The sequence below is a fragment of the Mirounga angustirostris genome, unplaced genomic scaffold, assembly GCF_029215605.1.
Source record: "Mirounga angustirostris isolate CCGP_5_RB_7025 unplaced genomic scaffold, mMirAng1.0.hap1 SCAF_1, whole genome shotgun sequence".
NCBI lineage: Eukaryota > Metazoa > Chordata > Mammalia > Carnivora > Phocidae > Mirounga > Mirounga angustirostris.
In genome coordinates this window covers 205130434-205274612 of record NW_026991709.1, presented here as the reverse complement: position 1 = coordinate 205274612, position 144179 = coordinate 205130434, and the positions used below count along the sequence as shown (strand labels likewise).

The window sequence follows — 144179 nt, the reverse complement described above, 5'->3', positions numbered from 1 at the left end:
GAAAAATAGAGAAGACAAATAGAAGACAAGAAGAAAAATAGAGAAGACAAGGAAGACCCAAGGAAAGAACTGCTTTAAAATGTGTACACCTGGGAAAAAATGAAAATAGTGAGATGAAGGAAACCAGGATCTCTGGGCCTCCATATTGTGGGCCCAGCTACTCAGGAGAGTCCTATAATGGTTCTGATGCTGAGAGGCACCACCCTGCCAAGGAGCCTGCTCAGGGCCCCCTTCATGTCCCTCGAGCTGTAGATGAAGGGGTTCAGCATGTGGGTGACAATGGTGTACATCACCGAGGCCACCAGACTCATCCTAGAGGATGAAGTCCCTGCAGAAGTGAGGTCGACCCCAAGGCCTGTGCCCTAGAACAAGGAGACCACTGAGAGGTGAGACCCACATGTGGAAAAGGCTTTGTTTTGCCCACAGCTGAGGAAATGCTGGGTATGGAAGAAACAATTTGATAGTAATAAGAAAGTATTCCATGGAAAGGACTCAAGACCACACTCCCAGTTGCAGAATACACCACTATGTTATTGATGAGGGTGTCAGAATAGACAAGCTTCAGGACTTGAGGAAGATCACAAAAAAAGTGTAGGATTTCCATGTTTGCGCAGAAGGACAGCCTCAAAAACATCAAAGTCTCCAACAGGGAGCCCAGGACACTGATGCACCAGGATTACAAGATCAGCAGCCCACAGAGCTGGGGGTTCATGATGACCGAGTAGTTCAGGGGGTGACACATGGCCACAAAATGGTCATAGGCCATCACGGTCAGGAGAAAGACATCCGACACAGCAAAGAGTATGAGGAAATGAATCTGCGTGAGGCAGCCTTCATAGGTTATGACTGCTCTTAGTCTGGATGTTCAGCAACATCTTGAAGATGGTGGTGGAGGTGAAACAGATGTCAACAAAGGACAGGTTGGTGAGGAAGAAGTCCATGGGCTTGTGGAGGTGGGAGTCTGAGCAGATGGCCAGGATGATGAGCAGGTTCTCAGTGAACATGACCAAGTATATGGACAGGAACAACCCTAAGAGCATGAATGGAACCTCGGACTTCGCTCAAAATCCCAGGAGGAGAAACTCTGAAGTATGTGTTTCATTTCCTGATTCCATGTGGATGAAAGAACGAGCAGGAAAGGGAAAAAATCAGCATCCAATGACCATCACATGGACAGCACAGAAATGTGATTGCCTTTAATTTCCAGTGAATGGATTAATAAAGTACTACCCTGTTAAAATTGCCTTGGGTGGGGAATTTGAAATGCTTCCATCCTTCCCTCTGCTGCCACTGCCATCTGGAAATGTAGTCCTAGTTCCAAAGCAGTTGTGCCCCTTATAGCCTGGCTACTCAGAGTGTGGTCCGTGGACCAGCAGGAGCAGCACTGCCCAGAGCTTCTCTGAATGCAGAGTCCCAGGCCACATTCAGACTTGCTGAATCAGAATCCACATTGTGAAAAGATCATGGGGGATTTCGCTGCTCGTTCATGACTGAGTAGTGCTGGTCTAGAACATCTGTGGGTTTCAGTCCTTCACCTTTCATCTCCTCACTTTCATTTTCCTCTATACCGTCCCTCAAACTTCCTTACTTAATATGTAGGCAAAACAGGAGCTCAATAATTAGGGCTGTTTTCTGCCATCTGTGCAGATGTAATACTGTTTATACATTAGTCTTAACTATTCCAAACACTGTGTATGAATACTGTATTTAGTTTATCAAAGCAAATATTTATAAATTTCATAATGATTTCCATTGCTTCTGTGACCCAGATTATATTATATTATTTTGCATGGTCATTTATGACACGCTGTTCTTTGTCATTGGAAAGTCAGACATTATGCCTTCTCTCTTTTATCTTTGAGTAGAATTTATTTAAATATCATTCTTTTTTTTATTCTTATGTTAATCCCCATACATTACATCATTAGTTCTAGATGAAGTGTTCCATGATTCATTGTTTGTGCATAACACCCAGTGCTCCATGCAGAATGTGCCCTCCTCAATACCCACCCCCAGGCTAACCCATCCTCCCACCACCCTACACTCTAGAACCCTCACTTTGTTTTTCAGAGTCCATCGTCTCTCATGGTTCATCCACCCCTCCGATTTCCCCCGCTACATTCTTCCCCTCCCGCTACCTTCTTCTTCTTTTTTTTTTTCTTAACATATATTGCATTATTTGTTTCAGAGGTACAGATCTGAGATTCAACAGTCTTGCACAATTCACAGCGCTTACCAGAGCACATACCCTCCCCAGTGTCTATCACCCAGTCACCCCATCCCTCCCACGCCACCCCCACTCCAGCAACCCTCAGTTTGTTTCCTGCGATTAAGAATTCCTCATATCAGTGAGATCATATGATACATGTCTTTCTCTGTTTGACTTATTTCACTCAACATAATACCCTCTAGTTCCATCCACGTCGTTGCAAATGGCAAGATCTCAATCCTTTTGATGGCTGCATAATATTCCATTGTATATATATACCACCTCTTCTTTATCCAGTCATCTGTCGATGGACATCTTGGCTCTTTCCACAGTTTGGCTATTGTGGACATTGCTACTATAAACATCGGGGTGCACGTACCCCTTCGGATCCCTACTTTTGTATCTTTGGGGTAAATACCCAGTAGTGCAATTGCTGGGTCATATGGTAGCTCTATTTTCAACTTTTTGAGGAACCTCCATACAGTTTTCCAGAGTGACTGCACCAGCTTGCATTCCCACCAACAGTGTAGGAGGGTTCCCCTTTCTCCGCATCCCTGCCAACATCTGTCATTTCCTGACTTGTTAATTTTAGCCATTCTGACTGGTGTGAGGTGGTATCTCATTGAGGTTTTGATTTGGATTTCCCTGATGCTGAGCGATATTGAGCACTTTTTCATGTGTCTGTTGGCCATTTGGATGTCTTCTTTGGAAAAATGTCTGTTAATGTCTTCTGCCCGTTTCTTGATTGGATTCTTTGTTCTTTGAGTGTTGAGTTTGATGAGTTCTTTATAGATTTTGGATACTAGCCCTTTATCTGATATGTCATTTGCAAATATCTTCTCCCATTCTGTCAGTTGTCTTTTGGTTTTGTTGACTGTTTCCTTTGCTTTGCAAAAGCTTTTTATCTTGATGAAGTCCCAATAGTTCATTTTTGCCCTTGCTTCCCTTGCCTTTGGCGATGTTTCTAGGAAGAAGTTGCTTCGGCTGAGGTCAAAGAGGTTGCTGCCTGTGTTCTCCTTTAGGATTTGGATGGACTCCTGTCTCACATTGAGGTCTTTCAACAATTTGGAGTCTATTTTTGTGTGTGGTGTAAGGAAATGGTCCAGTTTCATTCTTCTGCATGTGGCTGTCCAATTTTACCAACACCATTTGTTGAAGAGACTGCCTTTTTTCCATTGGACATTCTTTCCTGCTTTGTCGAAGATTAGTTGACCATAGAGTTGAGGGTCCATTTCTGGGCTCTCTATTCTGTTCCATTGATCTATGTGTTTTTGTGCCAGTACCATACTGTCTTGATGATGACAGCTTTGTAATAGAGCTGGAAGTCTGGAAGTGTAATGTTGCCAGCTTTGCTTTTCTTTTTCAACATTCCTCTGGCTATGCGGGGTCTTTTCTGGTTCCATACAAATTTTAGGATTATTTGTTCTATTTCTTTGAAAAAAGTGGATGGTATTTTGATGGGGATTGCATTGAATGTGTAGATTGCTCTAGGTAGCATTGACATCTTCACAATATTTGTTCTTCCAATCCATGAGCATGGAACGTTTTTCCATTTCTTTGTGACTTCCTCAATTTCTTTCATGAGTATTTTATAGTTTTCTGAGTACAGATCCTTTGTCTCTTTGGTTAGATTTATTCCTAGGTATCTTATGGTTTTGGGTGCAATTGTAAATGGGATCGACTCCTTAATTTCTCTTTCTTCTGTCTTGTTGTTGGTGTATAGGAATGCCACTGACTTCTGTGCATTGATTTTATATCCTGCCACTTTACTGAATTCCTGTATGAGTTCTAGCAGTTTGGGGGTGGAGTCTTTTGGGTTTTCCACATAAAGTATCATATCATCTGCAAAGAGTGAGAGTTTGACTTCTTCTTTGCCAATTTGGATGCCTTTGATTTCTTTTTGTTGTCTGATTGCTGTGGCTAGGACTTCCAATACTATGTTGAATAACAGTGGTGATAGTGGACATCCCTGCCCCGTTCCTGACCTTAGGGGGAAAGCTCTCAGTTCTTCCCCATTGAGAATAATATTTGCTGTAGGTTTTTCATAGATGGCTTTTATGATATTGAGGTATGTACCCTCTATCCCTATACTCTGAAGAGTTTTGATCAAGAAAGGATGCTGTACTTTGTCAAAAGATTTTTCTGCATCTATTGAGAGGATCCTATGATTCTTGTTCTTTCTTTTGTTAATGTATTGTATCACATTGATTGATTTGCCGATGTTGAACCAACCTTGCAGCCCAGGATAAATTCCACTTGGTCATGGTGAATAATCCTTTTAATGTACTGTTGGATCCTATTGGCTAGTATTTTGGTGAGAATTTTTGCATCCATGTTCATCAGGGATATTGGTCTGTAATTCTTTTTGATGGGGTCTTTGTCTGGTTTTGGGATCAAGGTAATGCTGGCCTCATAAAATGAGTTTGGAAGTTTTCCTTCCGTTTCTATTTTTTGGAACAGTTTCAGAAGAATAGGTATTAATTCTTCTTTAAATGTTTGGTAAAATTCCTCTGGGAAGCCATCTGGCCCTGGGCTTTTGTTTTTTTGGAGATTTTTGATGACTGTTTCAATTTCCTTCATAGTTATAGGTCTGTTCAGGTTTTCTATTTCATCCTGGTTCAGTTTTGGTAGTTGATACATCTCTAGGAATGCATCCATCTCTTCCAGGTTATCTAATTTCCTGGCATAGAGTTGCTCATAATATGTTCTTATAATTGTTTGTATTTCTTTGGTGCTGGTTGTGATCTCTCCTCTTTCATTCATGATTTTGTTGATTTGGGTCATTTCTCTTCTCTTTTGGATAAGTCTGGCCAGGGGTTTATCAATCTTGTTAATTCTTTCAAAGAACCAGCTCCTAGTTTCGTTGATCTGTTCTACTGTTCTTTTAGTTTCTATTTCATTGATTTCTGCTCTGATCTTTATTATTTCTCTTCTCCTGCTGGGCTTAGGCTTTATTTGCTGTTCTTTCTCCAGCTCCTTTAGGTATGGGTTAGGTTGTGACATGAGACCTTTCTTGTTTCTTGAGAAAGGCTTGTATTGCTATATACCTTCCTCTTAGGACTGCCTTTGCTGCATCCCAAAGATTTTGAACAGTTGTGCTTTCATTTTCATTGGTTTCCATGTATTTTTTTAATTCTTCTTTAATTTCCTGGTTGACCCATTCATTCTTCAGTAGGATGCTCTTTAGCCTCCATGTATTTGAGTTCTTTCCGACTTTCCTCTTGTGATTGAGTTCTAGTTTCAAAGCATTGTGGTCTGAAAACAGGCAGGGAATGATCCCAATCTTTTGGTACCAGTTGAGACCTGATTTATGACCTAGGATGTGATCTATTCTGGAGAATATTCCATGGGCACTAGAGAAGAATGTGTATTCCGTTGCTTTGAGGTGGAATGTTCTGAATATGTCTGTGAAGTCCATTTGGTCCAGTGTGTCATTTAAAGTCTTTATTTCCTTGTTGATCTTTTGCTTAGACAATCTGTCCATTTCCGTGAGGGGGATGTTAAAGTCCCCCACTATTATTGTATTGTTGTCAATGTGTTTCTTTGCTTTTGTTATTAATTGCCTTATATAATTGGCTGCTCCCATGTTAGGGGCATAGATATTTACAATTGTTAGATCTTCTTGTTGGATAGATCCTTTAAGTATGATATAGTGTCCTTCCTCATCTCTTATTACAGTCTTTGGTTTAAAATCTAATTTGTCTGATATAAGGATGCCACCCCAGCTTTCTTTTGGTGACCATTAGCTTGGTAAATGGTTTTCCACCCCCTCACTTTCAATCTGGGGGTGTCTTTGGTTCTAAAATGAGTCTCTTGCAGACAGCATATCGATGGGTCTTGTTTTTTAATCCAGTCTGTTAGCCTGTGTCTTTTGATTGGGGCATTGAGCCCATTTACATTCAGGGTAACTATTGAAAGATAGGAATTTAGTGCCATTGTATTGCCTGTAAGGTGACTGTTACCGTATATTGTCTGTGTTCCTTTCTGGTCTATGTTGCTTTTAGGCTCTCTCTTTGCTTAGAGGACCCCTTTCAAGATTTCCTGTAGGGCTGATTTTGTGTTTGCAAATTCCTTTAGTTTTTATTTGTCCTGGAAGCTTTTTATCTCTCCTTCAATTTTCAGTGACTGCCTAGCTGGGTATAGTATTCTTGGCTGCATATTTTTCTCATTTAGTGCTCTGAATATACCCTGCCAGTCCTTCTGGCCTACCAGGTCTCTGTGGATAGGTCTGTTGCCAATCTAATGTTTCTACCCTTGTTGGTTACATATCTCTTCTCCCGAGCTGCTTTCAGGATTTTCTCTTTGTCTATGAGACTCGTAAGTTTTACTATTAGATGTCGGGGTGTTGACCTATTTTTATTGATTTTGAGAGGGGTTCTCTGTGCTTCCTGGATTTTCATGCCTCTTTCTTTCCCCAAATTAGGGAAGTTCTCTGCTATAATTTGCTCCATTATACCTTCTGCCCCTCTCTCTCTTTCTTCTTCTTCTGGGATCCCAATTATTCTAATGTTGTTTCATTTTATGGTGTCGCTTATCTCTCGAATTCTGCTCTCGTGATCCAGTAGTTGTTTATCTCTCTTTTTCTCAGCTTCTTTATTTTCCATCATTTCATCTTCTATATTACTGATTCTCTCTTCTGCCTCATTTATTCTAGCACTTAGCGCCCCCATTTTTGATTGCACCTCATTAATAGCCTTTTTGATTTCTACTTGGTTGGATTTTAGCTCTTTTACTTCTCCAGAAAGGGTTTCTCTAATAACTTCCATATTTTTTTCAAGCCCAGCTAGTATCTTTAAAGTGATGATTCTGAACTCTAGATCTGACATCGTACTAATGTCCGTATTGAGTAGGTCCCTGGCAGCTGGTACTACCTCTTGTTCTTTTTGTTGAGGTGATTTTTTCCGTCTTGTCATTTTGTGCGGAGGAGAATAGATTAATGAGAGAACAAAATGCTAGCAGAGTAACCACGTCCCCAGAAAATATACTCTAAACAAATCAGAAAAGACCTGAAGCAGTGGGATAAGAAAGGGAAAGAGAGAAAAAAGAAAAAGAAAGAAAAGATAAAGATAAAGATAAAAACAAAAACAAACAAAACAACAACAACAACAACAAAACCAGAATGTGATCAAATATGATCTATATGGTATATAGATCAGTGCCACACACTAGATTTGGGGTGTATTTTGGTCTTTTAGAAGAAAGTGCCTCCCAAAATTTTAAAGAAAGAAAAACTTATATATGTACAAAAATAAGGGTTGATATGATGAAGGGAAGGAATATTACTGTAAAAATGGAAATTATAAAAAATTTATTGAAGGAATTGATAAGAAGTTGTTTGAAAAAAGAAAGAAGAGGATTTAAAAAAAGAAAAAAGAAAAAGAAAAAAAAAGGGAGAGGATGTGATCAGGCAAGGGAATAGAAAACACCATATACTAGAGATTAGGGTATATTTTAATCTGTTAGAAGAAACTATCTCAAAATTTTAAAGAAAGAACAACTTATATATATAAGCCAAATATATGGGTAACTACTATGAAGGGATAGAATATGACTCTAAAAATGAAAAATAAAAATGTTTTTTTTAAAAAAAGGGATTGATAAGATGTTGGTTGAAAAAGGGAAAAAGAAAAATTCAAAAAGAAATAAAAAGACAAAAAGACAGTTTAAAAAAAAATTAACTTTAAAAGACTAAAGAATCATGGTAAAAAAGCCATGAATTCTATGTGCAGTAGTCCCCTAGCGCTGGAGTTCTGCCGTTCTCATTGATCGGTAAACTTGGTCTTGGCTGGCTGTTCTCGCTGATCTTCTGGGGAGGGGCCTGTTGCCGTGGTTTCCAAATGTCTCTGCCGGAGGCGGAATTGCCCCGCCCTTGCCCCCTCCCGGCTAAGTAATCTGCTCAGGTTTGCTCTCTGGGGCTTTTGTTCCCTGCGAGCTTTCCGTACAGCTTTGGAGGCAGAGAGTGAAAATGGCGGCCTCCCAATCTCCGCCCCGGAGGAGCCGAGAACTCAGGGCCCCGCTCCTCAGTGAGCCCCCAGAGAAAAGCCGTCAGTCACTCCCGTCTCCCGGTCTCTGGCCGCACTCCGTGCTCACCCGGCCTGTGACCGCGCGTTTCTATCTCTGGCACCCGACCCCGCATGGAGTCTCCAAACCCAGCAGATCCCTGGGGTGCACTCCTGCGTGGCTCCTCCCGGGGGAGGAAGGTGAGTCTCCCCAGATCTGCTGCTTGTTGGGTCCCTGCTGGAGGAGCAGTGGCCCGACTGTGCCACGGGTCACGGTTTATGGCCACCCCGAGCTGAGAGCCCGTGCCTGGGCTCCGCCTCTGCAGCCGGCTTCCCCGCTCCGATACCTGGGAGCTCTGCCGCCCTCAGGCACCCCTGGTCTTTCTGTGACCCCGAGGGTCCCGAGACCACACTGTCCCGGAGGATTCCACCCCCCACTTAGCCACCAGAGTGACGTCCCTCGGCGGAGCAGACTTTTAAAAGTTCCGGTTTTGTGCTCCGTGGTTCTATCACTTGCCAGAAGCGGCCAACGGAGGCCCCTCCCCCGCCATCTATCCTCCCAAATATCGCCTCGGATTCACTTCTCTGCACGTCGTACCTTCCAGAAAGTGGTCGCTTTTCTGATGAGAGAGTTGTTGCTCTTCTTTTCTTCGATCTCCTGTTGGGTTTGTAGGTGTTCAGAATGGTTTGATCCCTATCCAGCTGAATTCCTGAGAGGAGACGAAATCCAGGTCTCCTACTCCTCCGCCATCTTGCTCCGCCCATTTATATAATTTTATAATAAAGGAAAGTATGAGATCCCAGTTTTTCTCTTTTGTATACATCAACATTTTGTACATCACTGCCTTCACTGCTCATCCTGACAATGTAGACTAACATAGTTTGTACTATAGGTAGTCACTGAGTTCCATTCTCCTTATTGGGATCATATTCTCCTACCCAGCTGTGTCCACCGTGCCTACCACAGTGATGGGCAAAATGATTACCAAGTACATGTCTCCAAGTGACGTCTACACAGAAACACATGTGAGCGCTGTGAATTATGTAAGACTGTTGAATCACAGACCTGTACCTCTGAAACAAATAATACATTATATGTTAAAAAAGAAAAAAAGAAGTTAGTAGGAAGGGAAAAATGAAGGGGGGGAAGTAGGAGGGGGAGACGAACCATGAGAGACTATGGACTCTGAGAAACAAAATGAGGGTTCTAGAGGGGAGGGGGGTGGGGGGATGGGTTAGCCTGGTGATGGATATTAAAGAGGGCATGTTCTGCATGGAGCACTGGGTGTTATACACAAACAATGATTCGTGGAACACTACATCAAAAACTAATGATGTAATGTATGGTGATTAACATAACACAATACAATAAAAAAAGAATAAATAGATTAACTTCATATGGCCTTGAGCCAGGGAAGATCTTAAATATGATGAAGAAAAATTGAAATTATACTTTGTATTACTGAGAATAGTGTTTCATTTTATGCTGTCATAAAATACTCATACTCACTGAAGTATGGAGTTTGGTGTCCATGTACAAGAACTGGGTTTTCCCCCTTGGGGTGAAGAATTGGTTGGCATGTTTATGGTGTTTTACTGAATCATCTTGTCTTTCTGCTGCATAGAAATAGGACTCTTTCCTCTCCTCTAAATGAAATATCTCCCTTTTCTAAATTTTGTCATAACAATAAAATGGGCAATGATTGAACAAATCAGTATCATCCATTATATATCATCCATATATATCCTCAAGATCAAAGGATGACTCATTAGAGAGATTGAATTCCTGTCCAGTCATGTGATTTAGGTCACATCTTTTGTAGAAGCGCTTTGTTGAGTCCCAAGGAAATGTTCCAGGTTAGGTAAGTGAGTATGTATATGTGTGTATACATCTGCATATATTTTTATCTCAAATGAACACATTCACACTCATTTGTTTAGACACACAGGGAATTATTTAAATCTCATCTATTGGGTGCCTGGGTGGCTCAGTCTGTTAAGTGGCTGCCTTCAGCTCAGGTCATGATCCCAGGGTCCTGGGATAGAGTCCTACATGGGGCTCCCTGCTTAGCGGGGAGCCTGTTTCTCTTTCTGCCCCTCCCTCCTGCTCTGCTCTCTCTTGTTATCTCTCTCTCTCTCTCAAATAAATAAATAAAATCTTTTATATATTTGTAATAGATTTTATTTTTAGAGCAGTTTTGGGTCATAGCAAAATTGAGAAGAAGGTGCAGAGATTTCCCATATAATCCCTGTCCCCGTGTATGCATAGCCTCCCCCATTATCAATATTCTCCACCAGAGGGGTGCATTTGTTAAAATTGATGGACCTACCTCATCACCCAAATCCATAGTTTACATTTGGGTTCATTCTTGGTGTATACATTGTACAAATGTATAAAGACATGTATCCATTATTGTAGTATCATACATCACTGTCCTAAAAAAAATCCTGTGCCTATTCATTCATCCCTCCCTATTAACCCGTGTTAACCACTGATCAGTTTACTGCCTCCACAGTTTTGCCTTTTCAAAACGCCATATAGTTGGACTCATACACTATATAGCCTTTTCATATTGGCTTCTTTCACTTAATAATAGACATTTCAGTTTCCCCCATGTCTTTTCATGTCTTGATAGCTCTTTTCTTTTCAATGCTGAATAATGTTCCATTATATTGATGTACCACAATTTATCTATTTACCTTTTAAAGAATATCTTGTTTGCTTCCAAGTTTTGGCAATTATGAATAAAGCTACTAGAAACATACATATGCAGGTTTTTGTGTGGAAATGTTTTCAGCCCTTTGGGTAAATACACAGAATTACAATAGCTGGATGGTACAGTAAGAATATGTTTGCAACTGTCTTCCAAAATGGATGTACTATTTTACATTCCCACCAGCAGTAAATGAGAGTTCCTGTTGCTCCACAACCTCACCAACGTTTGTGTTGTCGATGTTCTGGATTTTGGCTATTCTTATAATAGATGTGTAGTGAGATCTCATTATTCTTTCAATTTGCATTTCTCTGATGATATATGATGTGGAACATATTTTCCTATGCTTATTGGCTAACTGTATATCCTCTCTGGGGAGATGTTTGTTAAGGTCTTTGGCCCACTTTTTAATAGAGTTGTTTGTTTTCTTACTGTTGAGTTTCTATGCTTTGGATAATAATCCTTTATCAGACATTTCTTTTTTTTTTAAGATTTTATTTATTTATTTGAGAGAGAGAATGAGAGACAGAGAGCATGAGAGGGAGGAGGGTCAGAGGGAGAAGCAGACTCCCCGCCGAGCAGGGAGCCCGATGCGGGACTCAATCCCAGGACTCCAGGATCACGACCTGAGCCGAAGGCAGTCGCCCAACCAACTGAGCCACCCAGGCGCCCTATCAGACATTTCATTTGCAAATATTTTCTCCCAGTTTGTGGTTAGTCCTCTTATTCTCTTGGCAGTGTCTTTTGTAGAACAACATTTTCAATTTTAATGAAGTCCAAACCTTCTTTCATGGATCATGTCTTGGGTGTTGTATTTTTTTGATATTACTGCCTGATCTTTTTTTTTTTCTTTTTTTTTATTATGTTAAGTTAGCCACCAGACAGTACATCATTAGTTTTTGATGTAGTGTTCAATGATTCATTAGTTGCCTATAACAACCAGTGCTCATCACAACACACGCCCTCCTTAATATGCATCACCCAGCTACTCCATCCCCTCACCCCCACCCTCTGAAACCCTCAGTTTGTTTCTCGGAGTCCATAGTCTCTCATGGTTCGTCTCCCTCTCTGATTTCCCACCCTTCAGTTTTCACTTCCTTCCCCTATTCTCTTCCATTCTATTCCTTATGTTCCACGTATGAGTGACACTGTATGATGATTGTCTTTCTCCACTTGACTTATTTCACTTAGCATAATCCCCTCCAGTTCCATCCATATCAATGCAAATACTGGGTATTCATCTTTTCTGATGGCTGAGTAATATTCCATTGTATATATGAACCACATCTTCTTTATCCATCCATCTGTTGAAGGGCATCTCAGCTCCTTCCACAGTTTGGCTATCATGGACATTGCTGCTATAAACATTGGGGTGCATGTGGCCCTTCTTTTAACTACATCTGTATCTTTGGGGTAATACCTAGTAGTGCAATTGCTGGGCTCTATTTTTAACTTTTTAAAAGATTTTTATTTATTTATTTGAGAGAGAGATCATGAGCAGTGTGGAGGCTAGGGGGAGAAGCAGACTCCCTGCTGAGCAAGGAGCCTGATGCAGGGCTCAATCCCAGGACCCTGGGATCATGAACTGAGCTGAAAGCAGACACTTAACCAACTAAGCCACCCAAGTACCCCTATTTTTAACTTTGCGAGGAACCTCCATACTGTTTTCCAAAGTGTACCAAAGTGTTCCAAACTGTACCAGCTTGCATTCCCACCAAGAGTGTCAGAGCCTTCACCTTTCTCCACATCCTTGCCAACATTCCTTGTTTCCTGCCTTGTTAATTTTGGCGTTCTAACTGGTGTAAGATGGTATCTCAATGTGGTATTGATTTGAATTTCCCTTATGGCTAAAGATGTTGAACATTTTTTCATGTGTCTGTTAGCCATTTGTATGTCTTCTTTGGAGAAGTGTCTGTTCATGTCTTCTGCCTATTTGTTGACTGGATTTTGGGGTTTTGGGGTGTTGAGTTTGGGAAGTTCTTTATAGATCTTGGATACCAGCATTTTATCTGAAATGTCATTTGTAAATATCTTCTGCCATTCTATGAATTGCCTCTTGGTTTCTTGACTGTTTCCTTTGCTGTGTAGAAGAATTTTATCTTGATGAAGTCCCAAAAGTTCATTTTTGTTTTGTTTCACTTGCTTTTGGAGATGTGTCTTGAATGAAGATGCTGTGGCCGATGCTGAATAGGTTACTGCCTATGTTCTTCTTTAGGATTTTGATGGATTCCTGTCTCACATTTAGGTCTTTGCTCCATTTTGAGTTTATCTTTGTGTATGGTATAAGAGAATGGTCCAGTTCCATTCTTCTAAATATATCTGTCCAATTTTCCCAGAACCATTTATTGAAGAGACTTTCTTTTTTCCATCGCATATTTTTTCCTGATTTGACAAAGATTAGTTAACCATAGAGTTGAAGGTTAATTTCTGGAGACTCTATTCTATTCCATTGATCTATGTGTCTGTTTTCATGCCAATACTATGCTGTCTTGGTGATCACAGCTTTGTAATATAGCTTGAAGTTAGGCATTGGGATGCCCCCAGCTTTGTTTTTCTTTTTCAACATTCCCTTGGTGATTCAGGGTATTTTCTGGTTCCATACAAATTTTAGGATTGTTTGTTCCAGCTCTGTGAAAAATACCAATGATATTTCAATAGGGATGGCAATGAAAGTGAAGATTGCTCTCTGCAGCATAGACATTTTCACAATGTTTATTCTTCCAATCCATGAGCGTGGAATGTTTTTCCATCTTTTTGTGTCTTCCTCAATTTCTTTCATAAGTGTTCTGTAGTTTTTAAAGCACACATTCTTTACCTCTTTGGTTAGGTTTATTCCTAGGTATCTTATGGGTTTTGGTGCTATTGTAAATGGAATCAATTCCTTAATTTCTCTTTCTCCAGTTACATTGTTAGTGTATAGAAAAGCAACTGATTTCTGTGCCTTGATTTTGTAGCCTGCCACATTGCTGAATTGCTGTATGAGGTCTAGTAATTTGTGGGTGAAGTCTTTGGAGTTTTCCACATAAAGTATCATGTCATCTGCAAAGAGAGAGAGTTAGACTTCTTCTTCACCAATTTGAATGCCCTTTTTTTTCTTTTTGTTGTCTGATTGCTGAGGCTAGGACTTCTAATATTATGTTGAACAATAGTGGTGAGACTTGGCATCCCTGTCGTGTTCCTGACCTTAAGGTAAAAGCTCTCACTTTTTCCCCATTGACAATGATATTCACTTGGGCTTTTCATAGATGGCCTTTATGATATTGAGGAATGTTCCCTCTAGCCCTACACTCTGAAGAGTTTGAATCAGGAAAGGATGCTCTATTTCGTCAAATGTTATTTCTGCATCAACTGACAGGATCATATGGTTCTTGTCTTTTCTTTTATTAAGTGCTCTCTCACGTTGATTGATTTGCAAATGTTGAACCACCCTTGCATCCCAGGAATAAATCCCACCTGGTTGTGGTGGATAATCCTTTTAATGTACTGTTGGATCCTATTAGCCAGGATCTTTATTGGCTATGAGTATTTTTGGTATCCACGTTCATCAGGGATATTGGTCTGTAATTCTCCTTTTTAATGGGGTCTTTGCCTGATTTGGGGATCAGGGTAATGCTGGCCTGATAGAATGAGTTTGGAAGTTTTCCTTCTGTTTCTATTTTTTGAAACAGTTTCAGTAGACTAGGTATTATTTTTTCTTTAAATGTTTGGTAGAATTCCCCTGGGAAGCCATCTGGCCCTGGACTTTTGTTTTTTGGGAGGTTTTTCATTACTGCTTCAATTTCGTTACTGGTTATTGGTCTATTCAGGTTGTCAATTTCTTCCTGTTTCAGTCTTGGTAGTTTATAAGTTTCCAGGAAGGCATCCATTTCTTCCAGGTTGCTTAATTTGTTGGCATATAGTTGCTGGTAATAATTTCTAATAATTGTTTGTATTTCCTTGATTTTAGTCATGATCTCTCCCCTTTCATTCATGATTTTATTATTTAAGATTTATTTATTTATTTGAGAGAGAGAGCAAGAGCGGGGGTGGGCGAGGGCAGAGGGAGAGAGAATCTCACACAGACTCCCCACTGACCACAGAGCCTGAGGTGGGACTTTATCCATGACCCTGACTGAGATCATGACCTGAGCCGAACACAAGGGTCAGACGGTCAACTGACTGAGCCACCCAGATGCCCTTAGAGTCACTTTTTAACAGTTATCCAAAATAAATTTGAGTAGCAGAGTGGTCATGAATGTTTCTGCATAGCATGTTACCCTGAAAACAAATGGCTTGGTATAATGTCTTTATTAGCAAGTGGAATTGATTGGTGATGAGTTGTGCTAATTGCTGTTGATCTCAACAGTCTTGAGTCAGCTGTGTGTCAGTTGGGGAATATCTACTGGTCACTCCAGGGCATTCTAATATAATTAGGGCTTGGCTAGCTAGCTGTGGCTGATCCAGTGTGGCCTTGGCTGGGTTTTGCTCCATATGTCCTCATTTCCTCTGGCATTCACTTTTGGAGGCAGAGTTCTAAGACAGAGCAGGAGAAATGCACCAAGGCTCTAAGGTCCACTGTCACTCCCATCATATCCTGCTAGCTACAGCAAATAAAAAATCCTAATCCAGCCCAGATCAAAGGTGGAAGAATGGTTTCCATCACTTGATGGAAGGTGCTGCCCACATTGCCAAAGACATGGCCACAGAGAAAAACAGGGATGTGGGACCCTCTCTGCCAACAGTCTACCACTGGTGTAAATTTCAATTTGAAAGGCTTCATTTCCACTTCCACCTTCAGCAGTGCATTGATCTTTGAGAAGACAGTAAGACTGAATTATGTGTCTACTGCACAGTTGTGGAAATTTACATCAGAACGTCAGGCTTTCCTCCAAAGGTAAATATTTACTCCTCACCCCTTGCCTGCAAATCACCATTCTTAGTCCAAGAAATATCAAAGAAATAAAACTTTTTATTTCCAGATATCTCAGAGAGACCAGGGACCTCGTTTCTAACGCACTGTTTGATGGAGCTAAGAATGGTTGTATCACTGATGCCATCTTCAGGGCATCCTTAATATAGATACATTTTTCCTATTCATTGACCTTCCCATTGACATATTGATAATGGTTTTCATTCTGGCACTCATTTTTTATGGGGAGAATTCTGCTGGAAGGAGGTGACATTTGAAATGCAATGAGGACGAGAGAAACATAGGAATATTTTTCTTCATTTTTCCACTTTTATTTTTTAATTTAAATGCAATTAGCAAAACATGGTACATCATTAGTTACAGATGTAGAGTTCAATAATTCATCAATTGCATATAACACCCACTGCTCCTCATATCACGTGTCCTCCTTAATGTCCATAATCCAATTACCCCATTCCCCCACCCTTCATTTTTCCAGTTTTATTGAAATATAGTTGACATATAAAATTCTTGAAGTTTAAGCATACAATTTGGTGATTTTATATACATGTACATTGTAAAATGATCACCAGGATAACTAGCTGAATACATCCATCACTTCAAAAAATTATGATTTCTTTTTGTTGTAAGAACATTTACTATGTACTCTGCTAGCAACACTCAAGTATTCAAGACAATATAGTTAACCATATAGACCATGCTGTACATTACATTCCCAGAACTCATTCATCTTATTTATTTTATTTTTATTTAAATCCTATTAGCCAACATATAGTACCTCATTACTTTCAGATATAGTGTTCACCAATTGCATATAACACCCAGTGCTCATCACATCACTTGCCCTCCTTAATGCCCATCACCCTGCTACCCCATCCCCTCACCCACCTCCCCTTCCACAACCCTCAGTTTGTTCCCGAGACACAAGAGTCTCTCAAGATTTGTCTCCCTCTCTGATTTATTCCCATTCAATCTTCCCTCCCTTCCTATGATCCTCTGCACCACTTCTTATATACCACATATGAGTAAAATCATACTCATTCATCTTATAACTCAAGTTTTGTAGGCTTTCACCAGCATCTTCTCATTTCCACAAACTCCAGCCATAGGCAAACATCAACCTACTCTTTGTTTCTATGAGTTCAGATTTTTGTATTTCACATATAAGTGAGATCATCAGCATTGGTCATTCTCTGTCTGATTATTTCACTTAGCACAATGTCCTCGGGGGCCATCCATGTTTTAGCAAAGGAATAGATATCTTCTTTTTTTATTGCTGAATTCCACTGTATAAATATGCCATCATCATTAATTCATCTGTTGATGGATACTCGGCTGTTTCCATGTCTTGGCTATTGTAAACAATGCTGCAATGAATGTAAGGGTACAGATATCTGAGATATTCACAAATTAAGAATTAAACCACACACACATCAACAGCTGGTTGGTGAAAGAAGAAACCAAATAGGAAATATAAAATTTTCAATCAAATGAAAATGGAAACACGGCTTATCAAAACTTATGGGATGTTACAAAAACAACTCAAAGAGGGAAGTTTATAGCTATAAATGTCTACATTAAGAAAAATAAAAGTGCTTAAGAAGTAACTTAACTGTATGATTCAAAACCTAGAAAAAGAAGAACAAACTAAGTCCCCAGCAGCAGAGGAAAAGATATAACAAATAGAGTGTACAGAAATGATATATAGACCAGAAAACCCATAGAAAAGATCAACAAACCTAGGAGCTAATTTTTGAAAACCTAAGCAAAATTGACAAACCATTTGTTAGAGCAAAGAAAAGGGGGGGGGGAATGGCAAATAAATAAAATCAGCAGCAAAACAACATAAGAAATATAAAGAAATTGATGACAGAATGAAAACACTAAATGCTCACTCACTCACACTATAACATTCATGACAACATTTTTAAAGAAAGAGATATTAAGTTTATGGCAATGGAAGGAGTAATATGTGTAGACGGCACTGAAAATTTTCAAATAGAACAGCTAAATTACCTAATTAAATAATATAAAATCTGCCACTACATTCTTTTTTTTTTAATTTTATTATGTTATGTTAGTCACCATACAATACATCATTAGTTTTTGATGTAGTGATCCATGATCCATTGTTTTTGTATAACACCCAGTGTTCCATGCAGTATGTGCCCTCCTTAATACCCATCACCAGGCTAACAAATCCCCCCTCCCCTCTAAAACCCTTTTTGTTTCTCAGGTCCATAGTCTCTCATGGTTCATCTCTCCCTCCAATTCCCGCCCCCCATTTTTCCCTTCCTTCTCCTAATGTCCTCCATTTTATTCCTTATGTTCCACAAATAAGTGAAACCATATGATAATTGACTTTCTCTGCTTCACTTATTTCACTTAGCATAATCTCCTCCAGTCCCACCCATGTTGATGTAAAAGTTGGGTATTCATCTATTCTGATGGCTGAGTAAAATTCCATTATACATAAGGACCACATCTTCCTTATCCATTCATCTGTTGAAGGGCTTCTCGGCTCTTTCCACAGTTTGACTATTGAGGACATTGCTGCTATGAACATTGGGGTGCATATGGCCATTCTTTTCCCTACATCTGTGTCTTTGGGGTAAATACCCAGTAGCGCAATTCCTGGGTCATACTGTAGCTCTATTTTTAAATTTTTGAGGAACCTCCACACTGTTTTCCAAAGTGGCTGTACCAACTTGCATTCCCACCAACAGTGTAAGAGGGTTCCCCTTTCTCCACAACATCTCCAACATTTGTTGTTTCCTTCCCTGTCCATTTTTGCCATTCTAACTGGTGTAAGGTGGTATCTCAATGTGGTTTTGATTTGGATTTCCCTGATGGCTATTGATGATGAACATTTTTTCATGTTTGATGTTAACCATTTGTAGGTCTTCTTCAGAGAAGTGTCTTTTCATATCTTCTGCCCACTTTTTGACTTGATTATTTGTTTTGGGGGTGTTGAGTTTGAGAAGTTCTTTATAGATCTTGGATACCAGCCCTTTATCTGTAGTGTCATTTGCAAATATCTTCTCCCATTCTGTGGGTTGCCTCTTTGTTTTGTTGACTGTTTCCTTCGCTGTGCAGAAGCTTTTTATCTTGATGAAGTCCCAAAAGTTCATTTTTGCTTTTGTTTCACTAGCTTTTGGAGATGTATCTTGAAAGAAGTTGCTGTGGGCGATGTCAAAGAGGTTATTGCCTATGTTCTCCTCTAGGATTTGGATGGATTCCTGTCTCACATTGAGGTCTTTCATCCACTTTGAGTTTATCTTTGTGAATGGTGTTAGAGAATGGTCAAGTTTCATTCTTCTGCATGTGGCTGTCCAATTTTCCCAGCACCATTTATTGAAAAGACTGTCTTCAAATATTATTTGACCATAGAGTTGAGGGTCCATATCTGGGCTCTCTATTCTGTTCCATTGCTCTATATGTCTGGTTTGTGCCAGTACCATGCTGTCTTGGTGATCACAGCTTTGTAATATAGCTTGAAATCGGGCAACATGATGCCCCGAGCTTTGTTTATCTTTTTCAACATCTCCTTGGCGATTCGGGGTCTTTTCGAATTCCATACAAATTTTAGGATTGTTTGTTCCAGCATTTTGAAAAATGTCATTGGAATTTTGATCGGGATGGCACTGAAGGTATAGATTGCTCTGGGTAGCATAGACATTTCACAATGTTTATTCTTCCAATCCATGAGCATGGAATATTTTTCCATCTTTTTGTGTCTTCTTCAATTTCTTTCATGAGTGTTTTGTAGTTCCCAGAGTATAGATCCTTTGCTTAGGTTTATTCTGATGTATCTTATGATTTTTGGTGCTATTGTAAATGTAATCCTTTCTCTAATTTCTCTTTCTACAGTTGCATTGTTAGTGTATAAGAAAGCAACTGATTTCTGTGCATTGATTTTGTATCCTGCCACATTACTGAATTGCTGGATGAGTTCTAGTAATTTGGGGGTGGAGTCTTTTGGGTTTTCCACATAAAGTATTATGTCGTCTGCAAAAAGAAAGAGTTTGACTTCTTCTTTGCCAATCTGAATACCTTTTATTTCTTTTTGTTGTCTGATTGCTGTTGCTAGGACTTCTAGTACTATTTTGAACAACAGTGGTGAGAGTGGGCACCCTTGACATGTTCCTGATCTTAAGGGAAAGGCTCTCAGCTTTTCCCCATTGAGGATGATATTCGCTGTGGGTTTTTCATAGATGGATTTTATGAACTTGAGGAATGTTCCCTCTATCTTTATACTCTGGAGAGTTTTAATCAGGAAAGGATGTTGTATTTTGTCAAATGCTTTTTCTGCATCAATTGAGAGGACCATATGGTTCTTCTCCCTCCTCTTATTAATGTGTTCTATCACACTGATTGATTTGTGAATATTGAACCACAATTGCATCCCGGGGATAAATCCCACTTGGTCGTGATGGATGATCCTTTTAATGTATTGTTGGATCCTATTAGCTAGGATTTTGTTGAGGATTTTGGAATCCATATTAATCAAGGATATCGGTCTGAAATTCTCCTTTTTGATGGGGTCTTTGCCTGGTTTGGGGATTAAGGTAATCCTGGCCTCATAGAATGAGTTTGGAAGTTTTCCTTCTGTTTCTATTTTTTGAAAGAGCTTCAGTAGAATAGGTATTATTTCTTCTTTGAATGTTTGGTAGAATTCCCCAGGGAATCCATCAGGCCCTGGACTCTTGTTTTTTGGGAGGATTTTGATCACTGCTTCAATCTCGTTACTGGTTATTGACCTATTCAGGTTGTCGATTTCTTCCTGTTTCAGTCTTGGCAGCTTATAGGTTTCCAGGAAGGCATCCATTACATCCAGATTGCTCAGTTTATTGGCATATAGTTATTGATAATAATTTCTAGTAATTGTTTCTATTTCCTTGGTGTTAGTCGTGATATCTTCCCTTTCATTCATAATTTTATTAATTTGGGTCCTTTCTCTTTTCTTTTGGATAAGTCTGGCCAGTGGTTTATCGATCTTATTAATTCTTTCAAAGAACCAACTTCTAGTTTCATTGATCTGATCTACTGTGTTTCTGGTTTCTAATTCATTGATTTGTGCTCTAATATTAATTATTTCTCTTCTAATGCGTGGCTTAGGCATCGTTGGTTGCTTTTTCTCTAGTTCTTTAAGGTGTAGAGTTAGTTGGTGAATTCGGGATTTTTCTATTTTTTTGAGTGAGGCTTGGATGGCTATGTATTTCCCCCTTAGGACCGCCTTTGCAGTATCCCATAGGTTTTGGACCGATGTGTTTTCGTTCTCATTGATTTCCATGAATTGTTTAAGTTCTTCTTTGATTTCCTGGTTGACCCAAACATTCTTGAGCAGAGTGGTCTTTAGCTTCCAAGTGTTTGAATTTCTGCCAAATTTTTTCCTGTGATTGAGTTCCAGTTTTAGAGCATTGTGGCCTGAGAATATGCAGGGAATAATCTCATTCTTTTGGTATCGGTTGAGACCTGATTTGTGACCCAGTATATGGTCAATTCTGGAGAAAGTTCCATGTGCCCTCGAGAAGAATGAGTATTCTGTTGTTTTAGGGTGGAATGTTCTGTAAATATCTATGAGGTCCATCTGGTCCAATGTATCATTCAAAGCTCTTGTTTCCTTGTTGATTTTCTGCTTGGATGACCTGTCCATTGCTGAGAGTGGAGTATTGAGGTCTCCTACAATTAACGTATTGTTATCAATATGACTCTTTATTTTGGTTAACAGTTGGCTTATGTAGATGGCTGCTCCCATGTTGGGGGCATAGATGTTTACAATTGTTAGATCTTCTTGTTGGATAGACCCTTTAAGAATGATATAGTGTCCTTCTGTGTCTCTTATTACAGACTTTAGTTTAAAATCTAATTTGTCTGATATAAGAATTGCTACCCCAGCTTTCTTTTGAGGTCCGCTGGCATAGAAGACAGACCTCCATCCCTTCATTTTCAGTCTGGATGTATCTTTAGGTTCAAAATGAGTCTCTTGTAGACATAATATGGATGGGTCCTATCTTTTTATCCAATCTGCAACCGTGTGCCATTTTATGGGAGCATTTAGGCCATTCACGTTGAGAGTGATTATTGAAAGATATGAATTAATTGTCATCATGTTGCCTGTGAAGACATTGTTTTTATAGATTGTCCCTGTAAATTTCTGTTGTAGCTCACTCTTGGGGTCTTTCTCCTTTTGTAGAACCCCTCTTAATATTTCTTGCAGGGCCGGCTTAGTAGTCACATATTCTTTCAGCTTCTGCCAGTCTTGGAAGCTCTGCATCTTTTCATCCATTCTCAATGAAAGCCTTGCCAGATAATGTATTCTTGGCTGCATGTTCTTCTCATTCAGTACCCTGAATATGTCTTGCCAGGACTTTCTGGCTTGCCAGGTCTCTGTGGATAGGTCTGACGTTATTCTGATGTCCTTCCCTCTGTATGTAAGGAATCTCTTCCCTCTAACTGCCCTTAAGATGGTTTCCTTGGTTCTAAGATTTGCAAGTTTTACTATTACATGCCAGGGTGTTGGCCTGTTTTCCTTGATCTTGGGAGGGGTCCTCTCTGCCTCTAGGAGTCGAATGCTTGTTTCGTTCCCCAGATTAGGGAAGTTCTCAGCTACGATTTGCTCAAATATATCTTCTAGTCCTCTCTCTCTCTCCACTCCCTCTGGGATTCCAATTATTCTGACATTGGAACACTTCATGGTGTCACTTATTTCTCTGATTCTATTTTCATGGATTCTGAGTTGTTTTTCCCTGGCCTCCTCTTTTCCCTTTTTATCTGTTATATTGTCTTCCAGGTCGCTTATTCGTTCTTCTGCCTCACTTACCCTAGCTGTTAGATTATCTAGATTGGATTGGATCTCATTGACAGCATTTTTAAGTTCTGCCAATTCAGCTTTCATTTCTTCCCTTAGAGACTCTATGTTGCCATTAATTGATTTCTCCATTCTAGCCATTGTCTTCACAATTGCTAGCCTGAATTCCATCTCCGACATCTTGGTTATATCTGCATCCATTTGTAAATCTGCAGCATAAGTCATAATCTCTGAGTCTTTTCTATTTTGGGAGTTCCTCCTCCTAGTCATTCTGTTGAGGGGTGGTTGAGGGAATGTATAGAGTCCAAATTATTGACCAGAACCCAAGCAAGATGCACCTGTTTTCTTGAGACCTTAGGGTTGCTGGCCTCTTGTTTTCCCAGCCTGTCTTCTGGGGGAGGGGCCTGCCATGCTGTTACTCAGGCAACCCTGTTTGGGCAGAGTTGCCCTGCGCCCCTGTGGCAGGGGATGGGCTCAGTGGGAATCCGTTTTGGGGGCTTTTGTGCGCCTTTCCCTGGCAGCTTTCCACATCTGTTCCACAAGTCAGAGCAGAAGAGACCGTTTCCAACCCTCTGCCTCAGAGCAGAGAGACCACAGTCTGTTCTTCAGTGAGCTCTCCAGGCCACACTGTCTCTGTTTCTGTCCATGCTGCTATTAACTGCAGCGGCCTGGGTTGTGCGCCCCTCCACAGTGCTCCCAGTCCTGCCTCCAGGTCCGGGCATGTCTCTGCCCTTTGTGCTTCTAAAACCACCAGCTGCTCCCAGTTCATGAGCGCACGACTCCACCACTCCGGATTTCCTTCCCGGGGGCTGCAGTTCGCAGGTGCAATCCCGCAGCTACAGATTTCCATCCCAGGGGCTGCAGTTTGCCCGTGCAACCCCTCCACTCCAGGTTTCCATCCTGGGGGCTGCCCTAGAGTCCTTTCCCCCGCCGCTACCGTCTGTGCCCATCTGCAGCAGGCGAGGCTGTCACTCACTGGCGGTGTAGGATCCCCACAGCCAGGCACCCTCCCACTGCCGTTTATCCTCTGATATCTGCCCGCAGAATCACAGCTCTCCACTTCATACCTCAAAACCAACTGCCTGTGATATTCTGTTTGTAGAGATCCAGATCTTCTTACATCTCAGGCTGATTTCGTGGGTGCTCAGAGTGGTCTGGTAGATATCCAGCTCAATTATCGGGACCAGTTGAAATAGGGTCCCCTACTCCCCCACCATCTTTCCCCCTCTGCCACTACATTCTTCACTTTAATTAATAAAACCCTTTAAACATGGACACCAAATATCCCACACTTCAATGAGTAAATGTACATCATCAAAAGCACATTTTCCACAATGAAATATGGTGTGATTGAAAATTTTGCTTCATCCTATTTCAGGTCTTCCCTGATACTGAGCCCATATTAGGTCACTTGGTTTATGCAAATTTGTCTTTCTGTAGATTACACTTGGATTGTGTTCCTCATAAGCGATTTTTGCCTTATTATTCTGTGCCAGGGTTACTGTGGATACTGAACCGATATGAGAACAGGATCCGAATGAGGATCATAAAGCCCATGACTAGCTACAAAACAAACCAGTAGGTTAAAGTCTCTATTATCAGGAAGAGCATTTAAGGTAATAATGTAGAAAGGAATGGCAGACACAGAATGAAAAACTATGATCTCAGAATTTCCTCTACAATAAAATTATAAGAATGGCCTCAGTTGCAAAATGTAGTTTATTCCATAAAACTAGTAGAGCTCCTCACTCTATGAGGCAAATGGAATTCTCCAAATTGTTTCTGATTCAAGGTTGGAAATAATTTGGAAATTAAGAAAACAAAAAAGAAAAAATTGTTGGCTATCAGAAGGAGCAGAAAGTTTAATGAAGCAATTGAACTTTAGAAAAAGTGAAAATCCAAGATACAGAAAGAGGGATTAGGTTCTTATTTCATGATCCAATTAAAGAGTATCAATTTCTAGCTATTAGGCATTAACCCTGCAAACACAGATACTACTTGAAAACTAGCCCTTTTATGGCTTCCCTATGAAAAATACATTTAAAGCCCCCTTTATGTATTTGTTCCTTAGGCTGCAGATGAAGGGGTTCAGCATGGGTGTGACCATTGTGTACATCACTGAGGCTACTGCACTTGAGTGTGAGCTCTAAGGAGCAGCAGAGTTAAGGTACACTCCTAAGCCTGTACAGTAAAATAAGGAGACACCTGAAAGGTGAGATGCACAGGTGGAAAATGCTTTATACTTGCCCTGAGATGATGAGATCCCACATATGAAGGAAACTATCTTAGAGTAAGAGTAAAAGACCCCAGCAAGGGGAGCAGCAGCCATCAGCACAGTTGCAAAATACATCACCATGTCATTAAGAAATGTACCAGAACAGGCAAGTTGGATCACCTGATTGAGTTCAGAGAAAAGGTGGAGGATTTCCACCTCTGTACAGAAGGATAGCTGCAACACCATTAACGTTTGTAACAAGGAATGCAGGACACTCATGATCCAGGACACCAGAACCAGCAGTCCACAGAGCCGGGGGTTCATGGTGACTGTATAGTGTAGGGGGTGACAGATGGCCACAAAATAGTCATAAGCCATCACAGTCAGGAGGAAGTTGTCCAAACTTGCAGAAAGTAGGAAAAAGCACATCTGCATGATGCAGCTTTCATAAGTTATGACTTTTCTCCATGTTTGTATATTCACCAGCATCTTGGGGATGGTGGTGGAGGTGAAACAGATGTCTACAAAGGACAGGTTGGCGAGGAAGAAGTACATGGGGGTGTGGAGGTGGGAGTCAAAGCTGATGGCCAGGATGATGAGCAGGTTCCCAAGTATGGTAACCAAGTACATGGACAGGAACAGCCCAAAGAATAAGAGTTGTAATTCTGGTTCCTCCAAAAATCCCAGAAGAAATTCTGAAATTCATGTATCATTCTCTAATCCCATGTCATCGATGTGACTACCAAAATAAGATAGAGCACGACACAATCATGCATTATTAACCTGGCAGGTGTATTATTGTTCATATTCTGCACTCGAGAAATTAATGTTTATATTTGTATGGAATGTGATCAAAGCATGAAAAACTAGGAATAGAAGGAAACTATCTCAACATAAAGCCTTTTATGAAAAACTCACAGCAAGCATGATACTCAATGGGGATACAGTGAACATTTTTCCTGTATGGTCAGGAACAAGGCAAGGATCCTGCTTTCCTGACTTCTACTCAACATAACACTGGAAGTTCTAGCCAGAGCAACTAAGGAAAGAAAAAGAAATAAAAGGCATACAAACTGGAAAGGAAGAAATAAATTTATGTATGTAGATGATGTGATCTTATATGTAGAAAATCCTACAGATGCCACAAAACACTAACAAAACTATTAAATTAATTCAACCAAGTAACTGGATACAAAGCCAGCCTTCAAAAAATCAGTTGCTTCTCTATATACAAACAGTGAACAATCTGAAAAAGAAATAAAATCATTCCATCTATGTGACATCCAAAAGAATAAGACTATCACCTCACAACAGTCAGAATGGCTAGTATAAAAAGACAAGAAATGACAAGTGTTGGGGAGGATGTGGAGAGGAGGGAAACTTTTTCACTGTTGGTGGGAATGCAAACTGGTGCAGCCACTGTGGAAAACAGTATGTAGGTTCAAAATATTAAAAATAGAAATACCACATGATCAAGTAATCTACTTCCAAAAGAAGACAAAAACACTAATTCAAAAATATATACGCACCCAACGTTTATTGCAGCATTGTTTACAATAACCAAAATATGAAGGCAGCCCAACCCAAGTGTCCATCAATAGATGAATGGATATATTTGATATTTAAGAAACAAAACAAAGAAAAAGAGGTAAGCTAAAAAATAGACTCTTAACTACAGAGAACAAACTGCTGGTTACCAGAGGGGAGGTGGGTGAGGGATGGGTGAAATAGGTGAAAAGAATTAAGAATACGCTCATCATCGGGGAGGAGCAAGATGGCGGAGGAGTAGGAGACCTAAATTTCGTCTGGTCCCAGGAATTCAGCTAGTAGTTATTAAACCATTCAGACTCAAGAGGAGATCAAAGACAAGAATAGCAGCAATTCTATGAACAGAAAAGCAACCACTTTCTGGAAGGTAGGACATGAGGAGAAGGAATGGGAGGTAATACATGGGAAGATAGACCATGGCGGGGTGAAGCCTCCATTAGCTGGGTACCAGCCAGTGATAGAGCAGCAGAGCACAAAATCACAACATTTAGAAGTCTGCTCCACTAAGGGACATCGCCCCAGTGGCTAAGCAGGGGGTGGAACCCTAGCTGGAACAGTGTGGTCTCAGGACCCTTGGGGTCACAGGAAGACCAGGGGTGCCTGAGTGTGGCAGAGCTCCCAGGTATCAGAGCAGAGAAGCTGGCTGCAAAGACAGAGCTGAGGAGTGGGCTCTCAGCTTGGGGTTGCCATAAACTGGGATCCCTGGCACAGTCAGGCCACTGCTCTTCAAGCAGAGTCCAAGAAGCGGCAGATACAGGGAGACTCCCCTTCTTCCCCAGGGAATAGTAACACGGGAGACTGCCACAGGAATCTGCTGGGTTTAGAGACTCCAAACGGGGTCATGTGCCAGAGATAGAAATGCTTGGTCACAGGCCAACTAAGCACGGAATGTGGCCAGAGACCAGGGAGACAGGAGTGATTGGCTGCTTTTTTCTGAGGGCTCACTGAGGAGTGGGGCCCCAAGCTCTTGGCTCCTCCAGGACCAGAGATTGGGAGGCCTTCATTTTCATTCTTGTCCTCCAAAGCTGTATGGAAAGCTTTCAGGGAACAAAAGCTACTGAGAGCAAACCCAAGCGGATGACTTAGCCTGGCCCTGGCAAGGCTGATGCAATTCTGCCTGAGGCAAACACATTTGAAAATCACTGCAACAGGACCCTCCCCCAGAATTTCAGCAAGAACAACCAGCTAAGACCAAGTTTACCAATAAATGAGAACTGCAAACTCCAGCGCTAGGGGAATACAGCACATAGAATTATTGGCTGTTTTCCCATGATTCTTTAGTCTTTCAAAGTTAATTTTTTAAATTTTCTTTATTTTTTTTCCTTGTGTATTTTCTTAGTTGAATTTTTCTTCTTTCCATTATCAACCAACATCTTATCAATTCCTTTTGTAAAATCTTTTTTACGTTTCATTTTTACAATCATATTCTATCACTTCATTGTATTTAACCTTATTTTTTGTATATATATGTTTTTCTTTCTTTAAAATAACAGACATTTTTCAAAAGAAGACATACAAATGGCTAACAGACACATGAAAAAATATTCATCATCATCATTAGCCATCAGGAAAATTCGAATCAAAACCACATTGAGATACAATGTTAAATCAGTCAGAATGGCAAAAATTGACAAGGCAAGAAACAAATGTTGGAGAGGAAGAGAAAAGGGAACCCTCTTTCAATGTTAGTGGTAGTGCAAGTTGGTACAGCCACTTTGGAAAATAGTGTGGACGTGCCTCAAAAAATTAAAAGTAGAGCTACCCTATGACCCAGCAATTGCACTCCTGGGTATTTACCCCAAAGACACAGATGTAGTGAAAAGAAGGGCCCTATGCACCCCAATGTTCATAGCAGCAATGTCCGCAACAGCCAAACTGTGGATAGAGCTGATATGCCCTTCAACAGATGAATGGATAAAGAAGATGTAGTCCATATATACAATGGAATATTACTCAGCCATCAGAAAGGATGAATACCCAACTTTTACATCAACATGGATGGGACTGGAGGAGATTATGCTAAGTGAAATAAGTCAAGCAGAGAAAGTCAATTATCATGGGGTTTCACTTATTTGTGGAACATAAGGAATAGCATGGAGGACATTAGGAGAAGGAAGGGAAAAATGAAGGAGGGGAAATCGGAGGGGGAGACGAACCATGAGAGACTGTGAACTCCGAGAAACAAACTGAGGGTTTTGGGGGTGGGGTGGGGGGATAGGTTAGCCCAGTGATGGGTATTAAGGAGGGCATGTAGTGCATGGAGCACTGGGTGTTATACGAAAACAATGAATCATGGAACACTTTATCGAACACTAAAAACATACTGCATGGTGACTAACATAACATAATTAAATTAAATTTAAAAAATAAAAATAAATAAAGATAAATTAATTAATTTAAAAATTCGGGCATACAGTTTCTTCTAACAGATCAAAATATTCCCTAAATCTAGTGTATGATGCTGTCCTAGTCTCCCGGCTGATCACATTCTCTCTGTTTTTTCATTCTTTTTTCAACCAACTTCTTACCTTAACAATTCCTTCTTAAAATATTTTTAATTTTCATCTTTACAGTCTCATTCTATCCCTTCATCATAATTACCCTTATTTTTGAATATATATCAGTTTTTCTTTCTTTAAAATTTTGGGAGGCGATTTCTTCTAACAGACCAAAATACACCCAAAATCTAGTGTGTGGCTCTGTTCTACTCACCAGCCTGATCATATTCTTTTTTCCCCTTTCTTTTCCCCACGGTTTCAAGTCTCTTTTGATTTGTTTAGTGTATATTTTACTGGGATTCTTGTTACCATTTTACCATTTTGTTCTCTCATCCATCTATTCTCCTCTGGACAAAATGACAAGATGGAAAAACTCACCTCAAAAAAAAAGAACAAGAGGCAGTACTGAAGGCCAGGGACCTAATCAATAGAGACATTAGTTAAGATGTCAGAACTAAAGTTCAGAATGATGATTATAAAGATACCAGCTGGGCTTGAAAAAAGCATGTAAGATATTAGAGAAACCCTTTCTGGAGAAATAAAAGAACTAAAATCTAACCAAGTCAAAATCAAAAAGGTTATTAATGAGGTGCAATAAAAAACGGAGGCTCTACAATGTCCACAATAGCCAAACTGTGGAAAGAGCCAAGATGTCCATCGACAGATGAATGGATAAAGAAGATGTGCTGTATATATACAATGGAATATTATGCAGCCATCAAAAGGAATGAGATCTTGCCATTTGCAATGACATTGATGGAACTGGAGGGTGTTATGCTGAGTGACATAAGTCAATCAGAGAAAGACATGTATCATATGATCTCACTGATATGAGGAATTCTTAATCGCAGGAAACAAACTGAGGGTTGCTGGAGTGGGGGGGGTGGGAGGGATGGGGTGGCTAGGTGATAGACATTGGGGAGGGTATGTGCTATGGTGAGCACTGTGAATTGTGCCAGACTGTTGAATCACAGATCTGTACCTCTGAAACAAATAATGCAATATATGTTAAGAAATAAAAAAAAAAAAGAAGATAGCAGGAGGGGAAGAATGGAGGGGGGAAATCAGAGGGGGAGACGAACCATGAGAAACTATGGACTCTGAAAAACAAACTGAGGGTTCTAGAGGGGAGGGAAGTGGGAGGATGGGTTAGCCTGGGGATGGGTATTAAAGAGGGCACATTCTGCATGGAGTACTGGCTGTTATGCACAAACAATGAATCATGGAACACCACATCAAAAACAAATGATGTAATGTATGGTGATTAACATAACAATAAAAAAATTTAAAAATGGAGGCTCTAATTGCTAGGATAAATGAGGTAGAAGACAGAATTAGAGCTATAGAAGACCAAATGATGGAGAATAAAGAAGCTGAGAAAAAGAGAGATAAACAACTACTGGATCACGAGGGCAGAATTCCAGACATAAGCGATACCATAAAGTGAGACAACATTAGAATAATTCGGATTCCAGAAGAAGAAGAAAGAGAGAGAGGGGGAGAAGGTATATTGGAGCAAATTATAGCAGAGAACTTCCCTAATTTGGGGAAAGAAACAGGCATCAAAGCCCAAGAGGCACAGAGAACCCCCCCTCAAAATCAATAAAAATAAGTCAACACCCCAACAACTAATAGTAAAACTTACGAGTCTCAGAGACAAAGAGAAAATCCTGAAAGCAGCTCAGGAGAAGAGATATGTAACCTACAATGGTAGAAACATTCGATTGGCAACAGACCTATCCACAGAGACCTGGCAAGCCAGAAAGGACTGGCAGGATATATTCAGAGCACTAAATGAGAAAAATATGCAGCCAAGAATACTCTATCCAGCTAGGCTGTCATTGAAAATAGAAGGTGAGATAAAAAGCTTCCAGGACAAAAAAAACTAAAGGAATTTGCAAACACGAAACCAGCCCTACAAGAAATACTGAAAGGGGTCCTCTAAGCAAAGAAGAACCTAAAAGCAAAACAGACCAGAAAGAAACACAGACAATATACAGTAACAGTCACCTTACAGGCAATACAATGGCACTAAATTCCTATCTTTCAATAGTTACCCTGAATGTAAATGGGCTAAATGCCCCAATCAAAAGACACAGGCTATCAGATTGGATGAAAAAACAAGACCCATCGATATGCTGTCTACAAGAGACTCATTTTAGACCCAAAGATACCTCCAGGTTGAAAGTGAGGGTGTTTAAAACAATTTACCATGCTAATGGGCATCAAAAGAAAGCTGGGGTGGCAATCCTTATATCAGACAAATTAGATTTTAAACCAAAGACTGTAATAAGAGATGAGGAAGGACACTATATCATACTTAGAGGGTCTATCCAACAAGAATTTCTAACAATTTTAAATATTTATGCCCCTAACATGGGAGCAGCCAACTATATAAGCCAATTAATAACAAAACAAAATAACAAAGAAAAACATCGACAATAATACAATAATAGTAGGGGACATTAACACCCCTCTCACTGAAATGGACAGATCATCTCAGCAAAAGATTAACAAGGAAATAAAGGCTTTAAATGACACACTGGACCAGATGGCTTCACAGATTTATTCAGAACATTCCATCCCAAAGCAACAGAATACACATTCTTCTCTAGTGCCCATGGAACATTCTCCAGAATAGATCACATCCTAGGTCACAAATCAGGTCTCAACTAGTACCAAAAGATTGGGATAATTCCCTGCATATTTTTGGACCACAGTGCTTTGAAACTAGAACTCAATCACAAGAGGAAAGTCAGAAAGAACTCAAATACTTGGAGACTAAAGAGCATCCTACTAAAGAATGAATGGGTCAACCAGGAAATTGGAGAAGAATTTTAAAAATTCATGGAAACAAATGAAAATGAAAGCACAACTATTCAAAATCTTTGGGAGGCAGCAAAGGCAGTCCTTAGAGGAAAGTATATAGCAATATAAGCCTTTCTCAAGAAACAAGAAAGGTCTCAAAAACACAACCTAACTCTACAACTAAAGGAGCTGGAGAAAGAACAGCAAATAAAGCCTAAACCCAGCAGGAGAAGAGCAATAATAAAGATCAGAGCAGAAATCAATGAGGGGCGCCTGGGTGGCTCAGTCGTTAAGCGTCTGCCTTCGGCTCAGGTCATGATCCCAGGGTCCTGGGATCGAGCCCCGCATCGGGCTCCCTGCTCCACGGGAAGCCTGCTTCTCCCTCTCCCGCTCCCCCTGCTTGTGTTCCCTCTTTCACTTTGTCTCTCTCTGTCAAATAAATAAATAAAATCTTAAAAAAAAAAAAGAAATCAATGAAATAGAAAACAAAAGGACTGTACAACAGATCAACAAAACTAGGAGCTGGTTCTTTGAAAGAATTAATAAGATTTATAAACCCCTGGCCAGACTTATCAAAAAGAAAAGAGAAAGGACCCAAATAAATAAAATCATGAATGAAAGAGGAGCAATCACAACCAACACCAAAGAAATATAAACAATTATAAGAACATATTATGAGCAACAATATGCCAGCAAATTAGATAATCTGGAAGAAATGTATGCATTCCTAGAGACATATAAACTACCAAAACTGAACCAGGAAGAAATAGAAAACCTGAGGAGACCATAACCAGTAACGAAATTGAAGCAGTAATCAAAAATCTTCCAACAAATATTAGCCCAGGGCCAGATGGCTTCCCAGGGATTCTACCAACATTTAAAGAAGAATTAATACCTATTCTTCTGAAACTGTTCCAAAACATAGAAATGGAAGGAAAACTTCCAAACTCATTTTATGAGGCCAGCATTACCTTGATCCCAAACCAGACAAAGACTCCATCAAGAAGGAGAACTACAGACCAATATCCCTGATGAACATGGATGCAAAAATTCTCGGCAAAATACCATCCAATAGGATCCAACAGTACATTAAAAGGATTATTCACCACGACCAAGTGGGATTTATTCCTGGGATGCAAGGTTGGTTCAACATCCGCAAATCAATCAATGTGATACAATACATTAATAAAAGAAAGAACAGGAACCATATGATCTTCTCAATAGATGCAGAAAAAGCATTTGACAAAGTACAGCATCCTTTCTTGATCAAAACTCTTCAGGGTATAGGGATAGTGGGTACATACCTTAATATCATAAAATCCATCTATGAAAAACCCACAGTGAATATCATTCTCAATGGGGAAAAACTGAGAGCTTTTCCCCTAAGGTCAGGAACACAGCAGGGATGTCCACTATCACCACTGCTATTCAACATAGTACTAGATCCTAGCTTCAGCAATCAGACAACAAAAAGAAATAAAAGGCATCCAAATCGGCAAAGAAGAAGTCAAACTCTCACTCTTTGCAGATGATATGATACTTTATATGGAAAACCAAAAAGACTCCACCCCAAAACTGCTAGAACTCATATAGGAATTCAGTAAAATAACAGGATATAAAATCAGTGCACAGAAATCAGTGGCATTTCTATACACCAACAACAAGATGAAGAAAGAGAAATTAATGAGTTGATCCCATTTACAATTGCACCCAAACCATAAAATACCTAGGAATAAATCTAACCAAAGAGGCAACAGATCTGTACTCAGAAGACTATAAAATACTCCTGAAAGAAATTGAGGAAGACACAAAGAAATGGAAAAACATTCCATGCTCATGGATTGGAGGAACAAATATTGTGAAAATGTCTATGCTACTTAGAGCAATCTACACATTTAATGCAACCCCTATCAAAATACCATCAACTTTTTTCAAAGAAATGGAACAAATAATCCTAAAATTTGTATGGAACCAGAGAAAAACCTGAATAGCCAGAGGAATGTTGAAAAAGAAAAGCAAAGCTAGTGGCATCACAATTCCGGACTTCAAGCTCTATTACAAAGCTGTCATCATCAAGACAGTATGGTACTAGCACAAAAACAGACACATAGATCAATGGAACAGAATAGAGAGTCCAGAAATGGACCCTCAACTCTATGGTCAACTCATCTTTGACAAAGAAGGAAAGAATGTCCAATGGAACAAAGACAGTCTCTTCAACAAATGGTGTTGGGAAAATTGGATAGCCACATGCAGAAGAATGAAACTGGACCATTTCCTTACACCACACACAAAAATAGACAAATGGTTGAAAGACCTCAATGTGAGACAGGAGTCCATCCAAATCCTTGAGGAGAACACAGGCAGCAACCTCTTTGACCTCAGCCGAAGCAACTTCTTCCTAGAAACATCACCAAAGGCAAGGGAAGCAAGGGCAAAAATGAACTATTGGGACTTCATCAAGATAAAAACCTTTTGCACAGCAAAGGAAACAGTCAACAAAACCAAAAGACAACCAATAGTATAGGAAAAGATATTTGCAAATGACATATGAGATAAAGGGCTAGTATCCAAAATCTATAAAGAACTTATCAAACCCAACACCCAAAGAACAAATGATCCAATCAAAAAATGGGCAGAAGACATGAACAGACATTTCTGCAAAGAAGACATCCAAATGGCCAACAGACACATGAAAAAAATGCTAACATCCCTCAGCATCAGGGAAATACAAATCAAAACCTCAATGAGATACCACCTCACACTAGTCAGAATGGCTAAAATTAACAAGTCAGGAAATGATAGATGTTGGCAAGGATGTGGAGAAAGGGGAACCCTCCTACACTGTTGGTGGGAATGTAATGCTGGTGCAGCCACTCTGGAAAACAGTATGGAGGTTCCTCAAAAAGTTGAAAATAGAGCTACCCTACGACCCAGCAATTGCACTACTGGGTATTTACCCCAAAGTTACAAATGTAGTGATCTGAAGGGGCACATGCACCCCAATGTTTATAGCAGCAATTTCCACAACAGCCAAACTATGGAAAGAGCCTAGATGTCCATCAACAGATGAATGGATAAAGATGTGGTATATATATACAATGGAATATTATGCAACCATCAAAAAATGAAATCTTGCCATTGGCAATGATGTGGATGGAATGAGAGGGTATTCTGCTATGTGATATAAGTCAATCAGAGAAAAACGATTATCATATGATCTCACTGATATGAGGAATTTGAGAAACAAGATGGAGGATCATAGGAGAAGGGACGGAAAATGAAACAAGATGAAACCAGAGAGGGAGACAAACCATAAAAGATTCTTAATCTCAGGAAAAAAACTTAGGGTTGCTGGAGTGGAAGAGGGTGGGAGGGATGGGGTGGCTGGGTGACGGATATTGGGGAGGGTATGTACTATGGTAAGTGTTGTGAATTGTGTAAGGCTGAAGAATCACAGACCGGTACCCCTGAAACAAATAATACATTATATGTTAAATAAGAAAAAAAATAAAGATGGATAAAAAATAACCTGGCAGAAAAGAATACACATTTCTTAATGAATACTCAAAATATATAGATTTATTGAATCATTATATTGTAACCCTGAAACTAATAAAACACTGTATGTTAATTATACTTCAATTTAAAATTTTTTTTAAATAAAAAATAAATTTTTAAAATAGACAAAAAGATAAAAAGATTAGCCACGATTATCCAACTGGGACAAATGTAATCACAACAGTCCTCCAAATGTTGAGGAGGGAGACAAAAGAGTTGGTGTCAGAATGACTTTGAAAATGCTACTCTGCTGGTCTGAAGGTGGAGGAAGTGGCCTGAGCCAAGGAATGCAGGCAGCCTGCAATTGAGATTGGAAATGGAAAGGAAATAGATTTTCCTTTGAGTCTCTAGAAGGAACTCAACCCTGCAGACATCTTGCATGTAGCCCAAAGAGACTCCTTCCAAGCTTCTGCCTCCAGAACTGTAAGAGCACGTATGTGTTTGTTTTAAGCAACTAGTGTTGGGATATTTTACAGCAGCGGGAGGAATCTCATATGGACATAACCCATAAAATTATTTGAAGGAACTGAGTTTAAGCCTCTCAATTCACTCACCGGCTTCCCTTGGATAAGGGCAATTTATATTACAGACCCACAGCAGTTAGAAAGGAAATTTTAAATTGATGTGGTTATATTCTGCCCCATCAACTGATAGAGTGAATTCCTCATGGCATAAATGTACATGAGGTCTTACTCTGAGGCCTTTGAGACAGTGACTTAGGAAAGGAACACATGATCAAAATTGAGGTCACTCATTGTAATATACATCTTTGTCTGTATTTCTACATCCTTTTATTTCATATACATTCAAAAGTTCATTGTTTTCAGTGCTATACTCTCCAGCTTTCTCAAGATTCCTTTCAACTTAAAAGATGAAATCATAAATGTGTCTCTGTGTGTACAAGTGTGAGTGAGTTTATTTGAAAGAAAAATTTATCCAACCACACACATACACAAGACAAAGTTATTACCCTCAAATGTTTTCTTTGAGGTAAACAAGGAAGTCCACAAATTGTATTCATTTCCAACAATGTCCGTATGGAGTTATGTTTAGAATCCCAAATTACCTTCAGAAATAGAGAAAATGATGCTCAGCATCCTTAAGTTTAATATTACTTAACAAAGCAGTTAAAACTTATGTACAGTGTTAAATCATACATAAATAGGAAACTTGCAAAATTTACTCTTTAATTTACCAATGTGTACACTTTATATATGCAGGTTATTGAGGGTAACTGTACTCCAGTGATTTAATTCAGTGGAATAAATCTAATGGTGCTTGGCTATGCATAAGATCTAGAGCACAGGTAGCTAATTCTCACTTAAGAAGGGTGAGAGATAGCACTTCTAATGGGGAAGAAAGCTGAGTGTTAATATGGATGTATGAACAATGGAATTAAATTTAAGGAATTCACGTGATAAACCAATTTTTTCTATGAATAGATTAGCCTACACATGGAAATGTAGTAATAAGAGCCCATGAATTGGTTGAGACAGAAGAGAACTACAACCACACACAACATCATGGATGAGCCTTGGAAACACCATGTAGATTCACATCTGACTCCAGATCCAGGAGGAGATGGGCAGAGATCAGAAATGCTCCCCAGCATATAATTCTATATGATTATAAAAGTAATTTTATATCCCATTTGACAAGGACAGTCTGTTACACAGCAAGAGCTGACTGACACAATAATCCAAATGAACAGACATGAGGCAATTAGAATGTGTGCTGCTTTTTATGTGTGGCACATAATCTGACATTAAAGAGAACAGTCATGATCTTTCTGTTATTCAAATTTATTTCCTCTGACTTTATGACCAGGTGACTCTATGTGGGCTTCCTTTTGGGTACCTGGGAGAATTTGAAGGAAATGCACATTTGTGCAGAAGAACTGGTGACCCTGAACTCAGGATCTGCAGGACATCCAGCTCTCTTGTGAAGTGTCCTCTGATCATGCAGGTGGAAGAGATTTCAGAGCAGGAAGGAGATTTGACATTGATAATGCTGATATTGTTAATTCACCATCCCTTAATATTTGTGACATATATTAGGAAAAGGGAGTTATTCCATGAAGCAATAAAAGAGTCATATTAGTGGGAGGCATTGGAAGTTTTCAGGTAGAAACAAGAAGATAACTCGGTGATAAAACAGAAGACACTAAGAAATCCTTCACCTCAATGAATCTTCTATCTTCAATAAATAGATGCACAACATGAAAACAAACATTTCAGATAGTAATAAAATGGGTGGTTTGAAATGTTGAACCCTCATAGTTCTTAAAAATTTTATTTTTTTAATTCCAGTATAATACAGCGTAATATTAGTTTAAGGTGTACAATATAGTGATTCAGCAATTCTATATATTACTCAGTGCTTATCACAATAAGTGTATTTTTAATCCCCATTACCTAATTCATCCATCCCCCCATCTACCTGCCCTCTGGAAACCACCACTTTGTTCTCCATATTGAAGAATCTGTTTGGGTTTTTTTTTAAGATTTTATTTATTTGAGAGAGAGAATGAGAGAGAGAGAGAGAGCATGAGAGGGGGGAGGGTCAGAGGGAGAAGCAGACTCCCTGCTGAGCAGGGAGCCCGATGCGGGACTCAATCCCGGGACTCCAGGATCATGACCTGGGCCGAAGGCAGTCACTCAACCAACTGAGCCACCCAGGCGCCCCGAAGAATCTGTTTTGTTGTTTGTCTCTTTTTCTCAGTGTGAGGGTTTGTAAAAATTAAAAATAGAACTACTCTATGATCCAGGGATCCCACTACTGGGTATTTATTTACTCAAAGAAAATGTATCCTCATATTTGCAGTCTCTCTGATGCTAAGAACATATGAGGTCAATCTATTTATTCAAATTTGTCTCTCCATGTAGACTCACTGGGACATATATGTTTGCTAATCAGTGTTTGCAAGTGGTGACAGTAGGCATTATGAACACCTCGGTGAATACTAAACTAAAACAAGGAGACTAGTTTTAAAGCACAGTAGCATGTTTGTAGAGAAAGTTCCTGACATTAAGCTTTTTATTTCTGAGGCATACATTTCAAGGACAATCATGCTGAATAAACATATTGTCAGGTGTGTGATACTATTATCAGATAAGCACTCAGGCTGCCCCGGCCATGAAGTATCTCTTCAGAAAGCCCTGGGTAACCTGGATACTGACACATCAGTGATCCTCCATTGTGTTTCTGTACCAGAATTTCACTCATGTTTTAAACTGATCAATAAAGAGAGAACTTAGGAACCCCTAGCCACTCTGCCTGTGGACTCCCTAATTCTAGCCTTTCTTTCTCTTGCTATGAATCTCTTCCCCCAAGACTTTTCTGCCTCTGTCCTCCAGGAACTGTAATAGACCTGGTTTTGTTAGAGTTCTCCGATGGGTGTTGCTGAAGTGTGTATTGCAACCACAGTAAGAACCCAAGGGCTGGTGCAGCCACAGCAGAAATTCTGGTCAGGGAGGCATCTGTGGGAATGTCCACAAGCCCATGGATGCAGGGCAGTGCCTGGGCTTTCCTAGCCTGAGCATCCCTGTCAGGACCCTGAGACTTAAACAGAACAATGCTAGAGACCAGGAAGAGGAGTGAAAAGAGGATGTAAAAAGATTGACAGACTCAAAGGAGAACTGTGGTTTTGTATTCTCCTCTACAATAAAGTCATGTGAAGAAATTAGTAGCCAATGTAGTGTCTTCCATATGAAGAATACAACTCATGATTATTCTTTTGAGAAACATAGAGAAAATTTACATCGCATGATATAATTCATTTGAAATGAAATTTGTTTGAAGAAGTCAAACTTGCCCCCTTGAAAAATACAGAAATTTCTAGGCATTTGTGATCCAAGGTTGGGGAAACCATTAGAATGTATGAAAAAAATGAGACAAAGCAGAGGATTAATAAAGTGAGTTACTTAAATGTGTGGAAAAGTTGAATTCAAACAATTGGAAATTCCAGAAAATAAATAGAAGGAGCAGATTCTACTTCCCCTGTCTGATCAAAGAATAGCAGGTCCTCTCTCTGAGACTGTGAGCCCTAAATCATGGGCATTTCTTCAGCCCCAGGATGATGGCTCTTACATCACTGGAACCCCAACAATTCTTTTCAGAGCCCTCTTTATGTCTCTGTTCCTCAGGCTATAGATGAAGGGGTTCAGCATGGGTGTGACCACCGTGTACATCACTGAGGCTACTTCACTTGCTCGGGAGCTCTGGGTAGCAGCAGGGCTAAGGTACACTCCTAGGATTGTACAATAAAATAAGGAGACAACCAAGAGGTGAGATGCACAGGTGGAAAATATTTTATACTTGCTTTGAGCTGATGAGATATGAAGTATGGAGGAAACGATCTTAGAATAAGAGTAAATAATCCCAGCGAGGGGACCACCAGCCAGCAGCACAGCTGCAAAATACATCATCAGGTCATTAAGTAAGGTGTTGGAACAAGCAAGTCGGACTACATGATTGATTTCACAGAAAAAGTGGGAGACTTCCACCTCTCTGCAGAAGAACAACCACAACACCATTAAACTTTGTAATAAGGAATTCAGGGCACTCATCATCCAGGACACCAGAACCAGCAGTACACAGTAGGTGGATTTCATGATGACAGTGTAGTATAGGGGGTGACAGATGGCCATACACCGGTCATAGGCCATCACAGCCAGGAGAAAGTCATCCAATCCAGTGAAGAGTAGGAAAAAATATATCTGAGTGATACAGCCTCCATAGGTTATTACTTGGCTCTGAGTCTGGATGTTCTGAAGCATCTTGGGGACTGTGGTTGAGATGAAACAGATGTCTACAAAGGACAGGTTTGCCAGGAAGAAGTACATGGGTGTGTGGAGGTGGGAATCTGAGCTGATGGCAAAGATGATGAGCAGGTTTCCAAACACAGTGATCAGGTACATGGAAAGGAAAAGCCCAAATATGAGGGGCTGCAATTCTGGGTCCTCTGATAAGCCCAAAAGGTGAAACTCTGAAATATGTGTATCATTTCCTGGTTCCATGTGGTGGAGGTTACTACTAAGGAATAAAAAATAACATGACTGATTTTCTCAATAATGAACATTACAAATATCATTGAAATTCTGCAATTTTTATTTTACATTCAAATGTGAATATCCATAGTTTTTATATGGAACCTATCCCCTCTCAGGACCCCCCCATGCCAGCTGAGAATAAGAATGTGCATCCCAAGCAAAGCTGGTGGCATCACAATACCAGACCTCAAGCTCTATTACAAAGCTGTAATCATCTAGACAGTATGGTACTGGCACAAAAACAGACACATAGATCAATGGAACAGAATAGAGAGCCCAGAAATGGACCCTCAACTCTATGGTCATCAAAGCAGGAAAGAATATCCAACGGAAAAAAGACAGTCTCTTCAACAAATGGTGTTGGGAAAATTGGACAGCCACATGCAGAAGAATGAAACTGGACCATTTCCTTACACCACACACAAAAATAGACTCCAAATGGATGAAAGACCTCAATGTGAGACAGAAATCCATCAAAATCCTTGAGGAGAACACAGGCAGCAACCTCTTTGACCTCAGCCGCAGCAACTTCTTCCTGGAAACATCGCCAAAGGCAAAAGAAGCAAGGGCAAAAATGAACTATTGGGACTTCATCAAGATAAAAAGCTTTTGCACAGCCAAAGACACAGTCAACAAAACCAATAGACCACCGACAGAATGAGAGAAGATATTTGCAAATGACATATCAGAAAAAGGGCTAGTATCCAAAATCTATAAAGAACTTCTGAAACTCAACACCCAAAGAACAAATGATCCAATCAAGAAATGGGCAGAAGACATGAACAAACATTTCTGCAAAGACATCCAAATGGCCAACAAACACAGGAAAAAGTGCTCAACATCACTCGGCATCAGGGAAATACAAATCAAAACCTCAATGAGATACCACCTCACACTAGTCAGAATGGCTAAAATTAACAAGTCAGGAAATGATAGATGTTGGCAAGGATGCGGAAAAAGGGGAACCCTCCTGCACTGTTGGTGGGAATGCAAACTGGTGCAGCCACTCTGGAAAACAGTATGGAGGTTCCTCAAAAAGTTGAAAATAGAGCTACCCTACGACCCAGCAACTGCAGTACTGGTTATTTACCCCAAAGATACAAATGTAGTGATCTGAAGGGGCGCATGCACCCTGATGTTTATAGCAGCAATGTCCACAATAGCCAAGCTATGGAAAGAGCTTAGATGTCCATCAACAGATGAATGGATAAAGATGTGGTGTATATATATACAATGGAATATTATGCAGCCATCAAAAAATGAGATCTTGCCATTGGCAATGATGTGGATGGAACTAGAGGGCATTTTGCTAAGCGAAATAAGTCAATCAGAGAAAGACAATTATCATATGATCTCACTGATATGAGGAATTTGAGAAACAAGATGGAGGATCATAGGGGAAGGGACGGAAAATGAAACCAGACGAAACCAGAGAGGGAGACAAACCAGAAGAGACTCTTAATCTCAGGAAACAAACTGAGGGTTGCTGGAGTGGAGGGGCGTGGGAGGGATGGGGTGGCTGGGTGATGGACACTGGGGAGGGTATGTGCTATGGTGAGTGATGTGAATTGTGTAAGACTGATGAATCACAGACCGGTACCCCTGAAACAAATAATACATTATATGTTAATAAAAAGAAAAGAATGTGCATCCCAAACATGGTCTTTTCCCCAAGTACTCATGTATTCTATACTCTTAATGAGAAACTCTGTCACACATTTGAGGAATAAACTTGAGTAGTGACTAACCTCCAGACAAAGAGTGTAGGTGTCAAGAAACAAAAGTCTCTACCATTCAGTGATGGAGAAGATAAGCAGATAAAATACCAGATAAAATATAAGAAGGTGACAGATGCAATGAAGAAAAAGTCAGTAAAAAGGAAAGAGTGCATGGTGGTGTTACTTTTTTACTGGTTGTTCAGGTAATAGCACACATTTAAATAGAGACCTCAAGGGGGAGATATTAAATAGAGACCTAGGGGAGGCAAGATGGTGGATGAGTAGGGGACCTCGTTTCATCTGGTCCCTTGAATTTAGCTAGATAACTATCAAATCATTCTTAACACCTGTGAATTCAATCTGAGATCTAAGGAAAGAATTGCTGGAATTCTACAAACTATCAAATCATTCTTAACACCTGTGAATTCAATCTGAGATCTAAGGAAAGAATTGCTGGAATTCTACAAACAGAAAAGCGAGCACTTTTTGCAAGGCAGGAGGTGCAGAGAAGTGAATCATGGGGATACTCAGAAGATAAACAGCGGCAGGGGGGGAGCCTCTGTAAGCTGGCTACCTGAAAATGATATAGCCCCTGCACACTAAATAGGAACCTTTAAAAATCTGCTCCAGGGGCGCCTGGGTGGCTCAGTTGGTTAAGCGACTGCCTTCGGCTCAGGTCATGATCCTGGAGTCCCTGGATCGAGTCCCGCATCGGGCTCTCTGCTTGGCGAGAAGCCTGCTTCTCCCTCTGACCCTCCTCCCTCTCATGTGCTCTCTCTCTCATTCTCGCTCTCTCAAATAAATAAATAAATCTTTACAAAATAAATAAATAAATAAATAAAATAAAAATAAAAATAAAAATCTGCTCCAGTGAGAGACATCCCTGCCTGAAAAGTGCTTATGTGGCAAAGTGGGACAGCATCCTAGGTGGGACAGTGTGGTCCCAGGATCCCCTGGGTCACAGAAAGAATGGGAATGCCTGAGCTGACAGAGTTCCCAAGCATTGAAGCCAGAAACTGGTGAGGGTCAGAGAGCCTGGGAGGGGCTGTCATCTCTGTTAGCCATAAACCGTGAACCAGAGCTCAACAAGTGACCACTCTCTGTGTGGCAACCCTGCAAACAGCAGAATCGCAGTGACCTTTCACCTTCCCCCAGGAGGGTTGGCAAGGGTGTGCTCACAACCAGGCAGCTGCTCTCCATGCAGGGGCCCTGCAAAGGGTAGAAATGGAGTTACCCACCACTGTCCCAAGGGAAGATCAATGCAGGAGCACACTGCAGGAATCTGCAGAGTTTTGCACACACAAAAGTGAAGACTGCTTATCCCTGAGGGTTTACTGAAGAAAAGGGGCAACAATTTTTCAGCACCGAGGCTGGAGGCCATTTTTATATTCATCCTCTAAAGAGGTACAGGAAAGCCTTCAGGGAACAAAAGCCACATAGAGCAACCAGAAGCAGCTTACAATGAGCCAGGCTCCCAGGCAAGGGGTGCTGCAACTTCACCCTGGCAAAGACACCTGAGAATCACCGCCACATGCCCCTCCCCCAGAAGACCAGCTGAAACAACAGCCAAACACCAAATTTACAGAACACAGAGGATTGCAAAACTCCAGGGTTAGGGGAAAATAATAGAATTCAAGGATTTTTTTCCCTTGATTGTTTTTCACTTTAAAATTTTCCTTTTCCTTTTTTCCTTTACAACTAGTTTCTTATTTTATCAATTCTTTCTTTTTAAGATTTTTTAACTTTCATTTTCTACATTTACATTTTATATATTCTTCAATTTTTGCTTCTTTTCATGGTATTCAATTTTATTTTTGTATGTATATAAGTTTCACTTTCTTTACATTTTGGGGTTTAGTGTCTTCTAACAAATAGACCAAAATACATTCAGGACTGTTTTGTGCACCTGTGAAATTATATTCTCTCTTCCCACCCCCCTGTTTTTTCTTTTTTTTTCTCTCCTCCTTTTCTTTTCTTCTTTTGGTTTCTGATTTCTTCATATTCATCTAGTGTGTATTTTGCTTTGGTTGTGGTTGATATTTTCTATTTCCTTCTCTTGTTCATCCATTCTTCTCTGGGAAAAATGACTAGAAGGAGGAATTCACAGCAAAAGAAAAAAACAGAGGTAATACTCTCTGCCACAGATCTAATCAATATGGATATAAGTAAAATGTAAGAGCTGAATTCAGGATAATAATTATAAAGTTACTACCTGGGCTTGAAAAAAGCATAAAATACACCAGAGAATCCCTTAGTGCAGAAATGAAATCTAATCAGGCTGAAATTAAAAATGCTCTGAGATGCAATCAAAATTGGATGCCCTAAAAGCTAGGTTAAATGAGGCAGGAGAAAGGGTGAAATAGAAGACAAGAAGATAGAAAGGAAGGACACTGAAGAAAAGAGAAAAAACAACCATGATGGACCAAAATGGACCATGAGGGAAGTCTTCGAGAAATCAGTGATACCATAAAGTGGAACAACATTAGAATTATTGGGGCCTCTGAGGAAAAAGAAAGAGAGGAACAGAAGGTATACTTGAGCAAATCATAGCTGAGAACTTCCCTAATCTGAGGAAGGAAACAGGCATTCAAGTCCAAGAGGCAGTGAGGACCCCTCCCAAAATCAAAAAAATAGATCAACACCCCAACATATAATAGTGAAGCTTGCAAATTTCAGAGATAAAGAGAAAATCCTGAAAGCAGCTCAAGACAAGAGGTTCTTAACCAATAGGGGTAGAAATATTAGGCTGGCAGCAGACCTATCCAGAGACCTGGAAGGCCAAAAAGGGTCTGGCATGATATATTCAGGGTACTAAATGAGAAAAACATGCAGCTAAGAATTCTTTAACCAGGAAGGCTCTCAGTCAGAATGGAAGGAGAGATAAAGAGCTTCCAGGACAGACAGAATCTGTAAGAATATGTGACCACTAAACGATCCTGCAAGAAATATTAAGGGGGATCCTGTTAGTGAAGAGAGAGCACAAAAGTAACAGACCAGAAAAAACAGAGACAATCTAGAGAAACATGGACTTTCCAGGTAATACAATGGCACTAAATTCCTATCTTTCAATAATTACTCTGAATGTAAATGGGCTAAATACTCCAATCAAAAGACACAGGGTATCAGATTGGATAAAAAAGCAAGACCCATCCATATGCTGTCTAGAAGAGAAGCATTTGAAACCTAGAGACAACTCCATATTGAAAGTGAGGGGGTGGAGAACAATTTATCATGCTAATGGACCTCAAAAGAAAGCTGGGGTAACAATCCTCATATCAGACAAATTAGATTTTAAACCAGAGACTATATTAAGGGATAAAGAGGGACACTATATCATACTTAAAAGGTCTCTCCAACAAGAAGATCTAACAATTATAAATATTTATACTTCTAACTTGGGAGCCGCAAATTATATAAACCAGTTAATAACCAAATTAAAGAAACACATTGATAATAAAAAAAGAATAGTAGGGGACTTCAACATAAAAGATGAAACACCACTTTAAAACTCTGCTTAGAAATAAGAGTTGGGGCGCCTGGGTGGCTCAGTCATTAAGCGTCTGCCTTCAGCTCAGGTCATGATCCCAGGGTCCTGGGATTGAGCCCCACATTGGGCTCCCTGCTTGGCAGGAAGCCTGCTTCTCCCTCTCCCACTCCCCCTGTTGTGTTCCCTCTCTCGCTGTCTCTCTCTGTCAAATAAATAAATAAAATCTCTAAAAAAAAAAAATTCATGGAAACAAATGAAAATTAAAACAACTGTTCAAAACCTTTGGGATACAGCGGAGACAGGAAATACAATGCAATACAAGCCTTTCTCAAAATAATTAGAAAAGTCTCAAATACACAAGTGAACCTTACACCTAAAGGAGCTGGAAAAAGAAGAGCAAATAAAACCTAAACCAAGCAGGAGAAGAGAAATAATGATTAGAGCAGAAATCAATGAAATAGAAACAAAAAGAGCAATAAAACAGATCAATAAAACTATGAGATGGTTCTCTGAAGGAATTAATTAGATAAATAAACCCCTAGCCATGCTTATCAAAAAGAAGAGAAAGGACCCAAATCAACAAAATCATGAATGAAAGAGGAGAGATCATGACCAACACCAAGGAAATACAAACAACTTTAAGAACATATTATGAGCAACTATATGCTAACAAATCAGGCAATCTGGAAGAAATGGATGCACTCCTGGAAACTTATAAACTACTTACATTGAAACAGGAAGAAACAGAAAACCTGAACAGACCCATAACCAGCAGGGAAATTGAAGCAGTAATCAAAAATCTCATGACAAACATGAGTCCAGGGCCAGATGGCTTCCCAGGGGAATTCTACCAAATATTTAAAGAAGAAATACCTATTCTTCTAAAGCTGTTTCAAAAAATGGAGATGGAAAGAAAATTTCCAAACTCATTCTATAAGGCCAGCATTACCTTGATCCCAAAACCAGACAAAGACCTCATCATAAAGGAGAATTACAGACCAATATCCCTGATGAACATGGATGCCAAAATTCTCACCAAGATACTAGCCAGTAGGATCCAATGGTATGTTAAAAGGATTATTCATCGTGACAATGTGTGATTTATTTCTGAGCAGCAAGAGTGGTTCAACATTTATAAATCAATGTGATATATCACATTAATAAAAGAAATACCAGGAAACATGATCCTCTCAATTGATTAAGAAAAAGCATTTGACAAAATATAGCATCCTTTCTTGATAAAACCTCTTCACAGTGTAGGGATAAAGGGAACATGCCTCCATATCATAAAAGCCATCTATGAAAAGCCCACAGCGAATATCATTCTCAATGGGGAACCCTGAGAGCTTTTCCCTTAAAGTCAGAAATACAACAGGGGTGTCCACACCCACCACTATTGTTCAAAATAGTACGAGAAGTCCCAGCCTCAGCAATCAGAAAACAAAAAGAAATAAAAGGCCTCCAAATTGGCAAAGAAGTCAATCTCCAATCTTCCAAGCTCATGGATTGGAAGAATAAACATTGTGAAAATGTCTATGCTACCCAGAGCAATCTACACATTCAATGCAATCCCATTAACACAGGTCTCTAAATCAACATGGAATGGGCAAAAACTGAAAAAAAAGAATAGGAAAATATAATTTATAATTTACAATTATTATTGATTCTAAAAATATGCAGAGAGCAGTATCTAAAATTATAATGTCATCCTATATAAACATAAGTGTAATCAAACATGCTTGTGAAAAAAGATATATGATGAATGCAAAAGATTATGTTCCACAGGATGGCAGAAGATGATTCCTAGTTTAGAAAATAGATCTAATCACAAAAGGTAAAAAGTAGCACAGATGAGAAGTTAGATGGCAATGCATACAAAAGGCAGTTATTATGACAATGCACATAAAAATCATGGGGGGGGGGACAAAATATGACTGACTGATAGATTTGACCACTCAAAATTTATATTCTGACACTACCCAACAAATACATCTGTACAGACATCCAAAAATTAAACTGCAAATAGCAAACTTGGCTTAAACATTTGTAATTATTTGGTTGAAAGAATGCAATCAGGGCGCCTGGGTGGCTCAGTTGGTTAAGCGACTGCCTTCGGCTCCGGTCATGATCCTGGAGTCCCTGGATCGAATCCCACATCGGGCTCCCTGCTCGGCAGGGAGTCTGCTTCTCCCTCTGACCCTCCTCCCTCTCATGCTCTCTGTCTCTCATTCTCTCTGTCTCAAATAAATAAATAAAATCTTTAAAAAAAAAAAAAGAATGCAATCAAAAAGAAGGAAGAAAATGATTCAGCAAGAATACACAAACAAAAACAAGAATAAGAATGCTCATACCCCAGGATATAGAGCAAAGAGTTTGCACAGACAATTTGCCATAGAGAAAGTAAATGGCTAATAAACCCCAAAATATATTCTGCCTCCAGGTAATGAAATAAATGCAAAATAAAGCCCTTTAGCATATGCCTGAATGTGTTGTAAATAAACTTTTTAAGTGAATACCTAATGTGAGAGAGGATTCTGTGAAATGTATTTCTCAAGAATAGCAGTTGCAAGGTAGTGCCTGCCTCCATTGATCTAGATCTTTCTAATGAATACAGATTTGTTCCAATATACCACATCCTAAATATTTTTTTTATTTTATTTTTTTTAAGATTTTATTTGACAGAGAGAGAGAGTATAAGCAGGGGTAGCAGCAGGGGGAGGGGGAGAAGCAGGCTCCCCACTGAGCAGGGAGCTAAATGTGAGACTCGATCCCAGGACCCCAGGATCATGACCTGAGCTGAAGGCAGATGCTTAACTGACTGAGCCACCCATGCGCCCCTATTTTTATTTTTTTTAAGAATTTTTATTTATTTGAGAGAGAGAGAGAGAGTGCAAACAGGGGGAGGGGTAGAAGGATAGGTAGACAGAGAATCTCAAGCAGACTCCCCACTGAGCATGGACCCACTGCAGGACTTGATCCCTGGAACCTGAGATCATGACCTGAGCTGAAACCAAGAATCAGATCTTACTGACTGAGCCACCCAGACGTCCCATGAAAATATTTTGTAAATGCCCTCACTGCTCTGCACCCACCTCCATCCCTAATAGTCTATTTTCATATTCCCCCTTACTGCAAATCTCCTTGGAAGTGTTCACATTTTCCTAAAGAAAGTACCTCCCATTCCTTCTTTAGTCTCATCCAACTGGACTTTTATTCCCACCACTTAGTGATCTACAGTAATCCTTGTATTGCCAAGTTCACAGACATTTCTTTTTTTAACATTTTAAATAAATCGACTAGAAATGAATGAGTTCACCATGCCAACAAACACAATGATCACTTGGCTCCAGGCTAGGATGGATAGGTAATAAGTTGACCTCAGGTAAAAGCTTTCAGCTTCCATTCTCTCTGAACCTTCCCTGAAATACCTGCTGAGCTTTGAGACTCACCGGGATTGGGTCTCTGAGAGGAAAATCTCCATGTGGAGGTCTGAATCCCCCCCTGGATGGTTGATGATGGAGACCGAAGCTCTGTTCCCAGACGGAACAGCAGGAAGGAGTGAAGGATTTGTCCCCCAGCAGATGTAGGAATCCAAATGCAAAAACCGTATCTCCTCCAGCTCAAGATTGAACATGCCCAAGGGCTGCAGCAGAGGAGATATTTACAGCTCCTTGTGTTTGCTGTTTCTGTTCCCTATACCTGCTCATTAGACACTTTTTCCATTATTACTCCAATCCCTGAGCACATCTCCCCATGGGAACTTACCTGGGCAGAATGGAATTTTTTCACTTATTTGTGGAAATAACGAATAGCATGGAGGACATTAGGAGAAGGAAGGGAAAAATGAAGGGGGGGAAATCGGAGGGTGAGATGAACCATGAGAGACTATGGACTCTGAGAAACAAACAGGCTTTAGAGGGGAGGGGGGTGGAGGGATGGGTTAGCCCGGTGATGGGTTTTAAGGAGGGCATGTACTGCATGGAGCACTGGGTGTTATACAAAAACAACGGATCGTGGATCACCACATCAAAAACTAATGATGTATTATATGGTGACTAACATAATAAAATTTAAAAAAATAAAATAAAATAAATAAAAACAAAAAAAAAGAAAGAATTCTTGAGACAATTTTGGTGCAAAGAGATGCTTTTATTATAGCACAGGGACGGGACCTGGGGGCAGGAAGAGCTGCACTGGGATTGTGAAGCGTGACTGATTCTATATTTTTGAGTATGTGGAGGGAGGGGAATAGAGATAATGTAAGTTTCTAAGGAATTTCTGTATGCTGAATGTGAAGTTTACAGGACCTTAGGGGTCTGGCTATTGTCAAGATAAGGTTGCTGTCAGTCTCTAATGAAATATCAATATTAAGGCAGCCATGAGTTCCTCGGGTGGTGTCACAATCTGAATGTCTGAGGGATTCATCAGGAGCTGCAGATTGTAAGGAGATTGACTTTTACCTACATTTCTCTTGCCTTTGTTCTCCTCATCAATAATGTCTTTACAATCAAATGGCATTATATCCTCGGAAGCATTTCTGATCTCTGATGGGCTCCTCAGGGGTCTGTGGTCGGGAGTGAATCTCTAAATTGTGTTTCTAAGGTTCATCCATGGTGTTGTATGTGGCTGGAGTGCTCTTCTGTCTCGGCCAATTTATGGCCTTATTACTACATTTCTATATGTAAGATATTCTATTTAGAAATTAAATGAAATTGGGCGCCTGGGTGGCTCAGTTGGTTAAGCGACTGCCTTCGGCTCAGGTCATGATCCTGGAGTCCCTGGATCGAGTCCCGCATCGGGCTCCCTGCTCGGCAGGGAGCCTGCTTCTCCCTCTGACCCTCCCCCCTCTCATGTGCTCTCTGTCTCTCTCATTCTCTCTGTCTCAAATAAATAAATAAAATCTTAAAAAATAATAATAAAAAAAAAAGAAATTAAATGAAATTAAGTGAATTGTTTGAATTTCATCCCACTGTTCCTACATCTAAGGAAAACACTTGTTTTCCTTCCCTGTTAGAAGCGGTCTCTTCCAAACCTTCAATGGAGAATCAGCTACCTCTGCTCTAGATCCTACCCTTAGCCATGCACCATAGATATTTTCCACTTTATTCAATTATTGGAGTATAATGACACACAATAAACTGCATATTTAAAGTATAGAATTTGATGAATTAAAGGAGCTACACGAAAATGAAGAGTACATAGTGTGTATTTCAATTTGTGTATAATAAGACTGTTAGGTAACTTAACCGCTTTTTAGGTAATTATTAAAAATTTAAGCTCCTTGAGCCTCTTTCCTTATTTCTCAAGGCAGTGTGGAATACTAAATATAATGTTAAATGAATCTTGTTAGAAAAGAATGAAATGTATGGAAATTCATTTTTTTACTCCTAAGAAAACATTCCAGTATAGTGGTTGTGACTTGTGTGTATGTGTGTTTGTACACATTTTTCTTTCAAATAAGCACACTCCCAAATGTTCATACAATTTATGATATCATCTTTAATGTTGAAAGAAAACTTGAGGGAGAGTTGGAAAGGATAGCACTGAAAAAGAATGAATGGTTGAATTAACATGAAATAAAAGGGTGCAGATATATAGACACAAAATCATAAATTACAATGAGTGACCTTAATTTTGATCCTGAGTTCCTTTCCTATGTCACTGCCTCAGAGGCCCCAGAATCAGACCACAGGCACATTTATGCCACGAGGAATTCACCATACCAGCTGATGGGGCAGAATGCCTCCAAATTGATTTAATTTTTTTTCTAATTAATGTGGGTTCTTCAAATGTAATTTGCCCTATCCAAGGGAAGTGCTGAATGAATTGGAAAGATTAAACTTAATATCCTCAAAAATTTTATTGGCTATGTCCATATGAGATTCCTCCTGCTGCTGTAAAATATCCCCACACTACTTGTTTAAAAAGAACACATACCTACTCTTAAACTTCTGGAAGCAGAAGCTTGAAAGGAGTCTCATACTGCCAATAAGGACATGTCTACAGTTAACTTCCTTCTAGAGGCACATGGGAGAATGTGTTTTCTTTCCAATTCTAGTCTCAATTTTTGGCCACCTGCATTCTTGGTTCATGGCTCTTCCTCCATCTTCAGAGCCAGCAGGGCAGCATTTTCAGTCTCTCTGACACCAACTCTTCTGTCTCCCTCATCAACATTTGGAGGACCATTATGATTACCTTGTCCCACCTGGACAACCATCGCTTATCTTTTTATCTTAATAGCAACTGATTAGCAACCCTGTTCAATCTGCTACCTTAATCCTTCCTTGCTATAAAAAATAACACCTTAAAAGTACTAGTGATAGTTCTATTTTGAACTTTTTGAGGAACCTCCATATTGTTTTCCAGAGAGGCTGCACCAGTCTGCATTCCCACCATTGGTGCTAGAGGGTTCCCCTTTCCCACAACCTCACCAACACCTCTTTTTTCATGAGCTGTTACTTTTAGCCATTCTGACAGGTGTGAGGTGGTATCTTATTATGGTTATATTATATCATTATATCATTATAGGTATTATTTCTTCTTTGAATGTTTGGTAGAAGTCCCCAGGGAATCCATCAGGCCCTGGACTCTTGTTTTTTGGGAGGTTTTTGATCACTGCTTCAATCTCGTTACTGGTTATTGGCCTATTCAGGTTGTTGATTTCTTCCTGTTTCTGTCTTGACAGCTTATAGGTTTCCAGGAAGGCCTCCATTACATCCAGATTGCTCAGTTTATTGGCATATAGTTATTGATAATAATTTCTAGTAATTGTTTCTATTTCCTTGGTGTTAGTCGTGATCTCTCCCCTTTCATTCATAATTTTATTAATTTGGGTTTTTTCTCTTTTTTTTTGGATAAGTCTGGCCAGTGGTTTATCGATCTTATTAATTCTTTCAAAGAACCAACTTCTAGTTTTGTTGATCTGATCTACTGTGTTTCTGGTTTCTAATTCATTGATCTCTGCTCTAATCTTAATTATTTCTCTTCTAATGCATGGCTTAGGCATCGTTTGTTGCTTTTTCTCTAGTTCTTTAAGGTGTAGAGTTAGTTGGTGAATTCAGGATTTTCTCCTTTTTTGAGTGAGGCTTGGATGGCTATGTATTTCCCCCTTAGGACCGCCTTTGCAGTATCCCATAGGTTTTGGACCGATGTGTTTTCGTTCTCATTGATTTCCATGAATTGTTTAAGTTCTTCTTTGATTTCTTGGTTGACCCAAACATTCTTTTTTTTTTTTTTTAAGATTTTTATTTATTTGCGAGAGAGAGAATGAGAGACAGAGAGCATGAGAGGGAGGAGGGTCAGAGGGAGAAGCAGACTCCCTGCCGAGCAGGGAGCCCGATGCGGGACTTGATCCCGGGACTCCGGGATCATGACCTGAGCCGAAGGCAGTCGCTTAACCAACTGAGCCACCCAGGCGCCCGACCCAAACATTCTTGAGCAGAGTGGTCTTTAGCTTCCAAGTGTTTGAATTTCTGCCAAATTTTTTTCTTGTGATTGAGTTTCAGTTTTAAAGCATTGTGGTCTGAGAATGTGCAGGGAATAATCTCAATCTTTTGGTATCTGTTGAGACCTGATTTGTGACCCAGTATGTGGTCTATTCTGGAGAAATTCCATGCGCACTCAAGAAGAATGAGTATTCTGTTGTTTTAGGGTGGAATGTTCTGTAAATATCTATGAGGTCCATCTGGTCCAATGTATCATTCAAAGCTCTTGTTTCCTTGTTGATTTTCTGCTTGGATGACCTGTCCATTGCTGAGAGTGGAGTATTGAGGTCTCCTACAATTAACATATTGTTATCAATATGACTCTTTATTTTGGTTAACAGTTGGCTTATGTAGATGGCTGCTCCCATGTTGGGGGCGTAGATATTTACACTTGTTAGATCTTCTTGTTGGATAGACCCTTTAAGAATGATATAGTGTCCTTCTGTGTCTCTAATTACAGACTTTAGTTTAAAAACGAATTTGTCTGATATAAGAATTGCTACCCCAGCTTTCTTTTGAGGTCCGTTGTCATGGAAGATGGATCTCCATCCCTTCACTTTCAGTCTGGATGTGTCTTTAACTTCAAAATGAGTCTCTTGTAGGCAGCATATGGATGGGTCCTGTCTTTTTATCCAATCTGCAACCGTGTGCCATTTTATGGGAGCATTTAAGCCATTCACGTTGAGAGTGATTATTGAAAGATATGAATTAATTGTTATCATGTTGCCTGTAACGACATTGTTTTTATAGATTGTCCCTGTAAATTTCTGTTGTAGCTCACTCTTGGGGGCTTTCTCCTTTTATAGAACCCCCCCTTAATATTTCTTGCAGGGCCAGCTTAGTGGTCACATATTCTTTCAGTTTCTGCTGGTCTTGGAAGCTCTGCATCTCTCCATCCATTCTAAATGAAAGCCTTGCCAGATAAAGTATTCTTGGCTGCATGTTCTTCTCGTTTAGTACCCTGAATATGTCTTGCCAGGACTTTCTGGCTTGCCAGGTCTCTGTGGATAGGTCTGACGTTATTCTGATGTTCCTCCCTCTGTACGTAAGGAATCTTTTCCCCCTAACTGCCCTTAAGATGGTTTCCTTGGTTCTAAGATCTGCGAGTTTTACTATTACATGCCGAGGTGTTGGCCTATTTTCCTTGATCTTGGGAGGGTTCCTCTCTGCCTTTACGATGTGAATGTTTGTTTCATTCCCCTGATTAGGGAAGTAATCAGCTATGATTTGCTCAAATACATCTTCTAGTCCTCTCTCTCTCTTCACTCCCTCTGGGATTCCAATTATTCTGACATTGGAATGCTTCATGGTGTCACTTATTTCTCTGATTCTATTTTCATGGATTCTGAGTTGTTTTTCCCTGGCCTCCTCTTTTCCCTTTTTATCTAATTGTCTTCCAGGTCGCTTATTCGTTCTTCTGCCTCACTTACCCTAGCTGTTAGATTGTCTAGATTGGATTGGATCTCACTGATAGCATTTTTAAGTTCTGCTAATTCAGCTTTCATTTCTGCCCTTAGAGACTCTATGTTGCCATTAATTGATTTCTCCATTCTAGCCATTGTCTTCACAATTGCTAGCCTGAATTCCATCTCCGACATCTTGGTCATATCTGCATCCATTTATAAATCTGCAGCATAAGTCATAATCTCTGAGTCTTTTCTATTTTGGGAGTTCCTCCTCCTAGTCATTCTGTTGAGGAGTGGTTGAGGGAATCTATAGAGTCCAAATTATTGACCAGAACCCAAGCAAGATGCACCTGTTTTCTTGAGACCTTAGGGTTGCTGGCCTCTTGTTTTCCCAGCCTGTCTTCTGGGGGAGGGGCCTGCCACACTGTTACTCAGGAAACCCTGTTTGGGTTGAGTTGCCCCTGTGGCGGGGGATGGGCTGCCCCCCTGCTCTGTGGCGGGGGATGGGCTCAGTGGGAATCAGTTTTTGGAGCTTTTGTTCTCTGGTGCCTTTCCCTGGTGGCTTTCTGCGTCTCTTCCGCGAGTCAGAGCAGAAGAGACCGGTTCCAACCCTCTGCCTCAGAGCAGGGAGACCACAGTCTGTTCTTCAGTGAGCTCTCCAGGCCACACCGTCTCCGTTTCTGTCCATGCTGCTATAAACTGCAGTGGCCTGGGTTGTGCGCCCCTCCGCAGTGCCCCCTGTCCTGCCTCCAGGTCGGGGCACGTCTCTGCCCTTTGTGCTTCTAAAACTGCCAGCGCTCCCAGTTTGCACCCACGACTCCGCCACTCTGGGTTTCCGTTCTGGGGGCTGCCCTAAAGTCCTCTCCCCGCCGCTACCGGTCTGTGAGTCTGCACCCTGTCCCCAGCGCGAGAGGCTGTCGCTCACCGGCAGTATAGGATCCCCACGGCCAGGCTCCCTCCTGCTGCCGTTTATCCTCCAATATCTGCCTGCGCAATCACCACTCCCCGCTTTGTACCTCAAACCAACCGCCTGTGATATTCTGCTTGTAGGGATCCAGATCTTCTTACATCTCAGGTTGGTTTCGTGGGTGCTCAGAGTGGTCTGGTAGATATCCAGCTCAATTCCGGGGACCAGTTGAAACAGGGTCCCCTACTCCTCTGCCATCTTTCCTTCTCCTTACATCATTTTTTGATGTAGTGTTCCATGATTCATTGTTTTCGTATGGCATTCAAGGCCCACCACATACCTGGATATTCAATGTGGACAGATCACTAGACAGCATCAAGCACCATGTCTACAATGTAGATTGGAGTTCATAAATGTACTTCCTCAGGGATAAGATGTTTATAAAATTAAATCAAACAGTCCCTATGAGATGCAAGCTCATGTTATAGTACACAAAAATATCTAAACACATCTGTTATAATTATCAACCATTTTATGACAAAGGGCTATGTGATAGCTCTTAACTTATATAAAGAAATTCCTAATTGTAACAACAAACATGTCTTGAAGCCAGTGTGTGTGAAGGACAAGGTTTATTATAAGAAGAAGCCTCTTCTCTGCCTTTTTGAAAAGAAGGATAGACCCTGTCTTGAGACAACAGGACTGGGTCCCCACCACGTGTAAATTCTTTGAAGATAAAGAGACCTAATCCAGGCAGGTTTCTAGGTCTTAGACTTGGAGAAAACTGTAACTTGGAGCTGAGATAAGATGCTAGGAGATTCACACATCAGGAAGGGGGCAAGTTCAGGGAAAGGGAATAAAGGGAATTTTAAAAATTACCAAAAACTGGATTCACTTGACCTCTAACCCTGTCTTTTGGGAACTGAGATTCATTAAGAAAACATCCTTTCTATCCAGAGAACTTTTCCACTTGGGAATCATGTGCATAGAGACTGGACTCACAAAAGGGAGATGAGCCTAATGAGCAGATATAGGGAGCTGTAAATACCTCCTCATCTCCAGTCTTTCAGCCTCTGCAACCTTGGATGGGAAGGACCATGCTTCTTGTCTGTTTGTTCCAAGTCCTTATTCTGGCTGGAGTCCGATGCTTCACTCCCTCCTGCCTCGGATGAGGACAGAGCTTTAGGCCCTATCATCTGCTGTCCAGGGAGGAATTCAGACTTCCTCAGGACACCTTCCTGTCAGACACCCCAGCAAGGTGAGTCCAACACCCCAGTGGACTGTGGATGACAGGGTCAGAATGGAAGCCAAGAACATTGACCAATCATCACCTGAGAGCCAATTCAACTTAGCCCAGAGCATAAGATCCCTGTGTTTGCTTGTTTGATTGATTGGTTGATTGATTGACTGATTGACTGATTCAGAGCTAATGTTCATTTCACAGAGTGACTGCTACTCACATTTTTGAAGGTCTTTCATATTCTTTATCATTAAATTGCTATTATTGCAATGCTAGAAAAAGTATGTTGAGATTGTTAAACTCAAAGTGTGGTTCTAATCCGGTGTGATTTTGTCTCCTGAGGGTCATTGATCACTGTCTGGAGCCAGCTTTGCCTGTCACAGTGGAGAGGGGTGCATGGAGGTAATGTCTAAACACCCTACAATACACAGGACACCCCAGGGCAGGTTCTGGCCAGAATGTCCATGGTGCAAAGATAGAGAAACCATGAAGTAAAGAATATCAGTATTTGAATCATAGCTGCATTCAAGTTCTGCCTTCAATCTTGTAACAACTTACATTTCTGCCAGCAAATTCACAGTAACCCCTTGGACACCAGTTTAAAGGTTCCAACCACAAAGAATGTAACAACTCTATAAGTTTTTGTTCCCCAGGCTGCTGGTGATAGAGATGTTTCTTAATGTTCTTAAACTATCCCTCAGTTTCAGTGAACTTCATATATTTGATGATCATTCTTACTGGGTTTTATTATTATGTACTCATATGTTATTCTCTTTCTTGAGTTCTCTTTTATTTTTAAAACACTATCAGCATTTCAAATGATTTCTTCAGATCCTTATTTCTCAATTGACTTTTAGAACATATTTTTACCATAAAAATTTGACATTTTATTTAAATACATCGACCTGCTTACTTCTGAGTTTCTTGTTATATTTAAGTGGTGGTGTCCAACTGAAATTTTTGTGTGTAGTTTTCTTGATGTTCTAATATATGCTATGGTTACATCAATATCAAGGTCATAATCCTCTGAGTTTTAGTAAGATCTGAGAGAGGGGACCAATTTCATATTCTTCCAAATAGGTATCCCTTTATGTCATCATTTATTTAGCAATTCAACCTTTTCCAACGAAACTGAAATGCAACCTTGCCATGTAGTAAATGTCCTTAGACACTGAGACCTAATTCCTGACACATATAACAAATAAAAACTGAGGATCTGTCATGGGCCAGAACATTCTAGTAACATCACATGTTATTACATGTAATATAACATTACATGTTATATCCTTTCATATCTAGGCTTTTTCCAGTTTAGTTATTAATCCATGTTGATATCATTGATGATTGCTATTTTATATCCCATTTCAATTTGCTATGGTTTTTCATACAAATTCACCTAGGACAGTTGTTTTGAAACTACTCATTTTACATTTTAACCTGGTTTTGTGATCCCTTCATATTTTTCATTCTCTAACTTTTCATATTCTTAGGTCTTTTTATATTAAGCATTTATATTCACATAACTTGGTGAAAAAAAAACAAAAGTAAACCAGGAAGGTGAAGTCTGTGGACTTTTGAATCATGTATCATAACAGTAAGGACAGAGCACAATGAAATAAATGTGTGTATGATATGAAGTCTGCAGACAGAATGATATGAAGCAAATTATTGAGTACAAAATGATTGAATTGTCATGGTGTGGACAGGATTACAGAGCATGGTCTGTGGACCCCTTTGCACATTGGATGAAATCCAGTTTGAGGATTAGAGTGTTCCCCTTGGGTTTGTCAAAGGAGAGAACAATACCCAAAGCCCAAGAATATCAATAAAAAGATTCCACATTACAGAAGGGAGAAAGGGGCTAACCTCATTTCCTATCAGACCACATATAAAGAATCGGCCAAATAATGATGCAGGAGGTACAGGAAAAATAAGTCTTCTATGCTTGATATAAAAAATGCCCAACTAGTTGTAATGTAAGGGGATTAACATAAGAATAAAAAAATTTTTTTTAAAAATGCCCAACTTTTGTTGTTTTGTATATACTTCCTTTTGTGAGGTATTGGTTTAACCCTTTGCTAATTTGGGGGGGTGTACAATATAAATATATGTATTACACCTAATTAGAACCACACATTGAGTTTAACAGTCTCAACATAATTTTTCTAGCATTGCAGTAATGGCAATTTAATGGTAAAGAATATGAAAGACCCTCAAAAGTGTGAGTAGCAGACTCTCTGTGAAATTGACATTAGCACTGAATAAATTAATCAATTATATATATGCATATATATACATATACACATAAATATATATATGTTTACATATATTATTTGTCCATGGGAGGCTTAAGAATTGGCATTTCTGTAAGTCAAACAGAGAAAGACATGTATCATATGATCTCACTGATATGAGGAATTCTTAATCACAGGAAACAAACTGAGGGTTGCTGGAGTGGGGGGTGGGGTGGGAGGGATGGGGTGACTGGGTGATGGACACTGGGGAGGGTATGTGCTCTGGTAAGCGCTATGAATTGTGCAAGACTGTTAAATCTCAGATCTGTACCTCTGAAACAAATAATGCAATATATGTTAAGGAAAAAAAGAAGAAGAAGAAGAAGGTAGCAGGAGGGGAAGAATGAAGCAGGGGAAATCGGAGGGGTAGACGAACCATGAGAGACGATGGACTCTGAGAAACAAAGTGAGGGTTCTAGAGGGGAGGGGGGTGGGAGGATGTGTTAGCCTGGTGATGGGTATTGAGGAGGGCACATTCTGCATGGAGCACTGGGTGTTATGCACAAACAATGAATCATGGAACACTACATCTAAAACTAATGATGTAATGTATGGGGATTAACATAAGAATTAAAAAAAAAAAGAATTGGCATTTGTGCACTTTACAGGAGAAAGATCACTTACCTGGCATACTTGGGTTGGATCCATTCCTAACATAACCAGGATGGTGGGGCTGAGAAAGACAGGGGAATAACACAACCCAGGAGGCCACGGTGTCCTGTGTGTGTGTGACTAATAGAGTGTGAGCAGCCCCCACAACAGGGTGCCAGGACTCATAACTCCCAACATGACACAATACAGGGGTCAGAACTCGATCAAGAGAGGCCACTAAGAAGGGGATCTTGTTTAATTCATGGGATGCCTTTGCAACACGATGAATACAGTGGGAGAGGCAGCGTGGACAAGGAAGTCCCTGTGCCTTGAGGGTTCAGAGGTAGCAGAGAGGCCACTTCCCTCCTCAGCATGTCTGACAGTGTCTCTCCTCAATCTCCCTCCTGTTCATTCCCCTTGCAGCACTGGCTTTGCTTCTTTGACTTGAACCTTGGAAACAAGTACCTCCCTCGAGGCTTTTGCATTGGCTGTTCCCTCAGCTGGGCACACACTTTGCCCATATTCCTTCATCATACCCCTCTGTCTTACTTGAGGTCTGTGTTCCAGTGTCACCTTGTTTGCAGAATGGCCTACATACCCATGAAAATAGCATGCCCTATTCACTCTCTGCTTTATCCCTGCTTTCCTTTTCTTCATACCACCTGCCACCACCTGAAATACTATTTAAATTTCTTATTTGTTAATGTATTCTTTCTCCATCATTGAATGATAGGGACTTTTGTTCTTTACCACCCCATACTCCTTGCCTACACAATGCCTAAAATGTAGACAGCATTCAATTTATTTTTCAGAAACTTAGAATAATTTTTAAAGTAAAATTATAGAATACATGACCTTTGGTAAAAAAGTGATTGGAACAAAAATTCCAAAACTATGGGGGTATAGAAGTTCCCCTAAAGTGGACCATATGTAAGCACAACATATTAAAGTGAATTTCTAGAATATAAAATTTTAAAAGTAGCATTTAAAAACTGAGAGTAATATAAGATCATGTGAAAATTAGTCATGCTATTTGCTTCTGTCCTTGAAGTCACCTCCACCACATGGAACCAGGAAATGAAACACAAATTTCAAAGTTTCACCTTCTAGGACTATCAGAAGACCCACAACAGCAGCCCTTCATATTTGGGCTTTTCCTCTCCATGTACCTGATCACTGTGTTTGGAAACCTGCTCATCATCCTGGCCGTCAGTTCAGACTCCCACCTCCACACGCCCATGTACTTCTTCCTCACCAACCTGTCCTTTGTAGACATCTGTTTCACCTCCACCATCATCCCCAAGATGCTATGGAACATCCAGACTCAGAGCAAAGTCATAACCTATGAAGGCTGCATCACACAGATTTATTTTCTCATACTCTTTGCTGTGTCAGAAATCTTCCTCCTGAGTGTGATGGCCTATGACCGGTTTGTGGCCATCTGTCACCCCCTGCACTACACGGTCATCATGAACCCCCGGCTCTGTGGACTGCTGGTTCTGGTGTCCTGGATCATATCTATCCTGAATTCCTTGTTACATAGTTTAATGATGTTGCGGTTTTCCTTCTGTACACACTTCCAAATCTCCCACTTTTTTTGTGAACTCAATCAGATGATCCAACTTGCTTGTTCTGATACCTTTCTTAATAACTTAGTGATGTATTTTGCAGCTGTCCTGTTGTGTGGTGGTCCTTTTGCTGGGGTCCTTTATTCTTATTCTAAGATTGTTTCTGCCATATGTAGAATATCATCAGCTCAGGGCAAGTATAAAGCATTTTCCACCTGTGCATCTCACCTCTCGGTTGTCTCCTTGTTTTATTGTACATTGCTCGGTGTGTACCTTAGCTCTGCTGCTCCCCAGATCTCCCACTCAAGTGCAGTGGTCTCTGTGATGTACACCGTGGTCACACCTATGCTGAACCCCTTCATCTATACCCTGAGGAACAAAGATATAAAGAGGGCTCTGAAAGGAATCATTGGGGTTCCAGTGATGTGAGGGCCAATCATCCTGGGGCTGAAGAAGTGCCCATGATTGCAGGGCTCACAGCGTCAGAGCCAGGAACTGCCATTCTTTGATCAGACTGTGGAGGTAGAATCGGCTCCTTCTATTTATTTCCTGGAATTTCCATTTGTTTGAATTCAACTTCTCCATACATTTAAATAACTCATTTTATTAACCTTCTACTCTATCTGATACACAAATAGTTTTCACCTTTGTCCATAATATACTTTTCAAAGTTTTTTCCAACCTTGATCAAAAATATTTGGAAATTCTCATTTATTGCACAGGGTACCATGGATTTCTTAAGAATACTTTCTACTTGGGGCACCTGGGTGCCTCAGTCAGTTAAGTATCTGCCTTTAGCTCAGATCATGACCCCAGGGTCTGGGGATTGAGCCCTACATTGGGCTCCCTGCTCAGTGGAGAGTCTGCTTCTCTCTCTTCCTCTGTGTGCTGCACTCCCTGCTTATGCTCTCTCTCTCTCTCTCTCTCTCCCTCTGTCAAATAAATGAATAAAAAAATCTTTAAAAAGAACACTTTCTACACAAAAAACATATATCATCCCAAGTAATTTTCTCTTACGTTAAAAGAATAGTCATGTTATTCATATAGAAAAAAACTAGTTTGATAACTATGGTCATTTATATAATTTTACAATAAAGGAAAGTATGAGATCCCAGCTTTTACCTTTTTTTTTTAATTTTATTATGTTATGGGGTTTTTTTGTTGTTGTTGTTTTTTAAGATTTTATTTATTTATTTGAGAGAGAGAGAATGAGAGAGAGCACGTGAGAGGAGGGAGGGTCAGGGGGAGAAGCAGACTCCCTGCCGAGCAGGGAGCCCGATGCGGGACTCGATCCCGGGACTCCAGGATCATGACCTGAGCCAAAGGCAGTCGCTTAACCAACTGAGCCACCCAGGCGCCCTCCATACAATACATCATTAGTTTTTAATGTGGTGATCCACGATCCATTGCTTTCGTATAACACCCAGTGCTCCATGCAGTACGTGCCCTCCTTAAAACCCAACACCGGGCTAATCCATCTCCCCACCCACCTCCCCTCTAAAACCCTGTTTGTTTCTCAGAGTCCATAGTCTCTCATGGTTCATCTCTCCCTCCGATTTCCACCCCCCTTCATTTTTCCCTTCCTTCCCCTAATGTCCTCCATGCTATTCCCTATGTTCCACAAATAAGTGAAAGCATATGATAATTGACTTTCTCTGCTTGACTTATTTCACTAAGCATAATCTCCTCCAGTCCCATCCATGTTGATGTAAAAGTTTGGTTTTCATCCTTTCTGATGGCTGAGTAATAATATGCCATTGTATATATGGACCAATCTTCTTTATCGATTCATCTGTCGAGGGCATCTCAGCTCTTTCCACAGTTTGGCCACTGCGGACATCACTGCTATGAACATTGGGGTGCATATGGCCCTTCTTTTCACTACATCTGTGTCTTTGGGGTAAATACCCAGAAGTACAATTGCTGGGTCATAGGGTACCTCTATTTTTAAATTTTTGAGGAGCCCTCACACTGTTTTCCAAAGTGGCTGTACCAACTTGCATTCCCACCAACAGTGTAAGAGGGTTCCCCTTTCTCCACAACCTCTCCAACATTTGTTGTTTCTCTCCCTGCCCATTTTTGCCATTCTAACTGGTGTAAGGTGGTATCTCAATGTGGTTTTGATTTGGATTTCCCTGATGGCTAATGATGATGAACATTTTTTCATGTGTCTGTTAGCCATTTGTATGTCTTCTTTGGAGAAGTGTCTTTTCATATCTTCTGCCCACTTTTTGACTTGATTATTTGTTTTTTGGGTGTTGGGTTTGAGAAGTTCTTTATACATCTTGGATACCAGCCCTTTATCTGTAGTGTCATTTGCAAATATCTTCTCCCACCCTGTGGGTTGCCTCTTTGTTTGGTTGACTTTTTCCTTTGCTGTGAAGAATCTCTTTATCTTGACGAAGTCCCAAAAGTTCATTTTTGCTTTTGTTTCACTAGCTTTTGGAGATGTATCTTGAAAGAAGTTGCTGTGGCCGATGTCAAAGAGGTTACTGCCTATGTTCTCCTCTAGGATTTGGATGGAATCCTGTCTCACATTGAGGTCTTTCATCCACTTTGAGTTTATCTTTGTGAATGGTGTTAGAGAATGGTCGAGTTTCATTCTTCTGCATGTGGCTGTCCAATTTTCCCAACACCATTTATTGAAGAGACTGTCTTTTTTCATTGCCTGTTTTTTCCTGCTTTGTCAAAGATTATTTGACCATAGAATTGAGGGTCCATATCTGGGTTCTCTATTCTGTTCCATTGCTCTATATGTCTGTTTTTGTGCCAGTACCATGCTGTCTTGGTGATCACAGCTTTGTAGTATAGCTTGAAATCAGGAAATGCGATGCCCCCAGCTTTGTTTTTCTTTTTCAACATTTCCTTGGCAATTCGGGGTCTTTTTGGATTCCATACAAATTTTAGGATTGTTTGTTCCAGCACTTTGAAAAATGTCATTGGAATTTTGATTGGGATGGCATTGAAGGTATAGATTGCTCTGGGAAGCATAGACATTTTCACAACATTTATTCTTCCGATCCATAAGCATGGAATATTTTTCCATCTTTTTGTGTCTTCTTCAATGTCTTTCATGAGTGTTCTGTAGTTCCTAGAGTATAGATCCTTTACCTCTTTGGTTAGATTTAATCCAGGGTATCTTATGGTTTTTGGTGCTATTGCAAATGGAATCGTTTCTCTAATTTCTCTTTCTACAGTTGCATTGTTAGTGTATAAGAGAGCAACTGATTTCTGTGCATTGATTTTGTGTCCTGCCACATTATTGATTTGCTATATGAGTCCTAATAATTGGGGGGTGGAGTCCTTTGGGTTTTCCACATAAACTATCATGTCGTCTGCAAAAAGAGAGAGTTTGACTTCTTTGCCAATCTGAATACCTTTTATTTCTTTTTGTTGTCTGATTGCTGTTGCTAGGACTTCTAGTACTATGTTGAACAATACTGGCGGGAATGGGCATCCTTGAGGTATTCCTGACCTTAAAGGAAAGGCTCTCAGTTTTTCCCCATTGAGGATGATATTCGCTGTGGGTTTTTCATAGATGGATTTATGAACTTGAGGAATGTTCCCTCTATCCCTATACTCTGAAGAGTTTTAATCAGGAAAGGATGCTGTATTTTGTCAAATGCTTTTTCTGCATCAATTGAGAGGACCATATGGTTCTTCTCCCTCCTCTTATTAATGTGTTCTATCACATTGATTGATATGCAAATGTTGAACCACCCTTGCATTCCAGGGATAAATCCCACTTGGTCATGGTAGATGATCCTTTTAATGTATTGTGGGATCCTATTGGCTAGGATTTTGTTGAGGATTTTGGAATCCATATTCATCAGAGATATCAGTCTGAAATTCTCCTTTTTGATAGGGTCTTTGCCTGCTTTGGGGATTAAGGTAATGCTGGCCTCTTAGAAGGAGTTTATAAGTTTTCCTTATGTTTCTATTTTTTGAAAGAGCTTCAGTAGAATAGGTATTATTTCTTCTTTGAATGTTTGGTAGAATTCCCCAGGGAATCCATCAGGCCCTGGACTCTTGTTTTTTGGGAGGTTTTTGATCACTGCTTCAGTCTCATTACTGGTTATTGGCCTATTCAGGTTGTTGATTTCTTCCTGTTTCTGTCTTGGCAGCTTATAGGTTTCCAGGAAGGCATCCATTTCTTCCAGATTGCTCAGTTTATTGGCATGTAGTTGTTGATAATAATTTCTAATACTTGTTTCTATTTCCTTGGTGTTAGTCGTAATCTCTCCCCTTTCAGTCATAATTTTATTAATTTGGGTTCTTTCTCTTTTCTTTTAGATAAGTCTGGCCAGTGGTTTATCGATCTTATTAATTCTTTCAAAGCACCAACTTCTAGTTTCATTGATCTGATCTACTGTGTTTCTGGTTTCTAAATCATTGATCTCTGCTCTAATCTTAATTATTTCTCTTCTAACGTGTGGCTTAGGCATCGTTTGTTGCTTTTTCTCTAGTTCTTTAAGGTGTAGAGTTAGTTGGTGAATTCGGGATTTTTCTTTTTTTTTTTTTTTTTTTTTTTTTGAGTGAGGCTTGGATGGCTATGTATTTCCCCCTTAGGACCACCTTTGCAGTATCCCATAGGTTTTGGACCGATGTGTTTTCATTCTCATTGATTTCCATGAATTGTTTAAGTTCTTCTTTGATTTCCTGGTTGACCCAAACATTCTTGAGCAGAGTGGTCTTTAGCTTCCAAGTGTTTGAATTTCTGCCAAATTTTTTCTTGTGATTGAGTTCCAGTTTTAAAGCATTGTGGTCTGAGAATATGCAGGGAATAATCTCAATCTTTTGGTATCTGTTGAGACCTGATTTGTGACCCAGTATGTGGTCTATTCTCGAGAAAGTTCCATGCGCACTCGAGAAGAATGAGTATTCTGTAGTTTTAGGGTGGAATGTTCTGTATGTATCTATGAGGTCCATCTGGTCCAGTGTGTCATTGAAAGCTCTTGTTTCCTTGTTGATTTTCTGCTTGGATGATCTGTCCATTGCTGAGAGTGGAGTATTGAGGTCTCCTACAATTAACGTATTGTTAAATATGACTCTTTATTTTGGTTAACAATTGGCTTATGTAGATGGCTGTGCCCATGTTATGGGCATAGATATTTACAATTGTTAGATCTTCTTGTTGGAAGATCTTTAAGAATCTTTAAGAATGATATAGTGTCCTTCTGTGTCTCTTATTACAGACTTTAGTTTAAAATCTAATTTGTCTGATATAAGAATTGCTACCCCAGCTTTCTTTTGAGGTCTGCTGTCATGGAAGATGGATCTCCATCCCTTCACTTTCAGTCTGGATGTGTCTTTAACTTCAAAATGAGTCTCTTGTAGGCAGCATGGATGGGTCCTGTCTTTTTATCCAACCTGTAAACCTCTGCCATTTTATGGGAGCATTTAGGCCGTTCGTGTTGAGAGTGATTATTGAAAGATATGAATTAATTGTCATCATGTTGCCTATGAAGACGTTGTTTTTATAGATTGTCCCTGTAAATTTCTGTTGTAGATCACTCTTGGGGGCTTTCTCCTTTTATAGAACCCCTCTTAATATTTCTTGCAGGGCCGGCTTAGTGGTCACATATTCTTTCAGTTTCTGCTGGTCTTGGAAGCTCTGCATCTCTCCATCCATTCTAATTGAAAGCCTTGCCAGATAAAGTATTCTTGGCTGCATGTTCTTCTCGTTTAGTACCCTGAATATGTCTTGCCAGGCTTTTCTGGCTTGCCAGGTCTCTGTGGATAGGTCTGACGTTATTCTGACATTCCTCCCTCTGTACATAAGGAATCTTTTCCCCCTAACTGCCCTTAAGATGGCTTCCTTGCTTCTAAGATTTGTGAGTTTTACTATTACATGCCAGGGTGTTGGCCTGTTTTCCTTGATCTTGGGAGGGGTCCTCTCTGCCTCTAGGACACAAATGTTTGTTTCATTCCCCAGATTAGGGAAGTTCTCAGCCAAGATTTGCTCAAATACATCTTCTAGTCCTCTCTCTCTACTCCCTCCGGGATTCCAATGATTCTGACATTGGAACGCTTCATGGTGTCACTTATTTCTCTGATTCTATTTTCATGGATTTTGAGTTGTTTTTCCCTGGCCTCCTCTTCTCCCATTTTATCTATTATATTGTCTTCCAGGTCGCTTATTCGTTCTTCTGCCTCACTTACCCTAGCTGTTAGATTATCTAGATTGGATTGGATCTCACTGATAGCATTTTTAAGTTCTGCCAATTCAGCTTTCATTTCTGCCCTTAGAGACTCTATGTTGCCATTAATTGATTTCTCCATTCTAGTCATTGTCTTCACAACTGCTAGCCTGAATTCCATCTCAGACACCTTGGTTATATCTGCATCCATTTGTAAATCTGCAGCATAAGTCATAATCTCTGAGTCTTTTCTATTTTGGGAGTTCCTCCTCCTAGTCATTCTGTTGAGGGGTGGTTGAGGGAATGTATAGAGTCCAAATTATTGACCGGAACCCAAGCAAGATACACCTGTTTTCTTGAGACCTTAGGGTTGCTGGTCTCTTGTTTTCCCAGCCTGTCTTCTGGGGGAGGGGCCTGCCACGCTGTTACTCAGGAAACCCTGTTTGGGCGGAGTTGCCCTGCGCCCCTGTGGTGGGGGATGGGCTCGGTGGGAATCAGTCTTTGGGGCTTTTGTTCTCTGGCGCCTTTCCCTGGCCGCTTTCCACGTCTCTTCCGCGAGTCAGAGCAGAAGAGACCGTTTCCAACCCTCTGCCTCAGAGCAGAGAGACCTCAGTCTGTTCTTCAGTGAGCTCTCCAGGCCACACCGTCTCCGTTTCTGTCCGTGCTGCTATAAACTGCAGCGTCCTGGGTTGTGCGCCTCTCCGCAGCGCTCCCAGTCCTGCCTCCAGGTCGGGGCACGTCTCTGCCCTTTGTGCTTCTAAAACTGCCAGCCGCTCCCAGTTTGCACGTGCGACCCTGCCGCTCTGGGTTTCCACCCTGGGGGCTGCCCTAAAGTCCTTACCCTGCTGCCTGGGGTCTGCGAGTCTGTGCCCAGTCCCCAGTGAGTGAGGCTGTCGCTCACCGGAGTGTAGGATCTGATCAGAGTGGTCTGGTAGATATCCAGCTCAATTACGGGGACCAGTTGAAATAGGGTCCCCTACTCCTCCGCCATCTTTCCTTCCCCCTCCCATTCATACAGCTTCTGATCTATTATGTTACTTAATGTTCTGTGCCTCAGCTTCCACATTTGTAAAACTAGGAGAATAGTAGTACCCACTTCAGAAACTAAACATGAGGATTAAATTAAGGGAGATGATGCTAGGGAGGGTTTTTTATTGTCTCTATCGCCTAGTGAGCACCTACACCTGTTCATTATTATCACTGCGTTATTGCAACCACATATTCGTTTGTGAAATAAAAATATAAAAAATACTATATAAAAATATAGTAATGAGGGGCGCCTGGGTGGCTCAGTCATTAAGCATCTGACTTCAGCTCAGGTCATGATCCCAGGGTTCTGGGATCAAGCCCCACATCTGGCTCCCTGCTCGGCAGGGGGCCTGTTTCTCCCTCTCCCACTCCCCCTGCTTGTGTTCGCTCTCTTGCTATGCCTCTCTCTGTCAAATAAATAAATAGAAATCTTTAAAAATATATATAGTAATGATGTTATAATAAGCTAAGGCATAAAAAACACAGCACAAGTGCTTGACACATGGAGGTCCTCAAGACATTTTAGCTAATTTAACAAATGCATCATTCTCATTTATTGTGTATTTGCAAGTTTCCAGTCCCTATTCCAGATTTATATTTGTGTTAACATGTGAAACAATTGTGATCTATTTTTTTTCTAAGTAGGCTCCATGCCCAGCATGGGAACCAACAGAGGGCTTGAATTCATGACCCCGCCCCCCAGATGGAGACCTGAACTGAGATCAAGAGTCGGATGTTTAACTGACTGAGCCACCCAGGTGGCCCTGTGATCTATTTTCTAAGTGATGTAACTGCACATATGAACACTGCTGGGGTTTTTTTCTCTTGTGCCCACTTTTTTTCTTTTTGCTAATTTTTATTTTTGAATAATGTTACATTTACAGAAAAGTTACAAAAATAGTTCAGAGTTCCCATGGTAATGAAAACATTTTGGAATGAGATAGAAGCAATGATTGCTAAACACACCAAATGTACTTTCATGCCACTGAATGTTACTTTAAAATGGCTCCTGGGTTTTACATATGTGTTTTGTATCAACTGCATTACTAAAATCATATGCAGTTCAGAGGTTTTCAGCTGCCAATTCACTACCTGCAGCCAATCCATTATCTTCAAACAGTGAAAAATAGTTGTGTTTTCCATACTTAAAAGTCCCTTATGTCTTTTTCTCCTTGAATTGCTTTAGTTGTAATTTCCAAGGTGTTGATAAACAACAGCCGAAATAGTAGACTTTCTTTTTTCATCTTTCAAATTGTCATAAATTTTTTTTCTTCTAAGATTTTATTTAAATTCAAGATAGTTAATATATAGTGTAGTTTTGGTTTCAGGAGTAGAATTAAGTGATTCATCACTTACATATAACACCCAGTGCTCATTCCATCAAGTGCCCTCCTTAATGCCCATCACTCATCTAGCCCATACCCCACCCACCTCCCTCCAGCAACCCTCAATTTGTTCTGTATAGTTAAGAGTCTCTCATGGCTTGCCTTCCTCTCCATTTTCATCTTATTTATTTTTCCTTCCTTTCCCCCATATTCATCACTGTTTTGTTTCTTAAATTCCACATATGAGTGAAATCATGATATTTGTCTTTGTCTGACTGACTTATTTTGCTTAGCATAATACCCTCTAGTTCCATCCATGTTGTTGCAAATGTCAAGATTTCATTCTTTTTTACTTTTTATATTCTAATTTTCTGCATGCACATTTTATCATTAAGAATTTTTTTCAGCTTATGGCCCAGTTATTGATCTTTTCTTCTCTTATTTCTCTTCTCTTCTCTTATTTCTAGACTTTTTATTCAGAGAGAACTACTTTCAAAGATTATATATCTTCATATATAAATTTATATCATCTATGTTTTTTGTTTATTTTATTCTGATAGATTGTATGGTCTCTTGCTCCACACCTAACATTAAACATTGAAATTTATTAGGGAATGTAGGTACCTGGCTCGCTTAGTCACTAGAGCATGCGACTCTTGATCTTGGGGGCATGCAAGCCTCATGTTGGGTGTAGAGCTTACTTAAAAAAAAAAAAAAAAGCAAATATTAGAATCACTAAATTGTACATCTAAAACTAATATTACACTGTATGTTAAGTAACTGGAATTTAAATTAAAACTTTTTTAAAAGAAATTTATTAGGGAATACGGAGATCAGATTTAACATTATTTTTTCTTGCCTTTTTTTTTAAAGATTTTATTTATTTGACAGAAAGAGACACAGTGAGAGAGGGAACACAAGTAGGGGGAGTGGGAGAGGGAGAAGCAGGCTTCCCCCTGAGCAGGGAGCCCGATGTGGGGCTTGATCCCAGGACCCTGGGATCATGACCTGAGCCGAAGGCAGACACTTAATGACTGAGTCACCCGAGTGCCCCTTTTTCTTAATTGTTAATCATGAAACACTTATGCCTTTAAAATACCCTCTAAGCTATCTAGGAATAAAAAATGTAAGTTAAGTTGATTAAAAATATTTTTATATACCCCAAATTATGGTGAACCTCTTATAAAATTACAAAACTCCAGGATTATACTTTTGAAAGAAATGAAGAACAACTCTTACTATAAACTTGAGCAGTATTGAATTTCATATCAATGCAAAAAGACCTAAAGATAAGTAGGTGTTGTAAATTGATATTATTTGGAGAAAGTATGTAAATATTATAGAAAAACTTAAAATTATTAATAAAATCCAAAAATAGTTTATAAATACAAAAAAATCAAAATCCTTCCTAATATAATAGCAATATCAGAGATATAATTTGGGAGAATATCATTGTTAATGACATTAAACCTAAAATACATTAAAATACTGTATAGAAATCCTGCCATCTGGGACACCATGAATGAACTTGGAGGCCGTTTTGCTAAGTGAAATAAGCCAGACACAGAAGTACAAATACTGCATGCTTCCACTTACATAAAGTATGTAAAATCATCAAAGTCACAGAAGCAGAGAATAGGATGTTGGTTGTCCGTGGCTGAGAAGAGAGGTAATAGGGAATTGTTGCTCAACGGGTATAAAGTTTCTGTTGTGTGGGTTGAATAATTTATAGAGATCGGGTGTATAACATACTAGGTATAGTTAATAATACAGGATAGTACACCTTAAAATATGTTAGGAGGATAAATTGTGAGTATTCTTACCACACACACACAAAAAAAAAACCACTCAGAAAGAAACTTTGGGAGGTGGCAGATATGTTTGTTACTTTGATTGTAGCAATGATACCACAGGTGAAGTCATATGCACAAACTTACCAACATGTATATATCAGATATGTGCAATTTTTTGTAATCAACTATACTTTGATAAGGCTAGAAATAAAAGATGAACTTATGTGAAGACACAATATTTAGAAAGTCTAGGACACTATAACCGACAGATGAATGGATAAAGAAGATGTGGTATGCATATACAATGGAATATTGCTCAGCCATAAAACAAAGAATATAATCTTGCAATTTGCAACAATGTGGGTGGATCTAGAGGGTATTATGCTAGGTGAAATCAGTCAGTCAAAGAAAGACAAATGTTGTATGATTTCACTCAGATATGAACTTAAGAAACAATATAAGCAATCATAGGAGAGAAAAAAGAGAGAGAGAAACCAAGAAATAGACTCTTAACTCTAGAGAACAAACAGATGGATAGCAGAGGGGAGGTGGGCGGGGGTATGGGTGAAACAGGTGATGGGGATGAAAGAGGGCACTTGTGATGAGCACCAGGTGTTGTATGGAAGTGTTGAATCACTAAATTTTACAACCTGAAACAAATATTACACTGTGTGTGAACCAACTAGATTTTAACTAAAAACTAAAAACACACACAAACACACACACTAAAAAACAAAGAAAAAAAAAGACAAACAAAAAAGACTCTTAACTATAGAGGACAAACTGGTGGTTGGTGGGTGAGGGATGTGTGAAATAGGTAAAGGAGATTAGGGAGTACACTTACCATAATGAGAACTGAGACATGTATAGAATTGTTGAATCACTATGTTGTACACCTGAAACTAATCTAAACCTGTACTTTAACTATACTGGAATTTACAAAATAATTTTAAAAATTTATAAATAAATAAGTAAATAAGAAACTCTAGGACACTATATTTATAAATTCCATTTTTGCTGAATTTATATAGGGACACAGATAATATAAATGAAATATAAATGATAATTAAAAATAATAATATTGGTAATTTTTTTAGCAGAAGGAACACCCAAGGTCCAGACAAGCTAAGATATAGAAATTACAGAAAGGCAGTACAATGAAAGAACCTTTCAAAGATTAGAAGATCTGCCTGGCATTAGGGAATTCCCCATTCCCACAAGCACTGAGCAGAAAGTGCAACAGCAGACATCAGGGATAGGGACTATGTAGAGATGCAGACAAGCATAGAGCAGAGCTCCTCAAACTTGGATGTGCATCAGAGTCCCCAGGAGGCTCCACACCTAAAGCATCTGATTCATTAGGTCAGGTGGGCCTGAAAATGTGCCTGAAAATGTGCATTTCCAACAGGTTCCCAGGTGATGCTGATGACGTTAGTCAGGGACCACGATTTGAAAACCACTGACCTTAGAGACAATTTTTCCAGGTAGTGATGGTAACCACAATTTGTCAGCAAAGAAAGCCAATCATTAGTCAAATGAATGACTTCATGAATCCCCTGGGTTTGGATTAAGGAAATTTCTATCATTCTGGGGAATGCTTATTTGGAGTTAATCTTGTGTTGCTTTTCCCCTCCTTCTGGGCAAACCCAGTAGCCACATGGAAAGAGGAAACCAAACAGGAGTTGGGAATTTTCTCCTCTGGGGATTCACAGAGGACCTGGACCTGAAGGCTTTCTTCTTTGGGTTGTTTCTGTCCATGTATCTGGTCACATTCACTGGGAACCTGCTCATCATCCTGGCCATCTGCTCAGACTCCCACCTCCACACGCCCATGTACTTCTTCCTCTCCAACCTGTCCTTTGCTGATATCTGTTTCACCTCCACCACCATCCCCAAGATGCTCCAGAACATCCAGACTCACAGCAAAGCCATAACATATGAAGGATGTCTGTCAGATATTATTTTTCATTGTGTTTGGATGCCTGGACAATTTACTCCTGACCATGATGGCCTATGACCTCTTTGTGGCCATCTGTCAGCCCCTGCATTACTCGGTCATCATGAACCCCCAGCTCTGTGAGCTGCTGGCCCTGGGGTCCTGGTGCATCAGTGTCATGGGCTCCCTGTTGGAAACCTTGACCCTCTTGAGGCTGTCCTTCTGCACAGACATGGGAATCCCACACTTTTTTTGTGATCTTCCTGAAGTCCTGAAGCTTGCCTGTTCTGACACCCTCATTAATAACTTAGTGATGTATTTTGTGACTGTTGTCCCAGGTGTCTTTTCTTATTCTCAGATTTTCTCCTCCATCCTGAGAATTTCATCAGCCAGGGGCAAGTACAAAGCTTTTTCCAGGTGTGGGTCTCACCTCTTGGTGGTCTCCTTGTTCTATGGCACAGGGCTTGGGGTCGACCTCAGTTCTGCAGCAACTTCATCCACTAGGATGAGTCTGGTGGCCTCGGTGATGTACACCATTGTCACTCCCATGCTGAACCCCTTCATCTACAGCTTGAGGAACAAGGACATGAAGGGGGCCCTGGGCACGCTCCTCTGGAGGGTGGTGCCTCTCAGCGTTGGGACCATTACAGGATTCTCCTGAGTAGCTAGGCACACAATACTGAGGACCACAAATCTTAGTTTCCTTCATGCAATATTTTTATTTTTCCTAATTTTACATGTTTCCAAGCAAGAGTTGCCTTGGTTCTTCTCTGCCCTCTATTTTTCTTCATGTTCCATGGATTCCTTTTTTCATTTTGTAACTAGTCATTTTAACTTGATATTAAAAGAACCTGCTATTTTCTCAGTAATCTTCAGTGATGGTTTGGATTTCTTAAAAAATAAATCAAATCTCATGTGTTTAATGGATATCATCAAGGTGATAGGATGTGTGCCTAACTGGGAAATGTTGCCTTGCAAACTCATTTAGAGAGATGTTTTCTGAGGTTATGTGAATGGAATCAAGTCAAAGATTTGCCTCCAAAACTGAGAAAATAAATTCCTTGTTTAAGCCACCCAGTCTATGGCACTTTGTCATGGCAGCCCTAGCAAACTAATATACCCTGCTCCCACAAGGAGCTTTCTGCAGACACAGACCATTGATTATGGGCTAGAGGCAGAAATTCTGGTTTGAGACTGGGATCCCAGGCAAAGCTCCCCAGAGTCAAATGTGGAGTAGGATGTTTTATAAGCTTCTTGCCTTTGCATGGACTTTTCCAATCTCTGACACAAATGTTTCCATGGTGACTGCAAATAAGTTAAAGAATTCTTGGATCCCTTCTTCCAAGTTCTCTCAATTGTGTATGCCCAAGGGTTCTCTTAGGATCCTAAATGATGGGGGAGGAGGCATCCCCAAACATACCTGTACTTGAAGGTCCCTTCCCCCTTGAGAGAGGTAGGTGCTCAAGTGAAGTTAATTTGATTTAGAAAAAGCTAATGTTTATGGTGAGCTATTGTGAATTGTTTAAGACTGATGAATCACAGACCTGTACCTCTGAAACAATTAATACATAATAAGTTAAAAAAAAAAAAAAGAAGAAGAAGAAGATAGTAGGAAAGGAAAAATGAAGGGAGGGAAATCGAAGGGGGCAATGAACCATGAAAGACTGTGGACTCCAAGAAACAAACTGAGGCTTCTAGAGAGGAGGGGGGGTGGGGGGATGGTTTAGCCTGGTGACGGGTATTAAGGAGGGCACATATTGAATGGAGCACTGGGTGTTATACACAAACAATGAATCATGGAACACTACATCAAAAACTAATGATGTAATGTATGGTGATTAACATAATAAAATTTTTTAAAAATTTTTTAATAAAAAAAAAAGAAAAAGCTAATGTTGTGTTTCCTGGACAAAAGGGTTATAGAGTTGAGTTATACCCATGACATCTGGAATCATGTTACTCTCTATTTACTTGTGTTTTCCCCCAAGGTTTTATTAAGGTCTCATTTAATGTCCCACCTAGTTCATTAGGCTTGCCTGTGTAGTAAGGAGACACAGAGCTTCCTGGGGCCAGCATGAGGGTATCTGAGCCAACTGGTTTCAGGGGTCAAGAGTTGGGACTACAAGATGCAGCTACTCATCCCCATGGCAAGCTGCTTCCTCTATTCCCAGCCATGGGTGTACGAAGTAAAGGGTTAACTTGGAAGGCTAGGGGTACTCAAAGCCTGAATATTCCAGAGAAAGGACTTGCCCTTGACTGGCTCCTGAGAAATAATCCGAGTCCTTGGAATATCCTCCCCAATAAAAGTGTCTTTGTAACCTGGGGTCCTGAGCCATGCCAGGTCATCTAGGCTGACAATGTAATTTGTGGTGAATGACTGTTTTTGTTCACCTGGGGCCCTGGGCAATACTATATTCATTTGACTTCTGTGGGGGCTGAAGAATGAATAGTGAGGCACTCCATGCCTACAAGACAGACCCTCAATAAAAATCCTGGACACCAAGGCTCAGGTGAACTTCCTTGGCTGGCAGTATTCATACGTGTTGTCACACATCATTGCTGAAAGAATTAAGGGCGTCCATGGGATTCCACAAAGAGGGGACAATTGGAAGCCCACATCTGGTGTCTTCTGGACCCTGCTCCAGGCAACTTTTGTCCTTGCAGATTTTAATCTGTATCCTTTCACTGCAGTAAGTCATAAATGTGAGCATTATGGCTTTTCCGGGTTCCACGAGTCCTTCTAGCAAATCACTGAAGGTCTTGGGGACCCCCAACACAGAGGTCATGAACATTGTTTTATTATAATAAATGGTGGTTTTCCTTTACCTCCTTCAATTCCACCGCTCTTTGAGAAAATAAATAACATGAGCTGACCCCTCAGCTTGTGGGACCTGAAGCTGCCCTTACCCTCCGTCCCAGTTTCCTCCCCGCCTTGCTCACTGCCCTCCACAAGTTCTCCCCATGCATTCAGAGAGAAATGGAGGCCTTCGACATCCTTTCGTTCCTGCTCCTTTATCTCGGTTTCCACCAAACAAGCCAGACAGAACATGTGTGTTCAGGGCACACTCATTCGGGCAGCAGGTCTTCCCTAGGAGCCCCCCACCCCAGCCCCATTCCCTCCTCTCTGGGAGGCAGAGCTGGGGGTCCCTCACATGGCACTCTCGTTGCCTCCCCGTCCCCTGGACGCCCCCTTCTCTTGTGCCATGAGTGACTTGTAGGGCTTCCCCAGGCTGGGGAGGGTGAGCTCGGCTTCCTGCAGCTCCAGCTCCCGCTGAGACAAATGCTCAATGACGGCTGCTCCAATGGAGTCCCCCAGGACATTGGTCATTGTGCGAAGTCGGTCACTGGGGAAGGGTGGGGAGAGAGAAGCCACTGTTAGCTGAGGTTTGAAGGGTTCATGGAGGAGAGGGTGCAGCAGGGTGGGGGGTTCCTTGTGCCTGGGTGTTGGGACTCATGTTCTATCCACGAGCACATAACCTCAAGCAGGTGCCTCCCCTTTGATGTCCTCAGCTTCCCCTCCTAACAGATGCAGGTTGGATCAACTCTGATAGGCTCACATGTTATCTTAGCAATGCAATTCTTTCTTTTTAAGGATGTAAACATCTCATAGAGAAAATTAGGGGTTGTGGGCTGAACAGCATACAGGATGAGGAAGATAACCACCGTGAGTAAATCAGGCCAGACTGGAGACTGTCTAAATGGGACTCAGGTCCACCTGACAGCTCCCAAATGGGGAGGAAAGTCCAGATTTTTTAAATGTAAACTTCCTGTTTTTCAAAGTTGAGAATTAAAAACATAAACCAACAACAACAAAAACTTGCAAGCTCTGTCCCACGGATCCGTCCCACGGATCGCCAGCTCTGTCCCACAGATCGCTTTTTTGTGACTTCTCCATAAAGCAGGTACAACAGCTGTTCAGGCTCATATGTAAAGCCCCCCTTGCTCATCTCCTCCCCATCCTACTTCCCAAGGTTAACTCTATGGAATTTGGGATCTACAGGCCATGGTTTGGAGTACTCTCCAAGGCTCACCTTGTACTCTAAAATTCTAGAACTCTGTGTCCTTGCTGGAATGAGGGCCCGCAGGCTGGGGGTCTCACAAGGAAAACAGGGGGTTTGAGGAAAGATAGCACCAGGGTCTGAAGAACACTCACAGGAACCAGTCCACAGCTATGATCAGCGTGATGTCTTCAGTGGGCAGGCCGACCGATGTGAGCACAATGACCATGGTGACCAGACCTGCCTGGGGGATCCCAGCAGCCCCAATGCTGGCTGCTGTCGCCGTGATACTGTACATGGACAAAGAACACAGGGAGGCAGGAGGTGGGAAGGAGAAGATGAGGAAGAGAGTGAGAAAGGGCACAAAAGAAGGGAAGAGGTGGTTCCCTGGGACATCTTAAATTAAGTGCCTGAAAATAAAAAGCAGCCTTCAATAAATGTATTCTTTCAACCCATATTTATTGAGCATCTACTACATGCTAGACACCTAGCAGAAACTCCCTTAGAAGAAAACCCTGCCCAAACAGAGCTTACATTCTAGTAGGGGAGGCAGAGAATAAGGAAGATGAGGACTTAAAACATATACTAAGGCAGATGGTCCAACAGAGAAATGGTTCGGCCTGTGAAAGTCCAAACCATGCAATTTTAAATAAAATATTCAGGGAACACTCCCCTGCGCAGGTGACACTGGAGCAAAGACCTGAAGGAGGTGATATTTGCTGTTATATTTATAATGACCACATTGGAACCTCTGGGTGATGAGACCCAGGGATCCATCCTTCTTGTAAGAGCCTCAGGTTCTTAGGACGCACCAGCCATACTTTGGAAAACACGGGGCAAAGGGATCTCCCACCATAGCATGTGAGAGAAGATGGGACTGAAACATCTGGCAGCTCCCAATAGCCTCAGGTTGCAAAGTCTTACCTTTAGCCTCATTTGGCATGGGAGGCTGGGCTCTTCCCACATCCTCCCTCCAACATTCAAAGCCTCCCTTGACCTCAAGCTGAGGCTTCCTCCACCCCTAGCCAAGCTAATGACTTCTTAGGTCTCACCTGCTGGCAGATCCCCCCCCAAGACCATCTCACCTGATGGTCGTTATCTGGCCCAGGTTAAGCTCATAGTTGTTGACTTGGGCGATGAAGATGGCAGCCAGGGCCTCATACAGGGCAGTCCCATCCATGTTGACGGTGGCCCCCACGGGCAGCACGAACCTGGTGATGCGTCGGTCCACACCCAGGCCCTCCTCCAAGCAGCGGAAGGTGATGGGTAGTGTTGCAGAGCTAGGGGAGAGAGCCCTGGAGGCTGAGAACAGGGGGTGGCAGGGTGGGGCTGGAGCAGCCATGGACCGAAGGAGGGATTCTGCTGAGAACACTGGGAGACCAGGTGGGAGCCAGAGCAAGGGAGGATGGTGGGTGTATAACATTTCAGAGGATGGTAACTGCACAGGGAAGAAGGGCTCCTCATGATGCAAGAAGCACACAGCAATGGTGGTCCCCCAGGTTGAAGGTCTCTTTGACCCACTTAAAGCCAATAGTTTAAGGCTAATTACTAGACACTTGTTCATGCCACTAATGACCCTTCCACTCCTAGAAAGGAAGGGACTAGGGGGTCTGCTGACCTCCCACAACCCTCAGGGTTAAGAGAGAAGTATTACATGGACCCCTAATCCCCATTTCTGTAGCTCAGGGAGCAACCTCAGCTACACTAACCCTCCTGGTCTCTCCCCCCACCACTCCCCAGCAGGGGAAGAGCAACCTGATTGGTGAGTTTAGTTGAAGGAGTGGACATCTCACTTGGAGTTGGCCTGTCCACGAAACATGTGCTCTGCCTGGTCAGCTTGATGTCATGCAGTGAGAAGCCTGGCCCCACAGAGAAGGCATCTGGGGATCCAGCCCTGTGGTGATCAGGTGAGTTTCATTCCTGGCTACAATGGCACCAATCCTATTGGCCAAAGACCCAAAGGCACATTCTCCAGGCAGCATTATGAGCAATAACAATAATATTATTCTTCCGTCCAGTTGGCTCTTGTGATACTTCTCAAACTTTTGAATTTGGATGATGGGGAAAAGGGAAGCTCTTTATTAACCCCATAAAACCACACCAAAAAAAAAGGAGAAAAAAGCCAAGTGAGCTCCCAGAGACCATCTCAAGGGGAAATGAGACTCTGAGCTAGAAAATGAGAGAATATGGGGCATGTTGGAACCTTAGTCCCAACCTCAAAATTGGCAGCTGGTTCTCCTCCATATAAAACAGAGAGAAAGAAAATGTGGAAAACAGGTCAGGAGAGCCAGCCCGGGACAAAGATCGGCACCCAGGTGTCAACTGACCTACAGACCTTCATTACCACTGACATTACCGCACAGCTCAGACAAGGTTCAGTAGGGGGAGGAGGGGCAGGACTCCTAGGAGAGCTTGTGAACCACAGTGAACCTCAGAAAAGTACCGGAGATGAGGGATGAAGCCATACCTGGAAGACGTGCCCATAGCAGTGATGAGGGCCTGCAGCATACCCCCGATGAAGGGGAAGGGGTTCCGGTGGGTGATGAGGAAGTAAATGAGGGGCAGGACACCACCAGCATGGAGGAACAAGCCCACAATGACGGTCAGGGTGTACATGCCCAGCTGACCCCCCAGGACGGCCATGTCCTCCATCTCTAGGATCTTCCCAGCGATCAGGAACAGGATGCCCACAGGTGCGTACCTAGGCCAAGCCAGACACCTGTCAGAGCTCCCTCATGACTTTCCCTAAAGCTCAGAGCTGGCATTCCCAAGATTTTACCCATATAAGCCCCTGGAGCCAGACAGCGCCCACCATACAGCACCCTACTCTGCCCCAACCTTCCCCACACACTGACAAACAGGAATGGACCCCACAAACATATCCCACTGCCTCTTCCTGCTCACCCACAGTTCACACCCAGAACAGCAGGGAAAAGTTCCTATAACTCCAGGGCATACAATTTTATAAGGTCTCTCTTCCCTCCACTCCACCATTCAAGTCCCTCCCCAAATAGTCCCTGTCTTCGGGACTCTTTCCCTAGACATGGCCCAGACATTCCCTATCACTGGCCTTCAAACTTCCCTTATTCATCACCTCCAACTCTGTTTGCTCTAAATGTGTAACCTCGATGCCCCTATTCTCTTTCCTGTAAGTGCATATTCTCACTCACTCACCGGCCCTGAGCTATTTCACCTGAATTTCCCCCAGACAACCCAAACCACGCGTCTTATCAAATCATCTACTTATTTAACCACTTTCTTGAGCACTTACTCTCCTCCAGTCACACAGTCCCTGCCCCTGTGGTGCCTACATTCTAATGGGGGAAACACGCAGTATACATAGAAATGCCTAATTAAAAACTTCGGGTGGTGAGAGCTGCAAAACAGAGCCCCTGAGTGGGGCTGCATCAGCATGCATGGTCAGGGAGGGCCTCCCTGGAGACCTGACATTCACGCAGAGGCCTACATGATGAGAAGGGACACATCTATCTGAGGGGGAAGCATTGCAGGCACCATGCAAAGACCCTGAAATAAGCATGAGCTAGAAGTGCTGAAGGAGCATAGAGCAGACCAGTGTGGCTGCAGCGGTGAGTGAGAGGAGACAGAAGTGAGTTCATCAGGGGCTCACCTGTGCTCCCCACAAACCAGCGCATCTTAGTCTTGCAAGTTCCTGCCAGTGGTGCCTTCTTTCACCCATCACCAGGCTTCAGCTTTTACTCCTCTCTCTTTAGAAACTGAAGTCTACGCTTGGTTGTTCTTATGGTAGAGGCATTGGAGGAGGTAGGGACCTCTTGGGAAATTGGTACAATAGCTTGGGTCAGAAATGATGAGACCCACCCTGAGGTGGTGGGAAGGAGGATGTGGGGCACTTTTCTGGCCACATCTGTATTCCCCTGGGCTCAGCTGGGCTCAAGGTGAGACCCAATGGGAGGTTGCTGAGTTGTCTCCCAGTCTAGACCTACCTCTATGACTGCTCTGTGAACCCCCTCCCCAGCTCCCTCATCTTCATCCTTCCTCTTCATCCCCCACAAAATTCCTCAACCCTAGGTCAATTGCACGGGGCTTCTTTCCTTCTACACTCACCCAGCCAGCACACCTGGATAAACTCTGCCAATGACACCACTATAAATTTATGGTTTCCAATTCCATCGAGCTTCCTCTTGTCAGTCTTTTTGCCTATCCTTGATAAGCTCCCCCCTCACATTCCACTCAGCTGCTTTTCCAAGCTTTAAACTTGGCCTCTAACCCCCTACACAACTTTCTAATTATTGGGGATTATGGACAAAGTCTCCCCCAGTCTGGCACCAGACAGTCTTGTTAATATCTTGCACCACCACTCCCAACTTACCCTGTGCTCCCACCTCCCTGAACTCCCCACCATTCTACAGCCAACTCAGGCTCTTGCAGGATTTGCATATTCTCTTCCCCCTGCTTGAAGGGCCTCTCTCCTCTTTCCGTCCTATTGGGTTCCCACTTGCCTTTCAAGACCCAACTACGAGGTGACCTTTTCCATAACTCCCTCTTCACCTTCCCAGGCAGAGTTCACTGCATATCCCTCCCTTGGCTGCTCACTTCTCCAAGTTCCCAACTCTTTTTGAATGTCCCTTTGCTCTAGAACCTTCCACCTTGTATTGCATTTATCTAGTGTCTGTCTGTCTCCTCCAAGACTTCATAAGCTTCTTGGGGATAGGGATTGAATTCAGTGTATCCCTGTGTTCCAGACAAAGTTAGCCCAGAAAAATGTCTGCTGAATGAGTGAAGGAATTGGTAAAGGAATAGAGAATGGTAAAATGGATGCACACATGCATCAACTAAGGAATAACTAGTGAGTGGATAAACGAATAAGAAAATGAGCAAATGAGGGCGCCTGGGTGGCTCAGTTGGTTAAGCGACTGCCTTCGGCTCAGGTCATGATCCTGGAGTCCCTGGATCAAGTCCTGCATCGGGCTCCCTGCTCGGCAGGGAGTCTGCTTCTCCCTCTGACCCTCCTCCCTCTCATGCTCTCTGTCTCTCATTCTCTCTGTCTCAAATAAATAAAAAAAAAGAAAAGAAAATGAGCAAATGAGACACAAATGAATGGGTGGGTGAATGAATGAGTGTGTTAAGTGAATGAATGCAGGGAATACTGAGGGAGTGAATGGAATAACTAATGTGGAGATGAATGAGTGGGCCATTCACCATTAAGTGAATGAATGCAGGGAATACATGAGGGAGTGAATGGAATAACTAATGCGGAGATAAATGAGTGGGCCAAAGAATGAGCTTGAATGAATACATGGCGGGGTGAATAAATCAATCAGTCAATCAATCACTGGCTTCATTAATGCGTGGATGAGTCTGTGAATGAGTTTATGAGTGAATGTATGAATGAGCAAATTAACCAATACATAAATGAATGACTTTGGCCAAATGGTCCCAATGGCCCCTTGAGCAGCTGCCCCACAGCCTGACTTCCCAGTCCCGGCTCCACCCTTCCCATGTGCCGTCACCTGCCAGCCCTGTCAAAGCCCAGCACTTACCAGATAATGATGCCCACCATCCTCATAATAGCCTCATTGAGGCTGTCGAAGAAATCCCGCAGGACTCGGCCCTTGTGTTTCATACCACCGATGACCAGCCCAAAGGCCACAGAGAAGACCACAAGGCCCAAGGCATTGATGCCATTGGCTGAGCCAGGCACAGGCACAGTCTCCTCGAAGCTCAGCACCTCCTGCAGGGTGCCCAAGGCCCAGGTGACATTTTCCAGGAGGCTAGTTCCGTTGTCCATTGAGGATGGGGGAGGCATGGAGGTGCCCGGCTCAGATCCATTCTCTGTCCTCACTATGGTCCTGGTTACCAACCTCGTGCTATACTGCGTCTTGAACTGAAATATGGAGAGATCGGGACCAAAATCAATTCATCAGAATCTCCTGAAGAAGTTTATTTAGAACACCAACTCCTGGTTGCCACCCATGGAGAGTCTTATTCAGAGGACTTGACCAATGCATAGAAGAACGAGTGAAGGAATACATGAATGAAGGAGTGAGCAACTAATGCATGGCAGAATGAGTATAGATTCTGCATTTTTCAAAGCTCCCTGCTCAAACATATTTGGGGGCCTCTCTGTTCAACCATCTATGGTGAGATGCCCTGGTTCCTCCTTCAGCACCATCCTAGGCAGCTCTTGGCCTAAGTCGTTTTCTGTTATCCTCCCTTGATCATTCCACCAATGCGAGGTACATTCTTTCTCCCAGACTCTTCCAAAAACCCCTGCCCATTGCTCTGGCGGGCCCTTCTTCCCATCCCTCACCCCGGGACCACTCGCTTGGCAGCAAGTTCCCCCCACCCTCCAAACCTCCTTGACCACACTGTGCACTTCCCCTGACCTGTTTGAAGCAAGCCTCCACCAGGTTGGGCGGAAACATATTTCTGCAGAAAAACATCAGAGGAAGGGAGGTGGTTAGACCTTGGGAAGGAGTCCAGGGTGATAATAGTTAAGAATAATAGCAACAGTACCAACCGTAATAATGGCAGCCAACAAGTGAATGCTTACTCTAGACGGGTACTGAGCTAAGTGCTTACCTACAGATATGATCTAAACACTACAATAACTCTAGAAGTGAGCACTACTGAGGTCCCCATTTTATGCACAAAGAAACCAATGCACAGAGAACTTATGGAAGTTACCCAAAGCTGCACAGCTCATAAGGGGTACAGATGGACCTCAAATCCAGGCCTCTCTGAGCCCTTCCATAGAATTCACACACGTGTCAGTGATGCCTCAAAAAACACAGATAACTTGTGGACCTCAGATCTGGGTTTCCCCCAAGTCAGTGACTAGGGGAGAACCTGGCAAGCCTTGATTCTGGCTGGCAAAATCTTGCTTCTTTAAAAGAATCATTCATCCTCCAATGGAGCTTGAGAACGTCAAACACCATTGTTCTGAGCCCATCTCAAGATGCAGCTAAAACTTCCAGAGCCTAAGGGCCAAAAGATCGTACCCTAGGAGTCAGCTACTCTCAGAGAATTTGTGCAAGGCTCCAGGGCAGAAAATGGGTACCAATAAACTAGGTTCAACTTGGGTGTTGCATTTCCAGGCTGAGTCAGCCTGTCCCCTTTGTCTCTCCTTGAGTGTGGCTTCTTGCATCTAGGGCCAGAGTTCCCATCAAAATTAGAAAGGGCGTCACCTGACCAGGTCCATGAAGGCATCAGCTGTGGGGATGGTCTCAATGCGGCCTTCGCGGTGCAGCCCCTCCTTGGAGCCCTTCCCAGGATGGATGATGGTGACCATGAGGATGCCAATGAAGACAGCAATGACCGTGGTCACCATGTAGTACACAGCTGCCCGCATCCCCATCCGCCCTGTTGCCTTGTTATCCAGGGATGCCATACCTGGAGGACAGGTGATGCAGCCCTGAGCAGCGCCATCTGCACCCCACCACCCACTGTCCCATCCATCAGCTCTACTTCCCTCATACCACCAGCTCAACAAGCATTCCACCAAGCATCTCCTCCTTCTGTGCCCCACCCCAGCACCCACACTGCCATCCTTTGACCCCTCTCATCATTCTTCTACACCTATTCTAGTTTCCATATACACCTTCCACCCCATCCTTTAGCCCAAGCCCCACTTCACCTACCTTCCCTCTACTTCAAGCCAAACTTTTCAACTCCCACCCCATCCTCCATTTATGCCTACGTTACACGATGGCGTCACCTTCATTCCACTCTTCATCCTGCTATTGACCCCAAGATTATATCTCCCTCCAGCCCACCTCACTGTACGCTATCTGTGATAGATACTTCTTTTGGTGCTCCAGCCAAAGCTCTTTACCAGGCTAACACACCTGCCCTTCAGCTGCTGCGTTGTTGGCTGCTAACAGTTTGTGTGGCCCCCTTCTCTGGAGAACTGCCCTCAGCAGAACAAAACCTGCTTTGCCCAGAAATACCCCATGGAAGACCTAAAGCCAAAGGCTACCTGGTACAGGGACTCAAAAGGCCAGCTCCTTTGACTTGGGTGAGGGCAGAGTTGGGAAGAACAATTCTGTAGCATTACTCCTGCTCCAGAGCTATCCATGGGATAAGGCTGAGAGGCCAGCCTTCTTCTGAACCCACATCTCTGCTTAGATTCTTTCCCTGCCTTATCTTGCTCCCCTCACTTCCTCATGGGTCTCTCTTGAATGCTATCCCTTGATATAACACTTGTGCAAATAACCCCATCTTAGGCTCTGCTTCTGCGAAATCCAACCCAAGAAACCACTTTTTCAGACCTTTATCTTCATCCCTGTCCCCAAATCTGGAGATTGCAAATCAACCACTTAGGTGCCAAATCTGGCCCCCTGCCTGTTTTTGTAAATAAAGTTTTATTGGAACACAACCACACCCATTTGTTTACAGATGAGTCTGCAGCTGTGCCTGCACTACCATAGGAGAACTGAGTAGTTACAACCGAAATGGTATGGCCCCCAATGTTGAAAATGTTTACTATCTGGCCCTTTACAGAAAAAAATTTGCTGACCTCTGCATAACCCATCCCTATTTTTACCCCATCCCCCACCCACCATCCTGTCACCTCCAATACCTTCATCCACATCCCACCCCCTGACCATTGATGCCATTCTATCTTCCTTGGCTGCCCTATCACAGCCTTTCTTTCACCTTTGGATGATGGTAAGCTCCTGGCAGGCTGGTATTTTATCTACACGGAAAAGCATGGTAGAGTTACTGAGATAAGTGGCATATGTCATATGGAGTCTGGAACCTGGTCTGATGAAGACCTGGGCTTTGGCCAAGAACTCGGGGCTAAGTGCAGGTTCGTGTTTGAGGTCCTAAGATAGGGAGGTGATCCCATGCTTGCGATAGCTTTGGCTCCAGGTTTGAGCTGGGGCTCCGGGATGGGTCTCGGAGGCCAACACTGGCCTGGGCTCTCTCACCTGTGACCAGGCTGGAGACAATGAGTGGCAGCACCAGCATCTGCAGCATCCTCATGAGAAGCTCTCCGGGGAAAGAGAAGTACTTGATCTGGCGGTAGGTAAGTTGGTACGGGCGCAGGGCAAAGGCCAGGCTGACCCCTAGGACCAAAAGGAGGGCTCTGTGGAGTGGTTTGGGTCACCGAAGGGTGGTGGCAAGTGCTCTTGCAGGTGAGAATGAGTGGGCGGAGTGACGACGTGCGCGTGCAGGGCATTTCTCCGAGGTCCCCGCCCCCCAGCCAGCTCACCAATGACCACAGCGCTGACGGTCAGCAGGATGAAGGCGTTCCGGCGCAGGAAGCGCAGCACGTGCTCACGGGTCAAGGTTTGTAGGCGCAGGCGCGTGCGCAGCGCTCTCTGCTGCAGGCTCTCCTGCAGCCGCTGCAGCCAGCCCACGCGGCCCAGCCGCTGGCCGCTCTCCCGCAGGAACAGGCTGTTCCCGTGGCTGCTCATGGTCTATCTGCGGGGGACAGAGGGGCCTTCTGGTAAGGGACAAGACAGAGGGCGGCTGTGGGGCCAGGGGAAAGGGTGGAGGAAGCTGGCGAGGAACTCCGAGAATCCAGACAGGGGAGGGGCAAGGTCCACCTGTTGGGGTGAGGCTGTGCTGGGACACCTGAGAACACTGCTTGGGGTTGAGGGGTTGCGTCTTGGCACAAAAGGGTCCAGATCTCCAGAATCCGTTCCCGGACATGACGCTTTTGCCATTCCCTGACTCCAGAGCCCTCCTTATTTCATATCCTCACAAACCAAACTGGCCGGCCTTTGCTCAGCGCCAACTGGACATGCAGAGCCCCAGACAAGGCACCCTGGGTTTAGCCTCCCAAATTAATATGGTTTGCTGTTTGGCCTGGTGGTGTTGACAAGTGGCCTTTCCACAACGACAAAATCAGCAGGTGCCTGGTAAACAGTGAGTACCCAATAAATACAAGTGCCCTGCATGAGTGCTCAGGTGAGCAGAGCGGCTGGAGGTGGGATCCCTTGGGAAGGAAATGGTGACAATCCTTGACCCCAATGACTCTTCAGGATCCATCTTTGAAGGGAAATGTGATGTTCAGAATCTCTCTGGGTGTTTCCCAAACTTCAGACTTTTGTGTCTCTTCTAAATTTGAGCGCATTCCTGTAACCTTATTTACTTATTTAAGTAAATACATCTTGGGGGCGCCTGGGTGGCTCAGTTGGTTAAGCGACTGCCTTCGGCTCAGGTCATGATCCTGGAGTCCCGGGATCGAGTCCCACATCGGGCTCCCTGCTCAGCGGGGGAGACTGCTTCTCCCTCTGACCCTCTTCCCTCTCTTGCTATCTGTCTCTCATTCTCTCTCTCTCAAATAAATAAATAAATAAATAAATCTTAAATGGAAAAAAGATCATTACTTGAAATGCAAATTATATTTTAATACACATTAAATGAAATGTATGTAAAAATAAAAACCTGCCTATCCTTTATCAACTAAACACCTTACATGTATCAGGCAGCTTGGAAATGTGACTTTCATGGGCCAGAGGAACTTTTATTTTTGTGGACTCCTTCCTCCATTAAAATATATACATATACATATTAAAATATTAAATTATATTTTTACAACTGAATTGTTATAAAAATGAATATAGTATTTTGGAACTAGATAGAGGGAATGGTTGCACAACATTGAGAATGCACTAAATGCCACTGACACCACTTTAAAATGGTTGGGTTTCTGTTATTGTGAATTTCACCTAACCTTATACATTCAACCATTTTCTTTGATCTAAAAGTGTAGTTCTTTCTTCTGATTTAAAAAAAAAAAAATGAAAACAAAAAATAAAATAATAAGTTAAAACATTTCTGTGGATCCCTAAAAGTATCATGGGCCCTGGGCACTGGACATCCTATTCTTGAATGATAGGCAGCCTGGCCTGCAATGATCTCACAGCAAAAAAAAAAAAAAAAAAAAAAAGTGTGACAGTGCCCACATTCCAGGCATCCTGGGAATACTGTTGACCCTGTAGATTCACTCGGGGGGCAAACGGCTGACCACCAGGAGTGGCATTACCCAGGATCCCTTGCCTGCTGGCTCCCTTTTGGTCTGACTATCCGGAAGCAGCAGAAGAACGGCCGATAGGAGGAGCATTCCTCCTGCCACACCCCTGTTTGGCCGTGGTTGTGTTCCTCTGCCTAAGGCCACAGCTCCTGTCAATCCTCTGTATCTATTGGCCATTTGGATGTCTTCTCTGAAAAAAATGTCTATTTAGTTCCTCTGTCCGTTTGTTAATCAGATTGTTGTTGTTGTTGTTATTGAGTTGTAGGAGTTCTTTATATATTTAGGATTTTAACCTCTTATCTGATACATGGTTTACAAAAAATGTCTCCCATTCTGTAGGTTCCTTTTCATTTTGTTGTTTCCTTTACATGTATCTTATCTGATACATGGTTTACAAAAAATGTCTCCCATTCTGTAGGTTCCTTTTCATTTTGTTGTTTCCTTTACTGTGCAGAGGGTTTTTAGTGTGAAATGGTCGCACTTGTTTATTTTTGCTTTTGTTTATGCTTTTGGTGTTATATGCAAAAAATCATTGCCAAGACCAATGTCAAGGAGCAGAATTCTTCCCTACTTTGTCTTCTAGGGGTTTTATGGTATCAGGACTTATGTTTAAGGCTCAGATCCATTTCAAGTTAATTTTTCTGAGTAGTGGAAGATAGGGGTCCAACTTCATTTTTTTTATTATGTTCAGTTAGCCACTGTATAGTACATCATTAGTTTTTGATGTAGTGTTCAATGATTCAATAGTTGCGTATAACACCCAGTGGTCATCACCAATTTCATTTTTCCGTATGTGTTACTCAGTTTTCCCAACACCTGTTGAAGAGACTATCCTTTCCCCATTGGGTGTTCTTGGCTCCCTTGACCGGATAGAGGTGCTATTGCTACAATGACAACCATATTACAATATATAAATGTATCAAAACAACATGGTACACACCTTAAACTTATACAATGTTATATGTCAAATATGTTTCAACTAAAAAATCCTTTGTTGCAGCCAAGGCTCTGGCCCTGTCCTCCCTCGCTGCCTCCCTCCTGGTCCCTTCCCCTCCCCCCCACCCCCACTCTTGCTGGTCCCTGAGTGTTACTACATCAACCTTACTGGTTTCCCTTAACTTTGCTCACATCCTTGTAAATAGTCCTTAACTTAAGCTCTTTCCAATTCTCCTTTTTGAGTGTGTTGTTTCCTGACAAATACACTGGATTTAGAAAAAACTCTCCAAGCCAAAGGAAGGCAGTCAATATTGTCCCTGTGCTGAACTTCACCCAGGTCAGGGCTGGGAGTCTGGGAATCTGGGAGACATCTCAGTTCCACCAATAGGTAGATCCTTGGAATTTTTTTTCCTACCACTGGTTGTGCAGTGACTTTTCTGGGGTCACTGTCTTCCTTGCCCTTTTCTGATCCCCCCATATCCAAAGGATGGGACACCTGCCTCAACTTTTCAGGGCCTGCTTCCTCCAGGTCCAAGCCCCCATTGTCAATGCCAAACCCCAGTTGGGGTCCTGCTCCAAATGGGTCCATCACTTTGAAACCATAGTGCTGCTTCTCACCTGGCTGTGAAAAATCCCAGACGTGGGACCACAAACTATACAGGAAACTCCTAATTCCTCCCTCTCTCCAGAATGTATGTTCCCAGTCACCAAGCAGTAGCACAGAATTACCCGTGGGTCCCAAGGGAATGTTCAGCTGAGATCCAAACTAGGCACAGAAGGTCCAGAACTAGTTTTGTCTCCTTCCTTTCCCTTCCTTACAAGAAGCAGCACATAATAGTGCAGGAATGGACAAACCATAGTCCGACGGCCAAGTCTGGCCCACTGCTTGCTTTTATAAATAGTTTTATTGGCACAGAGCCACATTCATTTCTTACGTGTTGTCTACAGCTACTTTCATACTACAACAGCTGAGCTGGGGTGTTGGGACAGAGATTATATGGGTCGCAATACAACCTCTCAGGCCCTTTACTGACAAAATTTGCTAGCCCCTGGCCTAACAGAAGAGCATACCTGAGCTCTTAATTTCAAATCTCCCTCCACCTTGCCGGAACTGGTCACTTTCTGTGCGGCTTAGATGGCCCAATTCACATGACGCTTAGAACAGTGCCTGGTGGGCACAAAATAGATGTCAACTGTGGTTGATAAAAAGCAGAAACCCAACAGACACACAGGTGAGGGTAGAGACAAACATTGAACCTTGGGTTCTCTCTTTTCCAGTCTCTCCTGGTCCTAGGCATTCTCTTGACCCTGTTTCTGAGGCTTGCTGCTCGGGAAGTGGCCCTTTCTAGTGTCCCCAGTCTCTGCAGGAGTTGAGGATGTGTCTCCCACCTGGTTGCCCCAACCTCCAGACTCTCAGATGTGATGAGATGTGCCGGCCACCCCACCCTTGGAGCCAAAGGAAAGAAAGGAAGGGCTCCTAACATCCTAAAACTGAAGCAAGCTTGGTTAGCAAATGTATGCTTCCTATACATTTTATCTCAGCACTCTGCTAGCCAGAGGAGTGAGCGGGGGAAGGACAGAACTCTTCAGACACACAAGCCCACACACCCCTTCCAGACCCTGCACAATTCCCCTTCCTAAATGAAACTCCATACAGAGAGGACCATAGCGTTGCCCACCCCCCCTCCACACACACCCCGCTTGGGACTCCAGACACAAAACTTCAGACATTCAAATTCCTTCCCACATGTAAACATCCAGCCCACACACCTCTTGAGGAAGGCAAGCCCACTCACACATTCAGCGTCCCTCGCACACACCACCACCACCCCACACACAACTTCCCAGCCAGCACCGGTTCCGCGGTGGCCAAAGTCTCGGTCACAATCAGGTCTGGCCGGAGTTGGAGAAATAAACACCCTGATAGGGAGCGGAACCGAGCCCTGGAAATGGAGGAAGCGTCACGCAGAGATGGAAACCTGCCCACGAATTGAGGCCACGGACAGAGGGATGGGATGGGGAGGAGGGAGACGGGCAGTGAGAGCTCGGGTAACAGCTAAGGTGGTAGGAAGCTCACCAGGGCGACCTGATGAGCGGCGGCGACCATGCTGAGGGGCAGCTGAGACAAAGGCGGCCGAGAGCTGGGAACGCGGACGCAGGGGCCCCCCACCCGCCTGACCCCAGGGTGGGCCAAGCCCGCCTCGGGTCCCGCCCGCCCCGACCCCAGAGCCCGTGGCCGAGCGGAGCCGCGCTGTCCCCACTCACCTGCGCCCGGAGTGGCGGGGGCGGCCTGCCCGCGCCTCGGCCTGTGCGCTGCGCCCGGATGCAGGTGCCGGAGCCCGGCGAAGCGCCCGGCCGGAGCAGCGGGGACCCGCCAGGGATGGCGCCGCGCTGGCACGGGGAGCGGACGGCGGAGGCACGGGCGCTGAGCCGGGACGCGCTGTGCAGCGGGTGGGATCCGGGCTGGCCCTGCGCTCACGTGGGTGCGGGGGCGCGGGGCGGCCGGGGGGAGAGGGCGGGATCCCCTCCGGGATGCCCCGCGCCTCCCCCGCGCCGAGCCCAGGCTCTGCCGCCGCGTGGGAGGAAGGGCAAGGCGCGGGTGGGGAGGGAGGGGGATCCTGGGCCGGGCGAGGTGGGTGGCCTCACCCGCGTCCCGCCTCCGCCCCCGCCCCGGAGCCGCGCCTCCGCGCCCCCGCCTCCCGCGCCTCCCCGGGCCCCCAGAGGTCCGAACGTCCCCGGAGAGCGTCGGGCCTGGCTCTGGTACCGCTGGGCCGGGGCCCGCATCCCCCCGAGGAGGTCTGGTCCAGACGCGGGGGCCAGCCTCCAGGTGCCCCCGGCAGCCACGTGGGCTCCGCTGCCCCGCTTCTCCCTTCCGGTGCACAGCCGGGCCTTGGCCTTTCGGCCGCTGTGTGCCCTTGGGCCAGCCCCTCTCCCTCTCTGAGCCTGGCCTTACTGGAACAACGGAGATGACTTGGCCGACCCCACAGAAAATTAAAGCTGAGAAAAATTGAAGTGCCTGAGTGTGGAAATGCTGCGAGCCGCGTGAAGCATCGTACAAATAGGAGACGAATAATTCCTGTACTGTTGTAATTAATATTATTCTTTGCTGTCTTTAGAGTACACCCGGCAAAGTTGATCCTGCGTTTCTTCTCAAATGACACCAATTTGGTCGATTTCAACCTCCCCCGCCTCTCCGGAAAGCTAACTGCCATTTTCAAGAGCTGAGGGCGCAGCCGCACAGATCATAAAAATCAGTATACGTTTGTTACTGGTGGTGTTGTTACCGAACAACTGTTGTGGCAACTTCCTAGTCTAGGCAGGCTCTTTTGTTTATAGTTAATCTACACACCCCACTGAAGTAGATACCACTACCCCCATTTGATGAGGGGACAGGCACTCAGAGAGGTTCAGTAACTTTCCCAAAGTCATACAGGCAGGGAGCAACCACCTCAGTTCCAACTCTTTCTCTATACTACCTGGACTCTCCTCCTTGACAGTACTCCCCGCCCCCCAAATAGGTGGTTCTCAAACTTAGCTGTACCTTAGAATCACCAGGGGAACTTTTTTAAAATTCTGATGCCCAAGTGGCACCCTAGACCAATCACATCAGTGTCCCTGGGTGTGGGGATCAGGCATCAGTGTGTTTTCATGCTCCCTGAGTGATTTCAGTGTGTGGCTAAGGTTGAGCCCCTGCCCTAGATGTCAGGTTCTCCTGGGCCACACCAGCAACTCCTCCCTGAAACCTCCCACCCTCTCTTTTTCTGTCACTGGCTGTGCATTAAGATTCTGCACCGTTTCTTAGCCTGAGCCTAGAGCTCTTAGCTCTTGCAGTCATTCACTCCACAAATATTTAGTATGTGTCTACAGTGGGCTAGAAGCCAGGGATTGAGCAGGGAAGACGACAGAGCTCCCCTTGCTCTTTTACACAAAATAATATGTAAATAATAAGTAAATCGGAGCAGTTCTGAAATGATTGGTTCTCAGAACCCCTTTACAATTTTATTTATTTATTTTTTTTTTTTGAGAGAGAGCCTGAGGGGGGAAGCAGAGGAAGAGAGAGACTCTTAAGCAGGATCCACGCTCAGTGCAGAGCTCAAGGTGGGGCTCAATCTCACGACCCTGAGATCACAACCCTGAGATCATGACCCTGAGATCACAACCTAAGCCGAAATCACGAGTTGGTCGCTTAACCAACTGAGCCACCCAGGTGCCCCCCTTTTTTTTTCACACTTTAACAATTAGAGTGGATCCTCCAAAACTCAAAAGCCCAGTCTAATCATGACTTTAAAAGATCAAATTCCAATAGAGGGGCATCCTACGATATACTGGACTAGTACTCTTCAAAACAGCCACGCCACCAAACACAAGGAAAGTCTGAGACACCATCACAGCAAGAAGTGGACTCCTATAAAGTTAGTCCCACAGGGGCTCCCAGAACAGAAAAGGGATGTTAGGGGGGAAACTGAGGACATTTCCACAGAGTGTGGACTTTAGTAATAACGTGTTAATATTGGCTCCTTAATTGAAATAAATGTATCATACTAATAGAAGAGAGAGGAAATTATTGGGGGGGGGGGGATATGAGAACTCTCTGTACCATGTTTTCAATTTTTCTGTAAATCTGAAACTCTTCTAAGAAACTGTGTCTGGGGCGTCTGGGTGGCTCAGTCGTTGGGTATCTGCCTATGGCTCAGGTCATGATCCCAAGCCTTGGGATCGAGCCCCACATCGGGCTCCCTGCTTGGCGGGAAGTCTGCTTCTCCTTCTCCCACTCCCCCTGCTTGTGTTCCTGCTCTTGCTATCTCTCTCTCTCAAATAAATAAATAAAATCTTTAAAAGAAAAAAGAAAGAAAGAAAGAAACTGTGTCTATTGATTAAAAAGATCATGGGACACTGAAAAACTTTCATCTGTGGATTATACTTATTGATCTTTACTGTATTAGAAGTTAAGACTGGGAAAGCTTTTAAAATATTTACTTACTCATATTAACCTAAAAATAAACTCATTATATGTTAATCTAAATAGCATATTCTATGAAAAATAACTTTATTTTCCAAAACAAGAAAAAACTGAGAAGACAAGCAATGTTTTAAACTTTTGCAAATTGCTTTCATATCTCACTTAATAGGAAGAAAGCAGAATTCTCATACAGTGGATCTTTATTATGTGAGGATTCCATATTTAAGAGTTCACCCACTCACTTAAACTTTTGTATAACCCCAAAATCAATACTTGTGGCACTTTGTGGCCGTCAGTAGACATGCTCAGAGAGATGTGAAATTTGAACTGGCTGGCATGCACATTCCCAGCTGACGCTGAACAGGGCTGTCCTCTGCCCTCACGTTTCAGATGCCATGCAGTAAAAGATGTCCTTTTCACGGTCTGTTTAGTGCCATGTTTTTTGCATTTGTGTGCTCTTTGTTGATTTTGCTGTTTAAAATGGCCTCAGGCATAATGCTGAGTACGGTCTAGGGTTGGTTAGCACAAGAAGGCTGTGGTGTGCCTCACTGAGAAAAGTATGCTAGATGAGCTTCACTCAGGCATGGGTTACAGTGCTGCTGGTTGTGAATTCAATGTTAATGAACCAACAGTATATGTTAAATAAGGTGTCTTTACACAGAAACACATATAAAACGGAGTTAAGCATTGGCTGGTGAATGATTGGTTATAAAAAATGTGACCACAGGCTTGCAGAAACCTAACCCCGTATTTCTCCTTAAGGGCAGTGGCTCAGTATTCCCTAATTCAGTATTTGCAGCAACTTTACAGAACAAAACTATCTTGAATAATGAGAATCAAGTGTATCTTCTGCATTGAATCTGTTGTGATGTGTTGTTTTGGTTAAAGTATATGAAGAAAACTCAACCTCACGTGGACAGATAATTGGAAATGGGAGAATATTTTAATCAGCCTTTCAGACACTTGTGGCTAGTCTTTGAGAATATACCAAAACTCAGTATGCCTTAGTTTCGTTTTTTTTTTAAGATTTATATGAGGGGCGCCTGGGTGGCTCAGTCATTAAGCGTCTGCCTTCGGCTCAGGGCATGATCCCAGGGTCCTGGGATCGAGCCCAACATCGGGCTCCCTGCTCGGCGGGAAGCCTGCTTCTCCCTCTCCCACTCCCCCTGCTTGTGTTCCCTCTCTCCCTGTGTCTCTCTCTGTCAAATAAATAAATAAAATCTTTTAAAAATATATTTATTGATTGATTTGAGAGAGAGGGGGGTGAGTAGTGGCAGGGGGAGAGGGAAAGAGAGTCTTACGCAGACTCTGTGCAGAGTGTGGAGCTCAAAGCGGTACTCAATCTCAGGACCCTGAGATCAGGACCTGAGCTGAAACCAAGAGTCAGACGCTTAACCGGCTGCACCACCCAGGCACCCCTCAATATGTCTTAGTTTCTTAAAAGATAGTTGCAGTGTGGGATCTGAGACTGCCGGTGAACATTTTCTACCCTATTAACATTAAAATCCATTGAGTGCATCCTTTACCCATGCATGATTTCGAAACATCATACACTAGTCATTTGAAAAATATCAGTTCACTGAGTTACACAGATTTTCTGAATATGAACACATTTCATTATTCAATATCCAAAAGTCACAGTAATTAGCATGACCACCAATCTCATGAGAAAAGCCTTTAGCGGCACCTGGGTGGCTCAGATGGTTAAGCATCTGCCTTCGACTCAGGTCATGATCCCTGCTCAGTTCCCTGCTCAGCGGGGAATCTGCTATTCCCTCAGCCTTTCCCCTGGCTTGTGCTTTCTCTCACTCTCTCTCTCTCTCAAATAAATAAAATCTTTTTTTAAAAAAGAGAGAGAAAGAAAGAAAAGAAAAGCCTTTAAACATCGGGAAGCTGTCAAGATCACTGTGGTAAATACAGGTTTTTTAAAATTCTAGTTTTCACTTAAAAGTTCAAATATTATCACTGGTAAAAAAAATACCATCAGTTGCTTTTCTTATAGCGACAGGTCCCTCTCTTTCACTTTTGTGAAGAATGTCTGTCAAATATTATCCATTTCAGGATAACTGAGGTTTACATATCTAAAAATGGTATCCCATTTAAAAAGTGGCTGGTTCAGCTTGCAAATCAAACAATGATCCAGGTGTTTTTGTTTTGTTTTATTTCCTGGAGACAGCTACCATAGTAATTCAGCATGTAGCAAAAATGTTTTATGCGCACTTTCCTTTTCATCCTACAGAATATTAAAAAGACATGATCTGATACAGCCATTTAGTAAACAGTTTGGCAGTTTCTTGCAAAACTAAACATCATCTTACCATACGGTCCAGTAATGGCACTCCATGGTATTTACCCAAAGGAGATGAAAGCTTATGTTTACACGAAAACCTGCACACAGATGGGCATAACAGCTTTATTCATAATTGCCAAAACTCAGGAGCAACCAAGATGTCCTTCAGCAGGCAAATGGATAAACTGTGGTCCATCCAGACAATAGAATATTATTCAGCACTAAAAAGAAACGAGCTCTCAAGTCATGAAAAGGCACAGAGGAAACTTAAAAGCGTCTTACTAAGTAAGAGAAGCCAATCTGAAAAGGCTGCACACTGTGTGATTCCAACTACGTGACATTCTGGAAAAGGCAAAACTAGAGTCAGTGGGATCAGTGTTTGGTGGGGGGGAAGAGAGAGGGAGGGAAGAATTAGTGGAGCACAGAGAAATGAAATCACCCTGTCTGAGGATATAATGGTGACTACATGTCATTCTACATTTGTCCAAACCCATAGGACATACAACACCAAGCACAATCCCCAATGTAAACTGTGGACTCCGAATGATAATGGTGTGTCCGTGGGGGTTCATCAGTTTTAGCGAATGCACTGCTCTGGGTGGAGATGTTGATGATGGGGAGGCTGTGCACGTGCGGGGGGCAGAGGGCATGAGAAATCTCTGCACCTTCTGCTCCATTTCGTTGTGAACCTAAAAGTGTTCTTTAAAACAAAAGTCTTGGGGTGCCTGGGTGGTGCAATCATTTGTGCTCCCCGACTCTTGGTTTCAGCTCAGGTCGTGATTTCCGGGTCATGATCTCGGGGTCGTGAGATCGAGCCCCGTCTTGGGCTCTGCACTCAGCATGGGGTCTGCTTGAGACTCTCTCTCCCTCTGCCCCTCCCCCTGCACTCTCTCTCCCTTTCTAAATAAATAAATTTTTAAGAAATAAAAACAAATAAAACAGAAGTCTATCAAAAAATACTCCATTAAAATCAGAAAAAATAAAGACATGCACTCAAGAGTCGAGGTTTAATAAAATACAGTTTTTATTGTTTCATCAAAGACACACGAAAGTAAAACTGGCTTTTGGGGGGTTTTTTGTTTTTTGGGGGTTTTTTTTAGATTTTATTTATTTATTTGAGAGAGAGAGAATGAGAGACAGAGAGCATGAGAGGTTGGGGAGTCAGAGGGAGAAGCAGACTCCCCGCTCAGCAGGGAGCCCGACGCGGGACTCAATCCCGGGACTCCAGGATTATGACCTGAGCCGAAGGCAGTCGCCTAACCAACTGAGCCACCCAGGCGCCCCCTGGCTTTTGTTTTTTTAACTGTGAGTGTGTTGGTGAAGAATATAAGGGCTCAGCACAGTTGGGTGCGGCTAACTTGATTTGTGCTGAGATGCTAGAGCTGTTAACTCACCATTGCTTTCGCACCATTAAAGCACAGGCTAACAGAGTGGTAAGGCAGGGATGGGGAGTGACTGCCGATGGGTCCCGATGTCCTTTGGGGGGATGAAAATGTTCCGGAACTAAATAGGGTAGAGATGATGGTTGCACAACATTGTGAATGTGCTAAGGGCCATGAATTGTACTCTTTGAAATGGTTAATTTTTTTTTAAAGATTTTATTTATTTATTTGAGAATGAGAGAGAGCACATGAGAGGGGGGAGGGTCAGAGGGAGAAGCAGACCCCCCGCTGAGCAGGGAGCCCAATGCGGGACTCCATCCAGGGACTCCAGGATCATGACCTGAGCCGAAGGCAGTCTCTTAACCAACTGAGCCACCCAGGCGCCCCTGAAATGGTTAATTTTATGTGGTGTGAACTCTACCTTAATAAAAAGAAAAGTGGTGCCCAAAACTCAGTATTTCAGATAAATAACATTTCAGTACAAAATTTTAAAAAACCAAAGCAAATGCAAAATTCACAACGAACAAAATACCAACTTTCCAAATAAAGACAGGATCAGAATTCATGATTTTTTTCTCCTGCTCAGGCTCCCATATGGCTTGGCTCAACACTCTTACTGATGTTATCTTTTTTTGTTTTGCTCTCTATGAATTTTTGCACTATTTTTTGGGGGGGGAGGGCTGAATTATTGACATTGGAATATTATTTATCTTTTTTTATAGGGGAATATCTTTATTACCTCTGAATTGGGAAAATATAACGTAACAATATCTCCAAAGAATACTCATAAAGAAAAAAGGAAACCTGATATATTTTGCTGTTTTGAAATTAGGTAAACACAGAGTCACTATCTCATTGCCTTTTTCATTTCTTTTTTTAATCATTTTATTGACATATAATTGACATGTAAAAAGCTGAATGTCTTTAATGTATACAACTTGATGAGTTTTGAAATAAGTATCCACCCATGAAACCGTCACCATCATCAAGGCCATAAGCATATCTAACACCTCTCAAAGTCAATAATAATATTCCAGTATCATTTTTCTTAACTGCAATGTTTAGGCAATCCCTCACATTTCACGCCGCCAGCAAGTGCCTCGCTCTCCTCACCCTGTCCCTGGCCCCAAGAGTCCCTCTCTCATTCTCTCAGGAAGGGAAAGTCTGCTGGCTCCCTTTTATAGATGTAAAAGGGGCTCAACGATGTTAAGTCGCAGCCCACATCATTAATAAGTGGTGGGGCCAGAGTTTGAGCCCACCCAGGTCCTCTCTAACCAGTGGCTCAAGCTCTGGGTCTAGCATGAGGGCAGGCCAGCCTTGGAGCATTCCCAAGCCGCCCCAGAAGACTGGCCCTGCTGTGAGGTGGGGCCTGTGCAGGGGATGAGCCAAGAGGAGCCTGAGATGGAAGAATCGAGGCTAATTCCTCTGTGGGAAGCGCTCCCTATTAATTAATTAGGGCAGAGCTGGCCTGCGGCATCCCCACAGCCCCCAGAGTCATTAAGGGAGAGGGGGTCTCATTATCAGCTAGCAGCTTCCCCATCATTCCCAGGGCCCCAGAAGGAGCCGAGAAAAAGGGAGAGGGAGGTCAGGTCCTCCTTCTCCAAAACCCACCCTTCTTACTACCAGAGTGGCCTGATATGCAAGTGACTGAAACCACAAGCAGAATTTCATGGGGGAAAAGAAGAAAGAGATGAGGGGATAAGTTTCCTTCCCCCTCTCAATTCAGTCTGCATTTATATTTATATGAGATATTCAGAATAGGTAAACCCATAAAGATAGAAAACCGAGTAGTGGTTGCCCGGGGCTGGACGGGAGGAGAGAACGGGGAGTGACTGCTAACGTGTGCAAGGTTTTCTTTTGGGGGTGATGGAAACGTTCTGGAGCTAGATAGTGATAATGGTTGCACAACATGGGGAATCAACTTAAAACCACCGAATTGTGACTTCAAAGTGGTTACAAGGGCTATGGTGATAATCATTTTGCAATAAATAAACGTATCAAATCAGTGCATTGTACACCTTAAACTTACACCATGTTATATGTAAACTATATCTCCATAAAGCTGGAAAAAATGGTTACAATGGTAAAATTTTATGTTATGTATATTTTACAATTAAAAGATTAGTCTCTTTCTGGTTCATGAATATTTATTCAGCATTTAGGGACATCTGTTCTGTGCCCAGCATTATACTGAGAGGGGAAGCCTGGCCCTGCCCTCAGAGCTCTGTCTGATTGAGGAACAGCACTGCAGAACCTCTGTATGGCTTTCTGAGGCATTCTCTCTCCTCCCCTTGTTCTGTGTCCTAGGACATTATCATGGATCATACCAACAGGCTCCCTTGCTTTCTGGCTTCTGGTTGGGTTCAGGCAAAGGGACACCTTGAAGGAGGTGAGAGGGATGGAGGAGCGTGAAGTCAGGGTATTTTCCGGTCAGGTTCCTCCCCACAAACTCACTGCAGATGGCTGTGCCCCAAGACCCTAGACCGTGGGTCCTGGGAGGCGACCCCCTCCAGATCTTGGCACTAAATGCTCCCTCCTCTTTCTCTGCTTCTGCCCAGGCACTGCTAGCTCCAAGCTCCTGCACCATCCTTACCCCCTCCCCACCGCCCCTTCACCAAACTGTCGTCACAGTAGCCAGTTTGAGTGTGCATCTGCTTCCTGCTGAGACTTCCCACTAGAAAGGCATTTAGAAAAAGCAGTGGCAAAATATATAGACATGGATTAAAAAAAGTCCTGGAGATGTAATGCACAGCATAATGATTATGGACAACAATACTGTATTATAAACCTCCAAGTTGCTGAGAGTCTAGATCTGAATTGTTCCCACCACAAAAAAAAGAAATGATAAGTATGTGACATGATAGAGGTGTTAGCTAATGCTATGGTGGCAAGCATATTGCAACATATAATGTATCAAACCAGGGCGCCTGGGTGGCTCAGTTGGTTAAGCGACTGCCTTTGGCTCAGGTCATGATCCCGGAGTCCCTGGATCGAGTCCCGCATCGGGCTCCCTGCTCGGGGCGGGGGGGGGGGGGTGGAGTCTGCTTCTCCCTCTGACCCTCCTCTCTCTCATGTTCTCTGTCTCTCATTCTCTCTCTCGCAAATAAATAAAATCTTAAAAAAAATAAAAATAAAAAAAATATCGAACCAATGCATTGTACGTTTTAAACTTACAGAATGTTGCAGTAGTCCCCCCTTATCTTGGGGGGAGTTCCAAGACATCCCATGTGTGTCTGAATCCCAAATAGTACCCAACTTTATACATACTATGTTTTTTCCTATACATACACACCTATGATAAAGTTCAATTTATAATTTAGGCACAGTAAGAGATTAACACTAATACTAAAATAGAACAATTATAACAATATATTGCAATAATATTTGTGTGAACATTCTTACTCTCTCTCCCCCCCTCAAAATATCTTAGTGTACTGTGCTCATCCTTTTTCTTGTGATGATGTAAGATGATAAAATGCCTACATGATGACATGAAGTGAGGGGAATGACACAGGCATTATGACATAGCATTAGACATTTCTATTTTTTTTAAAGATTTTATTTATTTGAGAGAGAGAGAATGAGAGACAGAGAGCACGAGAGGGAAGAGGGTCAGAGGGAGAAGCAGACCCCCCGCTGAGCAGGGAGCCCGATGCGGGACTCGATCCCAGGACTCCAGGATCATGACCTGAGCCGAAGGCAGTCGCTTAACCAACTGAGCCACCCAGGCGCCCAGCATTAGACATTTCTGACAATATGTCAGAAGGAGGATCATCTGCTTCCAGAATTCAGCTGACTGAAGGTAACTAAAACCATCAAAAGCAAAACCGCGGCTAAGGGGGGACTACCGTATGTGTCAATTCTATCTCAATAAAAAAAAATGCATAAAATTAGCCATCTCAACTCAAGAAAATAAAATATAAATAAGCAGGGTCTGGAATTAGACAGTAGCAGCAGAAGTGCCCTTGATGGAGGATCAAAAAGCTGGGAAAACATTGAAAAGCAGCATCACTGACAGGAAAGAGAGAAGGAACAGAAAGCAGAAATTTTAAAGACTTTTTTTTTATGATTAAGGTCATGCACATTCATTGTAGAAAATTGTTTAAATGCAGACAGTGTAGAATCCTAATCCTATTCCTAATCACCATCAAAATGCTGGTGGATTACTTTCCAGGTGGGGATACTTTTCCTAGTTCAAAATTAGAATCCAGCTGATATGCTACATGAATGAATCTTGAGGACATTATGCTAAGTGAAATAAACCAGTCACAAAAACACAAGGGCTATGTGATTCCACTTATATGAAGTACTTAGAGGAATCAGATTCATAGAGACAGACAACAGTATGGCGGTTGTCTGAGGCTGGGGGTAGAGGAAAGGGAGGAGTGGAGAGTTGATGTTTAATAGGGACAGAGTTCCAGTTTGTCAGATGAAAAAGTTCTGGAGATGGATGGCAGTGAGTGTTGCAAAACAATGTGACTGTGCCTAATGCCACTGAACTATACACTTAAAATTGGTTACGATGGTAAAGTTTATGCCATGTATATTTTGCCACAATAAAAAGAAATAGAATCATGTCATTTTGGCAGTTTGCTGTCCTGTCTGTAATGATGGTTACGGTATTATTATTATTTCTCATATGCCTTAAGCAACTACCTCTATCTGCCATAATCTTGGCGGTTTACTTTAGTTCCTCATTTCCTGTCTCCCTCACTGGATGAGAGGCTCCACGAGAGAAGGGCCTTTGTCTTGTCACTCTCTTCTTAGCCCAGTGCCTGACAAAGAGCAGGTGCTCAGTAAATATTTGTCAAATCAATGAATCCATTAGGAAAGAGACTTTTTTCTGGTGGACCCCCAAGTCCACTATTTCCAACCTGCTCTGCACGGCAGGAGACAGATCTTTGTGGACCATTTCAACAGGCTCCCTGCTTTGGGAAATCTGGAAGGTTCCATTTAAAGAAGGCTCCAGAGGGAGACGGGAGCATGGGGGAGGATTAGGGTGGGAAACCTGGCAATTAGAAGGTGAGCTCAGATAGCCAGGAGAGGAAATGGCTGCTCCTCTCTGGTTCTGCTCTTTGAGCACTGAAAAGGTGCTTGCAGTGTGCCCAAGTGACAGGGAATGCCACATAGAGATAGATCAGGAGTAGGCAGGGGACCCCAGACTAAAGGGACAGACACCATTATATTAGTTTCCTAGAATGCCTTAACAAATTACCACAAACTGGGGGGCTTAAAACAATAGCAATATTCTCTCATGGTCCTGGAGCCCAGAAGTCTGAAAACAAGGTGTTGGTGTTAGCAGGGCTATGCTTCCTCCAAAGGCTCTAGGAGAGGATCCTTCCTTGCTTCTTCCAGTTTCTAGGGGTTGCCAGCAATCCTTGGCATTCCTCAGCTTGTAGAAGCATCACGCCAGTCTCTGCCTCCTTTACAGGGCCTAGTGTCTGTCTCTGTGTCTTTACATAGCCTTCTTAAAAGATGCCAGTCGTTGGATCAAGGGCCCATCCTACTCCAGCATAACCTCATGGTAACTCAACTAATTGCAACTGCAAAGACCCTATTTCCAAGGAAGTTCACATTCACAGGTGCCAGGAGTCAGGACATATCTTTGGGGGGAGGCACAATTCAATCTGCAACAGTAGGTAAGACCCTCCAACAGTCTGGCTTCCCTCTTAGTTTGGATTCCCCCATAAATGAAAAGGATACTTGGAGGTTGAGTGGCCAGAACAGGAATGTCCATGGCAGAAGCAGTAAGAAGTCCTTTTGGTTACTCCACACATGGATTATGTCCAAGTGTGGCAGGGCCACCATTGTTCAGTCTTTCAACAAATAGGTATTAAGGGCCTGCTCTGTGCCAAGAACCCGGCGAGGCACCGCGGATTCAATGATGACTAAGACAGATGAGATCCTCATCAAGGAGCTGACATCTAGAAAGGGAGGTGATAATCACAAACTGATAAGTGCTATGAGGAGAAGGAGAGTTCCAGTGTGGCATGGTAGCGTGATGCTTCAGATCAGATAGTCAAGGAAGTGTCCCTTAGGAGATAATATTTGAGGGTGCCTGGGTGGCTCAGTTGGTTAAGCGACTGCCTTCGGCTCAGATCATGATCCTGGAGTCCCGGGATCGAGTCCCGCATCGGGCTCCCTGCTCGGCGGGGAGTCTGCTTCTCCCTCTCCCGCTCCCCCCTCTTGTGCTCTTTCTCTCTCTCACTCTCTCTCTCAAATAAATAAATAAAATCTTTAAAAAAAAAAAGGAGATAATATTTGAACAGAGACATAAAGGATGAGAGAGTAAACCACATAAAATTGCAGGAGAATATCTCAGAGAGGGAAGAACATCCCAGAGAGGGGAGTCTGAGCACTAGCATGGCTGACCCTTCATGATTTGAGGACAGAGTGTCAGGAGATGGGAAAGGAAAGATGGACAGAGGTCAGGTGGTAAGGAACTGGGACCTTGTAGGTCATGGTAAGAAATGTGGATGCTATTCTAAACTTAAAGCTCACCTCACTGAATCTACCCACCAGACTAAAGCCACAGTTGTCCTAACAAGTAATACCTGAATCCACTAATGCAGATGAGCTTTTCTAGGGAGAAGGTGAGAAATGAGAAGTGAATGGGGGATGGAAGCTTAATGTATTAGTTAGCTATTGCTATATAACAAATTATCCCAAACTCAGCAGCTTAAAACAACACACATTTATTAAATGAGTTCTTATCGATCAGGGCATGGCTTATCTAGGTCTACTAGCTCAGTCTCTAACCAGTCTGCAGACATGATGTCAGCTGGGGCTGCTATCTCTTCTCAAGGCTAGACTGGGAAAGAATATGCTTCTAGGCTCAGTCATGTGGTTGTTGGCAGGATTCAGTTCCTCATGGGATGTTGCACTAAAGGCTTCAGGTCGTTGCTGGCTGATAGCCAGAGGCTCCCTTAATTCTTGCCATGCAGGCTTCTCCATTTCTGAAAGAGTGAACAAGACAAAAGCCATGATCTCTTTATAACTTAATTCAGAAGTGGCATCTTATCACTTTTGCCATATTCTAGTGGTTAGAAGTGAGTCATTAGGTCCAGCCCACACTCAAAGGGAGGAGATTACACAAGGCATGAAGACCAAAAGGTAGAGACCATTGGGGGCCATCTTCAAGGCTGCCTAACTCACCTGAAGAACACTACGCTTGACAGGTGGATGGCAGACAACCAGCCCATGAAGGACCAAGACCAGAGGCAAAAGGGGAAAGGTGTGAACAAGTAGAGGGGAGGAGATTCAAGTTCCAGGTGGTTGATAATTTCAAATGGTACCTAGAGGTCAAGTTGAATGGGAGAGAAAAGAAACTTATGGAATTTGTCAATTTTAAGATGACATTGATGACCTTTTGTCTAAACCATTTCAGGGGACTGATGGGGACTAGAGTCATAGGAACCAGTCTTTATCCCTCACCTACAAGCATGGTCACCACCTTCGCAGGAGGTGACTGGGAAGAACCAGGAAGAACCTCCTCTCCCAGCCTGGGGCTTCCCACTGTCTCCTGACACCTCCCCCAGGAGAGTGACCTCATTTCTCAAAGACAAAATTGATTCTAGGTCATATCCCCCTGGAACAAGAGACCAATTGATGTGATTATCTCCAAGAGAAAGGGGGGCACCTACTAAAAGTAGAACCTGGTGCCCCAGAAGGGAAGACATTGGGGAACCTAAAAAGGGGTCTCTGATAATTACCTGCCAAAATTTCAGAGTGAAGGGCATCTCCATGTAATACCAAAGAAAAAAAGAAAGAAAGAAAAGCTAGAAGTTTTAGAAGGTTCTCCTTCCTCATATATCCTGCAATTTCACACTATATAACTGAAGGGCAAAATTCTGTTTCCCACTTCGCAGTACTTGTTGGGTAGAATGCAGGATGGAAGAATGCAGCAAAGATGGCTGAAAAAAGGAGGTGCTGTAAAGTATTCTTCATTATAAAAATCAGAGAGCTAATTTCACAAATATTCCCCATTGGGCTGAGTTAGAAATATTTGACCTTTGGTATGTTGGGAGGAGGGAGATGTGCATAACCACAACTATAGATATGGGGGAAGGAGTACAGGGAAATAGAGTGAAGTCAAAATATGTTCAAAATAGATGTGTCTGGGTGATAAAATTACAGATGATTCTTATTCCCTTCATTCTATTTTTCTGTATTTTACACGTTTTGCACAATGTGTATCTGTTACTTTTGTAGCATAAAAGCAAGCTTATTTGTTAGCTTAAGAGAGTGATTTGTGTTTGAAGGGTAGTGAAAAACTTTCTGAGTCCTCTGCTCATGTATATAAAAGTTTCTGAGGCATTTTCTGAATTTCATCATTTCTGTTCAGCCACACGTAGTTGAATCTCTTGGAGGCTGAATGCTAATCCCAGTGCTGCCATGGTTCTTTCCAAGCACCTGCAGTCTTGGTATATTTGGGATGCTATAACAGAATACCATAGGCAGTGTGGCTTATAAACAACAGAAATGTATTTCTCACAGTTCTGGAGGCTGGGACATCCAAGATCAAGATGCCAACAGATTCACCATCTCATGAGGACTTCATGGTTCATAGACACCCATCTTTTCACTATGCCTTCTCATGGAAGAAGGGACAAGGGAACTCTCTGGAGTCTCTTTCATAAGGCACTAATTTCATTTATAAGGTTTCCACCCTCGTTACCTAATCATCTCTCAAAGGCCCCACCTCCTAATACCATCACATTAGGCGTTAGAATTTAACATACACAAATGTTTGGGAGGACGCAAACATTCAGTTTTTAGCAGGTGCCAACCCAGGCTGTGACCAGCAGACTTTGAAAGCAGAGCAGAAGATGGTTCATTCATTCCTTAAACATACACATATATGTGTCAGGCTAGAGAAAAGTATCTAAAACAGGCCATCAGAGCCGGGAACCGGAGGTGAATTTTAGAAGTTGATATAGTCCAACTTGGGTCAGAAGATGAAAATAAGAAGTTGGCATATTGAGCACTGAGCAGTAGTATGCACTGATTTATGTTAAGAAAATGGTGGTATACATTAGGAGTTCGTTGACATGAACAGGTTGAGCCAACAAAAACCCAGAACAGAACAGACTGCGCACCCACACACACACACTCATAGCCCAAGTGTATTTCACCAGAGACGCTTGTTAGAGCCCAAATCCTTCATATGTGGTCTGGCATAAGAAAGCCTCCTCAGGTGTCCCTCGGGTAGCTTGGCAGGAACAGTGCTCCGTACACCAGGCAGCAAACTAACCCAGTACAATCCTCTGGTTGGGAAAATGGAAGCACTTAATGGACAAAGCAAAGGTTGGGTACAGAATGTTGTCCCAACTGGGCTGTCTCCCTGGTTCTTTGGGAAATCCTCTCTGCCTCTCCTGGTGTTAGAGTAGCTCATTCATGTATTCATTCAATTACTGAAAATGAAAAGTAAGCACTTGAATCATGCTTATTCTATGTGAGCCACCATATTAAGCTCTTTTCTCATACTGACACATTTAATCCATGACATGATCCTATTATCCTAGTTGACAGATGAGGAAACGGAGGCACAGAGAAGTCAGTGACTTACCCAAGATCACACAATCATTATGTCAGAATCATAATGTGAACCCAAGTCATCCAGCTCCAGAATCTTAACCATGGCACTATCCTGACTCTAGTGAAGGGCTGTTTGTTGCGCCAGATATCACTGGGCCCAGTGACTATGCTAAATCCACATTCTTATAAACCCTGGAAACAAATCTCCATCACCAATGGTCACCTGCCTCCATCCCTCCCTGGTGACCCTGGTAGGTCTCCAGCATGGCTGGCCTGGGAGGCTTCGGTTGACCATCTTATCCCTCCCCATTACTGAATGATCCTTTGTTTTGCAAAGCCAGGGATATTCATTCCCTCTTCATCCTTGCACCTCTCAATCACTCAACAAGAAAACACATACTCATTCCCTTATGCATATGTTCATTTAATAAATGTTTATTGAGTACTTAGTATGAGTCACAATCTGTGCTGGATCCCAGGTACAGTAACATATAAGAGAGACAAGGTCACTACCCTCCTAAAGCTCACAGTCTGATGGGGAATATGAACCAAGGAGACAAGTAAAAAAAAAAAACAAATTAACTGTCCATCAATGGATAAACAAAGTTGTGATATAGAAATATAATGGAATTTGGTCATAAAAAGGAATGAGGAATGAAAAACTGCTACATGATGCACCATGGGCAAACCTTGAAATCATTATGCTAGGAGAAAGAGGACAGACACAAAGGGTCACTGTGTATGATTAATTTACATGAAATATGAGAACAGGCAAATCCATGGGGACAGAAAGTAGACTAGTGGTTGCCTAGAGCAGGGTGGGGAGAATGCAGGGCAGAAATGGGAAGTGACTGCTGATGGGTATGGGGTTTTATGTGGGGGTGATGAAAATGTTTTGGACCTAGATAGAGCTGGTGGTTACACAACATCATAAATATACTAAATGCCTCTGAATTGTGTGCTTTAACATCATTAATTTTATTTATGAGAATTTCATCTCGAAAGAAAGAAAGAAAGAAAGAAAGAAAGAAAGAAAGAAAGAAAGAAAGAAAGAAAGAAAGAAAGAAAAAGGAGCAGCACCTGGGGCTCAGTTGGTTAAGCATCTGACTCTTGGTTTCAGCTCAGGTCAAGATCTCAGGGTCCTGGGATCCAGCCCCATGTCGGGCTCCATGCTCAGCAGGGAATCTGCTTGAGGATTCTCTCTGTCCCTCCCCCCACTCGTGTGCTCTCTCTCTCTCTCAAATAAATAAATAAATCTTTAAAAAAGGAAAGGAAACAAATAAAATGATCACAGCATGTGATTACCATCCATTCCTTCATCGCATGTGTACTGAGAACCTACTATATGCCATGAGCTGTGCTAGGCACTTGAGAGCAAGGTTCCTTCTAGGAGAGGTGGGGGGAGATCAAAAATTAAAAGGAAACAAATGGATAAGAGACTTCCAGGTAGTAATGAGTGCTGTGAAGAAACTATATGAAGGAACTGTAAGACTAAAAGAGCTACTTTTGAGTAAGTAGTCAAGGAATACCTGTCTAAGAGGTGAGACCTCCTTGAGGGATACCAAGTATCCAGCCAGGCAAAAATCTTACGGGAAAGAGATCTGAGCAAAAGATAATAGCAAATGCAAAGGTCCTGGGGTAGGAACTAGCATGATGTGTTAGAGGAATTCAAAGATACCCAGGGAAGCTGGAGCACAGTGAGTGGGCCTGGGGGTGGGAGGTAGAAGATGAGTTCGTTCAGGGTAGTGAGAAAAGCCAGATCATGCAGAGACTTGTGAGTAAAGAGTTTGGATTTTGTTCTAAGTACAGTGGGATTCACTGAAGTGTTTTAAGTAAGAAAAGGATGTGCTCTAGTTTAAAGCATAGTGCTGGCTGTGGTGTGGAGAATGAATTGGAGGAGGCAAGGGGACAGGTATAGGCAGAGAAACCATGTAAATGAGACATGATGATGGGAGCAAGAATAAGAATGTTGGTTGTTGGGACACCTGGGTGGCTCAGCCAGTTGAGTGTCTGACTCTTGATTTCAGCTCAGGTCATGATCTCAGTGTTGTGAGTTCAAGCCACAGGTCTGGCTCCACACTCAGTGCCAAGTCTGCTTGAGCTTCTCTCTCTCACTCTCCATATGCCCCTCCCCATGCTCACACACACTCTCTCTCTCGCTCTCCATATGCCCCTCCCCATGCTCACACACACTCTCTCTCTCGCTCTCTGTCTCTCTAAATAAATAAATAAAATCTTTGAAAAAAATAATGGTGGTAGCAATGGAGAAAAGGATGATCATATTGGGGATAAATTTTGAAAGTAGGGCTGGCACATCTTGTTAATGGGTTGGCTGCAGCCATGAAAAATTAAGGAAGCTTCTAACTTTTTAACATAAGCAACTGGGGTGGATGGTGGGCCAACTATCAAGTCAAGCAATACTAGTGGAGGAAAAGATCTGGGAGATTAATCAAAAGTTTGGTTTTGCGCCTGTTGAGTTTGAGGTGCCTACCAAATGCTCAAGTAAAAATGCCACGGCTAGAAAGAAACAAATAAGGTGATGTGATGGAGACTTATGGGAGAGGGGTGGAGAGCAGTCCTCTCTTTATTCTTCCTCAGACTCCAGCCTCCTTCCTATGTTGAAGAAAATCCACATCAGATGAGTCTCAGTAGGAAATAAAGTTCTCCTTCCTGCCATAGAAACAGGAAGTTGAGACATGACTCACTTTCCCAGCTTCCCTTGCAGCTAGGGCATGGCCGTGTGACACAGGTTCAACCAGTTAGACGCAGCCAGCTCAGACTAGAAAGGCAAAGAAGCAGGTGCCACAGAGAGCCGACCCCGTGGGTGGCTGCAGTGGCAGCCTCCAAGGCGGACAGCGCAGCTGAGCTTCTACGATAGTAGCCGTGATGTTTTCAAGAGCCAGTCTTGTCTTTATTTTTGTCTTTATTTTTTGGCTGTGATTCTCACCGTGAGGCCATCTTTTCTGTTTCTGTGGTTTGCACAAACAAATCCTGAGTGATGGGAAAGAAGAGTTGGGCTTAGAGATAGTACTAACGAAAGAGCCTTTTGACATAGTGATATTTAAGTTGGGTTCTGAAGACTGGAGAAGAGCCAGCCATGGAAAGGACCTGGGAAGGAGTATGCCACCCAAAAGGAACGATGAATGCAAGCCTCTGAGGTGGGAAAAAGCTTAGTGTGGTCCAAGAGCTGGAAGAAGGCCTGTGTGGCTGGGGGTAAGAAGCAACAGAAAGAGATGTGCTCAATGAGGTCGGCTTCCTCAAGGAGCCAAGATTCCAAGCCACCGTGGCCAAGTTCCAAAGCAAAGACCCGGTTCCCCTCCCCCACCCATGGAACTCCTTCTGCGCTGTTGCCACCGTTGTCATGGTGATAGGCACTGCAGTGCGTTTCACTCACTGTTCAGGCCAGGAAGGAGTTGGCGCGTCTTTGGGAGTCCCTGCCCCTCCCCGTGGAGGCCCCGGGCCAGGCCGAGACAGCAAGCAGGGACAATGCCCGTGTTGATACCCCCAGCTGAGCGCAGCCAGGACACCCGCATAGGGGCTCCAGCATGGCGCGAGGCAGCCAAGGCCATCACGCAGAAGGCGCACCACCTGACCGACCGCTGCGGGCAGGAGGCGGTGACCATGTGGCAACCCAAGGACAGCGTGAGGGACCCACACGTGGCGCGCCATCTCTGCCGCGCTGCCTACGTTCTGCCCTGGCGTTTCCGCGTGGAGATGCTCAAGGGCGGTGGCACCTTGGAGAAGCCGCCGCCGGGCGAGGGCGTCACGCTGTGGAAGGGCAAGACGAAGCCCCCCGCCTGGCACGCCCTCCTGCCGCTGCCCATGCACCGCGATGCGCTGGCCCTGCAGACTGCCGAGGTGGTGCACGCGCACGCGCGCGGAGCGCGCCTCACCGCCGCCCGCTTGTGCCGCGCGCAGCACCAGATCAATGGACAGCTGCGGCTGCTGCTTCGCCAGCGGGAGGCTACGGACCGCAGGCTCAGCGAGGTGCGCAAAGGCCTGCTCATCAACCAGCAGAGTCGCAAGCTTCGGGGCTACCGGCCCAAGTCTGAGAAGGTGGGACCATCCTCCCTGCCCTCTCAGAGACCGAGGCCTCAGCTCCCGGACGCTCGGCCTCGGAAAACCCCTCCCGGTAGAGAGAACACCCACCTCCACCCCAGGCCCCAGCTCCCATCGAGTGAGGGCACAAGAAGATGAGCACGCTCCCAAGAGGAGGTGCCTCGATTCCGCGCCCAGAGGGTGAGACCCTCCCGAGGGGATGAGATCCTCAGGCCCCTTGCCCCAAAGGCAGTGTCTATTCCAGTCCCCCAACCAAGGAGAGAAAGTGGGACTCTGAATAATCAGACTAGATGAAATTCTTCCCAAAGGGCAACCACAGCCCTCAGCCCAGGTATGAAATGACCCACCCAGCCCCCAGGCCCAGAAAGTGAGACCCTCCCTAAGACCCTCAATGCCCCAATCCCAGTGAAAACACACCCAAAGCCCCCCGCTGAGGAGAGTGGGTGATGTCCTTGTCCCAACCAATGAAACTCTCCTCAAAATGTTTGTTGTTGTTGTTGTTTTTTAAGATTTTATTTGAGAGAGAGAGAGCAAGCAGGGGGACAGAGAGGGACAAGCAGACTGCACAGAGCACGGAGCCCAATGTGGGGCTCAATCCCAGGACCTTGAGATCATGACCTGAGCTGAAATCAAGAGTCAGCACTTAACCTACTGAGCCACCCTGGCACCCCTCCTCAAAATGTTTTTTTAAACCCCAAGTCCTCCCCCACAGCCCCAGAAAGTGAGAACCCTCCCCAGGCCTCATCTGGGGAGAAAAGAACAGGTCCCACCTACGAGTTGAGACCCTCAGACTCCAAGTCCCTGCACCTGAGAACTAAGTCCCCAGCCAGAGAAAAGAGTGAGACTCCTAGTCTCAGCCCTGGTGAAATCCTCCCCCTAAAGTGAAACTGCAAACCATCACCCCAAAAGTGGGGAACATTTTAGCTTCTCTAAGGAGAAATGAAACCCCCACACACCAGGTGGGATTCCTACTCCCAGCCCCCAAATCCAGATAGTAAGAACCCAAAAAGGCAACACCTCATCATCCCTATGATGAGTCCCCTGTACTTCTGGCCAGGGAGGGAGGATAAGACCATCACCAAGGAAGGGGGGACCCCCAGCCCCAGAGTGAGAACGACCTTCCCCCAAGTTAAATCACCTTCATCCCATCTCACTGGACTCCTACCTATGAAACAGAGAAGCCCCAGCCCCATTCTCTAAAGGATAAGACCTCCCCCCCAGTGAGAGCCCCCTCAGAGTAAGGTCCCCAAAGGGTGAGAGCACCCCCAACTCCATTCTCCAAACCCAAAGTTTATGACATTAACAAGCCCTCTACTATACACTGGAAGGAGAAATCTCCCTCCAACCCCCTCTGGAAGGTGTGAGAGATTCTCTCCTTGTTTTCTAGGTCTCTGACAAAGCTGACTGTATGCTTACCTGGGAGAAGGAGGAGCTAAAGAGCATGAAGAGGAAGATGGAAAAAGATATGGAAAAATCAGAGGCTCTGCTCAAGGTTGAGAATACCTAGGGCCAAGTTAGGAGGGGCGGAGGTGGATCCGAATGGGTGAACTGCTCTAACCTTGGGGACTGTAGCCACAGCAAACCCTCAAACCACACCCCTGTCCATCCTGCCCTGACACTCACTGTATTTCCACTTTGTGCAGTGGGAAAACCGAGGCTCTGAGAGATGGAGTTGAGCCCCAAAATAATAACGAACACCCCTTCTGTGCCAAGCCCTGTGTAGTCACTGGGTTAACTTCTTAAAACTCTCCTGTGAAACAGAAACTATGATCCCCTCATTAGAGATGGGGAAACTGAGACTCAGAGAGACACAGACTCACCCAAGGCACAGGGCTAGTCAATGGCAGGGCTGTGGCTTCAGCTCAGGCATCTTTTTGTTTTCCATCTTTACCGAGGTATAACTGACCATTTAAAATTGTATATATTTAACACAACTTGATGATTTGATATATGTATACATTGTGAAATAATCACCATAATCAAAGTAATTAACATATCCATCACATCACATAGTTACCTTTATGTGTGTGTGGAGAGAACACTTAAGATCCAAACTCTTAGCAAATTTCAGTTATAAAATACAATACTGTTATCTATAGTCACATTGTTCTACATTAGATCTCCAGAACTTAATCATTGGTGCACAACTAAAACTTTGTGCCCCTTGACCAACATCTTACCATTTCTCCCTCCCCTGCCCCAGGCCCTGGCAACCACCATTCTACACTCTGGTGCTCTGGATTTGCCTATTTTAGGTTCCAAATATAAGTGAGATCTTTCTGCATCTGGCTTATTTCACTTAGCATAATAAAGAATCTCCAGGCTCATCTATGTTGTCACAAATGGCAAGGTGTCCTTTTTTAAGGCTGAACAATATTCCATTATATATATTTTATTGTATATGTTTTACATTATATATTACATATCATATATTCTTATTCTATATTATTAATATAATACATAATATATCATTACATAATAATTAATATAACACATATATTATCTATTATTATATAATTTATAGTCATATATCATATTATATATTAATATATTCTATAACAATATATTATATGCTTTATACTGTATATTATAACATATGTACTATATAATGTATTCTATATATACTAATATATATTATATACTGCAATATAATACATAATATATAACATGTATTAATATATAATGCATATGATATATTAAGTATCTTTTTAATACATATTATAATTATATTTTATATATTATATATTCCATTACAATATATTTTATATATAAATATAATATAATTATATATTATATAATTATATACTTTATTATTATAAATTTTATATGGTTTCTATGATATAAAATATTATATAAAATATAATTTCTATATATATTATATATAAATATACAATATATTGTATAAAATAGTACATATTATAATAATATATTATTTATTATATATAACTATTTTATAATATGTTAAGATATCAGTGTTTTGATTATTAATACATTAATATTTTAATAGCATATATATCACATTTTCTTTATCCACTCACCTGTCAAAAGACACTTCTATTGTTTCCATGTCTTGGCTATTGTGGATAATGCTGAAATGAACATGGAGTGCAGATATCTCTTTGAGACCCTGATCTTTTTTGGATATGTACCAGGAAGTGCCAGAACTACCTTATGATTCAGGTCAGGTCTTGAGCCTAGCTCTTTACACTGTGATATGTGCTCAATCTTTGTCAGCTCCAGCCAGAGATGGTCTGTCACTACATCCTTCACTCTTACAACAAGAATTTCTTTATGAGGGCACTAATGGAGATGAGAGAGCAGCCAGGTTTGATGGAGCCTTTGGAACTGGTTAAAGTTAGCTGGTACCCTGTGTGTGCTTTTGACTCATCTATTTGACAAATACTAATCCAGTACCCTGGTGTCTGGGCACCATGCTTAGCATTAGGGACAAAGAGTGAAGAGGACAGAGCTGGCCTTGCCCTCACAGACTTCACATTATAAGGACATTCAAGTAAGAGACAGATCAGGGTAGTGGGTGAGGATGGGGGAGGAAATTTAGGAGCTGGCACACCACTGTCCGTGGTTCAGAACCTTCCTTGTGCTCATCCCACCAAACCCCCAGGCCACCAGTCATATTCCTTTAAATCTGGTGAGTCCTGAAAAATCCTTCAAGAAAGTCTGAAACAGACAGGGGAGAAGACCCTGAGGGTGGCCCCAGTAGGGAAGGGTTTGCAAGAGAGAAAGGGGAATGGAGAGATGGGGAAAAAACAGACATAGATGGAAACTGAGAATGGCCACTGGAGAAAAATGCTTACAACCAACAGATGTGTTTCAGCTTGAGATCGTGAATGCAAATTGGCACTCAGAACTTTCCCAGGGATCTTACCATGTGTCTCTAGAAGGCTTGTTGTCCCACTGGGTAAGTTATTTCATACTTTCTCTTCCTTCAAACCTCTCCAGCTCTCTGCTTTCCTCATTCTCAGTGAATGACCCCAATGCATGGAAGCCACTGAAGGGAACCTCTCTTATTATTCCCTGCCAATGTTATAATTCCATCTACCTCTGCACCCACCTTCTCCCCATTCTCCTGCATCACTAATATTTCCATCTTTATTGGATTATCCTCACCAGTGAACAATAGAAAATTATTCTCTAATGGGTACAGATCTGTTTGGGATGATGAAAAAGTTCTGGAAATGGATAGTGGTGGTGGTTGCACAACATTAATACCCCTGAACTCTACACTTAAAATTGTTAAAATGGCAAATTTTGTTATGTCTATTTTATCACCAAAAACAACCCCTCTGGATCCCATGCTCCCCTCCAGATAATCTCCATTTCTCTGATCCTCCCACTAGCCCATCTTCTCTGCACATATTGACCCCATCACTTCTTTTGGGCAGGAACGGGATCAGTTTTCCCCACTGCATTCCCCATTCCCTGATACATTGCCCAGCACACAGGAGGGGCTTGATGAATATTTGAATGAATGAATGAATGAATGAATGAATGAATGAATGAATGAATGACTTTTTTAAATCTACTTTTACTCAAATGGATGAACCCCAAAGAGATTATATTCAGCAGAAGAAGCTAGACATAGGATACACACTGTGTGATTCCATTTATATGAAGTTCTAGATGTCAAAAGCATTTTCTTGAAGAGCCAGGTAGTAAATATTTTAGGCTTTGTGCAAGATGCAGTCTCTGTTACAATTGCTCAATTAGGCCAGTGTAGCACAAAAGAGCCAGAGAAATATGCACATGAATGAGCATGGCGGTATTCCAGTAAAGCTTTAGTTACAAAAAGAGGCAGCCAGTCCATAGGCTGTAGTTTATGGACACCTTAAAGTACAGGCAAAACTAATCTGCAAGGCGGCTTAGTAGGGAGGAGGGAAGGGGCACCAGGGATATTTTTGGGGTGATGGAAATATCCTATATTTTGATGAAGGTGGTATTTATATATGGATATATATATATTTATAAGCTGTCCATATATATTATGCATTTATATATTATGTATTTGTAATATATTTATAATACATAATATATAAATGCATAATGTATTATAAATACATAATAAATACATAAAATACACAATATATACAATATATAAATATATAATATATATCCATATATAAATACATAATAAATATATATACATTTATATATGGATATATATACACACACAAAAGACTTGTTTTAATATATGGATATATATATATGGATTTATATGGATATATATACAAAAGATTTGTTTTAATATAACTTTCAAATAACTGCAAGTATCAAAGAAATGCAATATGCTTCATTTTATAATGGTGGAAGTAGGGTTTGGATGGGAGTAGGAGTTCAGATGAGATAGATGTTGGTGGGGGAGACACTCTGAGGACAGCAGAGGGCTCCTGATACTAACAAGAGCAGAGGAGGAGAGACCCTGAGGCTAGGGGAAGGGATCAGCCCTGAATGCAGCTGAGGAGCAAAGGACTGGTACAGGAAGACTACTGGTGTAGGTTCAGGCTACACGTCTCCTCTTTACAGGTGGAACAGTTGAAGGGAGGTGGGGTTTTCTTGCAACACCGGAGCAAAGCCAGGCACAGAATGCAAAAGAAAATGACACCCAGAACAAGGAAGCTACCACCCGTCCCTTCTGCTCCTCCCCTCTCCACCCAGGAATCATTGAAGGCTTCTGGACAGGGGGAGCGGTGTGGGAAGTGTCTGAGCTTCCACCTAGAAATCAATTCTTTCTGCCAGGAACCAGAACTGGACAGGGTCAGTTTGGAGGTGGAAACGTTTTGCAGCCAGCAGCAGAGTAATCGCTTCCAGCCACCTCTCCCAATCTCCCCACTCACACTCTGCCTTCTTCTCTGCCCCTCTCTGCTTCCTTGCCCCCAGGCCCTGGCGTCCTGCCACGACACTCTGGCCTTCTGCTGTAAGGAGAGGCTCCAAGCTGTGGACTTAATGAACCAGCCACTGGATAAGGTTCTGGAGCAGGCTGGCCGCCACTCCTGGGTGAACCTCTCCCGCGTCCCTTCCCCGCGCACTCAGGGCCAGAAAACGCCTCCCCCAGACCCTGTGGGCACTTATACCCCAGGTAAGCCCCCACAGAAAGGAGCCCACTATTGTAGGTACTCTTGGGTGCCCACTTGGCCTCCACTTCTCAGCCACTGCCTTCCCTGGGGAATTCCACCCCCTCCCCCCAGACCAAGTGAGAGGGCTGAGAGCCCATCTCCACTGAGGCCACGTTCTTAATTAGCTCTTTCCCTTGCACACTCCTGCTTCCCACACTCCTGCGGGCAAGCACTCCTTCAGTCAATCTGGGACACTACTTATACCAACTCCACCAACAGCCTCTCCCCTGGACTTGCTCCAAGTCCTTCAATAAACCCCCTCGCCCAGGGGCCAACACAACCTGAGAATAGAGAGGGAGACTCAGACAGCCAGGATCGGGAAAAGGAGGCCCTGGGTCTCCACGCGTGACCCCACCCCGCCCGCAGAGTGCGCCACGGCGCTGTACGAAGCCAAGCGACTGTTGATGGAGTCCAAGGACACCTTGCTAGAAATGACAAAGAACGAGGAGGACGTCCGGGAGCAACAACAAGAGATAAGCGATCGCGTGTGCGCCTCGCTGGCGCAGAAGATGCGTGAGACCTTGGAGCTGAAGGTGGGCGCGGCAGGGGCGACTCCTAGTTGGTGGCGGGAGGCTCGGGTGGACTAGAGCTGACTACGGAGATGGGGACGCGGCAGCAGAGGAGCCCGGAAGTCAGTGTGATCCCTCTGTGCTCCCACCCACCCAGGAAAGAATGAATATGACCTTAGGACTGATGAGGGGAACTATCCATCGGTGCACGAAATTCAACCAGGAAATGTACATCACCCGTGGCCTCATCAAGGTATGCTGTGGCGCAAGAGGGTGAGCGGGTGGGGCCAGGGTTGTCCGCCTAGCCTGGGCCTCACTGCTCAGCACACCGCACTCCGCCAGGGTCCTCTGTCAAAACGTCACCTGGAGACTCGAGAGAAACTGGATAGACCTCTGGTTCGAGTGTATCAGAGACACGTGGGCACCCAACTCCCCGAAGCCTCCCGCCTCGCCCAGGTATGCCCCTCGGTGGCCCCTTCCGCGCCTTCCCGTCCTCTCTAGTCCCAGCCCCATCCCGGTAACACCGCTTGCTCAAGCACACCTGACCCAGATCTGCCAGTCCTTCAACTCCCATCCAGAAGGAGGCCCTCCGGTACCCACACCTGTCTCAAAAAAGTCCCCTCAACCTCTACCCTCCTCACCCCCCTCATGATAAGGCCCTCTTTCAACCTAGCTCCTTCATGCACTCCTTGCCCAGATGCTCTCCCACATCCCAGGTCCTCCAGGTGCGTACCGCGCCCCCCCCCCACCCCCAGCCCCGCCTTGTCGCAGCTTCTCTTTCAAGCGCGTGTTGCCCCCAATCTCTGCGAGTCCCGCCTCTCCTCCTGTGCTCCCTCCCGTGCTCCCTCCTGTGCTCCTTCCCAGGCTGGGACCTTCCGCAAGCACACGTGGCCCAGGTGTGCCCCTCCCCTTCCGAGGTCCGCCCCTTCTTAAAGGTACGCTCTTTTCACACACACACACCTGGCCCAGGCGTGTTGGGCCGCCCCAGACAGTGCCCCGCGGCCCTTGCTCCGGCTCGCCCGGCCCGCAGCACGGTCCCGCCCCCTCCCCAGGGCACTGACAAGCTGCAGCGCCACATCTCGCACGTGGAAAAAAACCTGAAGGAGCTGCTCGCCACGCACAAGAACCTCACCGGGAGCCTCAACTGCAAGAAGATCGGGTATGAAGTGGACTACAATGTAGTGCGCCTGCGCCTTCGCCAGAGGCACCCGCACATGTGCTACGAGCAGGCGCAGCGCCTGGTCAAAGACTGGGACCCGCGCACGCCGCCGCGCGTCGAGTCGGATGCTGCCACAAAGTGACAGACTCGCCCCCTGCCCCAGCCTTCCGGCCCAGCTCTGGCTGGACCTGCTAAGCAGAGACTGACAGCTCAATGGCTCTCCCCCTCGCCTGACCTACCCTCCCTCGAAGCATCCTCTAGAAGAACTATAATTAAAAGCGACAATAATTACCATTCATTAGGCACCTACTGTATATCAATCACTTACCCTACAACACGTTATGGGCAGTGTATCCTGGGAGTTAACAGGCTGGACCTGGGCTCCAGGTTTCTGGGGTTCAAATCCCAGCTCCCCAGTTTCAACAGTGTAGCCTTGGGCAAGTCGCTGTCCCTCTCTGGCCGCAGTGTCTTCACCTGTAAAATGGAAAGTATTACAGCACCCACTTCAAAGGCTTGTCATAAGGATAGTGTGTAATGGTGCAGAATGGTGACTGCCCAATGTTAGACAGCTAGTAAGCAGAAGAGCTAAAATTTTAATCCCTGCATCTAAAGCCTGCACTTGGAGCAAAACTTGACGCTCCCCTCACTCCTCCCCTCTTAGGTGAATGCACGTTCCCAGCCCACTGGCTGCCGTTATTAACATTACACACACACACACACACACACACGAGTTATAGAACATAACTACCACAAATAACGAGAATCAACTGTATTCGCAAAGGTGTAGACAAGATAGAAAAAAAACCTCAATGGATAGCACAGTACCAAGGTGCTGGTAATTGTGGAGAGCCACCCTTGCCACTCCTAAATCTGAAAGGACAAGGTAGTCAAAAGCAGCCAGGCTTGCAGTGCTGCCGTGTGGATGCTGGGGGAATAAATGTCCCTACCCTCCTCTCTCCATTGGCCAGAGTTCCCTATTTGTTGAAGCCCAAGAGAAAGGGCACCTGTGTGTGCAGTTCATATATCCTTTAGGGCACAGAGCTGCCACCACCCTGTTGATTTTGAGCCTCTTGCAGATCCTTCCTGGGGCTGGAAATTGTTCTTTCCCCTGCATCGTTGTCCATTCATCAAGCCTCAAAACTTTGCATAGGAATGCAAGTACTCCTTTTGCACGCAAAGCCTTACACCCTGAGTTGCAATCTGCCACCCTCATCCTTGCTGACACAGCCCCATCTTGTCACCTCTGCTCACCCCATATTCCCCAACAGTGATTGCATAATCCCCTCCATTGCCTCGAAGCTGAGATTTCGGCTGCTGCTCTGGGTCACATCATGAGCACCTTTTAAGCCTCTCAGTGACACCATAAGGTGTGTGTCATTGTCCCATGGTATTAAGGAGTGCACTTGTTATGATGAGCACTGGGTGTTGTATGTAAGTGATGAATCACTAAATTCTCCTCCTGAAACCCATATTACACTATATGTTAACTAAAATTTAAATTAAACTTGAAACAAAAAATAAAATAAATTATAAAATAAAACGGGAATGAAAAACATCATCCCTTTAAAAAAAAAGGGGGGGGGGACTAAAACACCAGTTTTCATCCAAAAGAGGTTGGATGAAATCAGTTCTGCCCCTGACCAAGTGATATTTGGCAATTTCTGGAGGCATTTTTGGTTGTCACAACTAAGGATGGGGGTAGGGGGTAGGGGATGCTGCTAAGTATCCTGCAGTGCCCAGGGCAGTCCCCACTATGACAAATAATAATTTGGTTGAAAATAGTCAATTGTGTCAAGGTTAAGAAACTCTGGACTAAACTAAGTGCTTCTCAGAGTCATCTTCAAAGTCAAAAAAACTTTTAACAGCTTTATTGAAGTATGACCAACAAATAAAAATTGCATATGTATTATATGTATACATGGTGAAATGATCATCACGATCAGTCTCATTAACATATCCATCACCCCACACTTAGCTACCATTTTCTTCTTTTTTTGTATGTGGTGAGAACACTTAAGATATACCCTCTTTGAAAATTACCAGTATACAGTATAATAGTTAATTATAGTCGCCATGCTATGCATTAGATATCCAGAACTTATTCATCTTGCATAACTAAAAGCTTGCATCCTTTGATCAACATCTCCTCCACGTCCCCCTTCTCCCAGTCCCTGGCAACTACCCTTCTACTCTCTGCTTCTATGAGTTTGTGAAGCCAAAAATTCTTGAGCAAATCACAGGAGGAAATACAAGATGTTGAGAGTGGTTTTTCAATCCATCCTTCTTTCCATGTAGGGTGAGACCCCAGAGTCCCATCATAAATACGTCTACCTCAAACTCCAGGACCTCTGGATAATGCACAGTTTTCTCCATTAGGTCTAAATGTAGTGGTTCATGGTCTTGTGGTCAGCAAACCAAACAGTAAATTATCTGCCCCATACACATCAAATAAACAGTGATGGGATTCAAACAAGAGAGTGGGGATTTAAAAACCCCCATTATGAAATGAGAAGAGTTGACACAGATCAGCCCATGGTCATTAGCAAATGACAAATCCTTCTGTGCAGAATATTAAAGAATTCTTTCTCTGGGAATAGAATAAGCTCCTTTTCTTCAAGGAAAATTTGCGTTGTTGTTTAAGGGCACATACAACTTTTAGATAAATCAGGCTTGGAGATGTAATACACAGTACAGTAATGACAGAAAACAAAACTATACTATAAATATCAAACTTGCTAAGAGAATAAATCTTCACTGTTCTCACCACTAGAAGAAATGATAACTTTGTGATGTGACAGTGATTAGCCAATGTGAATTGGTTAGCCAATCACATTGCAACATAAATATATCAAACCAATATATGTCAATTATATCTCAATTTTTAATGGTAAAAAGAAAAACTCAGGAATAAATTTGAGAGCTGAGAATTTTTTTTAACTTACAAGAGAATCTCACCTTCAGAGAATCAACTTGTTCAGTATTCTAATTGGTGGGAGAAAATAGCAGTTCTTCAGTGTGGTTATATGTAGGGATCAGCATTGCAAAAATTTCAGCAATATACAGTTTTCTTTTAAGGAGTCAGCAACATATGGTTGTATTAGTTATCTTTGCTATGTAACAAATTACCCCAAAAATCAGTGGCTTGAAATAACATTATCCCTCAGTCTTCTGTCATAGGGTCTCTCACAAAGCTGAATGCAAGATGTCAGCTGGGGCTCTGGTCTCATCTGAAAGCTCTCCTGGGGGAGGCTCCGCTTCCAGACTTACTCACCAGGTTATGACAAGATTCAGTTCCTCACAGGCTGTTGGCCACATGGGCCTTTCCAATATAGCAACTTACATCCTCAGAGTGTGAAAAATAAGGCAAATGAGACAAGTCAGAGACAGCAAAAGTCACAGTCTTTTTGTAACCTGATCTCAGAAGTGACATCCCATCACTTTCACCATATTCTATTCATTAAAAGTCACTAGGTCCAGCCCAAACTGAAGGTGAGCAGGTTACACAAGGAAGTGACTACCAGGAGGTGAGGATTCTTGCCAGCAATGTCAGAAGCTGCCTACCACAGGGCCCAATATTTCATCCATTTGAGGATTGTTAAGCAAAACTATGAAACAGTTTAGGAAAAGACAAGGTGCAATTCTGGGGTGGTTTTCTCAGGATGCAAGGCATTTTTCTGACTATGACATGATGTGCATATTTAGCCATGATGGAAATTTGGATAAGCTACAGACAGATTGGAAGTTCCACTTTCCCGCTTCGCTCTTTTCTTTTGGAGAAATTTCTTTGTCCACTGTCCTCCATGATTTCTTGCTTTGCCTCAATAAGGGTCTTTCTTGTTCATTTTTCTCTAAAAATACATTTTAGGTGGACATAAGAAGTGGACCTTGAGGAAGGAGGGTGCAGATCTCAAAGTTTACTTCCTGCCAGTATCAACTTAGAGCCAGAGGTGTTTTGGGATTTGAACAATCATAGGCTTTTTGACAGAAGCCACACTTGTAATTTTTTCAATATTTGGATTTTACCAAAAAGTTAGTAGACTTTCAGTCTATTGATTTTTGGTCAGTTCTATCTGTGATAAATAACCATAACCAACAAGTTCATCCAAATATACTTAATACGCCTAAAAATTCTAGATGGCCTCTCTTTCTCTCTCTTTCTCTCTCCCTCTCTCACAGCAAACTCTCCTTCAGCAGAGCTTTCTCTCTTACATCCCCAATGTTGGCAACAATCACCACCATCTAGCTCCAAAACATTTTATCACCCCAAAATAAAACCGCATGCCCATTAAGCAGTCACTCCCATCCCCCTCCTCCAGCCCCTGGCAACCAAAAATCTACTTTCTCTTTCTATGGGCTTGCCTATTCTGGACATTTCATGTAAAAGAAATCATACAATATGAGACCTCCTGTGTCTGGCTTCTTTCGCTCAGCATGTTTTCTCCTTCTCTTTCTGCTTACACACTGGCTGACCATTCTGAGTCTGTCTTTCGTTTTTACAGGACTGTGCTGACGACAGCAAGAAGCAGTCAACACCCTCCAACATTCTAAATTTTTTAAACCACTTCCTCTAGAGCTACAGGCTCTGCCCACACTGTAATTAACAGCCTTATCAAGTTTTATCATAGCAAAACATGAGTTACCAGCTTTCCAGCATGTACCCATGTGTCCTCACCACTTCTTGCTAAGCCAGATTGTCTCATTGTGGCACTGCTGACATTTGAGCCAGATCATTCTGTGCATTATGGGGCTACCCTATGTATTATAGGATATATAGCAGCAACCTTGGCTCAGTAGATGCCAGTAACATCTCCCCCCAACTCTAGACAACCTAAAATGTTTCCAGACTTTGCCAAATGTCTTGGGGGAAGGGGTAGAATTGCAGAATCATCCCCGATTGAAAATCACTACACTAAGCCAATGTCATATATTTGCAGTTCTGGCACTAAATTTGCAGTCTCTTGGTACTAGATTCCATGTTTGTTATGATATAGATGTTATTTTTAAACCACATAAGCCCAGTAAATCAGAATAGCAAGGTAAAATTCCAGGTAGACACTCTAGCCTGGAGTAAGGATGGGAGCTTCATGATTATCTTGCTAAAGCTTTCACCTTGTATTCCACCTTGTGGCCCTCCTCACACCTGTGGCCAGCAGACATAAAAAGAGGGAAGAAGGAAAGGGCATGCTTCTCCCCTTTAAGGGCATGACCTAAAAGTTGTACATACAAGTTCTGTTCATTCATAGTGGCCACTACTTACTCATACGGCCACCCTTAGCTTCAAAGGAGCCTCGGAGATGTAATCTGTTCTTGATGATCATATAGCCAGCTCAAGTTTATATTACTCCACAATCAGATGGGGTATGGATTTAGGGGGAAACTTGAAGTTTTTGTGACACTCTCCAGCCATCAACAAAGGTTTGCTTGAGGCTGAAGCTCTTGAATGAATGCTTGAAAGATGGAATAAACAGTTGGGTGATCAGAATAACCATGGTTGGAATAGGGGCAAGCATCTCAGTCCTCACAAAGTTGTTAGTCCATGGAATTCTGTGGAGCATGGTGAAGAACTTTCTAGAACCCGGAAGGAGATGAAAGGCAAAGGGGCCAATCACTTCATTTTATAAGTAGAGATGCTGAGACCCAGAAAGGAGAAGCAATTCAATTTAGGTCTCAAACTGTGCTTGTAGCAGGTTAGGGCTAGAGTTGAGGTTCCCCAAATCCTTGCTGAGAGCTCTCTTCAAAACCTCATTCATTCTGTAAGCTGTGGTCTGAAGAATTAAACCATGAGGCTGTGGTTTCGACATGTACAAAGCAGGACACCACTAGATCCTTGAGAAGGAGAATCTGAGCTGAGGATGGGTTGGAAGGTTATGGAGAATACAGAGAGGCTAGGTGTGGCTATAGAACAATATTTTGGCTAATGAAATGTAAGTACAAATGACATGTGCAATATCCCTCATTCCCTAAAAGGAAAGGAAGACACTCTCCCCTTCACCTTTCCTCTTTCCTGCAAACTGGAATGTAGGATGTGATGATGGGAGCTGGAGCAGCCACTTGGGGCCACAAGATGAAAGCTGCATATTGAGGGAAGCCTAGCAACAAAATAGAGTGAGTTTGGTTCCCTGATTGCTGAGTTTCTGTTCCAGCTCTGAACCATCGACTTCTATTTTTTACCTGAACAACAAAAAAAAAATGACCTTTTATTTCTTAAGCCAGTTATAACACCCATACTTTTTTCTAAATAATATATTTTTTAAAAAAATATATGATTCCATGGGATGCCTGGGTGGCTCAGCCCGTTAAGCATCTGCCTTCAGCTCAGGTCATGATCCCAGGGTCCTGGGATGGAGTCGCACATCAGGCTCCTTGCTCAGCGGGGAACCTGCTTCTCCCTCTGCCTGCCACTCCCCCTGCTTGTGCTCTCTCTCTCTCTCTCTCTCTCTGACAAATAAAATCTTTTTTAAAAAAAGATATATGATTCCTTTTGGTTCCTACTTCGTGCCAGAATGAGAAGTGCAGGGCCCCCTATGTCTCTTTCTTCCAGAGACATAACCATCCACCACTGAGCAGCTACCTGCTCCCACCTCCCCCAGTTCATCACCTGAGTTGCTTACCAACTCAACCCTTAACATGTCCCTGCAAATCATCCTATCTCTAGTTGGTGAGAACTAGCATGGGACTTAATGATCCCTGTTTTCTGGGGTAAGCTCTGAGTGTCAGGTAGCCTGGAAATAGTAGACCCATCTTGCTCTGAGAAGCCCCTGAATAATTCTCCAGCCTTACCCTTCTTCCTTTTATGCTGCAAAAAGTAGTAAAGAACATGGACACTGGAGTCAGATATCAGTTCAAACCCTGGAGCAGCCAAGTATTCACTAAGAAACCTTGGCCAACTTATTTAACCTCTCCATGCCTATTTCCCCAACATACGAAACTAGTCAGAGTAATAGTTCTTACTTCACAGGGCTATGAGAATTCAATGAGACGATGTATTTAAAGTGCTTAGGATAGTGCCTGGCACACAGTTAGCACTCCATAAAACAGGACAAATTTTGATCTGCATAATCAGAAGTGAAATAAAGGAGAGGAGCAGGGCACCTGGGTGGCTCAGTTAAACATCTGACTCTTGATTTCTGCTAAGGTCATGATCTCAGGGTCATGAGATCCAGCCCCATAGCAGGCTCCACGCTGAGTATGAAGCCTGCTTGGGATTCTCTCCCTCTCTCTCCCTCTGTTCCTCCCCACCCACTCATGCTCCCTCTCTCTTTAAAAAAAAGAGAGAGAGAGAGGAGCAAGGTGTAATGTGTGCATAAAACTAAGGGGATCTTACCTACAAGAGAGAAGGCAGGTCAGGAAAGGCTGCCCTAAAGAAGCTGACAATAAAGCTGTCACCTGAAATATGAACAAGAATCAGTCAGGTTTTGGGCGCTTGGGTGGCTCAGTTGGTTAAGCGACTGCCTTCAGCTCAGGTCATGATCCTGGAGTCCCTGGATCAAGTCCCGCATCGGGCTCCCTGCTCGGCAGGGAGTCTGCTTCTCCCTCTGACCCTCCTCCCTCTCATGCTCTCTGTCTCTCATTCTCTCTGTCTCAAATAAATAAATAAAATCTTTAAAAAATAAAAAAAAAAAAGAATCAGTCAGGTTTTAAAAAGGAGAGTAGGAAAGAATGTTTAAGAAAAATGAACAGCCTGAGCAAAGGTCCTGGGGCAAAAAAGAAAGTATATGAAATAACAAGTGTTGGCAAGGATGTCGAGAAAGGGGAACCCTCATGTACTGTTGGTGGAAATAAAATTTGGTGCAGCCACTATGGAGAACAGTACAGAAGTTCCTCAAAAAATAAAAATACAACTACCATACAATCCAGCAATTCCACTTCTAGGTATTTATATGAAGGAAATGAAAATAATAATTAAAAAAAAAAAGATACATGTGCCCCTACATTCATTGCAACACTATTTACAATAGCCACGATACGGGAAGCAATCTAAGTGTCCATCGGTAAATGGATAAAGAAAATGTGGTATATACACATACACACAATGGAATATTACTCAGCCATAAAAAAAGAATGAAATCTTGCTATTTGTGACAATATGTATGAACCTAGAAGGTATTATCCTAAGGGAAATTAATCAGACAGAGAAAGACAAGCACTGTATGATTTCACTTATGTGTGGAATCTAAAAAACAAAACAAATGAACAAACAAAACAAAATAGAAACAGACTCATAAATGCAGATAACAAACTGTGATTGCCAGTGGGGAAAGGGATGAGGGACGTGGGTGAAACAGGTGAAGGGGATTAAGATAAGTAAGTCCGAAGGACGTAATGTAAGGAAGATAGGGAAAATAGTCAATAATATTGTAATAACTGTGTAGTGACAGATGGTTAACTAAACCTCTCATAGTGGTTATTTCCTAATGTATAAAAATATCAAATCACTACACGCTACACCTGGAACTAATATCATATTGTATATCAAAAAAATTAGACTTCAAGACAAGTTTACCAACAAAGATCTGACATTTTATGAGACAGAGAGAGAAGAAAGGAGGGAGGGAGGGAGCGATGGAGGGAGTAAGAAAATGGCACATTTGGGAAGCTGAAAAATATTTTTAGGATGGTGGTGGATGGGGCTGGAGAAGTGGCCAGGGACCCAATGTGGCAGATCAGATTCTGATTTGGATGTGGTTCAAATGCCTCCTCCCTTGTACGAATTTAGTGTAGGACCTCCCTCTTCTGCATGTGCCTTATTGTTTTCCTCACATGCTCTCTGTTGGAAAGTTCCTTTCTTCCATTAAAGAGGGCACGCGTGGTGATGAGCCTGGGTGTTATATGCAACTAATGAATCATTGAACATTACATCAAAAACTAATGATGTATTATAGGCTGGCTAGTTGAACATAATTTAAAAATTAAAAAATAAAATAAAGAATCTCATTAGCAGCTAAAATTAGCAACACAAGAAACAATAGGTGTTGGTGAGGATGCAGAGAAAGGGGAACGCTCTTACACTTTTGGTGGGAATGCAAGCTGGTGCAGCCACTCTGGAAAATAGTATGGAGGTCTCTCAAAAAGTTAAAAATAGAGCTACCCTATGACCCAGGAATTGTACTACTAGGTATTTACCCAAAGGATACAAAAATACAGATTCAAAGGGATACAGGCACCCTAATGTTCATAGCAGCATTATAAAAAATAGACAAACTAGGGACGCCTGGGTGGCTCAGTCGGTTAAGCGTCTGCCTTCAGCTCAGGTCATGATCCCGGAGTCCTGGGATCGAGTCCCACATCGGGCTCCCTGCTCCGCGGGGAGCCTGCTTCTCCCTCTGCCTCTGCCTCTCTCTCTATCTCTCATGAATGAATGAATGAATGAATGAATGAATGAATGAATGAATGAATAAATAAATAAATAATAAATAAATAAATAAATAAATAGACAAACTATGGAGAGAGCCCAAATGTCCATTGACTGATGAATGGATAAAGAAGATGTGGTATATATATCATATATGTATGTGTGTGTGTGTATACAATGAAATATTACTCAGCCATCAAAAAGAATGAAATCTTGCCATTTGCAACGACATGGATGGAACTAGAGGGTATATGCTAAGTGAAATAAGTCAGTCAGAGAATGACAAATACCTATGATCTCATTCATATGTGGAATTTAAGAAAGAAACAGATGAACATATGGGAAGGGCGAAAAGAAAAAGGAGAGAAGGAAACAAACCACAAGAGACTTTTAACAATAGAAAACAAACTGAGGGTTACTGGAGAGGAGGCAGGTGGGGAGTGGGCTGGATGGATGATGGGTATTAGGAGGGCACTTGTTATGATGACCACTAGGTGTTGTATGTAAGTGAAGAATCACTGAATTCTACTCCAGAAACCAATATTGCAATGTATGTTAAATAAATAAAATTTAAATTTAAAAAAAAAGAATCTCATTAGCACTGATGAAAAATTCTGCAATCCATCAGTATACTTGAGGGCTCAAGTACTGTCGGGATCAGCAGTCCTGAGGACCCAATCTTTATCAACAGACTTCTAAAGAGGTTCACTGCCTCCAGGACACTTACAAAGCACCTGGTCTAATGCTTTATGAATTGGGAAAAGACTCCTCTGGGTTTGCTTTGAGTGATCTTGGAGGAACTGATCTTATGCTAAGACCAAGTGTTCTCATTGATTCTCTACCCAAGCCACTCTTTCTCACTCCCCACACTCCATCTCACACCTCTCCCCAGAAGACACCCACTCAAGCACGTCCCTTCCTCAGGGAAGCCTTTCCAGATTCCTTAGTAGTCCTGGTTGGCCTCAAGTTCTCCTAGAACCATATACTACTCTCCTTCAGCATGCTTATCTTAATGAATCATATATTCATTAGTGTGATTGGTTTCCAGGTATCCCCCGCTTTTCAAAAGTTCACGTTATACCATCTCACTCTTAGGAAAGACCTACATCAGTACCTGTTTTTCTAACTAAAGGGAATTTGAAGATTTCTGCTTTTATGAAAAAAGGGTGAAAAGTGAAAATAGCATTCAGCATTTGTTTTGTGAGGAGTGGTTACGGAGGCAGCACACACCCCAAGCGGCGAGAGTGTCCCCACCAAGCTCCTTCCCCAGGACTGCTCTCAGCATCTCTGCATCCAGCCACCAGAGCTTTGCACCACGTCTGTGAGCATCTGTGCCTTATCTCAATTTATTGTGTGCATGCATTAGCAAGACATGCCCTAAGGTATCAGAAAAGCCTAAGAGAGGTTATTTGGGGGGTCCTAAGAACACTCAAAAATTTTTCCATACAAATTAATAGTAACTGCTTCTTCATTGTATGCCTTTTGGGCTCAAGAAAGGTTTCATAGGCGTGCTCCACTTCGGGAGAGTGGGAGACACCTGCTAATGACTGTCTCCGCTGAGTAAATGTAAAGTCAGCACAGCATGGACAGTATCTCAATTTTCTCCATTATATTCACCATGCTTGACATAGTAGACAGTTAATAAATGCAGCGGGAAGGAGAGAAGGAAGGGAGTGAGGGGAGGAGGGAAATAAGGAAGTCCTACCTAAAAATGCCCCACCCCCGGTGTGGGAGGAAAAAAAAACACTTTCTGTGTAACACCATTAAGCCTTCCTCCAGCTGGAAAGGCTCCACGTCTTGTGAATCTCAAGGGGGAATCTGTTGGTGAGATTCAAGATGTCTTATCAATTAATATGTAGCTGACCGCATCAGGACCTCAGCTCTGTGAGAAATGGCTCTGTGAGGGCAATCCTATCGTAATCCCTCTTCCAACAGTAGATTTCCACGTACTTGCTGGGATTCTCTCTCACTCATTCCTTCCCAGGTCTTTCCTCACCCATTTCTGAACACAAAAACATGTTTGTTCTCTCCATGGCAAGAGTATCCACAACTGCAAATTCTGCTTGTTCACAGCAGTAATACATTATAATTATTCTTTTATCTGCATCTCGTGCCTTATCAATAACACAACTTATAGCCGGGGCGCCTGGGTGGCTCAGTTGGTTAAGCGACTGCCTTCGGCTCAGGTCATGATCCTGGAGTCCCGGGATCGAGTCCCATATCGGGCTCCTTGCTCAGCAGGGGGTCTGCTTCTCCCTCTGACCCTCCCCCCTCTCATGTGCTCTCTCTCTCATTCTCTCTCTCAAATAAATAAATAAAATCTTAAAAAAAAAACACACAACTTATAGCCATCATTAATTGCTATTAAGTCATTGCATCCCACAGTAGTGTGAACCAGGTCTCTTCCCAGCAGACTTGGCTCAGCCCATTGATAGTATTGATTTGTGGCCACCTCCTTCCCCTCTCCTTTGCTCCATCCTCATTATGAAAGAGACATACAGTGCACACATCATGAAGCTTCCAAAACACCAACTGGCTGACCGGAGTCAATCTCCTCGTGTACAGTGAAAGGCAGGTGTCCCGGAGTGTGTCAGAGGCTTGTGCAGGTCTCACACCAGCTAGTGGAGATCAGTTAGGAATATGCAGCCACTATCCAGGTCCTGGATATCAGCCCTCTCAACTAGGAAGTGATATTGGAAAGAAAGAGTTGAATCCAGGAGGTATTCAGGAAGTAAAATTGGGTGTTTTCTAAATAACAGACACTTTTTTAAGTGCTTTGAGTATATTAACTCCTTACAACATTCAAGCAAGATGGACATTACTGTCTCTTTTTTACAGATATGGAAACTGAGAGTCCAAGAGGTTGTATTATCTGTCACTAGGTCAGGCATCCAACAGTCTGATTCTGAAGCCTATGTGTTTTACCATTATGCTATTGTAACTCCGGCTCAATTATCTGCTTGCTATAAAGTGAAGATTGCCCACTTATTTGCAGCCCCTCTACATGCACCCCCTTACACACATACACACTCATACACACATACACCCACATCTACATCAAATTGGCAGGGTTGGGAGCAACTGAGACATGTAGATACCCACGGGGTGGACCAGACCAGAGAAATTGGCCATACACAGCAGGCTCATTTAATCAAGGTCAGAGAGAGAACTGTTCTTGTCACCCTGAACAGTTTGGGCTAGTTCATTTATCCTGCTAAGCTTATGTGATCTTCTCAGGCTGGACTTGGGGAAGTAGTCAAGCCCTTCTTTGATTTCTTTTTCATTGATCTGACCTGAATCATGAAGGAAGGAAAATAAGAGGCCTCAGAAGTCTGAGAGAGCTGCCTTCAAGTCCAACTTACTCAACTTTTCTAAGCCTCAGTTTTCTCCATGCAATTTCAAAGTTGTCAGGATTGGGGTTCCCATTCTGCAAATGCTCCAAGTGGGTGCCTGAGAAATGACAGCTGCACATCTGTGCTCCCCATTGTATTACAAGCTCCGTGACTCACAAAACTTTGATACGTTCGGGGAGGGAAGGAGTGCTTGGAGCACATGGGCGTCTTCCCAGACTGTGGCCAACAAAATCCTGCATGATGAGATGCCAGTCTTAACGTGTCGGGTGCTCTGGGGTTGTTTACCCCTTGAGGGAGGCTGTGATGACAAGAAGTTTCCAAGTCTTTGAGCAACACCACCTTCTTTCAACACCAGGAGATCTCACAGCTGAGCCCTGACACAAGCAAAGGGGGACCCAGAGGTCAGGACCTGAGGTTCAAATGGAACCGTGGGCTAGTTGAGAATAAAGGGTTGCTAGAGGAGGGGGGATGGGAGATGGGGCAATTGGGTGACGGGCATTAAGGAGGGCACTTGATGTAATGAGCACTGGGTATTATATGGAAGTGCTGAATCACTATGTCATACACCTGAAACTAATATTACACTGTATGCTAACTAACTGGAATTTAAATGAAAACAAAAATAAAAATAAATTGGGGTGCCTGGCTGGCTCCATCGATTAAGCATCCAACTCTTGGTTTCAGCTCAGGTCATGATCTTAGGGTGGTGAGAATGAGCCCCTGGTTGGGTTCTGTGCTCAGCAGGGAGTCTGCTTGCGATGCTTTCTCTCCCTCTCCCACTACCCCTCTCCCTGCTCATGCTATAAATAAATAAATAAATAAATAAATAAATAAATAAATAAATAAATAAATAAATAAATAAAATCTTTAAAAATAAATAAAATAAAAATAAAAGACCCGGAGGATGGGGGACCAAGAATAAAGGCACCAAGCAAGGAAAGGGCTCTATTGCTATAAAAATGGATTCATGCATGTGCCCAGGGATGAGCACTTTTTGGGTACATGGCCATTCTCTTGGTGTGTGTAGAGGCAGGATGTTGCCACTATGCCTGTGAACTCACAGGAAAATGATGCCCAGGAAGCATGTGCAGGTTCAGTGAAGGATCTCCCCTCACTTTTTGCAAAACAGTCCAAGAAACTGAGCAGTGTGAGGACTGGGCACCTCACCCACATTGACCTGAGAAATATGTCCATTTCAGGTCTGGGATGTCATTGTTCATTGTGATTATGAATCATATCAACCTATATCTGAACATCAATCTTTGATCGATTGAAATGCAATATGGTATAAGGTGGTGGTTTGCAAGCTTCGCTACATGTCATGGTCATCTGGGGCTTTTAAAAATCCTGTGACACCATACACTGTGTGCCTTTTTGTGTCTGGCTCTTTTCACTTGAGGGTAATGCATTCAAAGTCTATCCATCCTGTAGCAAATACAGAGCTTCATTGCTTTTTATGTCTGAATAATAACCTGTTGTATGGATATATCACATATTGTTTATGCAATCATCCATCGATGGACATTTGGGTTACTTCCACCTTTTGGCCATTATGAATAAGAATAGGCAGATTTACAGGGACAGAATTAATTCAGAGTAATAGTTGCAAGGGCTGGGAGAAAGGGAGAATGAACTGCTTAATTGGTAGGGGATTTCGATTTGGGGTGATGAAAATGTTCTAGAATTAGAAGTGATGGTTGCACAACATTCTAAATGTATTCAATGCTACTGAATTATATCTTTTAAAATGCTTACAATAAAAAAATTTATGAAATTAATAACCTATAACCCTGCTGCAAAAAAAAATACTTTATTTTTTTAAGTAGGCTCTACTCCCAGCGTGGAGCCCAATGCAGGACTTGAACTCAGTACCCCAAGATGAAGACCTGAGCTGAGATCAAGAGTTGGACACTTAACCAACAGAGCTACCCAGGCGCCCCAAGATTTTAAATAAAAATAAAATGGTTACAATGATAAATTTTATGATGTATGTGTCCTGGGCCCCACTAAATCAGCTGTCTGGGGATGGGAGCCAGGCATTTGTATTTTTAACACCTGCTCAGTGACTCCAATGTGCAGCCATGCCGGAGAAGCAGGAGTATAAGGGAAGGAGGAAGGGGCCATGTGAATAAATCACATCCACTTCCCATGACTGGCTCGAGTGTCCTCTCCTCCAAGACCCACCCTGACCATCCTGTCCCCATGTGTAGTCCTTCTCGGTCACCCTACCGGATCTACTTCCATTTTAAACATGGGTCACCATCCAAGTTATCTTGTTTATTAATTTGTTCAGTTATTATCTGTCCCTTCACACAAACCAATGGTTTTCAACCTGGGTTCCTTTTCAAAAATATCAATGTCAAGGGGCGCCTGGGTGGCTCAGTAGGTTAAGCGTCTGACTCTTGATTTTGGCTTAGGTCATGATCTCAGGGTGGTGAGATCGAGCCCCATGTCTGGCTCCACACCCAGCTTAAGATTCTCTCTCTCCCTCTCCCTCTGTGCCCCCATCCCCGTGAGGCGTGTGTGCATGTATGTGTGTGGGTGCTCTCTCTCTCTCTCAAAAAAAAAAAAAAAAAAAAAGCCCAATGTCAAGACCCCGCCTTGATCATTTAAATCAGAATCTTCTGGAGGAGGACTCAGGCATCTATATTTTTAAGAGCTTCCCAAGTAATTTCAGGATGCAGCCATGGCGAATTGTTGCCCTGGTATGTAAGCCCCTGAAGACCGTGTATCCAGAGCTCCAAAAACAGGTTCAGACCCAGTGCCTGCCCACTGGTGAGGTGACTCCTGGTCACTTTCCAAAAGTTGTTTGATTTCTTCCTTGGAACAGTTCTCCAAGTAGGTGTTAACAAGTGAGGCAATTCCAGCCCAGACAGGTTATGATTTGCCTGCCACACAACCAGAATGGGAATGCAGTGTGGGGACAGCTCAGCCCCACCATGGGCCAGGTCAGGGGTCTCCTCGGGGCTCCCACAGCCTGCTGTAACCCCATCTTGCCACTGGTCACCCTAAACTCTGTCTACAGGCTCTCTAAATTCCCCATGAGAGCTCCATGCAGACAGCTCACCATCATAAAATAAAACAGTATCATCAATTAGACCACTATTAAATTAGTAAATATAAATACAATTCATCAATTTAATTAAATGATTAATTAACTAACAGTTACACCCAGCCCATGGTGACTCACCCTTTCCTCCTTACCATTCTGATTCACAGTCCACAAAGATTTCTTGAACACCTACTCTTGAGCCCCCACCCCAAATCTTGTAGTGGATGTTTTCATACTATGGTCTTGATGAGGGAGGTGGTATTATTCCCAGCTTATACTGTAGGGTTATGGAACATGAGGGTCAATTCTGACAATGCCAGGCACTCTCTCCCAATTCACAGAAATTTATTGAACATTTCCATGAGCCATGCTGGGTGCTGAGTAAAAACTACATGTGTGGCTCACTATCTTATCAGCTAGCTGTCCCCTGGGGAGGGCAGACATCAAATTGGCATCATTTATAAAAGCAATGTGAATGCCCAGGAGAAGTGGAGGGAGCCCTGGAAATTGGGATCCCAGGGAGGGTTCAGAGATGGCCTCCTACAGAAACTTCATTTTACCTGACAGTCAATTGATCTTTTAACAACCAAAAGAAGTGGTTATCACTCCCCAACTGAGAATTCCTCAATGGCTCCCTATCTGATAGGGGACCAACTCATTTCACAAGTTTTTTAGAACTAAAATCCTCACATCGGGGGCACCTGGGTGGCTCAGTCGTTGGGCCTCTGCCTTCGGCTTGGGTCGTGGTCCAGGGGTCCTAGAATCGAGCCCTGCTCGGCGGGAATCCTGCTTCTCCCTCTCCCACTCACCCTGCTTGTGTTCCTTCTCTCACTTTGCCTCTGTCAAATAAATAAATAAAATCTTTAAAAAAATAAAATAGGGCGCCTGGGTGGCTCAGTTGGTTAAGCGACTGCCTTCGGCTCAGGTCATGACCCCAGGGTCCTGGGATCGAGCCCCGCATCGGGCTCCCTGCTCTGCGGGGAGCCTGCTTCTCCCTCTCCCACTCCCCCGCTTGTGTTCCCTCTCTCGCTGTGTCTCTCTCTGTCAAATAAATGAATAAAATCTTTAAAAATAAATAAATAAATAAAATAAAATAAAATCCCCCACATCCCAGAAAACCCATAAGTCCTGATCAAACAAGGATGATCGGTCTCCCCACAACCCAAAAAAATCCAGACTCTCTAGAGTGGAATTCAAGCCCATTCATTATCCCATCCCTCTCTGGACTTACCACCTGGACTCACTTCTCACCACCACCATCCTTTACAGTTGATTCTCCAGCCACATGGGAGCAGGCATGGTACCTTGAAGCCAAGTCCTCTCCTTCACCTCCACTATTGCCCATGCTGGGTTCCCTCTGCCTGGGCTGCTTCTTCCATATGCCCACCTTAGAAAGCACATATTCGTTCCTCAGGTCTTGGATGAAATGCCAGCTCCTCTGGGAAGCCAACCTGCAACCCTATAACCTCTAGGCATGCATCCCTTCATGGAGTCTTTACATGAGGTTGTTTTCTTCTGGATAACTAATTGTTGGATAACTCTGATTAATATAATTAATTTCACTAGTTGATTAATTAACTCAGAGTTCCTAAGGCCCATAGTGACACATCCTTCTTTCACACACTGACACTGTGTAAATATATATCTCATCAGAGAAGCCAGGACCTTCTTAAGTCTTGTCGTTGGTGTACTGAAGGAACCATCTCTGCCACTCCTCATTTCAGGAAACAACTGGACATCCCAGAGCATTCATCCATCCATCTCTCCCTTCTTATGCACCTACCTAACTCTGAGTGACATGTCCAAACATGGACCCACCCCCAGGACTGGATCTACCTGCTTCCTTGAAGAAGGGGTGCCTCAGGAAATATCCTTTTCAATTCTGGCCATATGAGCTGGATCCTCCTTTTTTTCCTTCTTCAGTTTTTTATTTAAATTCTAGTTACTTAAGCTTCCTTTCCAACCAGGGCCTGGCCAAATGGCTCCTGTGAAGAAGGGTGGCAAGAAGAAGAAAGGCCATTCTGCCATCAACAAGGTAGTGACCAGAGAATACACCATCAACATTCACAAGCGCATCCATGGAGTGGGTTTCAAGAAGCGTGCCCCTCAGGCACTCAAAGAGATCTGGAAATTTGCTATGAAGGAGATGGGAACTCCAGATGTGCACATTGACACCAGGCTCAACAAAGCTGTCTGGGCCAAAGGAATAAGGCATGTTCCATACCGTATCCATGTGCAGTTGTCCAGAAAACGTAACGAGGATGATTCACCAAACAAGCTCTACACACTGGTTACCTATGAACCTATCAGCACTCTCAAAAATCTACAGACAGTTAATGTAGATGAGAACTAATCGCTGATTGTCAAATAAAGGTATAAAAATAAATAAATAAATAAATAAGTAAGTAAATTCTAGTTAGTTAACATATAGTGGAATACTGGTTTCAGAAGCAGAATTTAGTGATTCATCACTTACATATAACACCCAGTGCTCACCACAAGGGCCCTCCTTAATGTCCATCACCCTTTTAGCCCATCCCCCACCCACCTCCCCTCCAGGAAGCCTCAGTTTATTCTCTATCATTAAAAGTCTCTTATGGCTTGCTTCCCTCTCTTGCTTTTTTCTCCTTCTCCTATGTTCATCTGTTTTGTTTCTTAAATCCACATATGAGTGAAATCATATGGTATTTTTCTTTCTCTGGCTGACTTATTTCCTTTAGCATAATACACTCTAGCTCCATCCATGTCATTGCAAATGGCAAGATTTCATTTTTTTTTTTGATGGCTGAATAATATTCTGTTGTATATGTATACCACAACTTCTTTTTTTTATTTTATTTTATTATGTTATGTTAGTCACCATACAATACACCATTAGTTTTTGATGTAGTGATCCATGATTCATTGTTTTCTTATAACACACAGTGCTCCATGCAGTATGTGCCCTCCTTAATACCCATCACTGGGCTAACCCATCCCCACACCCCCCTCCCCTCTAAAACCCTCAGTTTGTTTCTCGGAGTCCATAGTCTCTCATAGTTCGTCTTCCCCTCTGATTTCCCCCCCTTCATTTTTCCCTTCCTTCTCCTAATGTCCTCCATGTTATTCCTATGTTCCACAAATAAGTGAAACCATATAATATTTGACTTTCTCTGCTTGACTTAGTTCACTTAGCATAATCTCCTCCAGTCCCATCCATATTGATGTAAAAGTTGGGTATTTATCCTTTCTGATGGCTAAGTAATATTCCATTGTATATATGGACCACATCTTCTTTATCCATTCATCTGTTGAAGGGCATCTCAGCTCTTTCTACAGTTTGGCTATTGCAGACATTGCTGCTATGAACATTGGGGTGCATATGGCCATTCTTTTCACTACATCTGTGTCTTTGGAGTAAATACCCAGGAGTGCAATTGCTGGGTCATAGGGTAGCTCTATTTTTAATTTTGTGAGGCACCTCCACACTGTTTTCCAAAGTGGCTGTACCAACTTGCATTCCCACCAACAGTGTAAGAGGGTTCCCCTTTCTCCACATCCTCTCCAACATTTGTTGTTTCTTTCCCTGTCAATTTTTGCCACTCTAACTGGTATAAGGTGGTATCTCAATATGGTTTTGATTTGAATTTCCCTGATGGCTAATGATGATGAACATTTTTTCATGTGTCTGTTAGCCATTTGTATGTCTTCTTTGGAGAAGTGTCTGTTCATGTCTTCTGCCCATTTTTTGACTTGATTATTTGTTTTTTGGGTGTTGAGTTTGAGAAGTTCTTTATAGATCTTGGAAATCAGCCCTTTGTCTGTAGTGTCATTTGCAAATATCTTCTCCCATTCTGTGGGTTGCCTCTTTGTTTTGTTGACTGTTTCCTTTGCTGTGCAGAAGCTTTTTATCTTGACGAAGTCCCAAAAGTCCATTTTTGCTTTTGTTTCACTAGCTTTTGGAGATGTATCTTGAAAGAAGTTGCTGCGGCTGATGTCAAAGAGGTTACTGCCTATGTTCTCTTCTAGGATTTTGATGGATTCCTGTCTCACATCCTGTCTTTCATCCACTTTGAGTTTATCTTTGTGAATGGTGTTAGAGAATAGTCGAGTTTCATTCTCTGCATGTGGCTGTCCAATTTTCCCGGCACCATTTATTGAAGAGACTGTCTTTTTTCCATTGCATATTTTTTCCTGCTTTTTGAAGATTAGTTGACCATAATGTTGAGGGTCCATATCTGGGCTCTCTATTCTGTTCCATTGGTCTATATGTCTGTTTTGTGCCAGTACCATGCTGTCTTGGTGATCACTTTGTAATATAGCTTGAAATGAGACATGATGCTCCCAGCTTTGTTTTTCTTTTACAACATTTCCTTGGTGATTCGGGGTCTTTTCTGATTCCATGCAAATTTTAGAATTGTTTGTTCCAGCACTTTGAAAAATGTCATTGGAATTTTGATCAGGATGGCGTTGAAGGTATAGATTGCTCTGGGTAGCATAGACATTTTAACAATGTTTATTCTTCTGATCCATGAGGATGGAATGTTTTTCCATCTTTTTGTGTCTTCTTCAATGTCTTTCATGAGTGTTCTTATACCACAACTTCTTTATCCATTCATCAGTCAATGGAAATTTGGGGAACTGGACCCTCTTAGGAAGTCTCTCTAAAACACTCAGTGGTGTACTGAAACCAGCTTTTCATAACTCTACATTCAGTGATGCTGTATTGATTACTTGAAATCAGCCACCATGGGAATATTTACATGATGGAAATTGACCAACACTGAAAATCAGGACTTTTTGGCTTTGAGTTGTTTCTTTGCTTGCTTGCTTACTTGTTTGTTTAGAACAAGTCAGTTGTTAAACACTTTCCAGCACATCATTGCAAACACCCACATTCTCAATTCTTTCCCCTAAGATCCAGTCTTCTTTGCTGACTAGACCCTATGAAAGAATGAGATTTCAAGAAGACAGAAGATGGCAGAAGTATAGTTTAGCTAAAATGTTTGGTCTGAGATGAGGATGGGACATTGGATCCTGTTTGATTAGGTCTTTCTCTGGCTTTTATTTCTCTTCCAATGAACAACGTGTGCTTTTTACACCATCACAGAGCAAGGTGACGTCTTCCAGGTCACCTCCGCAGATGATTCCACGTACTCCCATGTGTGTTGTCCTGTCCACTTTTGGAATGGCCAAACCTACCTGGGTCATTGTGAAGAAACATGGGATGGGATGCTTCCCTGCATGTTTTACACAGCCCCCAAGCCCTACCCCTGCACAGAAAGCTCATGATTGGGACATATTCTGTAATTAATATTTATTACAGTGCCAGGGATGAGATCTGTGGATGCTATTGGGACAATGAAGATAAGATTGTAATCTTCACAAAGACTACTGAGTTTTATTTACCAACATTGGCCCGGGATCAGATACAATACCCAATAAATATTTGTTGAATAAATTAAGTGAAGAAGGAGGAGAAACAGGAAGAGGAACAGGGGATGATGGAAAAGAAGAAAACATAGCATCCTTCTATATGCCAAGAAGGAACATTGTTGGGTGTTTTACATACGGGCTATCTCTGAATCTCTCAGCAGTCCTAGAAGGTAGGTCTTCATTTCTTACAAAAGGAAACTGAAGCTTATAGGAATATCTTATATTGTTAATGACTTAGGGATACAGGCACATGCTCATATATTATTTGAGATGGAAAGCAAATCGCTAGAGCCTTTTGAGAAAGTAAATTAGCAGCCAAAATTTAGCAAGATTTTTGACATATTATGCCCTTTAAACCGGTAATTCCACCTGTAGGAACTTCTCCAAAAAAGACTCAATCTTGTGCCTGAAGAGGAATGTACAGGTTGTTCATGTCAAATAGCAAGGTTATCTGCCTTGGCAAGAAAAACACTTGAATGTCCAATCATCAAGGAAATGACTTAAAAAATTACTGTCCGTCTATTCTATGGGATATTGTGCCCTTTATAAAACCAATGATACAACACATGCACTGGAGTAGCTAAAATGAAAAAAAAAAGAAAATACCAAGTGTTGGCTTGGATTTGGAACCCTTAGGGACTGCTGATGGAGGGGTAAAAAGTGATACAACCCTTCGGGAAATGGTTTGGCAATGACTACTGAAGTTATACATATATATTCTCTATTATCCAGCACTTTCACTTATAAATGTATACCTAATAGAAATGTGTACATATGTTTATTAAAAGGCATATACTAGGTGTACATATCTCCATGGCTCATAATCTCAAAGAAAAAAAAAACAGAAACTACCCAAATATCCATTAATAACAAATTGGATAAATAAGCGGAATACTATAAAGCACGCATCTTCAGTGAAAGCAATATTTTACCCTCCCCAGGGGCAAAATTGGCTTGGGGGAAATAAAAAATATACAGATATACATACAATATAGAGATAGAGATAGGTAGATATATGATAGACACATAGATAGATAGACAGTATATCTGTGGTATTAAAGCTCATGAAGGGACAATTAGGAAAAATGTCTAAAATGGCTTCTTGTGAGGAGACAATAATGAAAAAAGATTGAAAAATACTGTTATAAAGCAATAATATTGAGGATCTCCAGCCGCATGCAGAAAAGATTGAATCTCACAGACATAATGTTGGAGTGAATGAAGCCAGATGCAAAAGAGAACATATCATGTGATTCCATTGATATAAAGTCCCAAAAGCAGAAAAAGTTAATCTGTATTGTTCTATATCAAGATAGTGTTTGGGGAAGGCAGGATCAGGGTAGTGACAAAAAAGGAAGCAGGACAAGAAATCCAGGGTGGGGAGCTTTTCCTTGATTGGGTCCTAGTTGCAAGGTTCTAGCGTGTTTAATGTGTGAAAATTCATCGAGTTGCATGCACATTTTTTATTTGTGCTCTTTTCTGCATGTAGGATATTCTTCAATGAAAAAAGAATTTTTTAAGATTTTATTTATTTGACAGAGAGAGAAAGCACACAAGCAGGGGAGCGAAAGGCAGAGGGAGGGGGAGAAGTAGGCTCCCCGCTGAGCAGGGAGCCAAACATGGGGCTTGATCCCAGGATCCCAAGATCATGACCTGAGCCAAAGGCAGATGCTTAACCAACTGAGCCACCGAGGTGACCCTCAATGAAAAATTTTTTAAAAGAAAACAAAAAATGAGTTTGTTCCATATGGAGTGACATGGGAAGATGACTCAGACATATAATTAAGTGAACAAAGCAAGTAACAGAACAATTTGGTGGAAAGAGACAACATACATATAACAAACAGCTCTAAGTATGTATATCAATGCAGAGATGGGGATTTGGAGAAAAACTACCCAGTCTGGTGCCTGCATTATCTTGAAACAAAAAGAAGAATTGGGGGGATGAGAATGTTTCAGGGTTTTTTTCATTTTTGTTATTGTGGTAAGATATGCATAACATAAAATTTACCATTTTAACCATTTTTAAGTGTCCAGTTCAGTGTCATTAAGTACATTCACATGGTTGTGCAGCCGTCACCACCATCCATCACCAGAACTTTTTCATCTGCTGAAAACTGAAACTCTGTCCCCATTAACACTAACTCCCCACTCCCAGTCTCCCAGCCTCTGGTGCACACTATTCTATTTTCTCCCTCTGTGAATCTGGCTACTAAGGATTTCATATAAGTGGAATCAGATAGGGGTGCCTGGGTGGCTCAGTCAGTTAAGTGTCTGCCTTTGGCTCAGGTCATGATCCAAGGGTCCTGGGATCAGTTTTCGCATCTGGCTCCCCGCTCAACGGGGAGCCTGCTGCTCCCTCTGCCTCTGCTGTTCCCCTGCTTGTGCTCTCTCTCTCTCTCTCTGTCAAATAAATAAATAAAGTCTTAAAAAAAATAAGTGGAATCAGACAGTATTTGTCCCTTTTTTTGTCTGGCTTATTTCACTTAGAATAATGTCCTCGAGTTTCATCCATGTTGTAGCCTATGTCAGAATGTCCTTCCTTTTTGAGGCTAAGCAATACTCCATTGCATGGATGCACCACATTTTGTCCATCCATTCATCCACTGGTGAACATTTGAGTTGTTTCCACTTTTTGCCTATTGAGAAAATCTTGCTCTGAACGCTGGTGTTCAAATATCTGTTTGAAACCCTGTTTCAATTATTTTGTGTATATACACGGAACTGGAATTGCTGTATTAAACGGTAAGTCTATGTTTACTTTTTTGAGGAACAACCATACTGTTTTCCACCGTAGCTGCAGCATTTAATTGAATGTTCTGGTTTTGCTGAATACATTTCAGTATTGTTTGAATATTCCACTCCTAGATATAAGCCCAAGAGAAATAAAAACATATAATCACACTAAGATTTATATACATACTAGTGTTTATAGCAACATCACTCATACTAGCCAAAAGGTGAAAACAACCCAAATACCCATTAATGGATGGATGATGGATAAACAAAATGAGGTATATTCATAGAATGGAATATTATTCAGCCATAAAAAGAAATGGCATACTGACACATGCTATAACATGGATGAAACTTAAAAATATTATGCTAAGTGAAAGAAACCAAACACAAAAAAAACACATATCCCGTTTATGTGGGATGTCCAGAACAAGGAGATCTACAGAGACAGAAAACAAGATTAATGGTTACCAAGGGCTGGGAGGTGTGGGTGGGGGAAAGACTGGGGGCAATAACTAAAGGGTACAGAGTTCTTTTTGAGGTGATGAAGATGTTCTCAAATAGGCTGTAGTGATGATTGCACAGCACTGAATATAGTAAAAACCATTGGACTTTACACTTTAAATGGGTGAATTGTATGGTGTGTGAATTATATCTCTTTAAATCTGTTAGCAAAACATAACATAAAGCGAACTGAAATTAAGGCTAAGAAAGAATCGAGGAGGAAGGTGATGAGAAGAGAAGACAGCAGTTGAGTCTGATGATGCAGACAGATCAGACCCACTGGTGCTGAATGGCAACTGTACCAATCATTAGTTGGGTGACCTAGGGCAGTCATTTCACTTCTATGAGTCTCAGTTCCCTCATCTGCAAAGTGGGAGCAACAATGTTGACCTCTTGGGGCTGTTGAATGCTTGACGAAGTAAAAAACAAATGAAGTTGGTATTGTCTGCCTAGTTGAATGGAGAAGGGATGGAAGAGAGCATAATGATGGAAATGATGGACTGATGGTAGTCAGATGGGCTGGACCCGAGGGTTGCTCTTTGGGTGGGCTGACATAAAAGCCCTGGCTGATTTGAATGCTTTGCCTCAGCCTCCTTAGC

At 42.5% G+C, this 144179-nt stretch overlaps 5 protein-coding genes and 3 pseudogenes across 6 annotated transcripts; 4 read left to right on the top strand and 4 right to left on the bottom strand.

The window, feature by feature from the left end:
* Nucleotides 1-161: 161 nt before the first annotated feature.
* Nucleotides 162-1040, bottom strand: LOC123842316 (olfactory receptor 7C1-like; annotated as a pseudogene).
* A 23616-nt stretch (nt 1041-24656) lies between these two features.
* On the bottom strand, nt 24657-25583 carry LOC123841961 (olfactory receptor-like protein OLF4; annotated as a pseudogene). The gene has a single exon (XR_006790334.1). The product of XR_006790334.1 is annotated as an olfactory receptor-like protein OLF4 (transcript).
* Nucleotides 25584-39357: 13774 nt separating this feature from the next.
* On the bottom strand, nt 39358-40314 carry LOC123842047 (olfactory receptor 7A17-like). Its single transcript, XM_045871483.2, has one exon. It carries the CDS (start codon nt 40288-40290, stop codon nt 39358-39360), a length of 933 nt encoding a protein of 310 aa, XP_045727439.1. The 5' UTR covers nt 40291-40314.
* A 20200-nt stretch (nt 40315-60514) lies between these two features.
* Nucleotides 60515-61447, top strand: LOC123842292 (olfactory receptor-like protein OLF4). Its single transcript, XM_045871656.1, has one exon. The coding sequence runs from the start codon at nt 60515-60517 to the stop codon at nt 61445-61447; it is 933 nt and encodes a 310-aa protein (XP_045727612.1).
* Nucleotides 61448-72962: 11515 nt separating this feature from the next.
* LOC123834007 (olfactory receptor 7C2-like) lies at nt 72963-73940 on the top strand (annotated as a pseudogene).
* Nucleotides 73941-76072: 2132 nt separating this feature from the next.
* On the bottom strand, nt 76073-91696 carry SLC1A6 (solute carrier family 1 member 6). The gene is made up of 10 exons (XM_045862833.2): nt 91407-91696; nt 86436-86647; nt 86152-86289; nt 84406-84610; nt 83605-83647; nt 82759-83102; nt 79707-79940; nt 78325-78519; nt 77395-77529; nt 76073-76585 (listed from the first exon to the last, which is right to left on the bottom strand). The coding sequence occupies exons 2-10, from the start codon at nt 86638-86640 to the stop codon at nt 76390-76392; spliced, it is 1695 nt and encodes a 564-aa protein (XP_045718789.1). The 5' UTR covers nt 86641-86647; nt 91407-91696; the 3' UTR covers nt 76073-76389.
* A 19100-nt stretch (nt 91697-110796) lies between these two features.
* TEKTL1 (tektin like 1) lies at nt 110797-119310 on the top strand. The gene is made up of 7 exons (XM_045862842.1): nt 110797-111366; nt 112757-112861; nt 117265-117463; nt 117867-118033; nt 118167-118262; nt 118352-118465; nt 119062-119310. Exons 1-7 carry the CDS (start codon nt 110797-110799, stop codon nt 119308-119310), a joined length of 1500 nt encoding a protein of 499 aa, XP_045718798.1.
* Nucleotides 119311-136882: 17572 nt separating this feature from the next.
* LOC123834013 (large ribosomal subunit protein eL31-like) lies at nt 136883-137278 on the top strand. Its single transcript, XM_045862863.1, has one exon. It carries the CDS (start codon nt 136904-136906, stop codon nt 137276-137278), a length of 375 nt encoding a protein of 124 aa, XP_045718819.1. The 5' UTR covers nt 136883-136903.
* Nucleotides 137279-144179: the final 6901 nt, after the last annotated feature.

Bases quoted from the DNA above. Each gene is read 5' to 3' on its own strand.
- LOC123842047 (XM_045871483.2), bottom strand. From the start codon at position 40,290: ATGGAACCAGGAAATGATACACATATTTCAGAGTTTCACCTTTTGGGC.
- LOC123842292 (XM_045871656.1), top strand. From the start codon at position 60,515: ATGGAACCAGGAAATGAAACACAAATTTCAAAGTTTCACCTTCTAGGA.
- SLC1A6 (XM_045862833.2), bottom strand. From the start codon at position 86,640: ATGAGCAGCCACGGGAACAGCCTGTTCCTGCGGGAGAGCGGCCAGCGG. The intron at 83,103-83,604 runs GTCAGGGGAAGT...TCCATATTTCAG, and splicing joins TGGAGGCTTGCTTCAAACAG to TTCAAGACGCAGTATAGCAC. The intron at 77,530-78,324 runs GTGAGATGGTCT...GTCCATGTACAG, and splicing joins GGCCAGATAACGACCATCAG to TATCACGGCGACAGCAGCCA.
- TEKTL1 (XM_045862842.1), top strand. From the start codon at position 110,797: ATGCCCGTGTTGATACCCCCAGCTGAGCGCAGCCAGGACACCCGCATA. The intron at 111,367-112,756 runs GTGGGACCATCC...CTTGTTTTCTAG, and splicing joins ACCGGCCCAAGTCTGAGAAG to GTCTCTGACAAAGCTGACTG. The intron at 118,466-119,061 runs GTATGCCCCTCG...CCCCCTCCCCAG, and splicing joins AAGCCTCCCGCCTCGCCCAG to GGCACTGACAAGCTGCAGCG.
- LOC123834013 (XM_045862863.1), top strand. From the start codon at position 136,904: ATGGCTCCTGTGAAGAAGGGTGGCAAGAAGAAGAAAGGCCATTCTGCC.